Source organism: Leucopleurus acutus, assembly GCF_964270905.1.
Source record: "Leucopleurus acutus genome assembly, chromosome: 3".
In the NCBI taxonomy this organism is placed as follows: Eukaryota; Metazoa; Chordata; class Mammalia; order Artiodactyla; family Delphinidae; genus Leucopleurus; species Leucopleurus acutus.
Genome location: NC_139145.1, coordinates 23,603,712 through 23,747,890, shown reverse-complemented (window position 1 = coordinate 23,747,890; position 144,179 = coordinate 23,603,712). Strand labels below are relative to the sequence as shown.

At 40.9% G+C, this 144,179-nt stretch overlaps 1 protein-coding gene and 1 pseudogene across 2 annotated transcripts; one reads left to right on the top strand and one right to left on the bottom strand.

Annotated features, from left to right (window-relative positions):
- The first annotated feature begins 74,054 nt into the window (after positions 1-74,054).
- Positions 74,055-102,803, top strand: LOC309958871 (ferritin light chain-like; annotated as a pseudogene). The gene is made up of 2 exons: positions 74,055-74,083; positions 102,261-102,803. The product of its transcript is annotated as a ferritin light chain-like (transcript).
- Positions 102,804-116,213: 13,410 nt separating this feature from the next.
- Positions 116,214-119,370, bottom strand: LOC309960013 (UDP-N-acetylglucosamine--peptide N-acetylglucosaminyltransferase 110 kDa subunit-like; the record flags this gene model as incomplete). The annotated part of the gene is made up of 1 exon (XM_082836558.1): positions 116,214-119,370. One exon carries the CDS (start codon positions 119,368-119,370, stop codon positions 116,230-116,232), a length of 3,141 nt encoding a protein of 1,046 aa, XP_082692684.1. The 3' UTR covers positions 116,214-116,229.
- Positions 119,371-144,179: the final 24,809 nt, after the last annotated feature.

Genomic DNA, 144,179 nt, shown 5'->3' with positions numbered 1-144,179 from the left:
CTTTTTAGTATGAAGTACTCCTATCAGCAAGAACAGCCTAGGATAGGCTAGCAGTAAGAAGTGAGGGGTTATGGGATTGGGGCATAGCCTCTGTTTCCTCCAATGCAGCTGGAAATTTAAACTCTGGGGCTCCTGCTTGATCCAATCAGCCCAGCTAGTATGTGTTGCCAGATAGGGTGAATAGACTCAGAAGTACAAGAGCTCATCCTTGGTCCCCTCTGGAAATGAGCAGAGAATACTGTGTCAAGCAGAGGTGATCAGTCCATGGTCTGGAGACTTGGATCTCCCCACATAGTCCTTAAAGTCAGGGTGAGACAAAATGCCAATACAAATTATACTGATGACAGTATCAATGAGGTGACATTGAGTCCTTTGACCCAACGTGTGTCTGCAGTGTGCCATCCATTAGTAAATGGGCAAAGCCATTTGACAGATCTATCTGATACAGTGAATGAATCTGACACTGACATTTTGAAAAACTGAAACTGTATCCATTTGTCAAGAACAGTGGCCATTTGTTCTGCTTTATTCCCCCTGGTAGAACTAGGTAACATTGCAGGCAGTAAGACGTTCCGGCATTTCACCCTGGAGTAGCCCCAAAACTGAAGAAGCTGTCTTATCAGTAGTTAGCTCCTTGTCACCAAGAATATTAAAGTAGATTTGTATGATTAGCAAATTAAAGAGACTATAGTGCCTACCACTACTGTATTCACTAAGGCACCCAAGTTATTCTAAAGGAATCCTAATAATACATTAGGACCGTTTTGAATATTTTTATTTGATTAACCATAATCTTCTAGTTATAACATCCATCACCATTTTGACCACTGAAACTTGGCCTTCTTTTCTTACAGCCTAGCCCTGTGGTCTTGGGCTAATCACTAACCTGCTTAGATACAATTTTCTTCTCTGTGAAATAGAAACAATATTATATGCTATGAAGGACTGCAGGAAGATGAGCTGTAATGTTTATCAAGTGCCTGGTAAGTAGCCTGGCCCATAATAAATACTTGGCTAATTGTAGATGTTAGTTTCATTTTTAGTTTTATTTCCAAACATTGCTCTTTACTTTTGGAACTCTAAAATTTGTTTTGAGAGTGGAGGACTTGTTGTTTGGATTCCTTCAACACTCTCTGTATATTCTGTACTTCTATCCCTAGATCATTTATATTAATGGAATAAATGATCTTTGGTCTGGTGATTCCAAGGTGACGAGGAGCTAAGTGGAGGTTCAGTATACACCTGGAAGTATGGATTTTCATGCCCAGTGCAAATGTGGGAAAGGCATTATTCCCACATTATAAAGGGGGTAAAGACCTCCAACTTGAGTAGACTCTGGGTTGAGAGATGAGAGATTTACAGGTACTGTGTTTATCGTACAGGGTACCACAGGGGCTTTTATGTTCTGTAGCAAGAATTTGCACCTTATACCCTTGTAGTTAGAAGTAAAGCATACCACATAACTAATATCTAGTAAGCATTAGAGTGAGAATAAATACCATTTATTTAATGTTTCCTTTGTGTTAAGCATTTTACAGTTACAACATATGGATGGATACTATATTGTAATGGTTAAGAGTGTAGTTTTTTGAGCTGGATAATCCTGGATTGGAGTCTCTTGTTTATTACCTCTTTTTTTTTTTTTTCTGTTTTATTGAGGTATAATTGACAAAATTGTAAGATAGTCAAAGAGTATATCATGATGATTTAATATACATATGCGTTGTAAAAGGATCCTTCCCATCACGTTAATTAATACATCTAACAGCTCATGACACCTTTTTCCTTTTTTTCTTTTTTTGGTGAGAACACTTAAGTTCTATTCTCTCAGAAAATGTTAGTTATACAATACAGTATTATTGACTGTAGTAACTGTGTTATACAGTAGATCCTCAGACCTTATTCATCCTGCAGCTGAAAGTTTGTACCCTTTTACCAGTCTTCCCCTCTTTTCCCCACCCACACCCCAGCCCCTGGCAACCAGTTTTCTACTCTGTTTCTATGAGTGTGGCTTTTTTTCTTTTTAGATTCCATATATAAATGATATCATTCGTATTTATCCTGTCTGGCTTATTTCATCAGCATAATGCACTCCTGTTTCATCTATATTGTCACAAATGAAAGGATCTCCTTCATTTTTTTAAGGATGAATAATATTCCATTACCTCTTAAATGAGTGACTTTTGGTACATTGTTTACACTTTCTAAGCCTCAGGGTTTCTTTTCTTCTGTAAAAAAAAATATATATATATACTAACAAGTTATTTTCTGATATGTGGAATGTTTGTTGAATCAACAAATAATTAGCTGAGATCATAAATGTGACACTTAGCACTGTATTAACATTTATTAATACTCTCCCTGTTAATTTCTACAATAAATTGTATAATAAGTAACAATAATAATAGTACTAGTAGTAGTTTTAGAAAATGCATAGGATGTGCCAGGCATCATATACTGTACTACCCTCCTTCATGTGTACCACAAGTTACATGTGGATATCATCTTCCACGTTGTTTCATTTAAAGAAAATTGAAGCTCAGCAAGATTGAGTAGCTTGCTCCAGATGTGAACTCAGGTCTGAATCACTCCACATATAGGTTCTTAATGACTCCATGTCTTTAATTCCACATCTGCATTTGTTTGTTGTTGTTGTTTTTAACTTTCCAAGCATCTGATCTGAAATTCCTTTCTCTGGGGAATTTTCCACTTTGTGGGTCTTGGTGAGAAACAGAGCCTTCCTCTCGTTATACAAGCTGAACATGTCAGATACACTGTTTACTCACATGCTCAGTCTCCCTTACAGATGGAAAACAGTCGGGTGACCTCGGGTTGGCCAACTGCACCCCTCTCTTGGATTTTGAATTACAAATAAATGATGTAAAGAAGCAAGGCCAGCAGTGCTGGGTCAACCTCCTGTTTCCTGTTCCTGCTTGGTAGCAAGGCCAGCTAGGACTTACAACATCACTTTGGCCTGATCCTATAATTGCAATAGCATAGGCTTGGCTTTCGGTTGTTTAGTCTGCTTCTAGTTACTGAGACCTAACCATAAACTTCCAAAAGTTTCCTTTTCTGCTCAAATTAGCCATATTCGGTTCCTGATGATTACAAATAAGACCTTTCCTGATATACAATGGTGACCTACTTATCCAGGCAGATGTAACATCGTCCTGGCAGGAACAGAGGGCAGGCAAGTTCCTTGAACAGCTGAACAAGAAGAAAAAGACCTAAGAAGGAAGAATTGAAGCCAGTTCTGCTTGTGTTATAATTCTACCAGCACCTGCCTCTGTTTCACAGAGCACATGCTAAGGACCGTGTCCCTTCCCCTGTAACAGACGAGCAAAGTAGACCCAGGCCTTCCAACCCAGAGACCAGCTGAGCTGTACCGTGGACAATCTAGGATGTGAAAGACTTCACTCAGTGTCTTTGTCACTTGACACATTGTTCCTCTCTTTGGGAAGTAGCTTCTTTGTGTGAAAAAAATATGCTAAGCCAACACTTAAGTGGACAGAGGTGAAAGATGCCAAAATTAGCTACAGAAAAAAAGGCGTAAAGACTTGTATTTTCTGTTATTTGAAGGTGTTAAGACCCCACATAGAATATGAGTCCTTTAAAGGAAAGTTGTGAATGGCCCAGGGAATGTTGAATTTCCATGTGGCAATATGTTCTTGATCGGTCATGATGATGATGATGGTAGCATCAGTAGCATTTATCAATGTTTCCTGGGTGAGAGGCACTTTATCCTAATGACCTTTTATCCCCATGACGACCCTGTGAAGTAGGGAATACTGTTTCAGCATCTTCAGGGTTTTTCTTTTTTTTTTTTATCAGGAATTTACCCTAGATCACAGTTGGGTGGTAGAACGATCAGAACTGGACACTAGCCTTTCCTGAATTCCCAGAGTGTGATCTTAGCAGTTGTATTGCCTGATGCAGAGCCATGTAAATGTTGCCAAAGCAATGAAACGTGTACCTATTTCTAACAGATTCTAACTCAGAAGCTCTGGGGTTAAGTGCAGAGCAGTTGAGTGTGATTGTCTTTACAGACAGTAGATAACTTAAGAGAAGTTGTTTAAAAGTATATTTGCATATTGCACTACACTGTCATATCTGTGATTGGTTAGCTATTGAGTAACTAACACAAATCCCAATCCCATCTCTAATCTCATTCATCTCTTGTATGATATTTGACCTAATTGAGGCAGGTTTTTTTTTTGTTCTTTCCCACAAACACACATCGAACATCCAAAACATGCTTACCATTTGTGAGCATATTCTCTTAGTTATTTAGGAGTTGAGTAAGAGTGAGAGAGAAGGGCTTCCCTGGTGGCGCAGTGGTTGACTGTCTGCCGGCCGATGCAGGGGACGCGGGTTCGTGCCCCGGTCCGGGAAGATCCCACATGCCGCGGAGCAGCTGGGCCCGTGAGCCATGGCCGTTGAGCCTGCGCGTCCGGAGCCTGTGCTCCACAACGGGAGAGGCCACAACAGTGAGAGGCCCACGTACCGCAAAAAAAAAAAAAAAAGACAAGAGAAAAAGACACATAAATATGAAATACGGTCATCATTTTTTTAATATCCTTTATGTTGTTAATCCCTCTTAGCATTTACTGCCATTCACTCATTTGTATTATTTGGGGTATAGCAGTTTATTCACACAGCATTTTTACATATGGCTTATCATTTGTATTCTATTTTAATAACACTAATAATTATAGACTATTGACAAACTCATCAGACCCTACATGTTCATTTCAAAATCTTGAAAATAAGGTGGAAAATGAGGTGTAAAGTGGAAAATCTATGTGTATGTTTTCATTGGTGGAATGAGGAGCTACCTGAATATCACTCCTTTAGCTTTTCCTTCAAATGGTGCACTTTTTCCTCCATGCATAGGAGTCACTTCCATTAGGTAAACAGTAGTCTTGAGGGCAAACCTCAGAAGTAGAAACAGGAGAACTTTTCAGTTATGGTAAAATCAAACATATTTTTCTTCAGTAGTGAAAAAAAAAATTCTTCATGAGAAATTCAACCAGCATGAGTTCCATGGTGAAAAACTTTCCCCTTATAGATGCAACTTCCCCCAGAATTCTGAGAAATGTCGGTAGTAGAGAGGGGTGTTGCATACACCTGTTTCATTTCCCTCTGACTTTTCCTTCTCCTTTCTCTATTGACATTAAAATCTATAGTGAAAGCACATAGTAAGCAGTCTAGGACAATTGATATGACATTTGATCTAAATCTCCAAAGTCTATTTTAGATGGGGATGCTATGAGAGTCACAGGAGGGGAAAAAATCTAGAATTATTCTTATGTGATCAAATGTACTAAAATAACAAAAGCAAATCTTATTTCTAGCTAATAAAATAGCATTCCTTATATGATGTCATATTATGGCAGAAAAGAAATATATGCGTCTATTTTCTTCTATATTAAAACTGCTAAGGAGTGGGGACCAATGAACTAAATCAATTGTTTTGGGTTCAACTTGTAGTTTTTAGTAGCCATCCTTCTTAGCAAGTTTTCAGAAGCAAATGTAGTTTGTTTACTATCACCACTAAATGTGCAATTGTGTAGATTTGTGGAAAAAAGTATTATCAAATATATATACTTTAAGATGATTTGTGTAAATTTATCTATTCATATTATTATTCTCCCCAAGTAAATCAAAATCTACTGTATACTGTGTTTTTCTTCTATAGCTTAAAAGGGGAATGTATGTTGAAACTTATTGAAATATTTATTAGGTGTCTACTAAGTGCCAGGCACTCTACTAGGCAGTAGAGATGTTGTATTAGAGGTGGAAAATGTCCTTGACCTCCAGAACTGATACTCTTGTAAGAGAAATACTGGGTCAAACTAAGTCAACAGTTTCTTTGCTACAGAGCTTTTCACGAGTCTTGTGAATTATGAGTCTCTGATAAGGAGATGTAGTGGACAACAGATCCCAAATTTATTTGAAATCTTTTCCTTCATGGACTGTCTCATAGGATTTATGATCCACTGAACACACCTTGAGAGACACTAGTATTCTGCAGTGGTTAGTTAATTGTTTTCTATTAAACAACTATATACTGAATCCATGATATTATTCTGGATGTTTTGGAGGATACAATGATGTACATGGCCACTGTGATGATAAGGGGGTCCAGTTTAGTTAAGAGAAACCACAGGAGTTATAACTTAATGTAACAAGGAAATACATACACATATACATATTTTTTATGTAAATTACTATTTATATAGTATACAATGTCTTCTGAAGAAGATAGAGTGTCTGTAACTTGGGATCTCACAGGAGGTTTCACAGAGAAGGTAGACCCTGAGCTGGGCAGAATTTCAGTAAGTTAATTTGGTTCTGACCATACGATAAAATCAGGTATTTGCACTGGTCAATCTGACCTTGATGGAACAGCATTCCATTTGCAGGGAACAGTGTGATCAAACATGCAGTGGTGGAGATGGCCAGATTGTAATATTCCAGTACCTGGAAAGTGTTGAAACATCTGCTTTCTTCATGGTCTAGAAAAGTGAATCTCAAGTGAAATGCATGTATAATGGAGGCCAGTGCTCTTTGCTTTGTGCACTGCTTTGATTCTACAGCATGCAACAATGTAGTGATCTGTTTCAGATTGTCATTATTCGTGAGGGTTCTTAGTAACAGGAGTGGAAAAGGAAGACCTCTCTTCCTGTGTTTCTGCCCTATGCTCTTAAGCCAGAAAAGGTACCAACATCACTGACCTGACCTTGTCTCGGGTATCTATCAGGATCTACTAGAATCATTCTAGTGAAAGGTAACTAGACGTCCAAAGGACTCAAAAGATACACTATAACCTTTGTATACTTTATATACCTGGTGAAACAAAAATGTCACCGGAGTGGTCCCCTTCCCTAGAAATACCAGTATGTTTTTCCAGTGCATGGCAGAACTTTGCAGGTAAAACTGGGATAAAGGTGAAGAACGGTCTTAAAATTCTAGTCCTTGAACAGCACCTAACACACAACAGGTTTTCAATAATCTTAGCAACAGTATTCACAAATAATGACCATCAGCGTAACTGCTCTTTTGTGCCAAAATACATTACCATATTACTTTTTTTCCTTCAGCTTTACAACTTGGGTTCTATTATTGTTTCCATTTTACAGATTAGGAAAGTGAGGCTCAGAGATGCTAAGTCACTTGGGCAAGGTCACAGAGCTTGTAGGAGATAAACCTGCACCCTTACTGTTGGATCCTACAAACCAGACCATAATTTAAGTCCTTCAAAATATACCTCAGAACATTTGAGTAAATTAATGAATAAATCCTCCTAGTCAGACTGACCAGATCATTATATTAGGTTCAGCTATAAGTGGAGGAAAGTCATAATCATAGCTGGACAGTTAATACAGTAATTTACTTGCTTTGAATTTTCTAAATGATATTTAGCTGGTAGTTTCATGATGATAACCATCGAATAAAAACAGGTATATTTTGATGTTTGGAATAAGATCTGATATTGAGTAAAATACATATTGATTCCTAGACCTATATGATGTGAGTAACAGATGACATTGAGATGCCATCTAGAAGTACTCCTGTGCAGTTCATCATGTCAACCCAGCTAATAATTTTAGAATCTTCAGAGTGAATAATATATGCAGCCATAAAGCATATTTCTAATCAATGCAAATAATATTTTTCCTATGCTAAACCCAGAGTGAAGTTATAACACGCATCATAAGATTAATGGGCCATGTTGTCTTCATCACTTTGCTAAATTACTTAGTCTGGAAACCATTCAGAAGGTTGCGAATTGGAGCTGAGCAGTAGTAGTGAGACTGTGCCTCTGATGAAACTATTTCCACCCTGACCCCTACTGCTCCCTTCTTGGGAAAGAAGGCAACATTTCTCCTAGAAAAAGTCACAGGTTCATAAGCTGGCTTGTATAATACGTTTGGAGGAATAGTGTGTCTTTTAAGCAGAGCCTATCTCGGTATATAAAATAATTTTTACCTACCATTTAATGAAATTAACACTCACTTTGAGGCTAGGTCTTTTGCCATTTGACTCCTGGATCACGTCTATGGATATATGTTTTTCTTGAGACAAAGTGTGAACCCAATATAGTATCCATCATTCAGTCTATCTAGCTGAGGTACATCATCTGAAGCACAAGCTCCCTGAGGCCAGGCACTTTATCTGCTCTATCAGTGTAGCCCTGATGCCTAGTGTCTAGCTTTTGGAGATTCTTAATAAACATTTGTACTGAATAAGGTATGTATATGGTGAGCAAAAGTTGGCTTCCCATTTTCCAGTCAAGGGTATCCCACTCATGTTCTGTGAACACTGGATAGCAGAATCTTACTATGTTATTTTTCTGTTCCCTTTGCAAGTTTCCTGAAAGGGCATTCCTGTCCTTAGAATGTCCATCTCCTCCCATCTTCCTGGAGAATAACTCTTCTTTCTTAAATACTTAGCCCCATTATTGACTCTTTAAGATTGAATGTATTACCTCCTTAGAAACAGGAAAATGCAGTGCTTTTTTTTTTTTTCGACAATTTATCACCAGAAAATTATTCTAACACCTGAAATTCTGGACCTAAAATGCCTGGACTAGTGGTTCTCAAAGTCTGGTACCCAGACCAGCACATCAGCTGCACATAGGAATTTTTAGAAGTGAAAGTCTTGAGCCCTGCTCCAGACCTACAGACTCGGACACTCTGGGGGTGGGGCCCACTGCCTGTTTCAGCAAGCTCTCTTGGTGATGCTGATGCATACTCAAGTTTGAGAGCCACTGCTTAGACCTAGAACTTAAGGTAGGCTTTGGACAGATCTGAGTCCTAAACACTACTGAGACACTGGGGTGACCATGAGCAAGTTACTTCTGGGAACCTCTTAGCATCTGTGTGCCTTGCTTAGCTAATAGTGATTTTAATTAATTAGAAGAATGCACACGGTGTACTCAAGAGAGTAACCAAAGCATACTTCATGTTCCATAAATTCTAGCTGTTTACCATTATCATCAATCAGAGCTTACTGACACATCCTGAAGACATTCTTCTAATAAGTGTAATAATGTGGTTTGTAAAATTAACAGCTTAGAAGAGCATATTACGAAGTTCATCAGACAGGGTCTCAGCAGGAAATCAGGGGTACATCAATAAGGATAAATTGAGCCCAATGTAGAGAATCAAGAGATAGTGTAGTGCCCTGGGTTCAGTAGAAGTGTGGCTACCTTTATAGGAGATGAAAGAGAAAGGAAGCCTTGCTGGAGAGAGAGTCCTCCCCAAAGATGCTGTGATGCCCCACAGAGAAGCACTATACGTTAGTTGGGGGATGCAATTTGGCAAGAATTAATACCCTAACTTCACTCCCCTCCTTCATTCCCTACAATCTTCTATTGGTACTCTTCATTGGTGAGCCAAACAGAAGCCAGAGCAAGGACACTTACTAAGATAGGCCATGCAAGCCATCCATATAGAGTTGGGTGGAGAAAGGATGTGGAAGGGCAAATAGGACATATTTCCCGCAGGTGGTGAGCGAGCTGTAAAATCACTCGCCCTTCTAACATCATTGCCATTGCAGGAGCACGGAGGAGCAAGTGGTTAGTTCTGACTTGGCAGATCCAGGAGACTGCAGGACAGAACTGGTATATGAGTTGGGCTTTAAAGGTAGATTTGAATTTTAATGGAGAGTATGGAGTAAGAAATGGTGAAGAACCAAGGGAAAGGGAGATTCATTGCAAATGGAGAAAAGAAAAGTGGCATAAAGACAAGAAAAGTCAAGACGTATGGAAGAGATAGCAAATACTCTGCGTGTGACTGGAGCAGAGAATGGGCAGACGAAGGCTGGAAGTTAAGATGAAGTCATCCTTGAATAACATTAAAGTTTCCTCCTTTAACCTCAATTTCCACCTTCTACTCCCTTCATTAACATTGGAAAATTAAAAGTGAATTTGACTGGGTTGGTGACAATGGCAGTATGAAGCAAAGAGAGGAGAATAAGAGTAAAAAATTTAGTAGTACCTTGGTGAAGCTGGGTAAATGATGGGTGGTGGTGTCACGTCAAAGCATGGGCAAGTGATTGTGACAAATATAGGCTTATTTCTTGACTATATGACTTCAGTTAAGGTACTTAAGCCCTCTAGGCTGCAGTCTCCCAACCTGTAAAATGGGGATAAAACCTCGCTTCCTCCAAGGTTTCTGTGAGGATCTAATGAGCAATGGAAGTAAGAGTTGAGTCCAGTAATCAGTTTTTAATACATATAAACTAATGTGAGGATAAGGGTAAGAATACTTGCTATGATTTATTGAATACTTATTATGTGTCCAATATTGTGCTAGTCTATTTACATATCTTTTCTCACTTAGCTTTCTTTTCTCTTATCTGCCTTTCTATAGGCAAGAGATAACTGATGGCTCAGTTATGAGGAAACGCAGTTGTGAGGAAAATGTCAGAGGGAAAATGTACCAGAAAGTTAATTCCTAATGGATCTGTCAGCCTTAAACAGAGCATGTCTGTGCTAAACTGTGTAAAATATCTGTGCTAAAACTACTCAATTGGACAAGTTTTGATAAAGTATTAACTTAATGAATAGGCATAAACAGCTTGGAGCTTTTCGGAGGGTATGTGGTAATATTAGTATTGGTGTGATGACTTTTGAAAGTTCTATGGCGTATAGAAGTCAAAAAGAAGACCCGGAAAGGGGCAAAACTGTCTCTGAAAGTTATTGGGGAAGTCTGGCTAGTAAGACTCCAAAAGGGAGAATCAGTAAGAGGCCAGGTTATTCATAGGCCTTCTAAGAATGTGTCCATGAGAAATATTTACAATGATTGGATGCCGGAATAAAGGAGAACACTGGCTCCATAAATGGTAACTTATTTTACACAAACAGGCTAATGATAAAAAATAATGAAAATCTGATGGATTTTTGAGAGGTTCATTGACCAAACTGAGACAAAAGTGCATAACAGCTAGATGCTCATAGTTTTAATCAGTTCCCTTTGGAGTCAAGCAAAGATAGCACCTGAAATGGTAAGGGACGTTTATGCAAGGTCACAAAGATTTTTGGTGGTGCATTTGGGATATAAACCCATTTCCATAAGAATTCCTTCAGAGGTCAAATGTTTGCTTGTCAAAAGTAGCATGAACTTACTTCCAGGAAAAGTTCTTAAGAAAAAATAATTTGAGTAATGAAGAACACTGATGTAACAGTTAATTTAAGAACCCAGAAATAGAGGTAAAGAGTAAAGCAATTATGGGTTAAGAGTCTGCATAAATTCCCCTGGAAGGGGGATATGGTCAGAGATGGCAGTTTGAAAACAGTGAGTCACCAAAAGTAAAAGTTTAAATTACAAGCTGCTTTGGGGGTCTTCAAGAGAGATTTTATAGATTGAACAACAACAGCAGCAAGGACAAGGTATAACGCTGTCATGTAGACTGCAGCCTGAAAAGAAAGCATTGCAGAAAAGCCACATCATCCTGAATTTATATTTCCGTGCATTTGAACAGATTGGAGAGCAGTAAAGTTGCTTTAAGAGCGAGTGATTTAAGTCAGCCAGCTTGTGAATAATACGAGATATTTTTGCATTTACATTAACTTATGTCCGTAAATAACGAACTTTAACAATGAACAAAATCCGTAATCCTGATAATGCTAAGAAAACTGGAAAGATACCTTTACCTTGAAAAGGCAGGATAAAGAAGACAGCATAGAAATTTAGGGAGATTGCAGTTTTGGAAAAATCATATTAACATTTATTAGCTGCTACAGCTTTGAAATGTGATGATTTAAAGAAAGAAGTAGACTGTTGATTTCTAAAAGGTAATGTGTTGGCTGAAAGAGAAGAGAATCTTGTTGAGACCTAAAGTGTTCTTTTAAGGATATATTTCAATGTCATTTCAAAAAATAAACGCATTTCCCATAACAAAACAGTGAGGTTAATGTAATACAGGTGAAAGCTTTTTGGCCCGAAGGAGTTCCATCCTTTGGAACAAAGTTTTATTGTTGAACACACCATGACCCAGGCCTGTGAGTGCCAGCACAGTGACTGTTTTTACAAGATCTGGTACAATATGCACAGTAGTTCTGGCCTTAGCACTAGGCAAGGATCATTCTTTTTGTATCTTCCTGATTGCTTCCTCTACAAAAATGGGATAATCCCTCCGCTTCTAAACTGGAAAGTAGTTTCTTCCCTCAATAAAACTAGTTTCTTCTCCAGGTTGAGCTTTTCCAACTCTTAGAGGTCTAAAATGAATGATATGAAACATACTATATTTGCATCTATTTTTATTTAAGAGTTATCTAAGGAGATATATCTAATTAAATAGGAATTTCCAAAGAGATGCCAAAATAAACAACCAACAAGTTTTCTTTAAAGATCATATATATTATATAACAAGATCCACCTAAGAGTTAAAATATAAGTAGGTATACAATTTAACTATTTGAAGATAATTTTTCTTCTTACCACTGAAGCAATAAGCAGGTAGTAGTACAATTTGGGGAAAACAATATTTCTGGCTTTTGTTTGTTTTATTTTAATTTGTGATATTCATGAGATCTTTTGTGAAGCCTTTGGGTATATAGTAAAATTCATGGGTTTTTAACTTTGTATTGACTCGTATTTTTGTAGGTTTTAAATTTTCTTCTGGCTTTAATTTATACTATCTCCTTTTACTTTTTCATTTAGAAATAATGTATTTCTCTCAGGATTACAATCTCAGTGCAGTCCTCTACTTTTCTATTTGTTGGACGTTCTCTTAGACATCTACATTTTTGTCTAGTTCGTACATTTCTAGATTTTTATACAATTGATAAGAAGTCTTTAATCTTATGAATTCTTTATATTTTCTCTTTGGAGACAAGATTTATAGGGATTTCCTTGGGCTTAAACTAGAAAGAAAAACGAATTTGCATATGAAATGTTGAAGGCTTTGTTACAAAGTGGGTTAACATTATATGTATGTTTGAAATAAACTACTTCAGCCAGAGCATCTAGCTGTTAACCTCCAGATTAATATCTATTATAAAATATGTGCATGCTTCCAACACATGGCATTGCCTCCTATTACTGCATGTCCAGGAGAAATTGTTTTGTCTTTGCACCTTTTTTTTTTTTTTTTTTTTTTTTTACTGACAGCTATCCAAAAATCAAGCTGAACCCTTGTATGTGAGGACAGAAAAGGACAATTTTTAGACAGGTCTAATATCCAGTTGTACCTTTCAGTCACTTAGAGAGAAGGCTTAGACCCCTGAAGCCCAGAGTCACAGGTTTTTTAGGATTATGGTGGTATATACCTCCAGTTTATAGAAAAAAAATGCGTTGTAGAAAATCCAAGTTAAATTAGGACTAAAATCCAAGTTAAATCTAGAACTAAAGTGTTACTGCCCCAAATACGTGTAAACTCTAGGTTACTGCTCTGTTGTCCATTTCATCAGTTGCAGAATATTCAAGTTAGTCTTTCAATGCTAACAAGAACATAAAAATGCATTATGTCTAAAAGCAGAACATGATTGCCAAGCCAGATCTGCGCATTACCTGAGAGTTTGGGGGGCCACCCAAGCGGCATCTACTTGTTTGCTACTGACCTTCAGTTAGACTTGCTCAAGAATTGTTACAATGTAATAACATACACCCTTATGTACTCTTGAGTTTATTGAAAACACACAGCAAATGTGCACACACACACAGATACACACCAGCACACCAGCACGCACCTACTCTAGAGCCTACAATTTTAAGAGTCAGAACTTTTTATTTGCTTCTGGATTAAGATGGACCCTGTATTTCCTCAGCATGCTAATTAGAAACTCTATAAACAATTCAAAACCAGCTTCTTAAAATTCTGTTTTACAAAAATTGATGTTAAATATTGTCCTCAGAGAGTTCTACTCTGACTTTTCAAATTGTTTTTTTCTCCCTTCATGGGATAAACAGTTAGGGTTTCTTTTTGTTTGTTTTTTATCTCTCATTGTAAAAAATTCTATCTTAAAAGCTGATTTATTATTTCTTCCTTAGCATGGACGACGTGGGAACAAAGATGATATTTCATCAGTCTTGTTTTTATTTAAGTTGAAAGGTTATATATTTCTACTATCTACTGCAATACTGCTAAATATTTTTATAGTGCTTGTAAATCTTATGACATTTTTTTTTTAGTTTGTATTTAAGGCATTTACTCAAAAGGGACCATATGCCTCAGTTCATGTCACTCTATCATCAGTGTGTATGGTCACTCTATTTTCTAATACTTTTAAGACTGGTTTTGGCCCCGACATTCCTCTGCCAGATTTATTTCCTTTATTTTCCCCTATATAGCACCATTTGGGCCATTTAATATGTAATTTCCCAACTCACCTTTCATAGTTATTTTAAACATATGTATATATTTGAAATACCGAATTGTTTTGTATTTTCTAATTTTTGCAAAAGTAGTATCGACTAAAAATCACATCCTATTCTTTTATTTTTTCTACACAAAATTATTGTTTTAAAATTTGTCTGTGTTGCTCCATAGAAATTATTGCTTCTGGCCACTGTCTAATATTCCACCATATGTTGATACCATGTTTTGCTTATCCATTACCCTGGTGATACATACTTAGGCTATTTTCAACACTTTATGTCCACCATAAAGCATTAATACACTCTTTCCACATGTCCCCTTGAGTAACAGTGCAGAGTAACAGTACAGCCGTGGAATAGCTGAGGTAGAAGTCATATATATGCCTTATTTCACAGATTCCTCCCCAGAATAGCTGTACCATTTTCCCCTCACCAGCAATACTTGGAATTTCTCTCTTGCCACATCCTTTGTCACCACATGCTGTTAATCTGCATTTTTAAAAATTAATTAATTTATTTATTTTTGGCTGCATTGGGTCTTCGTTGCTACACTCAGGCTCTCTCTAGTTGCAGCGAGTGGGGTCTACTCTTCGTTGCGGTGCGCAGGCTTCTCATTGCAGTGGCTTCTCTTGTTGCGGCGCACAGGCTCTAGGCGCGCGGGCTCAGTAGTTGTGGCTCCCAGGCTCTAGAGCGCAGGCTCAGTAGTTGTGATGCGCAGGTGGAGTTGCTCCACGGCATAATTTGCATTTTAACTTCTGGACATTTGGCATGTGTGGATTCATATGAAGTAAGGTGTTTTAATTCTGCATTGCTCTGATTCTAGAAAAGTTAGGTCTTCATATACTTTCTTGCTATTCATGTTTTCCATTCTATGAATTGCCTATCATGACCTTCGCTCATTTTTCTATTGAGTATTCTGTGTCTTTAGAGATGTAGAAGTTTTTGTATTCAGATGTTGAGTCCTTTATTGGGTTTTAGATAATGTATATGTCTTCTACCCATCAACTGTTTTTCAGTCTGACTTTGGTATCCTTTATTGTACATAAAATTCTAATTTTTTATTAAAGTATAATTGATTTACAATATTATGTTAATTTCAGGTGTACAACATGGTGATTCAATATTTTTATAGATTATGCTCCATTGAAAGTTACTATAAAATATTGGCTATATTCCCCATGCCCTACAATATATCCTTGTATCTCATTTATTTTATACATAAGTTGTCTGCACTTCCTAATTCCCAGTCTGTATCTTGCCCCTTTCGCTTCCCTCTCCCCACTGGTAACCACTAGATTGTTTTCTATATCTGTGAATCTGTTTCTGTTTTGTTGTATCCATTCATTTGTCTTATTTTTTAGATTCTACTTATAAGTGATATCATTACAGTATTTGTCTTTGTCTGACTTATTTCACTAAGCATAATACCCTCCAGGTCCATCTATGTTGTTGCAAATGACACAATTTAATCATTTTTTATGGCTGAGCAGTGTTCCATTGTGTACATATGGCATGTATTCTTTATTCATTCATCTGTTGATGGACACTTAGGTTGCTTCCATATCTTGGCTATTGTAAACAATGCTGTTATAAACACTGGATGTGGGTGCATGCATCTTTTCAAATCAGTGTTTCTGTTTTCTTCAGATATATACCCAGGAGTGGAATTACTGGATTATCTGGTTGTTCTGTTTTGTTTTTGTTTTTATTAACATCTTTATTGGAGTATAGTTGCTTTACAATGGTGTGTTAGTTTCTGCTTTATAACAAAGTGAGTCAGCTATACATATACATATGTCCCCATATCTTCTTCCTCTTGTGTCTGCCTCCCACCCTCCCTATCCCACCCCTCTAGTGGCTACATCAGTTAACATTCCCACCAACAGTGTACCAGGGTTCCCTTTTCTCCACATCCTCACCAAGGCTTGTTAGTTTTGTTCTTTTTTATGATAGCCATTCTGACATGTGTGAGGTGATCTGTCATTGTGGTTTTGATTTTCATTTCCCTGATGGCTAGTGATGTTGAGCATCTTTTCATGTGCCTGTTGGCCATCTGTATGTTTTCTTTGGAAAAATGTCTATTCAGCTCTTCTGCCCATTTTTTTAAATCAGATCTTTTATCTTAATAAATTTATAATTTTAATATAGTTAAATTCATCACTTTTGCTTCATACAATGTATGCTTCTTTATTTTTCAAAGATGTATTGCATCTCTTACCCTGAAATCACAAATATATTACCTTGCAATTTCTTTTATTCTCTCTAGATTTTATTTTTCACATTTAGATATTAAAACTATTGTATTTTAGTTTTGTACATTAGGTGGAATTATATAACATAATGGTTAATAGAATGATTTCTGTGGGGTTTAAGTTCCAGCTCCACCATGTACTTCTTAGGCTAGTCATTTTATCTCTCATACCTCAGTTTTTCCACCTGTAAAATGAGGATAATAGTTTATGCCTTGTGGATTTTTTTATGAAGATTAGGTGAGCTATATAGGACTGGGTACAACATAAGTGATATCACTAGGTTAAGATCCAGTCTCATCTCTCTTTTGAAAATGAGACTGTTTCCCCAAAAGCTGTAATTCAGCTTCCTCCATTGGACTATGATTCCATCTCTTTCATGTGCCAACTTCCTATCTGTATATAGCTCTATTTCTAGGCCGCCTGTTTGATTTGTTTTCTTGTTTGCCGTTTCTTCCAAGGGCATCACACAGTTCTTATCTATCATGACTTCCCAATATATCTTAATGTGTAGGGCACATTCTCCATTTTGAGCTTATTTTTCAAAACTACCTTAGCTGTATGGAGAACTTTATTCTTCCAGATACATTTTATTTTATTTTATTTTATTTTAATTTAGTGTTTTTATAGGAGATAGAGCAATCTGCTCTTTTTTTTCTTTCTTTTTTTTTTTGGCTGTGTTGGGTCTTCATTGCTGCGTGTGAGCTTTGTCTAGTTGCAGCGAGGGGTGGGGCAGGAGGCTACTCTTTGTTGTGGTGCACAGGCTTGTCATTGCAGTGTCTTCCCTTGTTGCGGAGCACAGGCTCCAGGCTCGTGGGCTTCAGTAGTTGTGGCTCGTGGGCTCTAGAGTGCAGGCTCAGCAGTTGTGGTGCACCAGCTTAGTTGCTCCGTGGCATGTGGGATCTTCCTGGACCAGGGATTGAACCCATGTTCCCTCCATTGGCAGGTGGATTCTCAACCACTGCACCACCAGGGAAGTCCCCCAGATACATTTTAGAATCACTTTTTTATGCTGTCCCTCAAAAAAAAAGAGCTTGGCCTTTTATTACAGTTGCATTTAATTTTATAGATTAATATAAGGACATTTATATTATTATAGTAAATCATCTCATCCATACCTGTGATATATATTTCTTTTACTCATGTGTCCTCTAATAAAGGTTTCATTATGAAGATTTTCTGCATAATTTATTAGGTGAAACCCCATACTCTCTATAGGTTTTGTTACTGTGGTAAATTCATCTTGTATTGTATCTAGATATTGATGCTATGGAGGAACACAATTGATTTTGGTGTATTAATTTTTTTCCAGCCCCTATGTTGAGCTCTTTTCTTAGATTTAATAGCTTATTGATTTTCCTGTGTTTCCAATGAAATACATAATCAAAACAATCTATAAATATGACATTTTTGTCTGTATTCTTCTAAACCTTCTCTCTCTTTCTATTTCTCTCAATACACAGCTCCAAAAAGGTCGGTTCCAATAGACCAGTAATGTTAGAAATCTTTATCTCAATTCTCTCCTTAAAGGAAATGCTAATTTTTAAAAAAAATTAGTAGTATAATAATTTTTGTTAGTGTATACATGTGCCATGTATTTTTGGTATATAGCCTTTATCAAGGAAAGATAGTTATTATTTGGATCTAGTTTTATAAAATTTACCCTACCCAATAGATTTTGAACCTCATGGGATGCTTTTTATCTCTTCTATCTAAAAAGAATGATGATATGATTTTCTCCTTTTATTTAACTAATATAGTGAATCACATGATTTGACTGGCTGATAGTGAACCAACCTTGCATTCTCAAGGATAAACCCACTTGACCAAATCGTATTATAGTATAGATTAGCTTTTGCTATAGTACAAACCACCTCAAAGCTTAGTGGCTTAGGGAGATCAGCTTGGTGCTTTGTGACCACCTAGAGGGGTGGGATATGGAGGGTGGGAGGGAGGGAGACACAAGAGGGAAGAGATATGGGAACATATGTATATGTATAACTGATTCACTTTGTTATAAAGCAGAAACTAACAAACCATTGTAAAGAGATTATACTCCCATAAAGATATAAAAAACAAAACAACAACAACAAAAAACTTAGTGGCTTAAAATAGCAATTACTTGGCCATTTGGGACTGGATTCATCTGGGTAGTGTTTTACTTTTGGTTTTATCTGGGCTCCTTCATGCAGTTTTAGTCAACTGATGGATCAGCTGAGTGAGAGCTGGTCTGAGACAGCCTCACTCACAGGTTTGGTGGTTGGCTTGGACAGTGGGAGCACCTGGTCCACTTGTCTTCAGAACCTAGTGGGCTAGTCCTCGGCAACTGAGCCATCAAGCTCTTTTGCTATTGTCTCATCATGTGGGTTGAGTATGCCAAAGCCCAGTCCTGCTGAAGTGGTGACTCAGGAATGAGGGTGCCAGAAGGGGATTGTACCATAATTTTTGAAACATCCTATCACAATGTTTTTAATATACCTTAAAGCTCTGTGGAATAATAGTGTATTTAGGTTTTTGACTTATATTTTTAATAAGGAAAATTTGATTGTAATGTTTTTATATATTGCCCCTGTTTGGTATAATATTCTTCTTGCACCTCTAGCCCCATTATTCTAGCTTGGGGTACTTAAAATGTATTGAAGGGGATAGAAATGAGTATTGCATCTTAAATAAAATAGTCTTGGACAAGTGGTTCCCACTTATCACTGAGGTTGTTCAACAGGCTGCACTCTCACAGTGGACTATTGAACCCTTACGCACACCAAGCATTACATCTCACTTATACTTTACTAGCATTCTTGTGCTGGTTCCTTGATTTTAATTTAAAAAGTAATGAGTACTTGAAAAAATACAAAGTAAGAAGCAAAAACCCTCCATCACCCTAGTCTCTTTCCCTCACAGGGGAAGCAACTATAAAGTTAAGATGTCAATTAAAAAATATTTACAAGATGAAAATGATTCTTCAAAGTCCTTGGGGGCATTTAATCATTGAAGGGTATGCTGAAGAAGGTAAGTGACAGTTTGACCTCCAATCCAGAGACTATTGGCAATAAGTGTAAACAGTGCTCTAACAACATGGCCTAATAGAACTATAGAACTAAAGAAAAAGCTAGGATTAGGATTATTGGGCCCAAATTCACATTGTTCCTAATGAAGAACCTTAAAATCACGAAATATTGACTGATCTCTAATTCTAAGTCATTCCAGAATGCTATTTTCTATGTCGAGGAGTGGAGTTTGAGAGAGAAATAAGAAGGAATAAAGTCCAATTTGGTTTTAAAGAATCATGGAGAAATGAAGATTATTTCTTTCATAATTTCCCTGTAGATAGAGCTCTTCTATGACTGACTGTTTCACTAAAGCAGGGAAATACAGGGTGTTACCCAGAAAATCATATCAGTTTACTTCAAGTCAGTCCTCTTCTGGGCAAACACATCTTTCAATTCCTTTGTATTATATAGTATTTTAAATTATGAATTGTTTTGTCTTCTCAGGTCAGTTTCTTTTAGCCACGTGGGTTTGTTCTCTGTTTATTCCTTCCTCCTTCCCTCTCTTCCTTCTTCTGTCCTGTACTCCCTTTTTTATTAGTGAATTGGAAAGACGATTTCCTTATATACGCTAAACTGTGCAATAGCAAACCCCCAAAATATAACTAACGTTTTATGAAGAAGACAATAACGAAAAAAATTATAGTGGAAAAATCTTAGGAAACTGGAAGGAATTTGGGGGTCTTTCTGTCTCGAAGTAGATTTGGAATGTGCATTTCAGGTTCTCTTTTTTAATGCAGGGTTGCTAGTTGAGCCTTTATTTTGTTTCCAGAAAAACAATCAGCTTACATATTTTTTTTAACAAGGTTTTCTTCACCTTTGGAAATGAGTAATGATTAAAAAGAATATTATATAGTTAAGTGATGTCTAATTTTTTTCCTCATGGGTTCACCGTAGTTCAGGTTATAGCCCTGATCTGTTTAATCCTCCAAGAATCCTGAGAGGGAGCAAAGGGGCAGATGTTCTTTCCTCATTTCACAGATGAGAAAACTGAGGTTCAAAGATTCAAAGTGAGGTTAAGTGCTTCTGCCAAGGTCATTCTCTGAGGTGAAGCCAGAGCCAGGAATAGCACCTCATCCTCTTGTTTTCTCTCATGTGATTCTCCATGCGCTGACCCACTCTGACTATAAAAACACACTGTACCAGGCCTCACACAGTCCCTGAAACGTCCTTTTAGTAGGACACGATGGTAGTGACAAGATTGAACAGATATAAAGAATGCTGTAAAAAAGGACCTGTCTTTTTTGTTGACTCCATCCCATAAACTTCCACAGCCACACTGCATGAGAAACATGAGACATCCATTAAGATCATATTCCCATGAGTTCCCAAAATCTAGCTAGAACTAGATTTTGCAGAAATTGAAGACACATCTTGTGGCCTGACTGCTGAAAATGAGTGTCTCAGGAGTCAGAGAGGCATTGCTGCTCAACGAAGTCAAGAATGCCCTTTGCTAATTGTTTCTCCTCCATTTCTGAGGGAATTTAAATTCATGATCGGCACCATATATTATACTTCAATACTATTCACCATCCATCTTGTACGTATTTGCAGGAAAGAATGTTGCCCAAGTCATTATATCCCGCCATGATTCACAGTCGTATGACCTTAGGTGGCAGCTCAGCAGGAGCTTACCGGTGCCTTAAATCATCCCTGTTGTGGACATACAAGAGCGTGACCTCCGACTTCCAAGCTGTCTCTTCATGAAATGAAAATGGAACTGCAAGTTTAGGGGAAAGTTTTGAAAGTGTCTGGCTCTTGTAGTCATCTAATGAGGTTCTCATTTCTAGCTGCTAAGCATGCCCTTTAATTGGTAGTCACTCGAAAATCAATGATAATATAAGTGTCCAACTCTTTGGAGCTATTTTTCTCTCTGCTTTCTATCCTCCAAGTGCACGATAAAAGAAACCACCCATTCAGCCATTATCTTGTGTCACTAACTATTCAGAGATCAGTCTTCCTTTATGTGCTCTTTCAGGAAAGACCTGGGTTGTATTTTTCACTTGCATTTCAGGCAGAGAGTAGAGTCCTTGGCACAGATTAAGTCCTCAAAAATGTTAGATGGGTGGATGGGTGGGCAGTGGATTGCAGCACATGAGCAACTACAGTAGCATTGTGATACATGACAAGGAAATGACCTCAGTTGGGGAAATAAATGCCTAGCACATATGCCACCACTTTCCCCTTCCATCTTCATTACAGTCCTTACTAATCTATTATGACATTTTTTCCCATTGGGTCTAGACGTGACCTCAGGATCCTTGTAGAATATAAACAGTCCTGTGCAATGTAAACCTTGTATAATGTAAACAATGCTTTACTGTTTGATTTGAGTTGGGACACGAGAAGAATCCTATTTTCCGTCCATAACATAGACGTTGGGAATAATAGCTAATGCTTATGTAAACATGTAGATTCATAGGATAGAAAAATAATTTTTAAGAAATGACCTAGTACAGACTCAGGGGGAAAATATATGTTACCTTGATTATAGAAATTTGGTTCAGCCACTCAGCTTCAACCTTCAAAAATCATGTCACTTTATTTTAAACCAACATATGAATCCAAGGTATAGCAAAATAAACCATAAACCTTGCAGAACAGGGCCCTTCTAGATACGATCTTGTTAGGACCTGATCCTCCATGGTTGTATCTACACAGAGGGGTAATGCCAGGTCCCCTACTGGGAAGTTGAATTGGAGGAAGAGATAGACATAGAGGTACTATGGATAATTCTAGACTGACATGGTCATCAGAAAGTCCTATGAAAAATAATTTCTGGTGAGTATAGAGTAAATCAGCAATGAGAAATGGAGAGGATTGGAATTAAGTAGACTCATCACTAGTCCGTGGTTATCACCAGTGTACCAGTTTAGCAATGAATTAATTACTCAAGGTAATTGATGCTAGGTAGTCTAACAAACACTCCTGAAAGTCAAGTGTCTTAACTTAATAAATGTTTATTTCTCTTGTCAGAGACCAGTGTGAATTAGGTGGTTCATTCTTAGCAGATTATTTTCAAGTAGTGAATCAGGAACCCATGCCCCCTCCACCTTGAGGTGTTGTCTTAAATGCATGACTACCTAAACTACAGCAGAAGGGAACATGGGCAATCATGCATAATATCTCCTGGCCAGGCCTGAAAGTGGTAGACCCATACCCTTTCAACAAGAATGCAAAAACTTGACCTCTGCCTGGCTCCAAGGGAGGTTAGAAAAGGTAATTGTTCTGTGTGTCCAGGAAGAGGAGAATGAAATGCATCTCACTATCTCATCCATAGCTAAAGGCAGGTAATCTGTGAGAGAGAGCAATGTTTGCAGATGGTGATACATGAAGATTGAGGAAGATTGATTTCTCAATCATTGAGGAGTACTGTTCCATCTAATTGAGTTCTGAATGGTAATAAAGTCATCCACTGAAAACTTACCAATCTAGTTTGTGTGCAAGATATTATGAATTATAGTCTTACCGTTAATTTAGCAGACCCACAAATATTTACATCTACCAAGCACCGTGCTGGCAACTGCAGCTTACCAGTACTTCCTTCCTGGGCCCTGGATAATTTCCAGTAGTTGGTATCAGAATCTAAGCTATCCACTTGATGTGGACACTAGTCCCCTTGTAGCCCTGTCACAGGAGCCTTTAACCATTCGTGGCCAAAAACAAAGGAAATGGGCAAGAGTTACTGCTCTGCTTATCAGAAAGTGTCTCCTAAAGTCTTGTCTCCTAAATCATTTTTCCGGCCCCTTTATAGTAATTCTTTCTTTATTCACATTTCTTGGCCTACTGAACACTATAATCAAATCCTCCCTCAATTTTCTTTTTTCTGAAGTATATAAAACTACATTTTCCTCAGCCTTTTTTTAAACAAATGATAATTATCTTGTTTATTTGTATTTGGAAAATCTAATGAGATCACATATATTTAAAAATCACACACTATCAAAAGGTAAATAGTAGTAATTCCTTCTGGAATATTTTTCCCCCTCATCCAACCAATGTTAGGTCCCTTACCCCCTTTCTTAGCAACTTTTATTAATTTCTTATGTGTCTATCAGAAGTTTTTTGTGGCAAAGGTACATGTGTATGTTTCAGAGGTTACTGTTGTCATGAATTCACAGAAGGCAGAGACCGGAAAGCATTAAGTGGTCCTGAGCACCCCATTTCCAATGAGAGAGCGCGTAGCAGTGCTCAAAAGGCTGGTGTCCTATAATTCAACTCAGTTCTGGCACTATCTACCTGTAGATAGCATCAGATCTCACATGTTAAGGGCTCAGTCCAGCAGGAATGCACACACACACTTCAGGTGCCAGTCACCAAGTATATGTTGTCCCCTGTGCTTCTGACCCTTGTACCACAGGTCAGAGGTTCCAACGACCCCCTTCTTAGCTTTAATTAATTTGCTCAAGTGACTCATAGAACTCACAGAAATATTCTATTAACTAGATTAACCGGTGTATTATAACATGATAAAACTCAGCAACAGCCAGATAGAAAACATGTATAGGACGAGGTATGGGGAGAAAGCATGGAGCCCACTCTCCCCAAATCTCCATGTGCTCACCAACTGGGAAGCTCCCTGAACCCTGTCCTTGGGGGTTTATGGAGGCTTCAGTACACAGGCGTGACTGAATAACTCATTGGCCATGGGCGATTGAGCTCAATCTTGAGTGGCTCTTCCCTGCCCTGAGGTCAAGGGGGTGGGACTGAAAGTTCCAACCTCTAATCACAAGGTTGGCTCCACATGCTGCCGGCTCCCATCCTTAGGTGCTTTGCAAAGATCACCTTGTTAACATAACAAAAGGCATCATTATCATCTCATCACTTAGGAATTCCCAAGGGTTTTAGAAACTCTGTGGCAGAAACTGGGACAGAGACCAAACATATAATTCTTATTACTCCTAAAGCACAGTTATCTAGGTAAATGTTTGTATCACCCCAAACAGGCAGTAGTCACCAGGGAAAATAAATTAATTGCCAGTCTTTTCTATTAATTTTTAAAAATCAGATTTAAGAAGAGAATTTTTTGAATGGCCAGTGAAAATGTCTCTTACTTTAGCTCTTGCCTTTTTCTACTTATTATTTTTTCAATTTTTAGTTTAGTTTTGAAAAGTGTCTTTAAGTTATTTTAAGGTTAGAACCGAACCTTCCAGGGTTAAAAAAAATATTGCGTCTCTTGAAAGAGATTATTTTAGACTTAGTGAAATGGATTTGATGCTAGAGAACATGTGACATCATACATTTGACCTTTTTGAAATGATTTACATTATATTAGCTATATTTTAAGTCCAGCAACTGTAACCAAAAAAAAGAAAAAAAAACTCTACTAATTAAGGCAACTTTGCAGATTGATGGCATTAGATTATCAATTAAGATCTCAGTTTTAAACCAGATTTTTCCTCTAAATAGTGATCCAAAGAACACTAGTTTTACGGTCATTCTAATTAGTCAGACAGCCTTCTGATTGTTTAGTGCCTTCACTTGAAGTTTGTTAAATATTTTGAATATCACCTATGCTCCCATGGGACATTAGTGAATGTGAAGTCAACAAAAAAGAAAAAAAAGTAAGAAAAAGGATTTTGTAGTAAAATAAACTTGAGGGGCTTCCCTGGTGGCGCAGTGGTTGAGAGTCCGCCTGCCGATGCAGGGGACACGGGTTCGTGCCCTGGTCCGGGAAGATCCCACATGCCACGGAGCGGCTGGGCCCGTGAGCCATGGCCACTGAGCCTGCGCGTCCGGAGCCTGTGCTCCGCAATGGGAGAGGCCACAACAGTGAGAGGCCCACGTACCGCAAAAAAAATAAATAAATAAACTTGAGAAATCCTGGGTTCAGGAAATTTAAACATGTTTCGTGACTGGAGGACTTTTGAGATGTGGAATGAGCTATAATGTGCTCTGTGAATTTCACTGTTACGTAGAGTTTGGTCTGAAGTGTTTTTAAACTTTATTTGGCTCTACAACCCTTTGTCAGTGGAACATTTTAAAGGACTCTTTGTTTCTAGCAACTTTGGAAAATGCTGTTCTGGTCTCAGTTAAGCCCTTGAAATCTTAGCATTTGGAAGGAGATCCACACACAATCTCATCCAATTTCTGGTACAGAAATCTACCATGTATCCATTGCTATAGGCTCACTCAGCTGTGGATGAGTATTTTGATAACAAAATGCTCACTACCCATAAATCAGCTGATTCTATAGTCGGAATGCTGGTCTGTTAGGAGGTTTTAACTTTTTAAGTGCCTTTTACTCTTAGAAAATTTTAAGTTTTAAAATTTTGTCTATTGGACCTAGATCTGATCTCTGGATTAAGATAAGTCCTACTCAAGTAAAAGAATCCTTATTTTTCAAGGATGATTTGTACATAAAAAAAAAAATCCATATACTTCAAATCATCTGTAAATAGTGACTGAAGAGTAATTGAAAATACATTTGAAAATAATTTTCATTTGAAATTTATGTCAAAATATGTTATTATATAAACGAATCCAGTATATTTTCTCTTATAGCCAGTAAAATTTAGGTTAAATTTTAATTAAGCACAAGTTCTACAATTAAAAAAAAGAATTACATTCTGTTTTGAGTGATATTTCAGCAAAACTGGTTTATGGGACAGTAAACTGTCCTTCACTGCATGTTCAATGTTAGCAGCTCAAACAGGCTAATTCTGGTAAAAATTCAACAGTTTTCCAAGGCCTTCTCTTAATTATTTGATACTCAATTGTTTTTTCTTTTACCTCTATTGTATCTCTTCTTTAAATTGTTAACTGGACATCCTCATTTATCAATGGCTTTGTTGTTTAACCCAGCAGATCTCTGGTATTATTTACAATGGCTTCATGATATTATATCTTTAAAATTCAGAATTTTACTTTAAAGTTGATTTGAATTTTATTTCTATTATACGGTATTATGTTTATGTTATGAATCCATCAGTGAGTAATTTTCTGAAAGAGGATGAGCAGTTTGCTGACTTAGAAGGGCTGGAATCTATAGACACCTTAACATTAGGATGTAGATAACGAATAGTTGGATGACAAGAAACCCTGTTATATGAAAACAGGAATAATAATGAGTGTTCCAAATCTTATCTTTTCTGTTCTTACTTTTCTCCAAAGGTTAGTTCTAGAGTCCTTAATTCTCCATTCAGTACTAAATGATTGACTATTTGCAGCCTTCCCACCATTCTCCCCACTTCTAGGTCTGAGTTGGATAAACCTTTTGGTTTCATCCTTTCTTTGTGAAGTAGTGTTCCTAGTCAAGCCAGAAGGCTGTTCCATTAAAGGTTTAGCATTTTAGTGATTTTAGTAGTAAGGGTAAGGATAAGTGGTCTTCAGCCCGTCACAGTCTTCCACCCAACCTTTCTTCAGATGAATTTCCTGCAGTAGAAAAATTAGACAACCAGGCTGAATGATTGAGTCCCTGACTATGACTAGCAATGAACTACTCAGCCCTGGCTTCCTGAGCATGCCATCCTTCAAAAACAGCCTGCCAGATGGAATCTCAATCCCCTAGCTTGGCATTCAAGATACTCATACTCTAATCCACCAAAATCCAGTTCCAGTAGTTCTCCCCACTTCTTTCATACAGCAAATATCCATTCACCCACTGCATTCACTCATCTGGAGTACAAGTTCTTTTCCTTATATTCCAATATATCCCTATTTCATCTGCCTAGGAAGTCTTTCAACTTCTTCACAATCTTAAATCCTACATGGTCTTTACTTTCCTACCTTTACAACTTGACCTTAAGAAAATTTTTGCTTTCCAAGATCTATAAGTCAATAAACCATTAATAAGTTCATAGGCTGCTTCAATACAGTTCTCCTCAATACAAATATAGTTGTCAATCCTTAATAATAACAGCTTATATTTGATCACATAGAAATGTATTTTAACTCACATATTTGTTATCTAAAATGATAGTATAGCACTCTTCATTTTGTTGGTTATTTTCACGTATTTTAATGTCAGTATCACCTCTTTGAAGACTTAAAGTATATGTTGTCCATTTTTTCAGTATTTTAGTATCCTGCCCTGTTTTACACTTAGTGGGTGTTCAATAAATGACTTCAACACTTCACAGAATGGAGAAAATTTTCGCAAATCCTACAAGCGTTGACCCTGTCTGACTTTGCACATCACTTGTTAATGGCAGCTGGGTAGTTGTGTTTGATAGAAATTCAAGAAAAAATTTCTACATGTTTCAAGACCAAAGCCACAGTCATATGAGGACCTTAGTCAGCATCATGAATATATTCTTAAACATATACAATGGAGAATTGCACTTTTATGATTTTGTGATGAACCACATGTAAAACAGTCATTCACATTTTATTTATTTATTTATTTATTTATTTATTATTATTTTAAAATATCTTTATTGGAGTATAATTGCTTTACAATGGTGTGTTACTTTCTACTTTATAACAAAGTGAATCAGCTATACATATACATATATCCCCACATCTCCCTCTTGCATCTCCCTCCCACCCTCCCTATCCCACCCCTCTAGGTGGTCACAAAGCACTGAGCTGATCTCCCTGTGCTATGTGGCTACTTCCCACTAGCTGTCTATTTTACATTTGGTAGTGTATATATGTCCATGCCACTCTCTCTTTGTCCCAGCTTACCCTTCCCCCTTCCTATGTCCTCAAGTCCATTCTCTATGTCTGCATATTTATTCCTGTCCTGCCCCTAGGTTCTTCAGAACCATTTTTTCTTTCTTTCTTTCTTTCTTTTTCAGATTCCATATATATGTGTTAGCATATGGGATTTGTTTTTCTCTTTCTGACTTACTTCACTTTGTATGACAGACTCTAGGTCCATCCACCTCACTATGAATAACTCAATTTCGTTTCTTTTTACAGCTGAGTAATATTCCATTGTATATATGTGCCACATCTTCATTATCCATTCATCTGTCGCTGGACACTTAGGATGCTTCCATGTCCTGGCTATTGTAAATAGAGCTTCAAAGAACATTCTGGTACATGTCTCTTTTTGAATGATGATTTTTCAGGGTATATGCCCAGCAGTGGGATTGCTGGGTCATATGGTAGTCCTATTTTTAGTTTTTTAAGGACCCGACATACGGTTCTCCATAGTGACTGTATCAATTTACATTCCCAGCAACAGTACAAGAGTGTTCCCTTTTCTCCACACCCTCTCCAGCATTTGTTTGTAGATTTTTTTGATGATGGCCATTCTGACCGGTGTGAGGTGATACCTCATTGCACTTTTGATTTGCATTTCTCTAATGATTAGTGATGTTGAACATCCTTTCATGGGTTTGTTGTCAATCTGTATATTTTCTTTGGAGAAATGTCTGTTTAGGGCTTCTGCCCATTTTGGGATTGGCTTGTTTGTTTTTTTGATGTTGAGCTGCATGAGCTGCTTGTATATTTTGAGATTAATCCTTTGTCAGTTTCTTCATTTGCAAATATTTTCTCCCATTCTCAGGATTGTCTTCTCATCTTGTTTATGGTTTCCTTTGCTGTGTAAAAGCTTTGAAATTTCATTAGGTCCCATTTGTTTATTTTTGTTTTTATTTCCATTTCTCTAGGAGGTGGGTCAAAAAGGATCTTGCTGTGATTTATGTCATAGAGTATTCTGCCTATGTTTTATTCTAAGAGTTTTATAGCGTCTGGTCTTACATTTAGGTCTTTAATCCATTTTTTTTTAACATCTTCATTGGGGTACAATTGCTTTACAATGGTGTGTTAGTTTCTGCTTTATAACAAACTGAATCAGTTATACATATACATATGTTCCCATATCTCTTCCCTCTTGCGTCTCCCTCCCTCCCACCCTCCCTATCCCACCCCTCCAGGCTGTCACAAAGCACCGAGCCAATATCCCTGTGCCATGCGGCTGCTTCCCACTAGCTATCTACCTTACTACGTTTGTTAGTGTGTATATGCCCATGACTCTCTCTCGCCCTGTCACAGCTCACCCTTCCCCCTCCCCATAACCTCAAGTCTGTTCTCTAGGAGGTCTGCAACTTTATTCCTGCTTTACCCCTAGGTTCTTCATGACATTTTTTTTCCTTAAATTCCATATATATGTGTTAGCATACGGTATTTGTCTTTTTCTTTCTGACTTACTTCACTCTGTATGACAGACTCTAGGTCTATCCACCTCATTACAAATAGCTCAATTTCGTTTCCTTTTATGGCTGAGTAATATTCCATTGTATATATGTGCCACATCTTCTTTATCCATTCATCCGATGATGGGCACTTAGGTTGTTTCCATCTCCGGGCTATTGTAAATAGAGCTGCAATGAACATTTTGGTACATGACTCTTTTTGAATTATGGTTTTCTCAGGGTATATGCCCCGTAGTGGGATTGCTGGGTCATATGGTAGTTCTATTTGTAGCTTTTTAAGGAACCTCCATACTGTTCTCCACAGTGGCTGTATCAATTTACATTCCCACCAACAGTGCAAGAGTGTTCCCTTTTCTCCACACCCTCTCCAGCATTTATTGTTTCTAGATTTTTTGATGATGGCCATTCTGACTGGTGTGAGATGATATCTCATTGTAGTTTTGATTTGCATTTCTCTAATGATTAATGATGTTGAGCATTCTTTCATGTGTTTGTTGGCAGTCTGTATATCTTCTTTGGAGAAATGTCTATTTAGGTCTTCTGCCCATTTTTGGATTGGGTTGTTTGTTTTCTTGTTATTGAGCTGCATGAGCTGCTTGTAAATTTTGGAGATTAATCCTTTGTCGGTTGCTTCATTTGCAAATATTTTCTCCCATTCTGAGGGTTGTCTTTTGGTCCTGTTTATGGTTTCCTTTGCTGTGCAAAAGCTTTGAAGTTTCATTAGGTCCCATTTGTTTATTTTTGTTTTTATTTCCATTACTCAAGGAGGTGGGTCAGAAAGGATCTTGCTGTGATTTATGTCATAGAGTGTTCTGCCTATGTTTTCCTCTAAGAGTTTGATAGTTTCTGGCCTTACATTTAGGTCTTTAATCCATTTTGAGCTTATTTTTGTGTATGGTGTTAGGGAGTGATCTAATCTCATACTTTTACATGTACCTGTCCAGTTTTGCCAGCACCACTTATTGAAGAGGCTGTCCTTTCTCCATTGTACATTACTGCTACCTTTATCAAAGATAAGGTGTCCATATGTGCATGGGTTTATCTCTGGGCTTTCTATCCTGTTCCATTGATCTATCTTTCTGTTTTTGTGCCAGTACCATACCGTCTTGATAACTGTTGCTTTGTAGTATAGTCTGAAGTCAGGGAGCCTGATTCCTCCAGTTCCTTCTTTCGTTCTCAAGATTGCTTTGGCTATTCGGGGTCTTTTGTGTTTCCATACAAATTGTGAAATTTTTTGTTCTAGTTCTGTGAAAAATGCCAGTGGTAGTTTGATAGGGATTGCATTGAATCTATAGATTGCTTTGGGTAGTAGAGTCATTTTCACAATGTTGATTCTTCCAATCCAAGAACATGGTATATCTCTCCATCTATTTGTATCATCTTTAATTTCTTTCATCAGTGTCTTATAATTTTCTGCATACAGGTCTTTTGTCTCCTTAGGTAGGTTTATTCCTAGATATTTTATTCTTTTTGTTGCAATGGTAAATGGGAGTGTTTTCTTGATTTCACTTTCAGATTTTTCATCATTAGTATATAGGAATGCCAGAGATTTCTGTGCATTAATTTTGTATCCTGCCACTTTACCAAATTCATTGATTAGCTCTAGTAGTTTTCTGGTAGCATCTTTAGGGTTCTCTATGTATAGGATCATGTCATCTGCAAACAGTGACAGCTTTACTTCTTCTTTTCCGATTTGGATTCCTTTTATTTCCTTTTCTTCTCTGATTGCTGTGGCTAAAACTTCCAAAACTATGTTGAATAAGAGTGGTGAGAGTGGGCAACCTTGTCTTGTTCCTGATCTTAGTGGAAATGCTTTCAGTTTTTCACCATTGAGGATGATGTTTGCTGTGGGCTTGTCATATATGGCCTTTATTATGTTGAGGAAAGTTCCCTCTATGCCTACTTTCTGCAGGGTTTTTATCATAAATGGGTGTTGAATTTTGTCAAAAGCTTTCTCTGCATCTATTGAGATGATCATATGGTTTTTCTCCTTCAATTTGTTAATATGGTTTATCACATTGATAGATTTGCGTATGTTGAAGAATCCTTGCATTCCTGGAATAAACCCCACTATATCATGGTGTATGATCCTTTTAATGTGCTGTTGGATTCTGTTTGCTAGTATTTTGTTGAGGATTTTTGCATCTGTGTTCATCAGTGATATTGGCCTGTAGTTTTCTTTCTTTGTGACATCCTTGTCTGGTTTTGGTATCAGGGTGATGGTGGCCTCGTAGAATGAGTTGGGGAGTGTTCCTCCCTCTGCTATATTTTGGAAGAGTCTGAGAAGGATAGGTGATAGCTCTTCTCTAAATGTTTGATAGAATTCGCCTGTGAAGCCATCTGGTCCTGGGCTTTTCTTTGTTGGAAGATTTTTAATCACAGTTTCAATTTCAGTGCTTGTGATTGGTCTGTTCATATTTTCTATTTCTTCCTGATTCAGTCTTGGCAGGTTGTGCATTTCTAAGAATTTGTCCATTTCTTCCAGATTGTCAATTTTATTGGCATAGAGTTGCTTGTAGTAATCTCTCATGATCTCTTTTATCTCTGCAGTGTCAGTTGTTACCTCTCCTTTTTCATTTCTAATTCTATTGATTTGAGTCTTCTCCCTTTTTTTCTTGATGAGTCTGGCTAATGGCTTATCAATTTCGTTTATCCTTTCAAAGAACCAGCTTTTAGTTTTATTGATCTTTGCTATCATTTCCTTCATTTCTTTTTCATTTATTTCTGATCTGATTTTTATGATTTCTTTCCTTCTGCTAGCTTTGGGGTTTTTTTGTTCTTCTTTCTCTAATTGCTTGAGGTGCAAGGTTAGGTTGTTTATTCGAGATGTTTCCTGCTTCTTAAGGTGGGCTTGTATTGCTATAAACTTCCCCCTTAGAACTGCTTTTGCTGCATCCCACAGGTTTTGGGTCGTTGTGTCTCCATTGTCATTTGTTTCTAGGTATTTTTTGATTTCCTCTTTGATTTCTTCAGTGATATCTTCATTATTAAGTAGTGTATTGTTTAGCCTCCATGTGTTTGTATTTTTTACAGATCTTTTCCTGTAATTGATATCTAGTCTCATGGCGTTCTGGTCAGAAAAGATACTTGATACAATTTCAATTTTCTTAAATTTACCAAGGCTTGATTTGTGACCTAAGATATGATCTATTCTGGAGAATGTTCCATGAGCACTTGAGAAAAATGTGTATTCTGTTGTTTTTTGGATGGAGTGTCCTATAAATATCAATTAAGTCCATCTTGTTTAATGTATCATTTAAAGCTTGTGTTTCCTTATTTATTTTCATTTTGGATGATCTGTCCATGGGTGAAAGTGGGGTGTTTAAGTCCCCTACTATGAATGTGTTACTGTCGATTTCCCCTTTTATGGCTGTTAGTATTTGCCTTATGTATTGAGGTGCTCCTGTGTTGGGTGCATAAATATTTACAATTGTTATATCTTCTTCTTGGATCGATCCCTTGATCATTATGTAGTGTCCTTCTTTGTCTCTTTTAATAGTCCTTATTTTAAAGTCTATTTTGTCTGATATGAGAATTGCTACTCCAGCTTTCTTTTGGCTTCCATTTGCATGGAATATCTTTTTCCATCCCCTTACTTTCAGTCTGTATGTGTCTCTAGGTCTGAAGTGGGTCTCTTGTAGACAGCATATATAAGGGTCTTGTTTTTGTATCCATTCAGCTAATCTGTGTCTTTTGGTGGGAGCATTTAGTCCATTTACATTTAAGGTAATTATCGATATGTATGTTCCTATTCCCATTTTCTAAATTGTTTTGGGTTCGTTATTATAGGTCTTTTCCTTCTCTTGTGTTTCTTGCCTAGAGAAGATCCTTTAGCATTTGTTGTAAAGCTGGTTTGGTGGTGCTGAACTCTCTCAGCTTTTGCTTGTCTGTAAAGGTTTTAATTTCTCCATCAAATCTGAATGAGATCCTTGCTGGGTAGAGTAGTCTTGGCTGCATGTTTTTCTCCTTCATCACTTTCAGTATGTCCTGCCACTCCCTTCTGGCTTGTAGGGTTTCTGCTGAGAGATCAGCTGTTAACCTTATGGGGATTCCCTTATGTGTTATTTGTTGTTTTTCCCTTGCTGCTTTTAATATGCTTTCTTTGTATTTAATTTTTGACAGTTTGATTAATATGTGTCTTGGCGTATTTCTCCTTGTATTTATCTTGTATGGGACTCTCTGTGCTTCCTGGACTTGATTAACTATTTCCTTTCCCATATTAGGGAAGTTTTCAACTATAATCTCTTCAAATATTTTCTCAGTCCCTTTCTTTTTCTCTTCTTCTTCTGGAACCCCTATAATTCGAATGTTGGTGCGTTTAATGTTGTCCCAGAGGTCTCTGAGACTGTCCTCAGTTCTTTTCATTCTTTTTTCTTTATTCTGCTCTGCAGTAGTTATTTCCACTATTTTATCTTCCAGGTCACTTATCCGTTCTTCTGCCTCAGTTATTCTGCTATTGATCCCATCTAGAGTACTTTTAATTTCATTTATTGTGTTGTTCATCGTTGCTTGTTTCATCTTTAGTTCTTCTAGGTCCTTGTTAACTGATTCTTGCATTTTGTCCAATCTATTGTCCATTCTATTTCCAAGATTTCGGATCAACCTTACTATCATTATTCTGAATTCTCTTTCAGGTAGACTGCCTATTTCCTCTTCATTTGTTAGGTCTGGTGCATTTTTATCTTGCTCCTTTATCTGCTGTGTGTTTTTCTGTCTTCTCATTTTGCTTATCTTACTGTGTTTGGGGTCTCCTTTTTGCAGGCTGCAGGTTCGTAGTTCCTCCTGTTTTTGATGTCTGTCTCCAGTGGCTAAGGTTGGTTCAGTGGGTTGTGTAGGCTTCCTGGTGGAGGGGACTAGTGCCTGTGTTGTGGTGGATGAGGCTGGATCTTGTCTCTCTAGTGGGCAGGTTCACGTCTGGTGGTGTGTTTGGGGGTGTCTGTGGCCTTATTATGATTTTAGGCAGCCTCTCTGCTAATGGGTGGGGTTGTGTTCCTGTTTTGCTAGTTGTTTGGCATAGGTTTTCCAGCACTGTGGCTTGCTGGTCGTTGAGTGAAGCTGGGTGCTGATGTTAAGATGGAGGTCTCTGGGAGATTTTCGCCGTTTGATATTATGTGGAACTGGGAGGTCTCTTGTTGATCAGTGTCCTGAAGTTGGCTCTCCTACCTCAGAGGCAGAGCCCTGCCTCCTGGCTGGAGCACCAAAAGCTTTTCATCCACACGGCTCAGGATAAAAGGGAGAAAAAGTAGAGGGAATTAGTAGAAGTATGAGGAAAGAAAGAGGAAAGGAGGGTAGGAAGGAAGGAAGAAAGAAAGAAGCAAAGAAGGAAAGAAGGCAAGAAGGAAAGAAAGGAGGGAGGGAGGGAGGGAGGAAGGAAGGAAGGAGGGAAAGAAGGAAAAAAGACAGAAAGAAAGAAGATACAGTAAAAATAAAATAAAGTATAATAAAGTTATTGAATTAAAAAATTCTTATTTAGAAAAAAAAAAGGGACGGAAAGAACCTTAGGACAAATGTTGGAAGCAAAGCTGTACAGACAAAATCTTACACAGAAGCATACACATACACCCTCACTAAAAGAGGTAAATGGGGAAAAATCCTAAATCTTGCTGTCAGAGACCACCTCCTCAATTTGGGATGATTCGTTGTCTAAAGGAGGGAAGGAAGGACGGAAAGAAAGAAAGAAAGAACGAAGGTAAAGTATAATATTGTTATTAAAATTAATTATTAAGAAAAAAAAATTTAAAAAAAACATGGACGGATAGAACCCTAGGACAAATGGTGGAAGCAAGACTATACAGACAAGATCTCACACAGAAGCATACACATACACATTCACAAAAAGAGGAAAAGGGAAAAAATCATAGATCTTGCTCCTAAAGTCCACTTCCTTAATTTGGGATGATTGGTTGTCTATTCAGGTATTCCACAGATGCAGGGTATATCAAGTTGATTGTGGAGCTTTAATCTGCTGCTTCTGAGGCTGCTGGGAGAGATTTCCCTTTCTCTTCTTTGTTCTCACAGCTCCCAGGGCTAAGCTTTGGATTTGGCCCTGCCACTGCGTGTAGATCGCTGGAGGGCGTCTGTTTTTTGCTCAGACAGGATGGGGTTAAAAGAGCCGCTGATTGGGGGCTCTGGCGCACTCAGGCCGGCGGGGACGGAGGGGCACAGAGTGCGGGGCGGGGCTGCGGTGGCAGAGGCCGGCGTGACTTTGCACCAGCCTGAGGCGCGCTGTGCGTTCTCCCGGGGAAGTTGTCCCTGGATCCCGGGAACCTGGCAGTGGCGGGCTGCACAGGCTCCGCGGAAGAGGGGTGTGGAGAGTGACCTGTGCTCGCACACAGGCCCCTCGGTGGCGGCAGCAGCAGCCTTAACGTCTCCCGCCCGCCTCTGGGGTCCGCGCTTTCAGCCGCGGCTCGCGCCCGTCTCTGGATTCCGCGCTTTCAGCCGCGGCTCGCGCCCGTCTCTGGATTCAGCGCTTTCAGCCGCGGCTCGCGCCCGTCTCTGGATTCCGCGCTTTCAGCCGCGGCTCGCGCCCGTCTCTGGATTCAGCGCTTTCAGCCGCGGCTCGCGCCCGTCTCTGGGGTCCGCGCTTTCAGCCGCGGCTCGCGCCCGCCTCTCGGGTTCGCGCTTTTAGCCGCGGCTCGCGCCCGTCTCTGGAGTTCCTTTAAGCAGCGCTCTTAAACCCCTCTCCTCACGCCCCAGGAAACATAGAGGAAAGGAAAAGTCTCCTGCCTCTTCAGCAGGTGCAGGCTTTTCCCCGGACTCCCTCCCGGCTAGCTGTGGTGCACTAACCCCTTCAGGCTATGTTCAAGCCGCCAACCCCAGTCCTCTCCCTGCGCTCCGGCCTCAGCTCGCAGCCCCGCCCGCCCCGGCGGGTGAGCAGACAAGCCTCTCGGGCTGGTGAGTGCCGGTCGGCACCGATCCTCTGTGCGGGAATCTCCCCGCTTTGCCCTCCGCACCCGTTGCTGTGCAGTCCTCCGCAGCTTCGAAGCTCCCCCCTCCGCCTCCCGCAGTCTCCGCCCGCGAAGGGGCTCCTAGCGTGTGGAATCCTTTCCTCCTTCACAGCTCCCTCCCACTGGTGCAGGTCCCGTCCCTATCCTTTTGTCTCTGTTTTTTCTTTTCCCTACCCAGGTACGTGGGGGGTTTCTTGCCTTTTGGGAGGTCTGAGGTCTTCTGCCAGCGTTCAGTAGGTGTTCTGTAGGAGTTGTTCCACGTGTAGATGTATTTCTGGTGTATCTGTGGGGAGGAAGGTGATCTCCGCGTCTTACTCTTACGCCATCTTCCGCCTTCCCCCTTCATTTGTTTTTCATTTATTTCTGATTTGATTTTTATGATTTCTTTCCTTCTGCTAACTTTGGGGGGTTTTTTGTTCTTCTTTCCCTATTTGCTTTAAGTGTAAGGTTAGATTGTTTATTTGAGTTGTTTCTTCCTTCTTGAGGTAGGCTTGTATTGCTATAAACTGCCCTCTTACAACTGCTTTTGCAGCATCCCGTAGGTTTTTCGTCATCGTGTTTTCATTGTCATTCATTTGTAGGTATTTTTTGATTTCTTCAGTGATCTCTTGGTAATTTAGTAACATATTGCTTAACCTCCATGTTTTTGTATTTTTTACAGTTTTTTTTCCTGTAATTGATATCTAGTCTTGTAGCATTATGGTCAGAATAGGTACTTGGTATGATTTTAATTTTCTTACATTTACCAGGGCTTGACTTGTGACAATTCAATATATGATCTATCCTGGAGAATGTTCCATGAGCACTTGAGAAGAAAGTGTATTCTGTTCTTTATGATGGAATGTTCTATAAATATCAATTAAGTCCATCTTGTTTAATGTGTCATTTAAAGCTTGTGTTTCCTTATTTATTTTCATTTTGTCCTTTGGTGAAAGTGGGGTGTTTAAAGTCCCCTCCTATGATTGTGTTACTGTTGATTTCCCCTTCTATGGCTGTTAGCATTTGCCTTATGTATTGAGGTGCTCCTATTTTAGGTGCATAAATATTTACAATTGTTATATCTTCTTCTTGGATTGATCCCTTGATCATTATGTAGTGTCCTTCTTTGTCTCTTGTAATAGTCTTTATTTTAAAGTCTATTTTGTCTGATATGAGAATTGCTATTCCAGCTTTCTTTTGATATCCATTTGCATGGAATATCTTTTTCCATCCCCTCACTTTCAGTCTGTATGTGTCCCTAGTATGTGTCTGAAGTGGTTCCTTTGTAGACAGCATATATAGGGGTCTTGTTTTTGTGTCCATTCAGCCAGTCTATGTCCTTTGGTTGGAGCATTTAATTCATTTACATTTAAGGTAGTTATTGATATGTATGTTCCTATTCCCATTTTCTTAATTCTTTTGGGGTTGTTATTGGAGGTTTTTTCCTTCTCTTGTGTTTCCTATTTAGAGAATTTCCTTTAGCATTTGTAATAAAGCTGGTTTTGTGGTGCTGAATTCTCTTAGCCTTGGCTTGTCTGTAAAGGTTTTAATTTCTCCATCGAATCTGAATGAGATCCTTGCTGGGTAGAATTATCTTGGTTGTAGGTTTTTCCCTTTCATCACTTTGAATATGTCTTGCCACTCCCTTCTGGCTTGCAGAGTTTCTGCTGAAAGGTCAGTTGTTAACCTTATGGGGATTCCCTTGTATGTTATTTGTTGTTTTCCCTTGCTGCTTTTAATATTTTTTCTTTGTATTTAATTTTTGATAGTTTGATTAATATGTGTCTTGGCATGTTTCTCCTTGGATATTTCCTGTATGGCACTGTCTGCGCTTCCTGGACTTGATTGCCTATTTCCTTTCCCATATAAGGGAAGTTTCCAACTGTATTCTCCTCAAATATTTTCTCAGTCACTTTCTTTTTCTCTTCTTCTTCTGCGACCCCTATAATTCTACTGTTGGTGTGTTTAATGTTGTCCCAGAGGTCTCTGAGACTGTCCTCAGTTCTTTTCATTCTTTTTTCTTTATTCTGCTCTGCAGTAGTTATTTCCACTATTTTATCTTCCAGGTCACTTTTCTGTTCTTCTGCCTCAGTTATTCTGCTATTGATTCCTTACAGAGAATTTTAAATTTCATTTATTGTGTTCTTCATCATTGTTTGTTTGCTCTTTAGTTCTTCTAGGTCCTTGTTAAACATTTGTTGTATTTTCTCCATTCTATTTCCAAGCTTTTGGCTCATCTTTACTATGATTACTCTGAGTTCTTTTTCAGGTGGACTGCCTATTTCCTCCTCATTTGTTTGGTCTGGTGGGTTTTTTCCTTGTTCCTTCATCTGCTGTGTATTTCTCTGTCTTCTCATTTTGCTTAACTTACTGTGTTTGGGGTCTCCTTTTTGCAGGCTGCAGGTTCGTAGTTCCTGCTGTTTTTGGTGTCTGCCCCCAATGGCTAAGGTTGGTTCAGTGGGTTGTGTAGGCTTCCTGGTGGATGGGAGTGGTGCCTGTGTTCTGGTGGATGAGGCTGCATCTTGTCTTTCAGGTGGGCAGGACCGCATCCTGTGGTGTGTTTTGGGGTGTCTGTGACCTTATTATGATTTTAGGCAGCCTGTGTGCTAATGGGTGGGGTTATGTTCCTCTCTTGCTAGTTGTTTGGCATAGGGTTTCCAGCACTGTAGCTTGCTGGTCGTTGAGTGGAGTTGGGTGTTAGCGTTTAGATGGAGATCTCTGGGAGAGCTTTCGCCTTTTGATATTACGTGGTGCTGGGGGGCGTCTCTTGTGGACCAATGTCCTGAACTTGGCTCTCCTGCCTCAGAGGCACAGGCCTGACACCCTTCAGAGCACCAAGACCCTGTCAGCCACACGGCTCAGAACAAAAGGGAGAAAAAAGAAAGTAAAAAATAAAATAAAGTTATTAAAATAAAAAAATATTAAAATTTTTTAAAAATTAAAATAATTTAAAAAAAGAAAGAAAGAAGAGAGCAACCAAACCAAAAAAGAAATCCACCAATGATAACAAGCCCTATAAACTATACTAAAAAGCAAAGAAACAAAAGACGTACAGACAGAACCATAGGACAAATGGTACAAGCAAAGCTATACAGACAAAATCACAGAAAGTCCACCGCCTCAATTTTGGGATGATTCATTGTCTATTCAGGTATTCCACTGCTGGGATAGATTTCCCTTTTTCTTCTTTGTTTGCACAGCTCCTGGGGCTCAGCTTTGGATTTGGCCCCGCCTCTGCGTGTAGGTCACCTGAGGGCGTCTTTTCTTCACCCAGACAGTACAGGGTTAAAGGAGCAGCTGCTTCGGGGGCTCTGGCTCACTCAGGCCGGGCGGAGGGTGGGGTACGGAGTGCGGGGTGAGCCTGCCGCAGCAGAGACCAGCGTGATGTTGCACCAGCCTGAGGCACGCCGTGCGTTCTCCCGCGGAAGTTGTCCCTGGAATTCGGGACCCTGGCAATGGCGGGCTGCAAAGGCTCCCGGGAGGGGAAGTGTGGACAGTGGCTTGTGCTTTCACACAGGATTCTTGGTGGCTGCAGCAGCAGCCTTAGCATTTTATGCCTGTTTCTGGGGTCCGCGCTGATAGCCGCGGCTCGCGCCCATCTCTGGAGCTCGTTTCGGCAGTGCTTTATTAATCCCCTCTTCTTGTGCACCCCGAAACAGTGGTGTCTTGCCTCTTAGGCAGATCCAGACATTTTCCTGGACCCCCTCCCAGCTAGCTGTGGCACACTAGCCCCCTTCAGGCTGTGTTCACACAGCCAACCCCAGTCCTCTCCCTGGGATCTCACCTCTGAAGCCCGAGCCTCAGCTCCCAGCCCCCACCTGCCCTGGCAGGTGAGCAGAGAAGCCTCTGAGGCTGGTGAGTGCTGGTCAGCACCGATCTGTGCGGGATGCTCTCCGCTTTGCCCTTCGCACCCCTGTTGCCGTGCTCTCCTCCGTGTCTCCAAAGCTTCCTCCCACCCACTGCTCCCTGTCTCTACCAGTGAAGGGGCTTCCTAGTGTGTGGAAACTTTTCCTCCTTCACAGCTCCCTCCCAGAGGTGCAGGTTCCATCCCTATTCTTTTGTCTCTGTTTTTTCTTTTTTCTTTTGCCCTACCCAAGTACGTGGGGAGTTTTTTGCCTTTTGGGAAGTCTGAGGTCTTCTGCCAGTGTTTAGTAGGTGTTCTGTAGTTGTTCCACATGTAGATGTATTTCTGATGTATCTGTGGAGAGGAAGGTGATCTCCACGTCTTACTCCTCTGCCATCTTGAAGGTTCATTCATATTTTAAATACTCTTCAGAGCACAATTTTTTAACTTTTGTTTCTCTAAACATAATTATTTAATAATTAAGAGGTGTCAAAATATTACAGTTGGTTTTTCTTGTCATTCTGTTTGTTTGTTTGATCCCATATTGTATCTTGGAGATTTGGGGGCAACTTATATTCTGTAGCAGTATACAGTATATATGCACAATGTTTTAAAAATCTGATGTATAAATATTGAGTTTTACTGTCACCTAGATGGCAGATATGCAAAAAATAAATTCATTAAAATATTTCTAATGTCCTGGTTTTAAAATAGGGAGCACTTTCTCAATGTTCATATCCTCACATAGTCATAAAGTTTCCTACTTTAACAAAAGTCACTTGGTTCTCTGCGCACCAATGAACTTGAATGTCAAATTTACAAGTTCATGCTAATGTGTTCTCTGCTAAATTTGGGAAATTTTCTTTCTGTGTATCCATTGATATTTCACTATTTATCATGGTGGTGTAAATGCTTGGGTTAGCTTGACCTAAAGGCATCCAAATTCATGGAAATGAATGTGGAAATGGGACAATATAATTAAATATCACAATTAATGGGCTTGATGCTCCTATTTCATTCTTCACACAAACATATTAAAAGTAGGTTTTTTTTTTTATTACGTAAGACTTGGTTCTATATATAGTTCAGCCAGAAGTAAAATTATTCCTAAATCACCCTGTCTCTCAGCCTAATGCGTCAGCTTCAGCCTGTACACATAATGACAGTCAGACCTTGATTGGCTTTTTTCTCTTCCAACTGGCGGTGTAGACAGCAAACAGGAACCCTGTCTGAGAAGAGTTTGTGTATAGACCCAAGAAAACTTTTAACATGGCACTGTTGTTTATGTTATGATCAACCAAATTTATTGATCCAGTCATTTATTTATTTGTTCTTACAAAGTCCTGTATTCATCCATCCATCACATTTCCTGAATACTTACCATGCACCAAATACTGAAAGTACAGTAATAAGCAAAACAGACATAGCCCACGTAGTCCCGGATTTCATAATTTGGAAAGCACAGCTGGACTAGAGTTACCCTTAGGAAAAATACGTTCAAATATAATTAGATAATCACACAAATATGTGAAATGAATAATAAACATATGATGCTGTAAAAGCAATGAGACCCAGTATTTTCAGGAGGTCAAAGAAAGGCTTTTTTGTGTCAGTGCCATTTGAACTGAGATGGGAAGGACGCATTAACTAAACAATGGCGGTGATGGGGAAAGTAATCACTAGCTATCTGACCTCAGACAGGTTACTTAACTAGTTTATGCATCAGTTTTCTCATCTATCAAATGACAAGGTTAATAGTACCTACTTTATAGGGTCTGGTGAGGATTTGGTAAGAGTTTAGGACTATGTTCACTACATGGGCTCTATGTAAATATTACATATTGTTGTTACATGGCATTTTTACCCATAGTTTGCTAAGTTAGAAACATACTGAAGAAAATAAAAATAAATAATACTGAATGTTGATTTCAGATTTATTCAAAGTAAGATGCAAGTGATAAATAAAACTTTCCATACAAAAAGTCACAATTCAGGTAGGGAGACAACATGGAAAATGTTGAAAGCGATGAAAATGATGATGTGAACTGCATACAATATATGCATTATGAAATGACACCTAGGAAAACTGGAAATCAATGAAGTTGTGTTAATTGCTATTTTTTCTGGAAAGGGAAGATGGATGCTTGCAATAAACTTAAATGAAAAATTTTTAAAAATGGTGCCCTGGGAACAGAGAGGCACAAAAGCATGCTCATAATTTTGTGGCTTGGGCTGAAGCATTTCTCAAATGTCCTTGAAAGTTTCCAAAGACAGTCTTTCCTCAGGAAAGTATTTCTCCTGTGAGTAAATAATGTTCTTGCCTAGAAATGAAATGCAGTAATATATTACATTGCAAGTGAACTGTTAGCAAGACTGGCAGCAGAAGTTCAGAAACAAATGTCGCATTGCAATCTAGAGTTTGAGGCTCTGTATCTGAACTTCCATAACTTCTAAAGGGATGCCCTTTGTATGAAATCAAAATAGTCCAGAGAAGAATTTTGACTTCTCTTTACTTAACTATTAGAAGGATTTATTTGGAATTATTATTGTGTCATGCATGTTCCGCCTTAAATTTTCTGTGGTTGCGTTGCACAATTGATAAGCTAAGGTTTCTTTTCACCATAAAAAGGCTCCTTTTAAGGAGTCCTATAATAATGACATTTAAAGTACTTGCTTGCTTTTGAAGAAGGCTTCATGCTTGGGCTTCCCTGGTTGTGCAGTGGTTGAGAGTCCGCCTGCCGATGCAGGGGACACAGGGTCGTGCCCTGGTCCGGGAAGATCCCACATGCCGTGGAGCGGCTGGGCCCGTGAGCCATGGCTGCTGAGCCTGCGCATCCGGAGCCTGTGCTCCGCAACAGGAGAGGCCACAGCAGTGAGAGGCCCACGTACCGAAAAAAAAAAAAAAAAAAAAAAAAAAGAAAGCTTCATGCTTTCCAAAGTGCTTTATAAACGCATTTCTATGAGGCAGGTGGAACATGTCCTGTCAACAGTATTTTACAGAAAAGAAAATGGAGGCTGTAAAGGAAAGCTGCTTGGTCAAGGTCATTCAGTGCGTTAGGCGCGTTTTCATCACAGGAGTACTCACAGTTGAGCAGGGAATCCAGCAGGGAAAGCTTAAGGCTTTAGTCTATCTTTACACAAGTATTTTTGCATAAATGAAAAATTTACCCAAAATGAAGTGCATTAGGTGCCTAGTACTGCCTTCTTGTTCCTTAGCGTCTAGTGAGGGATATAGACTGAGCATATTCTATCCCAATGAAGATAACTTAGATTATTCTGAGGGTGATCACTTGGGCTTCAGAATCTGAATTCCAGCTTGACCCCTTACATGAAGGAAATTACTTAATCTTTCAGAGCCTGTTTCTCCATCCCTTAAATGGTAATTTTAATGTTCTCTTATATGTTTATTAACTCATTCACTTAACAAAGCACCTGCTAGATCTCAAGTACTCTGCTAAGAATGGTGAAGCTTTTCTAGGAAGCCAGAAGGCATCCTTCAGTGGATAGCAGAGGTCAAGAGAGGTTAGAGTTAACACTTGAATTTGACAGTGGGAGAAGATGAAAGGTTCACACGGCAAGGAAAAGAGAAAAAGACTATTATACAGGTTAAAGAGCTAGACCTGGATATATTTGGAGTGACAAAATTTCTGAATTTTGATGTACCATACTTCCTGCCTCAGTTCCCACATCTTGGAAATGGGAATAATGATTAAACATGTTTCACAGTATTCATTTGGTAGAGATTAAATGAGGATTAAATAAGCATGGAAAGTGGCATAGGACAAATTTGATAAATTATTATGTATGAAAGTATGTATAAATAAAATCAATTGCCATGACCCCTCTTCGTACCGAGTGATCACAGCACGCTTTAATTTTCTAGCTGAGTCTGGATATGGATTCGTAACTTTATTCAAACAGTGTATCAGGCACCACTTAACCTTTGGATTGGCTGGAAATTTTTGCTCCTCTGCTCTAATACAATTTAATTTTAATTTTGGTTTTTCAGGTACATGGGTATAAATAAGAAGAGTGTTAAAGAAATGTATTTCAGATTTTAAATTCAAAAATGTAGAAAAACTTTCTTTTACTATTTTTCATTTTACCTTTGGGTGCACTGATCAGCTACTTTTTCTTCTGCACCCAGGCAAAAGGGATTCTGAAGAAAACACTTTAAAATTTTGATTTCATATATAAGCTAGTGGGAGCCTCTGCCTGCTTGATTTACATTTGTGCTCACCTTCCACTTTATGCGGGAGGGGCATACGAGTAAAGGAAACTTTTATATGATTTCAAGTTATTTAATTCCTGATATTATATTTAGCCATGAGAGAGTGTTATGATTTGCCTACAACATCCATCCTTCCTTTTCTTGTACCTTACCTTGTTCAGAGAGGACTTGTGCCTGTTCTGCTCTGAATTTCTCAACAGTTCAGCTGCTAAAATCACAGGTGAAGCTTAGTTTCTGCTGATGTAATCCACCCAATCGAGATAGAGTTTCTCATTTTATTCAGCAAATATTTACTCTGCCTTAAAAAGAGATTTTTAAAAAAATGCATGGTCTTATTTGCTAATGCTGCTGGGAATTAATTAAGTTTTAGGTTCACAGTAAAATTGAGCACAAGGTACAGAGATTTCCCACACATTCCTCTGGTGGGAATGTAATAAATTGGTACAGCCGCTGTGGCAAACAGTACGGAGGTCCCTCAAAAGCTAAAAATAGAATTACCATATGATCCAGCAATCCCACTCCTGGGCATATATCCAGACAAAACTATAATTCAAAAAGGTACATGCACCCCAATGTTCGCAGCATCATAGAGGCGTTATTTACGATTGCCAAGACGTGGAAACAACCTGAGTGTCCATCAACAGATCAATGGATAAAGAAGATTTTATGTGTGTGTATATATATATATATATATACATATATATATATATATAAGTACTACTCAGCCATAAAAAAGAATGAAATTAATTTTGCCATTTGCAGCAACATGGATGAACTTGGAGGGCATTATTCTAAGAGAAACAAGTCAGACAGAGAAAGATAAATACTGTATGATATCGCTTATATGTGGAATCTAAGAAATAAAACAAACTGGTGAATATAACATAAAAGAAGCAGACTCACAGATATAGAGAACAAACTAGTAATTGCCAGTGGGGGAGGGGGGAAAGGCAATTTAAGAGTTGGAATTGGGAAGTGGGAAGTACAAACTATTGGGTGTAAAGTAGGTTCCAGGATGTATTATACAACAGGGGGAATATAGCCAATATTTTGTAATAAATGGAAAGTAGTCTTGAAAATTGTATAAAAATATTTTCTTTTTTAAAAAAGATACTTCTTAGCTGATAGAAGCTTTAGAAGTCTACAGAGGCAGATAATTTTAAAATTGCAGCATATAACTTCTGGAGCCTGGCTGACATTCTCATAGGAAGCCGCATGAAAATTACTTTCAAAGGCATTCATCACCTTAGCTTACAGGAGTCTGTTCCTTCAGTGTGTATTAGTCCATGGTGCATCCTTACTTTGACTTATCTGTGAGGTTCACCTCTCGCCCCCAGGAACAAAGCCTGCAGAGGGGCAACTTGTTTGGCTTGGGAGCCTGCCCAATATGAAAAGTTTGCAGGCAAAATCAGAAAGAACAGCTGCAGGAGGAGAGATGAGGGTTGCTGACAGCTAACGATTCGGAAAGCAATTTGCATGAGAGCCTTCTGCTTAACAGGAGGCAGCATGTGCTGGGCAATGGTTTACCATCCACTGCCAAGCTGGTTTCTACACCCTGAGTCCTCATTCCATCAAAACACGTGTCCTGAGGGAACGCCCAGCCACCAGCTTCCACTTACCTGAGTTAGCATGACCTGCCATCTAGAATTTCAGAGAGCTTTTCATTTATTAACTCACATGAATCTACTTTATCCTGAGGCTCTGGATACTAGTCCCATGCAAACTGATTTAATAACAAACATTTAAGTGCAAATCCAAGGTCATCTAGATAATATTCTTTGACAGCTTATTGCATATGAGGCACTGCACTGTGCACTTTTTATACCATATCGGACTTCATAACAGACCTCTGAAGTGGGTGGTTAAGTTTCCTGCCAAGGGATCCATACACAAGAAACGATAACCAGAAAAGACCAAAGTATTACTTATTACTAGTGAGCTAGCCGCTGTTCCTTCATTTTGGAATTCTAATTGAGGCTTTCCTTCTCTCTCTCTCTTGCCCCCAAATCACAGCTGACTAGGTCATGGGACAAGCTTAAGCTAACATGCCTTATTCTGTGAATCATAAGCTGAGCTACTGGGACAGAACCATGTGACACGTTTGTCCCTTTCAAATGTAATAATTCTACCCATTGCTCCATGGATGTTCTGGTTACTGACCAATAACATTAACAATTCCTCTTCCAAGAATAAGATAGAGGGGAAAGGCACTGGATCTCCTATGCCTCCCAAACATGTGAAGGCCAAAGCATGGTGGGAGGAGAAGCATATCTCTTTGTAATATGTTTTATTCCCTGTTTTATAGATGTGCCTATGGAAGATTAGAAAGGCTGAGTAACTTGTCCATGTCATGTAGCCCATGCTTTTAACTTTTTTATTATACCACTTACCCTTCTCACCTATCAATTTGCCTTTTATACTGATGTCCTGAGAAACAGACCACTGTATGGTATAGAAATGAACAACCATAAATAAGCTGGAAATGCATTTCTATTTACATTAACTAAGATAGTCACTTGTTTCTTTTCAGTGAGGTCCTCCGCCTTTTTAGGGACCTGAGTAAACTAACGATGTGCTTCCATTGATTAAACAAGAATCTCCAGTATTCCATAGAAGAATCATACATATCTTTAAGCCCTGTGTATGCTTCTAGGGTTTAGATTCTAAATCAAATAGGTTTCTGTTTTTCATTAAAAAAACGAACACAGGATTTCACTTGTAAATTTATTAACTTTTTCTTTTCTGTCTAGCAACAAGCAGTGACTGTTGTTGGGTTGGTGGACATAGTAGAGATGGCCATTCAGAATATCACAAATTTTAGGAACTCTAGCGTTCATGTAGCTCAGAACTGTAAGAAGAGACCAGAGGAAGATCAACATGCTTTAAAGTATATTACAAATCAATATTGAAATAGAGCTTAACATATAATTCATCTGGAAAGAAGCTCAGAACATGATTGCCAGTTATTTCATATTCTGGTCAAAGACAATGGAAGCACTATTAAAGTATGGCATTTTGACTGCCATTGGAAAGGTCAGGTTTCAAACAGCAGTGCACTAGTTGTGCTCAAAATGACTAAAGAATGATGAATAATTAAGTGAAGAGGAAATGGGAGACCTGCATTCTAATCTTGTTTTGGCCACTGATGGGAATCATGTGGACTTTAAGGCCATCACACAGTCATTTACTACCTTGGTTTTCTCACCTGTAAAATGAGGGAGTGACTATAGTTCTTTAATAATCCTTGATGATCTTTAGCGCTATGATTCTAGAAGCATCTTGATTTAATACAGTTTGAGGATTTATGTCTAAACTCTAGCAAGCAGAAAAATGTTCTTTTATTTCTAAAATGGACTTGACATTGCGTTAACAGAGCAAATGAAATCTTTTGAAGATTGTTCAAAGAATCACCAACTTAAAATTCATCGCCATTGTTGGTTTTTATTGTCTGTTTAACTCTTACTAGATCTATAATAGTTTTATTTATTTTCCTTTGCACCTGGACTGGCAGCCTGTGTGGTTGGAGAAACACATCACCACTTATTTTAGATACTTTGTTATCAGAGCCAACTCTGTAATCTTCGCTCTGCCTGTGAATTATTTATTTAATTTGATGTGTTTTTTCCTGGATTCATAGAATTTCCTTTTGTCATGATGGTTCTTTCCATTTATGGGACTGTAAATACAGCTGACTAAACCTCTCTAGTGGCCGAATACGTATCAGGTCTTTTGTGTGAAGGATGCTAGCTAATCTTCCCGTTCATAGGCTGACTACATTTTTATTCATTTGCTTTTATTCTACTCACCCCTGACAGTAGTATCTGTGGAATAAATAAAATAATGATACCTACTACTTATTTAACTCGGATCAGAAAACTTGACCTTTTCCTAATTTTTTACATTTGCTAGCTTTGTGGCAATATGCACCCCTATTTTTCTCTGAATCTCAGTTCACCCTCTACATGGGAATAATTATGCCTACCATATACAACGTGGTGATCATAAAAGAAATTCTACCCATCTACTACCATATTGGGGAAAAATATTTGGATTGACTTTTACCAGACTTGGAGGCACATGTTTGCAGTGGCCTGTTTGTAAATACTGACTACATGGGGTACAGTGGGATACTCTGAAGGCACCTTACAGAGGTAGATAATATCTCTCCCAGGGCATCAACGCTAAAAGTGAGAAGCATTTTGATTTCTCATCAAGAAAGAAATGTTCTATGATGTTAATGGTTCTTAACTTTTGGTGATTCATTAAAATCTCCTGGGGAGCTTTTGATAATCTTAAAGCCCAGCCTGTAATTTATACCAATTAAATATGAATTTCTGGGGGTTGGACTGAGGCACTGGTATATTTTAAGGTTTGCAGAATGTAATGGTTAATATTTAAGTGTCAATTCAACTATATGCTGAGATACACAGATATTTTGCTAAACATTATTTCTGGGTGGGTCTGTTCCCAGATGAGATTAGCATTTGAATTGGTAGATGGAGTAAAGCAGATTTCCCTCCCCAGTGTAGGTGGGCCTCATCCAATCTCGAGGGCCCCAAAAGAATAAAAAGTCAGAGGAAAGGAGAATTTGCTCTCTCTGCCTGAGTGTTTGATCTGATCCCCTGCCCTCTGACTGTGGCTTACGTCAGTTCTGAAAACTACACCCCTGGATTTCCTAGCTTCCAGCTTATATTTCATATACAATATATTTAATATTTAATATGTTTAATATCAATTACATATGTTAAAGCAATTACATATATTACATTATATTTATTATATATCTCCTATTGGTTCTGTTTCTCTGGAGTACCCTGACTACTATGGTGCTTCCAATACACTGTAAATATTGAGAACTACTATATATGTTAAAATACTATGGCTAAGGTATTACAAAAGTGGATACTCTGACAGTGTAGTTCTGCTTCTTAAATGGGCAATTCAATGAGGATAAGTAGCAATGTAAATTATTTTTTTCATTTTAAATGGTGGCCAGTCATATATATATATATATAAACACTTTGGGAGGCTATAAGACACTAATTAAAAGAACTTATAGGATATAAGCACTAAAACCACATCGACTCACCACTCAGTAGAAGGAATTCTAGGCCCAAGATACAGAAACCTCCATACCTGAATCATTGGAAAAGATGTAGAAAAGACACTAAAACTATTGAAATTTTCAGAGATCCCTTGTGACCCTTTTGGAGGTCATGATATCAGGACTCACTGTCTCCTGAGTCTTGTTTTGTAATACAGAGAGGGACCCACAGTTACATAGTAAATTGACACCTGAGACTTGTTTTTTTTTCAGCTAGAAGTGGAAAGGAGAAATGTCTTTCACTGAAGCAGAGAGTAGAGGTATAAGTGGGGAAGACAAGGTAAAGAAAGAGAAAAGAAAAGAATCCATTTAGAGAAGACTTGCTCTTGGGGCAAGCCCTGGACATATAGTCATTTATATATCCTATTTCAGGATACATTGCATGCTTTACTGTAAGTAAGCATTTAATGATTTGTCTTCCACATACTTTGTTTCATTAAAGAGATTCACTTCTGCTGGCATTTTGTTTCATGGGATCCCAGGCCCTTAGCATAGTCGCTTAGTAAAGTATTTGTAGAATGAATCAGTCAATATGTCCTCAAACTCAGTACCCTTCTCAAATCAGTTACCTGCTTTATACCATAACTGAGATGATATTATCATAGTGTTAGGACTCAAAGGGAAATATGATCTCGATTTTAGGGTGAGCGGCGAAGCTGCCGAGCGCCCGCGTCGCTGCCGCGGCCGGAAGACAGACGCCCCCCAAAGCCCCTCGCCTGGCTCGGACCAACGGAGCCGGCAGCCCAGCACTCCGGTGAGTGGCGCCTCCTCCCCAGCCCTAGACCCCCGCTGGGGACCGGCCGGCCGGGCTCTTTTGTGCAGCGCACCGGGGGTGCTCTGCGCCCCCTCCGCGCGCCCGGGTCCGGTGCGCCGGACCCCGTGGCTGCGGTGCCCGCGGTGCGATCGGTCTTTGTTTCCACCGGGGCCCGAGGCTCGGCTGGGCTCGGCTCGAAGCCTGGCAGGCAGCGCCGGGAAGGGGGAGGAGGAGGTGGACGAGAAGGGGGCGCGGGGAGGGGGGGTTCCCGGGTTTCCTGGCCGCCCCGCGGCTCCCCCGGCTCGGGGGCGAGGTGCGCGCCCCGCGCTGCCGCGCGCCCCCTCCTCCTTCCCCCTCCTTCCGCCTTTGGATTTAAAACTGCAATTTGCTCTCCAGCTTGCTGAGTGTGTGGCGGGGGTGGGTGAAGGGGGGGACCGTGGGACCGGAGAACAAGGCTGGATTTTAGGAACGGCCCTGGGAAAGGGGGAGACTGCGGAGGGAGGAGCCCCTCCCCTTCAACCCCCAAATCCCAAGGTTCTGCTGGTGCTCTGGGAGTTGAGAGGCGGGGACCAAATGACCCGGAGCGGGTGTGGGGCGGAGGAGGGATTTGGGGGCGGCCAGGGCCGTAGGGGTTGGGCCGCGTGCCCGGTTACCTGGTGAACAAAGTCGGCTCACTTTTGCATAAATAAATAAATAATCGCCTATCAATGCGTTTCCTCTGAGGCTCTGATTGAATCGGCCCCCTCTTCCCCAGGGGGTGGGGTGCTGAGTGACAGCTGTCAGCCCCCTGGGCCGGTAGCTGGGGGTGAATTGCAGAATCCCTCTGCTTTCTGGCTAAGGGCGCATTCCCCTGCTGGGTCCTGGTCCCCAGGCAGAGCCAGAGGGGCAGAGGGCTGGCTCTGAGTCTAGGAAATAACCTTGTTTCCTGTTCTACAGGAAAGGGACAGCAACCCAGAGTTTGGGGGCTGGGGATGAAGACTGATGGGAGTTGGAGGGGTTCCCCAGCAGCCTGACCCCCCCAGCCTCCTGCCAGGCGAAGGGGCCAGCTGAGGGAGGAAGGATGTGGGCCTTGCTGGCCGGAGGCGGGAGCTGGGGCCGTCCCCGAGATGGGCAGCGGGCACTGAGAGGGAGGAGGGAGAGAGAGAGAAGCGGGGGCGGGAATTCTCTACCGCAGACCCTGGGGGCCAGGGCCAGATGTGGAGGGGTGGGGAGTCCCCCCTCCCTCCTAGCTTGGGGGCCCTGGGGCTGGGCGGGGCTGAGCCTGGTGCCCTCCGTTCTGCTCCAGTGCCTGACTGGCAGGGCCAGCTGAATTTGGGCCCAGGCGTCACCCTGGGAGGTAGGGCCAGGCTGCACCAGCCTGGCCCCTGAGCACAAGGAGGGACCCTTGGGGGACCTGTGCCTGTCTGGCTGGGCAGGCGTTGCCCACCGGACCAGTTGGTGTCAGGCGGGACTTGGCCCCAGTTCCCTGGGCAGAGCTCAGGGTGTGAGGACAAGTTTGCCTCCGGGTCAGGGTGGCCACATTTCGTCCGCTGCTGCCGCCGGCGGGGCGGGGGCATGCGCCCGGGCCTGGGCAGAGTCCTGCCAGGAGCATTTGGGGTGTTGCTATTGTTGGCTTGTTCCTGTTCCGTGTGGTCCGGTGTGTGTGGCTGTGTGAGCTGGGGCTGTAGGTGACAGATTACCAGTTGGTCCGTCCCCCACCCACACACAGCCCCCACCCCTGCCGCCTGGAGGGGCAGGCTGGGTTGTGGTGGTGAGCTGCAGGGGGACCCCCCAGGTGGCATGTGCCTGCAGCTTGCCATCTCCCTCCTTTGAGCAGATGTATATTTTTATAGTAATGGAAAATCAAACTGGATAGTAAGTTGAATTCATTTTTTTCTTCTGCTGTGTCAATAGTTGGAATAACCTCTAGAGACTAGTGAACTTCTTGCCCCAGAGCTCCTACCCTCCAGAGGTTGCAAAGATCAGTGAGGGCATGAGCTTTGGGGGTCCAGTTCAAACCAGTGACTCTTGTCCCTCTTGGTCTGGCATTGGGGCAGGTGCCCAGGTGGGCGGGCATTGCCCCCTCCCCAGGCATTCCCCCCACACCCCACCCAGCCCAGGTGTAGTCTGTCCTCTCAGCCACCTCCTTGGTCAGTGCCTAAGCTGTGCCCAAGCCCTCAGGGACCTTCTCCTGGTGGGCTCTCTCCCCCTGCCTGGGCTCCCAGCCCACGTGTTGATATTTATTTTCTGTAGTAAAATCCATTTTTAATGCCGTTACTATTGAAATAATATAGAGAGAAACAAATGTGATGTGTTTAAGTTGCCCTCTGTGAGTTTTTAATGTGATCTATGGCTGAGGTAGTGATGGAAGGAGCTGTTCGGCTTGGAGGAATTTGGTGTCATAAAGAAAAAGAGCTTGCTGTTTATTATTGTTGCTGGGCTGGGGGGTCTGGAACAGGGTCGTGGGGGCAGGGAGCCCCAGCACCCCCAGGTGCTGTGGATGGACAGGGTTGCTTCTCGGTTTGAAGGTGCGTGGTTTCCAGGATTGTTTTGCATTGCTTCCCAGCCCTTGATGGGGCCTTTGGTGAGGGGGCTTGGGAGCTGGGGGGCTTTGTCCCCTCCCATTCCAACTGGTTAGATTGGGGCAGGGAGGCTTATGGAACCCCCTGCTGAGCTAAGTGGAGGTGTACTGTAGGGAGGATGGATTTGGATTCTAAAGGAGATTAAGAGACAGAGACGCGGGATCTTTACCTGCTTGGTGTGGCTGTGCTGGAGGCTTGGAGAGCAAACTGTCCCTGGCAGAAGACCTTTTTTTTAGGGGGGGCTGATCTGGACCGGCAGAGCCCCAGAGGGACATTGCTTGTTCTCAATCAGCCTGGAGCGCTGGCTCGAGCCACTACCTCCTCTTGCCTCTGTTCCCCATTGGACAGGGGCTTCCTCCAGGCAAACCTGATCCCCCTCACTTCCCCTCTTCTCTGCTCTGCCCCACCCCAAGTCAACTTCTTTTTTTTTTTTTTTTTTGGTTTGTGGAATACAGAGCTCTGTGCCTCAGGCCAGCCACCCAAGACCACAGGGTGCCATGCCTTCATACCAGATGCCCAGGCACTTCTGGTGTGATTAGTGAGGTCAAGCAGACTCACCATTATGGGATGGAGCCCAGCTCTGCCTCTGGGTCCCCTGGGTCTCTTGGGACAGAGCCGGGGAGGGGGAAGCCAGGATGGGGTGGAGCTGGGAACTGAAGGGGGGGAGCAACAGTAACATTGTTGCTAATGTCAGCAGATGGGCCCCCCAGGGAGAGAGCAGGGGGAGGTGGAGAGGAAAGAGACCCAGAGAGCCCAACTTGAGGTGGAAAGAGGAAAAGATGGTGACAGAAGCCAGTGATGAGGGGGTGAGAGAGAAAACGGTCAAGAAGAGCCAGGATCACAGCCCCTGGAGATGGCATCCAGGGGACCAAGAAGGCCTAGGCATGTGCCACGCCCCACCCCACAGCCCAAAATGAGCGGGCACTGAGAGCCTCTCACCCAAGATCAATTGCTGCTAGGATAGTATCTGAAGGAGAGACAAGCAAACGTCTCTGGGAAAAGGGAGGAGGACAGGTGGGAGAGAGAGAGAGAAGGAAGCTCTCCCACAGGAGGAGGGAGAACGGGGAGACAGGGGGATTCCAGGGGTCACTTGACTAATGCTCCTGCCCCAGGGCAGCGTCTCCCCACTCCCCAAATGTCTGGGAACAGAGCCGACCTCTTCTTTGGACCTGGGGGCGGAGCCTGAGGCAGGTACAGCACCCCACAGGTTGTGGGCGCTCTGTCAGGAGGCACCGGGCTTTTAAAAGCGGGGAACATTAGGACTGTTAGAGACACCAGGGGTGTCGTCCGGTTGGATGCCCCCCACCTTGTTTGACAGGAGGAAATCCAGTCTAGAGGGGCCCCCTCCCCTTGCTTGCCTGGGACCTAGGCTCTTTCCGTCCACCTCTCTGTAGTTAGAGAGCTGGAACAGCTGCAGGGGGCCTCCTGGGTGCGGAGGGGGCCAGAGCTTGAGGAGAGGAGCAGGCGGGCACCCTTGTGGCCAGAGCCCCCCCAGGGGAGGGGGAGGCACCGCTGCTGGGAGAGAGGGAGGGAGGGGAGAGAGGAGGGGAAACAGTGAGTCAGGCTTCCAAGAGCTGAGGATGAGAGAGCCAGAGCTGGGAGGGAGAGGGTAGGGAGGGCTGCTCAGAAGTGAGGAGAGGGAGGGGGCCCAGCCAGGGGCAAGGAGAGCTCTAGAGGGAGGGAGCCAGCCCCTGGCCCTGGCCCAGCGGTAGGGCTGTGCAGGGCTGTGCAGCCAACATGGACTTTGCCCGCGGCAGGTCAGGAAGGAGCCAGATTCTGCCCCTGCGGCGTCCTTTTCATTCCCTATTCCTTATTTATGATCCCACCCCAGGGTCTCAGGAAGAATGACTGACTGTGTCATCCCATCCCTTCCTCAGTTTCCCCATCTATTGTGGGATTTGGACTGTGAGCTCTTCTTAGAGAGGGAGGAACAGAGCCTCCTGGGAAGTGTTGTGGGGTACTTTCTCCAGCTGCTGGCTTTGTGCCGGGGGCCCTGCTGGAGGCTGCCACCAGTCAGTGTAGGGTGCAGGTCTCCGCGGTAGGGCTCCTCTTGAGCCCTCAGAGTTGCTGGGCCAGGGAGTGGCGGTGGTGGGCCACGAGTGCTGGGGTGCAGTGTGTGTGTGTGTGTGTGGTGCCGGGCTGGCAATGGTAGGTGGACTGCCTGGGGCCTCTCAGGATGGCCAGGGTGTAGACAGGGCCACGAACTCCAGATGTCCAGAGCCAACCTCCATTTGGGGAGGGAGGAGACACCCTTGTGATCCACCCCCCTCCGCCTTATCCCTGTGGGTCAGAGGCTCTGGGGCAGCTGGGAGGTAGGAATGGTCCCTGTGGGAGCTGGTGAGAACTGCCTATGGGGCCCCTCATGTCCGGAGCTGGGACCAGCACTGGAGGGATCCCCAGGGACTGCCTGGGAGGGAGGAGGGAAGGAGCCCCCCTCCCACCCATCTGACAGGAAGCTATGGCTTCGTCCAAGGCCTGGCATCCCCCAGTCCTTCCCTCCTGGATCCCCAGCATCTCTTCCATTGGTGAGGGGATGAGGGAGGTGGGCACTGAAGCTTCCTCTCCTACAGGGCCTGGCTTTGGGGGGAACGGTGAAGTGAAGGCATAGTGAGGCCCCCTGCCTCCCCCTACGTGCGCACACACAGACTCAGCTGCAGTGAGGCCCTGCTTTCTCCTCTCTCTGCTCTGAGGTCCTTGGCTTGGGAGCCCAGGGGAGGGGCCACTTCTGCAGCTGGCTGGCCCCGAACTCCCAGCTCAGCCAGCTGCTATTGAAGCTTCCAGAAGCTGCAGCTCTGCACCCCCTCCCCGCCCCCTGAGCCAGGAGAGGCCTTTGCTGACCTGGGGGAGGGTGTCTTGGTGAGCGAGTGGGCACCCTTAGAAGGACTAGCACAGACAAGCAGACAGATGGGTGGCGGAGCAGATGGACAGAGACACCCACGCACAGGCAGACGGAGAGAGACAGACAGATGGACCAGGACTGGGAGAGACGGACATACAGAGGTGCTGGCAGAGACAGGAGTCAGAAAAATGGAAGGGCCTGGGGAGAGAGTAACAGACAGGCAGAGACAGAGACTTGGAGACAGGGAGATCCAAGGGGGGAGACAAGGTGACTGAGATGGGAGAAGGAGAGATACAGGGTAGAGAGGGAGGGGCAGGAAGAGATAAAGAAAGGGGGAAACCCAGACTGAGAGAAAGAGAGAGGAGAGACTGAAGGCTACAAACCACAAACAAGGATTTGATGAGAATCTGGAAGGTGTTTTCTCCTGCTTCCCTCCCCAAACCCCCAGGCCAGCCAAGTCTCCATTCCTTCCACCCCCGGCTCAGTTTCCAGCTGCTAAAGAGGTCAGGGAGAAAGAGAGAGAGGAAGACACACACACACACACACACACACACACACACACTCCCCCAGATCCCAGAGACCCCTTTCCCCTGATCTCTTTGTAGGGGGAGGGAGTTGCGGAGGGTGCCTCTCCTAGCCCTGACCCCTACTCACAAATGTACATACCCCTTGTCTCAGAAAATATCCCAGAATACTTCCCACTCACTCCCCACTCACACTCACTGTGTGTCTCCTTGTGTAAGTGCACCCCCCCATACTCACGCCTGTCCACAGGGGCCTGGCCTCACACACACTCACAAATACACATTTTGTGGCATACATGTCTCTGCTCTCACACTCATCTTGAATCTCACAAACATAACCGGTGAACCTGTCCCTATGCTTTCTTACCCATACAGGCAGTGACACACAGGCCTCATCGTGGCTTCTCAGAACATGTTGATACACACACATACACAGTCACACTCTCACACAACAGTGGCAGACACCCCAGAGCAGAGAGAGGACTCTTTCTCTCTGGAGGAGAAGATCAGGGTTCCCAGAGAGCCATGGTGGGGGGGTATGCCCCCCACTCTGACCTAGCTGGCAGGGCAGGGAGGCAGGAGACACTTTCAGCCGGTGGCAGCCTTCCTGCAGGGCCTGGCCTGGACACAGAGAAACTGGCTGGTGTGAAAGAGCTGAGAGCTGGTGAGAGTGGGTATGCACGTGTACAAACATGTGCACGTATGTACAGGTATAAGGGATGATGAGTGTCTGTTACAATGTGTATGAGAGAGACTGAGTGCATATGAGGTGGGATATGGGTGTGACAGGAAGATCCACTCCCCAAGGTGTGTGGAGTGTGTGGGTGTGGGTGTGACAGCTACTTGTCGGGTATGTCTGTGTGGAGGCATGCATATGTGACAGGTGCATGTGGCTGTACCTGGCTTTGCAGTGTGCGGGTGTGTGTCATGGGCGTACACATGTGAAGGACTGGGACTCTGGGGCTGAGGGGCATGTGTACCAGGGTGCAGTGTTCTGCAGATGTGAAGGTGTGGGAGATGTTTGCGTATGAGTGTAGTGTAGGCAGGGTGCATGGATGAGGGGGTAGCTGTGTGAGGCTGTGAGCTCGTAGCCTGGGTTGGAGGGCTGTTTTCCAAGGCAAGGATGCTGCGTGAACAGAGGCCACCGGCATGAACACATGCGAAGGGGCTCCAAGGCACACAGTTGGGCGCTGACCCACACGACGTACGAGGACAGACAAACCCGCCCCTGTCCTCCCTCTTGGTCTCTCCTGGCGTCAGTGGTTTTCAAAGGAGCCTCCACGAGGACTGTTTGCTGTGCAGTTCCCCCCACCCCCCAGCCCGTGCCTCTTCAAACACAGGGATGCCCCCCAGGCAGCTTTGTGGAGGCTCCTGCCTCGACCATCTGAAGGCAGATGGGTGGGCTGGGATCTGCTGCCGACCCCCCAGGGAGCGAGGAGGCGGCACTGCTCCTTCGGCCTGGGCACAGGAAGAGACAGATGGACTGCCTGTCTCGACACCCAGACGTGGGGTCTGGGGGTGGGCGGGCACCACCGGCAGAGGGGCTCTAGCGGGCAGCCCCCAGGTGGGCCCGAGCAAAGGCCAGGACTCTGCCCTTCACCTCCTCAGAGGGGCACCCGCCCTCACCCCGCAGCCCCATCACCTGTCTGGGCACAGGGGCCCAACTCCAGCCCCTTGTACCTCCTAAATACACAACCACTTCCCCACTCACAGCTCCAGCACCCCTAAACACACAGCCCCAGCACGCCCCCAAACACACAACCACCACATGCCTACCCACCCAAACACATATTACAGCCCTAGTACTTAACCAAAACCCAGATGTTTATGACCCCCAATATACCCCCAGACACCCCAACACACACACAAGGCTTCTACCACATCCTGAAACAGATCAACTCTTCCTCCAGTCCCAGCACCTCCCCAGATACACCCAGGACCCTACTGTAGCCCTAATACCTTCCACACACCCAGGTTCTCAGAGTCCCAGCACCTAACCAGACACCCACAGACTCTCCCGACGGCCCCAGCGTTTCCCTCCGCTGCAGCTCATCACGTCCCCAGACACACCGATACAGCCCCCTACACCTTTCCAAACTCTCCCCGCAACATACACGTACACACACCGCCTCAACACCCACGCAGAGGAGGACACCCCTGTAGCCACACCATTTACCTCAAACACACAGACACGGTGCATCTTTGAACAGTAATGTCCCCTCAGCTTCTCGTACCTTCCAGGCCGTGCACGTGCATGTGCATCCCGCACACGCACACCCCCCCCCCCCCCAGATCCCAGCACCTCCGCAAACAAGCAGTCCTCTGTGTGTTCCCCAGCAAGCTGCAGCTCCAGTACTTTCCTCAGCCATCCAAGGGCCCAGGGACAGCCCCCACCCCTCTCCAAACACCAGTCCCGCACTCATACACAGACACACAGGGCCCCAGCCCAGTCACCCCTCAGAGCAGCTCCGCCCTGCGCCCACACCTCACCCTGCAGCCGCACTCCCACCATCACACGTTCCAGCACAGCCTCCCTCCTCAGCGCTCTCCATCACCGCTCCCCCACCCCACCTTGTCCTCCCCAGCCTCCCTCCCCCAAACTCCCCCCAGATAGCCTCAGCCTTGCAGACACACTGGCCCACTCTTCCGTGCTCTCTCTCATTCTCGGCTGCCTGGTCCTCCCCCACTTCCCAGAGCCTCCTCTGCCTGGGGAGGCATCTCCACCCCCCCTCATTGCCCCAGGCCTTTCATTCCTGGACAGTGAGGCTGTACATCTGGTTCAAAGCTGCCCCACCCAAGACCCTGTGCTCTGGGCACCCTGGCCTGGGCTGTGGGGGTTTGGGGCCTCTTTGGGGGCTCTTGGCACCTGGTCATCCTGGTGTGTCAGCCAAGAACTCTGAGTACCCAGCCATGCCCTGACTCTGTCGTGTATGGGTGGGGGTGGGGGGGTCTGGGCAGAGGGATTTACCCCCAGCCTGCACATTCTCAGGTGCTTGCCAAATCCCCCTCTTCTTGGGCTCACCTGAGGGGGACATTGGGTCTGGAGCTTCAGGAAAAAAAGATGGAGAAGGTGCTGGCTTGATATGCTTACCCTCCCACCCCACCCCACCCCCAGATCCGGGCTTGGGGCTTGGTCTCCCTGGGAGTCAGTTCCAACAGTGAAGGTTACTTTACTAGATGCATGATTTTAAATGGAATCTCCACCATCTGTTCCACCCCCTAATTACAGATGCACAGAATCCGCCTCAGAGGGCAGCGTGAGGGGAGTGATTTAGAGGCTGAGCTGCTTCTGCCTGCATTAGGGCTGGGGAGACTGGGGGGGGCCTCTGGGTATTGCTCACAGCCCCCCAATCCCATCTCTTTCCCAGGGGCCCCTCGTGCCTCTTCTCTTGTTGGGGGAAAGGCTCCTAGAAAGGTGCCCCGACCCCCTAGAGCTGAAAGAGGAAGCAACTGCAATGCTGAGGGAGGGGTCCCTGAGAGATCGCCTGTGTCCCAGGCCCCAAGTCTGGGGAGGCAGGCTCCATTAGAGCCTTAAAAAATTCAGTGGATCGATCTCTTGCCTGCTTCTTGTGCCCTGGGGAGCCACAGGCGCTGGCCTGGCCCAGGTGTCTGCCCACCCCAGGGGTAGCAAGGATTAGTGAGGTTAGGGAGGGGGCGGTTAGAGCAGAGGTGGGGACATCCAGGTTTTGGCAGCAGAGGATGTGGCCAGGCACGCCAGGACCCACCAGGTGTGTTTGCACGTATGTGCCCGTCCTCCTTGGCGCAGCTGGCAGGCCCGACCCCAGCTTGAGCCTTGCCCTGTGGGGCTGGACGGGCACCAGGGGCCGGAGGGGATGGGCCAGGGCCTGGGCCTCAGAGCGTTCCGAGGGACACCCCGAGGATGGGTCTACCTTTGCCTGTGGCTCCGGGGACCTGGGGCCCCGGCCAGCTCGCCGGTGGTGGTGGCGGCCGCGGGCACGCTGCGGTAGAAGCTGGAGCATTCACTGTGGGGAGAAAGGGAGAGAGGCCGGGCTACAGGAATTTTAAAGATTGCTGCAGGCAGGAGGGTCTCTGGAACCTTGTGGAGCGGGCAGTCATGCAGAAGTAATCCTATCGCTGCCTGCCTGGAGGAGAGGAGAGGAGAGGGGGCTGGGAGGGGAAGGATGGCGCAGCCGCCCCTTTCCCACCTCAGCCCCTGCCCCAGCCAGCTGTGGAGGGAGCCCGGGACCCCAGGGGGCTCCCCCCGGGAGGCACCACCCTTCCACCGCTGCCTGTGCCCCCTGGAGGGGCGGCACCGCAGCTGTTGCTCAGCTAGGAGCTCTGGGTTTTATAAATAATGCAGCTTGGAGGTGGGGGCCCACTCAGCCTTGGGTCACCCACTGTGGCATCATCTCCAGCTGGCAGTCCTGTGGCAGAGCCCCTCTGCCTTCCAGCCTGCTCCTCCTCTTTTGCTATGTGAGTTTGGGCCAGAGGCCCAGCCTGTGTGAGCTGGGCCAGGGCAAAGGAGTGTGGAAGAACCCAGAACCCCCTGTCCTTTTGTACCCCGCCCCCACCAGCCTTCACAGGTTAACTGGCCACTGGCTCAGCAAATCCAGGCTGGGAAGGGATGACCCGCTGTACAGGGGCCTCCCCAGTTCCAGCCCCTCCATTTTGCAGATGGAGTAACCAAGTCCAGAGAGGGCAGGGATGGCCAAGGCCAGCCAGCTGATGAGCAGCTCCTTCCTGTCCCATTCTGCTGTCAGTCAAGGCTCTTCTCAGCCTCAGCTCAGCTAAGAGCAGGGCCTGGAGGGCGGGGGGGATGTTTGGGAAAGTGGTTGCGGCTGAGACGTTGCCATGGCGATGCTGCAGGATGCTGAGCTGAAGTGGGGGTCTTACAGGGTCTCTGGGGCCCCCAGCTCCACACCCCTGTGGTCTTCTCCTCCCCATCTCCTGTCCCTCACCCAGAGGCCTGTCAGGCAGCTCCGGTGACAGGCTGGGTGGGTGCCAGGTGGTACAGGTGATGGGCTGGGTGGGTGACAAGCTGGGTGGGTGACAGGTGGTGCAGGTGATGGGCTGGGTGGGTGACGAGCTGGGTGGGTGACAGGTGGTGCGGGTGCGAGGCAGGCAGGTGACAAGCTGGGTGGTGACGGGCCCTGCTGATGACAGGCAGGGGGTGTGGTTGGCGGGGATGCTGTCTCCTGGCTGGTGGCCTGTCGCAGCCCCCCACCCTCACGCGTGTGCACATGCACAGACTCTGGGCTCAGAGCTTGGGGCTAAGATACTAATGAGGCTTATTACGTGGGGGGGGGCAGGTGCCCAGGCTCACTAATGAGAGGCCTTTAACGAAGAGGGGAGACAGCTGGGGGGCTTTGAGGAATTCGGCTGGCCCTCCTGGTCTGGAGGATGAGCCAGGTCGGGGCCCCTGCCTGCAGCAATCTTCCCCCCGGCCACTTGGCTTTGTGTTAATACTACCCACAGTCATGATAGTTACCATTGTCCAAGCGTTTGCTGCACTGGCTGAGCCCTTTACATGCGTTTTCTTATTTCAACTCAGCAGTCGTAGGAGGGAGGCACTATTGCCCATTTTATGGATGAGGAATCTGAGGCTGAGAAGGCAAGGGACTTCACGTAACAAGTTTCTGTTGCAGCTGACATTTTAATCTTAAGTCTTTCTGTCCCCAGAGCCCGTGCTCTTAACCATCCCACCAGTAACACTCAGGACTTGGCGCAGACCCCGACCTTCTCTCAGGGCCTCGGTTTCACTCTTCTGGAAAATGGATGTGCGGTGGAGGAGTGAGCACCATACGTTCTTCAGCTCTGACTTGGGTGGCTTCAGGGGCTCCTCCAGTTAACTGCCAAAGCCTCACCCCATCTGGCCCAGATTCTAGGTGACACCCCTGGACTGGAGAGAGGGCAGGGCTTAGCACTGAGGGAGCGGAGCTGAAGGGGGGATACCTGGGGTATCCAGACCACTTCCTGCATTGTGTGGTGGGGAGGCTGAGGCCTGGAAAGGAGCAGCAAGGGCCCAAGGCCACACACCTTGTAAGCTGTAGGGCCCCATGGGATCCCAGGTCTCCTGGCCTGTTGGAAGGGCGGGGCTGGGAGTGGTGCCAGAGCTGGAGGTCACCTCCTCCTGGACCCCACCCACCAGCCTAGCTTCTGCCCTGGAGGTTGTGAGCCCCTACATCCTGGGAGGGGGCAGGGGGCTGTTGGCCACCTCTTTAGGGCCATGCCCCTTCCCCGTCAGTCTGGGCCCCTAGTGTCAGTTGATCTCCTCCCTTTGGGACCCATTGGGGTGGAAACTCCCTGGCAACAGCTGATGGATGGGTTAAGGCCTTGACATTGGCCTGGGGCCACAGCATGACCCTGGAGGGACCAGGCTAGGGCTGGGGGGCTTGGAGGGGAATTTAAGGGAGAAGAATGAGGGTCATAAATCTTGGAGCGTCTGGGTTCTCTTCTCCTCGACCTTAATCTCTTACCAAACCTGCTCTCCGGCTGCTCATCCAAGTCTGAGGGTTGAGGGGGGTCCACCTGCCCATTCCCCTCTCCCTCCAACTGATGCCTCCCCCCACCCGAAATTGCACCCCCTATGGGGAAGAACAAGTTGCAGCCACTGCCGCTGGACAGAATTAAGAACTTGTGTGTCTAGACTACTGGATTTGGCCTCTGATTCATAACGGTAGGCAGGGCAGAGAGCTTCACTGCCTCAGTGTCCCCAGCCTTGGGTTTGAAATCCTCTCCTGATGCCTGACTGCTCAGTCAGGAAGGAGTGCTAAGACCAAGAGGGATTTCACAGCTGCGGGACACATGGCCCTGTCCTCAGAAGCCCCATTCTGAGATAAGCAGCACAGTCCTGGCCTTGAGAGCCCTCAAACCCAGAGGTGAGGTCTTGAACTCAGGCTGGGTGTGCGCTGAGGCTCAGGTAGGGATGGGTGGTGCTGGGTGGCTGGTCTGTTTTCTGAAGCAAAGGCCGAGGCTGGGGAGAGGCCAGAAGAAGGGTGGAGGTTTGCCTGGGGGCCTGAGGAGCCGTCTGTGGTTGGGGGTGGGAGCCTGGAAGGGTCTGGCTTTCCCATAGTCCCGGGCAGCTGTAGCCTGAAGTTCTGGGGCCCTCCTAGCTCCCCAGGGAACCCGCTGCTGCCCGGCCCTGGGGACCCAGGCGTCCTGGCGGGTGAGGGCGGGTCTCCGGCAGGCGCCCTGCCAAGCCTCGCAGCCTGCTCACCAGGAATCTTGTTGCTGAGAGATGGAAGATCCAGGTCGGGCCTGCAGCTCATCTCTCCCCTCCGGGAGGAGGAGGGGCCCAAAGATTCCTTCCTGCACCTGCCCTCCCATCTGGGGCAGGGCCCTCCTCAGCAGTGGGTGGGGCTGGGGGGCCCAGGACAGGCCTCTAAGGCTCCGTCACATGTCCTGGAGCCTAGCCCAGCCAGCAGTGGGCACCGGGGCACTCTGGAGGCAGAATGAGCCTGGTGTGGCAGAGGAGAGGTGGGGGTAGGGTGCTGAGGCCACAGGGGGCCCTGCATAGGGGCCTAAGCCTGGCCCTGGCCCCCACTGGCTCCCCCAGGGCACAGGGTGAAGAGTTGGTTCTCTTCCATTACGGGAGCGTGATTTTATTCCACGTGTCACGGAGTCTGAGATTAACTTGCTCACCAGTCTGTGACAAACCCCTCACACCCAACACACACATACACACAGGCAGAGACACACGGAGATCCTTGGTCTCACAAACGCACCTTCCACAGACACACATAAGCATTTCCATGCTACAACGCATGGCAGACTCTCACATGCAGATGCACAAGCACACACCGAGATACAGTGTGTAAAGATACACCGAGACCTAGATCCACAGTCTCCAAAGCACAACGTTCTCCCACTCACACTAAGGCCACACAGACAGAGATACAAACAGGCGGTCCAGGGGGATGCTCGCAGCCCTACCTAGACATGCACAGATCAAGGACGCCCGGTGCCCCACAGGCACAGATACACATAGACACACACAACCCCAGACACAGTCTTGTGGGCAAGCCTAGACCAACCGCCACACACACTGAGACAAAGGCCCAGATACATACAGAGACAAAGACAGGCACAGACACACAGCCGGCAGCACGCACACAAGCACAGGCGTGCACACCCGGACACAGACAAAGACAAATGCCCAGAGGTTTTGCTGTGGACAAAATGTGAGGCGCACACACACATCTGGGCCTCCTGCTCGACCTCTCTACCTGGGGACGTGGTGATCTGGCGCCCGTGGCTCCAGGGAGAACTCTGAGGAACCTTCTGCTTGGTCAGAGCCCCCCACCCTGGGCCCAGGGCCAGCCCCCACCTCTGGCTCCCGGCCCGTGGCCGAGGCCATGCAGCCACACCCTCAGCAGCGCCCTGACATCCTACCTTACCCTCCACGTCGTGCACACTCACGGTCACACCGTCTCCTCCTGCACGTGCTCACGACACCCTCCACGCCCGCACACTTATGGTTTCTCCCTCACACCCCCCTCAGGTGTCCCCTCCTTGTTGTCTTTCTCAATCACTGTCCCCACCCCCTCGCCCCGCAGACATGCACAACCTCCAGCACAGCCTTCGTGGCCCACACCCTCGCCTTCTCACGCAGACCCCCATGCACAAATAGAACGCACGGGCTCTCCGCCACAGACCCACAAGCCACGTACACGCGCTCCTTCACATACTTCCTCAGCACCACTCTCACAGACTGATTCACAAATGCAGCACACTCACACACGCACGCTCCCCCGCATACATCCCCACCGCCTTCTCACATGCGCGTGTGCGTGCACACACACACTTTCAGAGCCTCCCTCACACCATCACTTTCCTTCCTCTGTCTCTCACAAACACTCCCTCTGCCAAGAGCGTGGCTCTGCTGCAGAGCAGCCCCTGAAGTACTTGTCACTCTACTCCACCACGTCCTTGGCCTTCCTGGCCTCAGTCTCTTCCCTTCCACCTCCAGCCCTGCATACTGTGGCCTTGTATTCTTTTGCCATTTCTCTGTTTAGTCAACAAGAATATAGAGAGTATTCATTTATTCATTCAACAAATGTTGACTGAGCACTGATTATGGGTTAAGCATTGGGGATACTATGATGACACAGGTCCTTCCCTCGTAGAGCTCTCAATTTTGTGTCCAATTCGTTTGCTGCTTGTCTCATCTGACTAGAATGGAAGGTAACCCTTGATCTTGGATGTTGAGAGATGTGTAGGAGTTCACAGGAGGAAAAGTAGGGGAAGGGTGTTCTAGGCAGAGGGCAAAGCATGTGCAGAGCCTACAAGTAAATCAAGGTACAGTAGGCTGGAAACTGAGGTGATGCTCAGAGACTAGAGGAGAGGCTGCAAAGAGGGAAGAAGCCAGATGTCACAGAGTTTCGATGCCATGCTCAGGGGTTTAGATTTTGTCTAGTGGGCCACAAGGAGTCATGGGAAGTCTTTAGTGACAGGACAGGGTGAGGAAATGATGGTGGTCTGACCTAGAAGAGGTGAGTGGGAAGGAAAGGAGACTCATTTAGGCACAAGAACCAGTGGGGTTCCAGTTCCAGAGCTGTGACCTCAGGAAAGTCACACAACCTCTGTGACCTGGGTCCATCACATGAGGATGGGAGACAGTACCAGAGCCGGGCTTATGGTATATGCTCGGTAAACAATAGGCATTATTGTCAGTTATCGGTAGGACACGGCAGGGCATCAGATGAGGAGGAGATTTTACTGAGCACCTACTGAGTGCTGGGTACTGCGCCAGGTGCTGGGGCCCAGAGGGGAGGTGGTCTGCGGCTTCAGGAAGCTCACACACCGTAACCACAGCTCACGTGGACAACAGAGTGCGGGGTGTGCGGGTGGAGGCAAAGCACCTCGGAAGGTTAGAGGAGCATGAGGGCTCTGGGTGGCTCACGAAGGAGCTGGCATTGAGCCGGACCCTAAAGAGGCTGGTTGAACTTGGGCAGGCAGAGGTGGGAGAAGGAGCTTCGGAGAGAAGGAGCCCTGTGAACGACAGCCTGAGGGCAAGGGGTCTAATCCGGCTGTTGTGCGGGACACAGGAAGGGGGTGTCGTGGGATGGGATTATGGAGGCGAGACCTTGGTGGCCAGGCTAAGAGGGGGGGTCAGCACGGGCTGAGCTGCACTCTAGAAATCCCATGTTTTGGTGGTAACATGGAATGTGTCCATTAGAGACTCTGCTCCAGGCTCCGCCAGTAAGCCGTTGCCCTCTTCGACCTCAGTTTCCCCATCTGTGTGATGAGTTCAGTCTTGTTTAGGAGGGAGTTCCGGTATCATGTCCTGGGGCTGGCCTAGCCTACTTCGTTGGGCATCTTCTGGCCTGGGATTCTGGGTCTCAGCAGTGCTTCCTTCCTGAGCACCCTCAGCCAAAGAAAGGAGCAAAATGAGGGGTTCCCCAGAGGCAGGTTTTGGGCGCTGCAAATGAGGGGCCAGGAGCTCCACACGGAAGGGAGGGGTCTTTGCCTGGATCTGACTCCAAGCCCCAGAGGGAAACCAGAAGAGAATGTCAAGGTCCTTCTTCCCTCTCGCCCTGACCCGTGTGGTGGCGGATGTGGGCCATGTGCCCAGTCCCTGGTCCAGGGGGTATCAGGACTATTCTGCCCACTGACAGAGGAGCAGGGCTTGGGTTCAAGAATGTGGCCCAGGGCTTAGAGTCCCCTGGGGTTAAGGAGCCAGGAGGCCAATCTTAGGGTGGCAGAGCCAAGTAAACGCCCATGGGTAACAGGGTTCATTTATATTTGGTGTTGCCAGGAGTTGTGGTCTAAGGCAAGTCCTGGTGACACCCAAAAAAATAAAAAAAGAAAAAAAATGCTGATTTTATAAAGACTGCTTTCTTCCATAGTTGACAAACTTATGATGGTACTGATGGTTGGATACTACTCTTAGAGATGAAAAAGGTCTTAAGGAATCTTCCATATTCCATTCACCAATCTGTGTTCTTGTTCAAAGCAAAATTAATTCCTCTCAAAATTAACGTATTAGCTTAATAATAATTTTTAATCTTCAAATAATCTATCTGTGAGAATGGGAATTTTGGGTAGGAAAAAGTGACAGAAGATGGGACAAAAAGAGAATTCATAGAAAGACAAAACAGAATTTTTTAAATGGTGGGTACAAACTTCTGTTTCCAACTATATCAGTTTACCTTAGGAAAACATACTAGAAAGGCCAGATAAATCATAAGCAACATTTGACTGTGAGCGTTAGAAAGCTACTGAGGTAACCATGACCTAGAAAAGTAAAATAGAGAAAGAAACTCACTGAAGTGAGAACAATATTCTGCACATGCGTTTCTAGCCCAGTCATTTAGAAACTACTGATGAAGAGCAAAAGTCTGAGAAACCAAACGTGGCTCCTAAGAGGTAGAAAAGCCAGTAGAACGTAGGACAATGTCATAGGACTAAGGAAACCAGAGTTGGAATTGAGAAATAACAAGGCAGCTAGAATTTTAAGGACCAAAATCACAGAGAGAGTAAAGATTCAGAGAACGGAGCTGCATTCAGCAACAGTGTTCCCTTGCAGTATTTTCCATGTATAAAAGGTAGACAAGACAAGATGCTAAGAAGTCAAACAAAAGCTAACTGAAGTCAAAGCAAAGACTTAGTTGGCTCATAATGCTGAAGAGACAAAATTGGGGTTCAGAACCTATGAAAGATTTGTGGCCCAATGGAAAACTAATGATACGAATTAGGACACTGGAAGTCTCTACATATGTGTGTGTGTGTGTGTGTGTCTGTCTGTCTGTCTGTGTGTCTGTGTGTTAGGAAGGTTGATGCAACATCTACATTGAACCTTATAAAGAAGGAAAATGAGTATGAAGTTGGTCCAGGTGACTGAGGTGATCTTCCCCTACCTAAGAATAGGAAATTCTCTCCTCAAGAAAATACAGTTGACCCTGGAACAATGTAGTATTTAGAGCCGCTGATTCCCTGTGCAGTCAAAAATCCACATACAACTTTATGGTCGGCCCTTCTTATCTGTGGTTCTGAATCTGAGGATTCAACCAACCACAGCTCATGTAGTACTGTATTACTTATTGAAAAAAAAATCCATGTATAAGTGGATCTGTGCAGTTCAAACCCAGGTTGTCCAAAGGGCAACTGTAATGTCATTCAGATTCTCTACAACTTGTCATATCCCAAATCTGGTATTCACTGAAGAACCACCAAGACTACCAAGAAAAGGAGAATTAGAATAAAAAACAAAACAGAATCAGAATCATAGATGACCTAAACATTAAATTTCATACATATTTTGGTAAATATTATCAAGTTCAAGAAAATAGATGACAAGGTGAAGAATTTAACTTGACAACTAGAAACTAGAAACTGATTGAAGTTGAGCTGATAGAGTTAAAAATTATACGAAATTTAAAACTCGGTAGTGGATTGGACACAGGTAAAGAGAGGTAAGTGAACTGGAAGATAGAGAGTAGTAACAATATAAAGACTAAAGCACGGGAAACGAAAAGAATAAAAAGTACACATACGCGCATTTGAGACATATGGGCCACAGTAAACATTTTTATCATATGTGTAAACTGGAGTCCAAAGAAAAAAGGAGAGAGAGATTGGGATGAAAACAATATTTCAGAAATATTAACAGCTGAGAGTTCTCTAAAACTAAAAGGAATCTATGGAGCCTTAAATTCAACAAGCACTAAAAAAAAAAGCAACAAGAACAAATACAAAGAAAACCACACCTAAGATCACCACAGTACAATTCATGAACAGCAAAGAAAAACATGACATCTTAAAAGCAGCCCGACGAAAAAGAGAGAGATTACTTTCAAAGGAACAATAGGATTAAGATTACAGTTTACTTCTCAGCGAAACTGAATGGATACTAGAAAATAATGGAATAACATTTTTAAGTGCTAAAGAAAAGAGCTGCCCATTGGGAATTCTAGAGGCAGAGAAATTGTTGTTTGGAAGGAGAGATGCAATAAGGAAATTTGCAGACAAACAAAATTTAGAAAATATTTTCTCATCAGAACTGACTGAATTAAATTATAAAGGGAGACCTGCAGGCAGAAGGAAGATTATCACAGATGAAAATAAGGACTTTATAAAGAATTATGTATAACAGAAAGGATAAATAAGTGGATAAACCTAAATAAAATCTAACAACACAAAAGGGTAATAATAAAATATATCAAAAATTAGAATGCATTAAAACAAATGGAAGAGGAAAATATAGTAAAAGAAATTTAAGATTTCAGCATTGCCTAAGAAGCAGTAAAAGAGCTAATAAGTCATGGTACATGTGTAACTGCTACTTATATAAAAATAACAAGCTAATACAAGGCAAAACGGAATTTGAAGAAATCTCAAAGGAAGAAAGAAGAGCAAAAGGAACATAACAAGGTGGGACAAATAGTAAACAAGGAGTAAACGGTCTGTAAGAAAATACATTAACTGTAAATACTCAAATGACAAGGATTATTGAAACAAACAAAAAACCTAATTCTATGCCACCTACAAGAGACAAGAGTCAGATTCAAAATGAAAGGATTCAACAATTATGTCATAACAACAATAAGCAAAATTGAAGAAGATTTTTTAATGTTAACATAGATTTGAAAGCAAAAAGTATCACTGGCGATAATGCAGGATAATAAAACCCACTGTTACTTTACAAGGAATATATTATAAATCTAAACTTCAATGCAATATATGAAGGGAAATTCCAAAAATCTAAGTAGAAATAGAAAAATCTGAATTACCTAGATCAGTAACATAGAACCACAACAATAAATCAGCAGATTATAGAAGATCTGAATACCATCATTAAAAACTTTGGCCTAAATTTATATAAAACACTGTACCAACAATGATGGAATATATATATCCCGCAGAAATTTTTAGGTGCACGTGGCACATTTATAAAATTGACTATATTCTGGTTATAAAACAAGACTCCGAATAATCAAGAAATTTAAAACTATATAACCAATATTTTAGCAAATAGTTGGATATTAAAGACATACTTCTGATCATTATGTAGGTCAAAGATAAAGTTGCAATGGGAATTAGAATTTTATTAATTGAATGATAATGAAAACATGCCATAACAAAACCTGTGGGTTGCAAATAAAGCTGTGGTCACAGAGAAGTTTATGTATTCCAATTATACTCTCTAAATGTAAAAGGGAAAGGAATAAAGCAACTAGAAGATAACCTATCACCCTGAGGTAGGCAGCTCCTGAACTGTACCTGGTGGGGAAGGCAGGGCAGAACTTCAGGAGGCCAGCTGAGAGCACGGTGAACACCATGTCAGGAGCAGTCTCCAAGAAAGAGAATTTAATGTACAAAGGGATGACTAATATATATTTAAGAGCTAGCACCCTGACCCTTCTTAAGGATGACTTACGTTGCTGGGGAAAAAATAAGAAGTGCTCGATGTAGCAGGTGAATAGCTTTATAATTCCCAGGAGAATCTTGGTACCAGGACCACACAATGAAGAACTTGGAGTCCCCATGGCTAATCCAGCAGAGAAAAAAGGAGGAACAGAGATGCGAGAGAAAATAAAGGGAACTCTTGGTGCAATCCGGTGCTGCTGCAGGCCCAAGTCCAGGTATGTGCTCTGTATCTCCACATCTTAAATAAAAGCCACCATGTTCCTCAGTCTTTCAGGTACTTAGAATTTCTCTTTAGAACCTGAAAATGGGGTCAGGTTTCCTGTCTCCATCGCTACAGTACAAAATAGAGGCGGGATGTTTGAAATAGTTCTCCATCTGGCAGAGGAGGCCTTGAATCTGTGAGCCACTCGCTGCAAACCAGCAGGACATGAAGGATTCTTGAGCAGATCTGAAGCTACTGGGAGGCCTTTGAGGAGTTAAATCCCATAGTAAATACTGTACCTTCAATGGCCCCTTCTCCCTCTCTGTCCAGTCTTCCTCCACTCCCGTGGGGGCCCAAAGGGGTTAAATGAGCACTCTTTGACTTGTACTTGGTGGTCCCAGAACTTGACTTGGGCTTGGAGACTTCCAGGAAAAGTCTGCCTTCCATCTACTGGCTTGGGTTTCTTGGGCTCTCTGCTCCAGGCTAATCCCTTCAACCTGCTTTTCCCATTTCTGCCAATAATCCCCCTCTCCAGACCTTCCTAATGCTCTTCTGGGGCAGGGGGGAGACTTACTGAGGGCAATGTTTATTTCTAGAGGGAGAGGTGACCACATGACTTCACACTGGTCGTCCCCTTGATTATTCAGTTTCTGTCTAGATTAGTCGTGGGTGTTTGTGCACCCCAGCCTCACCCCCAGGAGGCTTTAGAACACTGTCCTTATCTCAGCACTGAGCCTCTATCTAGCCTCCTTCCCTCTCTCTCCTTACCCATCTTTACCCACAGACTCGCAGGCTTTCTGGACCTCAGAGGAAGATAAGCACTTCACAGAACCTCTGCTACAGAACCAAACATATTGAAATGACTCTACGAAGATACTGAAACAACAGAAAAAGAATACATGACGATTGTTTCTCCTGAGGGTTCAGTTACCTAGGGGGCCTTTAGCAAACTTTGACTGATAAATCTAACCTTTCCTTCCTTGGCAATAGTTGATCACACTGTGAGGAAAACAAGTTAGAGAATGGAAAAATAATATTTGGATTTCAACGAAATAATAAAGATGCAGGGACTATCTTTGACTTTTGCAAGGTAAGAAGAGAGTTTACATTTTGATTATTTGATGGCAGGAATCCCTTTTACAACACGGCCAGTCTGCATGATGCATTTAAAAATCAACCTTTTCAAATATAGCCATAACCCCCACAAGATTTCTTGATTTCTCTGGGGTCAGATAAACCATCACATCTCACAGTGGTGCCCTGTACATGAAAATGATAAACATAACCTGGAAGCACGGCAGTGGCTAAAACTATGGAGCTGGCAGCCATTCACTGAAAGGATTTTTTGATTTTAATTCATTGCATAAAATGCTAATGTCCAAATTCAGGCAGGTAGATCTTACCAACCATCAAGAGCTTCAACCCTGCTAACAGCTAAGTATGCACTTTTAAACCCTACTTTGACTGCCCCACAAACTTACTGGGTTTCGTTAATGCCTCTGTTACTACTTCCTTTGTGTCGTTTTCTTTTTCTTTAAAAACACAGCTGTGTGATCTTGGGGAAGTTATATTATTTCCTTGAGACTTGGTTGCCTTCTCTGTGAATATCTGGGTATAATTTTAGTTTTGCTCAATAGAATTTTTGGTGATAATGAAAATATTCTATATCTGTACCATGCAATGCAGTATTCAATAGCTACATGGAGCTAATAAACATCTTTGAAATATGGCAAATGCAACTGAGGAACTGAATTTTTAATCTTATTTTTAAATTTGTTTAAATATAAATAATGCCATGTGGCTAGCATCTGTTGACAGTACAGATCTACATAATATTTTAAGGACACTCTCCACTCAAAAACTCTACCATTCATTAACTCAACCTAAATATTTTTGCCCTCTGACAAACAAAAAATAATTTATGCTTCCCTTGAAATTTTCTGTCAAGACCTTTATCAGTTTGGGGACATTATATTCTTAAAATTGACTTTGCTTTATGAAACTTTAATAATGCTGGAGTTTCCTGCCCTTGGTAACACCTTTGTGTTGATGGGAAATATTGTGGATGATCAAGGACCATTTCAAGAGATCATGGAGAGAAACCTCCTTCTGGATTTAATTTCATTATGAGGATGTCAAAATGCTACATTACTTAAAACCCGTACCGTTTTTATGCTAAGTTATATTCTACATGTAGATGGAAAAATGTTAAAAAGATTTTTAAAGAACTGCGCATCTGTTTTTGAAACTGATTTGCCTCTTCAAGGCTTGCTAGCACTTTATCCATCTCAGTACTATTTCACTTAGTAAACAAATGCAGTTGCCATAATTGCTGCTTAGGTGTCTGTGTTCCCTTCTAGGCTATATGTTTTTGAAATTAGATACAATATTTATATCACAGGCCCTATGTATAGCACAATACCCATTGCTAATTCAGATTGTGTTTTAAGATATGAGACAAAATGTAAGACTTTTATTATAGTCATAAACATCTAGCAAACCAACCAGAAAATAAACGCTAGTTTTCAGTTGGTTGGCCGAGAACAAAAAAGTGAAGAATACCTAATGCAAAACCATATCTCTAATAACTACTGTTGGATTTAGAGCACACACATGCTAAAAAATATCTTATCAAAGATTTGAGGTTGGACCTGAAAAAATTATATCAGAAGTGAAAATAATCATGTGGTCTGACCAGCGTGGATCACACAAAGTAAGTGTATATATAAAGTAGATAGACTACGAGGTCCTACTGTATAGCACAGGCAACTAACTATATTCAATACCTTGTAATAACCTATAATGGAAAAGGATCTGAAGAAGAAATACATATATCGGAATCACTTGGCTGTACACCTGAAACACAACATTGTCAATCAACTATACTTCAAGTAAAACAAAACAAAACAAAAAACTAAGTGTAAAGGGAAGTATAGTTTTATCAATTCACCTCTGATATCCAATGGACCAAATGAAAGACAACAGAAACTACAACTATCTAGGAGACAGGACATGGCCGGCAAACCAGGCCGTTACCCTCGGTAACGGTCATACCTGCCAAAAAATATACAGACTAGCCTGCATTCAAGAATACATAGGAATTCTTCATTTATCTGGCATTGTTAGGCAATGAGGTATTGTATGTTAGGAGAAGATTTTTTAAAATGACAAATTGAAGAGGAGTTATTTTAACCTTCACTCGGTAATGTTTTTCTAAAATTAAGAAATGTATCCACTGGTGTATCTAATGTTTCCTTGATAACTCGGGGTCATCAGTTCAATCAACGTTTGCATGAATAATGCAAATGGAAACAAGACAGGCATGCTTACTGAAACTGAAAATGACATGGCACTGGCTGGAATAACTGATGAGAGAGCAAGAGAAAAGCAAAAATGAAAACAAACTGTGATCAAGAAACAATCAGTCAAGTTCTGACTTTCTGTACTTAGTTTCAAAAAGAGATACCACAAATCCCAGCGAGAGACTCCAGCATCATTAGCTGTCTTTCTCCTTTGTTTCCACCTTCCTTTCCTTTTCCTTCTACCCTAGATTGTTCCAGGAAGTGTTTATAGCTGCTTGCAAGACACATTCTAATACTTGCTTTCTCTCACACAAACTTCACAATATGTCCATGTGGTAAATGGTGTGGAGGTAAAAGAGAATTCATCACAGGCACATCTCCTATGAAAATAAAATTAGAAACTAGCTTCTAAACATGCAGAGAGAAGGGCGTGGTGTCGGGCACTAATTTCCTTGCGAATTCCTCTCCATTTCTAATAGACGTTCTTCTTTACCAAGATCCCTTTTTATTGGTGTCCCGTTCCAGACTGCTCCACTCCGCCCATCCTCATCCTGTAAAATACATTCACACTCTTTTGTGACCCTACTCATTTGCCCATTAAATAATCAATCATAGAACTGTCGGAATTAAATGTAGAGTGAAATTAAAATACTGGAGTCACTTGGAGGGTTTAAGCAGCTCCACCAGAAAATACTGGGCATGGATTTAAAAGAGGCTGCGGGGGACTTGCTCTTGTCCAAGTTCTTTCTCAAGAAGTATCTGAAATAAGCCTAAATTCAGAGTTAATCAGACTGGCCTGCTTTCTCAGGTGGACTGGAACTCATTGCTCTTTCCCCTCAACTCCCTGATGTCAGTGGCACTTTCCGGAGATGAGGTGGACTTCTCTGCCTACTGCAGAAGCTCAGTTCCCCCAGGAACCACTCCCCATCTGAATCCCACACTGGAGGCCAGATGCCAGCCTTCCCAGAACATTCGTGGTCTCCTTTCAGTTTCCGACCTGCTCAGATTGAGTCCCTCTAGACTCTTTCCCAGCTGGAAACCTGATCTTCAACCCCTTTCCCTGACCTCGATGGTTACCTGCCTACTTTAGGCCTCAGGTGCTTTAGCTATAAAATGATATAGTTGCCCTTAATTCTAAAGTCGTCTTTCTAAAGCGCTACAATGTGGTGGCTCCTTGAAAATGTTTCTCTTTGCTGGTTTTAATTTTGTAGAGAATTAAAACCCCAGCCACTCTAAAAGACAGTAAGTTACATTGGATAAGGAAAGTGTGCTTTTGTAGTTAAACAGGGATGGAAGACGACTTAGTATGTTTTAAGATACTCATGATCCGTTCTCGTGAGAGTCGGGGAAGAAGGGGAAGAGAGTTAATAAAATACCAAACAATTGTGACAAATTAAGTTCACCAAGATGTAGGTGATTAGTTACTACTTGAATAAACCACACAAATCCAATCCAAGTTTTCCTTTAGTTTTCTAAGAAGGATCCCAGTGAACTGAGTCCCATGTTCAGTAACTCCACGTTCAATGGCTTAGTCTTTAAAAACTGTTATGTTGCTGGAAGCAGAAATATTGCCCATCAGTCCTAATTGATGTTTAGCTATCACGCACATTTGAAATAAATTTATTACTTTGCCTGATCTCAGTGTAATACATTCTAAAGGGGCAAAGAGCACAGGAAAAGTTATGGAGTCTTCATCTTCTACACTGAAGTGTGCAATAAATTACATATTATTTGGCCGTGAAATTCACAAGCCATAGAAACCACACCATTAGCAATGTATACAGTGGTAAACAGCAGGTAATGAGAATGATATAAAACCAAACAGACTGTGTAGGTTGGCACTGCTGCCAATAAAGCAATTATTAAATGCATTCATATGCATCTACGCTAGGTAAGCTCTTTAGGGCAATTGATATGAGTTCTACATGCCTGTCAGGATATTATATATAGCCCAGTTTCTATGCCCTTTATTCAAAGACGCTCAGAAAGGGTTACTCTGGGTAAATTCAGACCTTTTCTCAATATAGAATTTGGTCAACATGCATTCTGAACAGCAAAAGTTCACAGTATTTTCCTACACTAATTGCCACCTCAGCAAATGCAGGATTAAGTATAATCGATTATAAGAAGTTAGAAAGGAAAGATGGAAGAAAAGAAGGAAGGTAGAAAAAAGGTGGATATGGAATACTTCATAATTTATGTAGAGTGGACCTAAAACTAACCTGAGGTTTCCCTGAATTATTAGCATATGCTATAGAAACTTAAATGACAAAATAAAAAAATCCAGCAAGGGAAACTCAAAGATTCTTTGCTTTTTCACTTTACTGCATATACACGTCCATCTTAAACAATCTATATGCTTATATCCAACAAGAGAGCATTGTTTTGCAAGACTGTTTGGGTTCTATCAGCATGTAAAGGTCAGACAACTCAACTTTAGCAGAGTCAGCTTTCAGGTGAATAATTGTTTCTTTCAGGTTGCGAGCATTTGAATTCTCCAGAAATGTTTCCCAAAACATGAAAATTAAAAGAGTCCTAGGACAGCGTCCTTTAGAAGTTTTATAGTATCAAGGTTTTTGGAGGAGGAGTATCCTTGTCCATTATCAACACAATGATTCCAAGCAGGTCAATTTTTGCTGAGAATATTATATAACAGAACGCACTTCACCTCCATTATACTGACAATGATCTTCCTTACTTCAACCTTGTGCTTCTTAGAAAGTTGAAAATACTGAGCCAAGAACAGACAGTGACAATGCCAGAGACTCAGATGTACCTATAGGTGCCTTCAGACAACATCAGCCACCCAGGCTAAAGTCCTGGTTTAAAACATCCCAACATGAATGAATCTCAAAAACCATATGCTGAGCAAGTGAAGCCAGATCAGAAGGGCACCCACTGTATTATTCAACTTACATGAAATTGTAAACTGGGCAAAAGTCATCTCTAAAGATAAAAAACAGATCCGTGGTGGCCTTGGGGTGGGAGATGGGGATACTTTTGCAAAAGCCTAGGAGGAAACTTTCTAGGGTTTTAGAATTGTTATCTATCTTTATGGGGTGCTAGTTATACAAATGTATACATTAATTAAAAGTCACTGAGCCGTTGACTAAAAATGTCTGCATTTTATTTTATGTAAATGATACCTTAATAAGGTTGATTACAAAATGAACCAAAACCAAAACAAAGCAGAAGAAAAACCTCTCAAGACCTTAAAGAAAATACACTGTTTTCTTCCAGGGTACCAGACTGGAAATGAGGCATTGGTCTGTTCTACCCTCAGATTATCCCTAGGATTATCTAGTCTGTTTTAAAGCACTAGAGTCCCCTATCAGGAAAACTCACCCCATGTTTAATTACTTTGATTTCTTCTGTGCCTCTTCTCCCAGCACAGTGAAGCCATTCACGGAAGAAAAACCAGCTTTTTCCAACTTTGCATCACCATATATTATTTGCAAAGCTATTATTTATAGAATAAAATTTGGCTACACTTTGTAAAAATCTAGCTTTTTGAGGCTTACAAATCTTAACAGTTAACCTATTGCCTCCACTGGAATTTGGGAAAAAAATTATATTGAAAATGAATAGCTGAGAATTGACATTTTTGTGTGTGTGTGATTTTCTCCTCCCCTAAGAGAGAAGTGAGTAGGAATGAGAAACACATACATAAAGGAAAAAACATTATCTTGCTGCCTTTGCATGGTTATAATTTATAGGAGGCCCTTATCAACAATAATCTATTATCAGAATCAATAAAATATAATCTCCATGCAGGCCAGGCCAGGGTATTTGTCTCTTTTTCAGCAGATTGCAATACAAACCACATTCATGGATATGCTTCTTGATGATTTTGTAATACTGTAACAGTTGACCATTTCCTCATGCCTCTTCCCCTTAACTTCAACCTGGTTTTTCTCTAACGACCTCACATTTCCTTCTCTATCACTTGGTTGTGGGCCTCTTTTCCAACTCCAACTCCAACTAGCATTTCACTCTGGAACCAAAGGAAGACTCACACCTTCCTGCTTTTTAGTGATACCTCAAGGTCATTTCCATATTGTGATCACCCTGAAGAATAGCCAGACAATTGTTATTTCAGAGCCATCTGACAGTTTGTAGCTCTAAAAATTAACTAAGGACCAAATTTGTCAAAAATATCCTAGTTTAAGATTTTGGTAATACAGCAACAGTAATCCCGAAGTCACTTATGACAATCAGTGTGGGAAGCACCCTCCTTCAGGAAGATCCTTTGCCATACAATACTCTTTCCCTGTCTGGTAATAAGGAAGAATGGCCGTGGAAAGTAACCTTTTGTGGAAAGAAATACTTGGCTTCGAGAAGGCTTGCAGTTCATATCTTTTTCTTAAATTAGATTCCCCATTAATTACTTTATCCACAAAGAGGTAATTATCAGAATTATGTAAGCAATTAAGGAGATGCTACTCCACATCCTTTCAGCTTGTTGACCTTTCTCACTTTATTTCATGTGGCTATCTGAAACATCAGTGATTTACATGTCTTTCTTTTTCTTTAACAGATTTCTGTGTGTGTGTGTCCCCATGATGAAAACATCATTAAAGTAAAATATCATGAATAGACTCTTAAGAAGCAGAGTGTACTGAAAGTCCTGGAAAATATGAAAGCACTAATATTCATGGACAGCTCTACACTCTGAAAGTTACTCCAAATGTTGTTGATCTCTCTTTTGTCTAGGAGTTTTTCAAATTTTCTACCATGATCATTTGTTAGTTTTATAATTACATAATAAAGGCATTATATCATACAATCTTTTGTTATCCATTGCAGTTTTAAAACTATTCCTTTCTTTGTCCTCAGCAGATATGTCATAGATTATTAGTACACAAGCAAAGACTTTCAACGTAACAGTACTTTATAGTGAGAAGAACTGTACTGAGCTATCTCTATCCTAAGACAATGCACTAGGAAAGCACTAGGAATTCTTAAGCACTAGGAATACAGAGACGATCAAGGGGCAAGTTCCTTGCCTTCGAGTATACATGATCATTATAGCAAATGCTTAAATAGCACTTAGTATGTAACTCACCACAGCAGTCTTATTATCCTCCATTTTAATAGGTGAGCAGAGGAAGCCACAGGGAAGTCATAGGGTAAAGCCAGAATTTGAACCTAGGTAGACTAGTACACTCTCCACGGCTTTAACTACTACATTTATATATATATATATATATATATATATATATGTTTTATATATATATGTTTTATATATATGTTTTATATATATATATATATATATATATAAACTCCAAGTATTCCAAAGTTACAAAACACTTATCTACCAAAACTCAAAAAGGAGCACACAAACTTGCATAGAAAATAAACATGTAAAAGTTCATAAATAAACCACAATATAACCTGCTCCACATAATATACTGACTGCAGTGTCCTGGGCCTCTCCCATCCTTAGGTAGCTGGAAATTACAACAAAATAATACTTTTCACCTTTGGAAGCCACACCATCTCCCATACCAACCAACCAATTACTTCCTTAGAGAGAATAGGAAATTAACCTGAATATCATAAAAATATATATATATATAGCATTAGTGATGTAGAAGCTTTGTTTAAAGACAGTAACTTCAATAGCAGAGGAAACTTTACCATTGCAGGCTTCCGATAACCTCTATATTTCTCAGATTTCATGCTAAATCATAAAATGCCATATTGTGTCTGAAGCTATTTTTTCAATACTCCATTTTCTTAAATGGACTAGCAATGCCATAAATACTGAGAAACATTTTGGCTCCCAAATCCTAAAGCCATTCTGATTATGCCTGGGTGATCATGGGGACGTCATCGGAACTACCAGAGGACTGGCTGAAATACCAGTGTTCTGGCCAGCTTACAAATTAGAAATTATACAGAATCCAATTTTATTTTTTTGTTAAGTAATTCCTATGAGGCTGTTGGGATGTCAATGTAAAGTCCTTTCATGTGTAATCTTTATCCATTAGATAGGGAACAATGCCAATCCCCGTCATAAATACTTTCACAACCTGACGTTGAAAATCCACTGTAGGGCATAGGACCTGCAAATAGGATATGAATCACACACATCCACTCATTCAGACAATCCACAAATATTCATTTTTAAGTCTACTATATGCCAATAATGTACCGGCCTCTCAGATGCTAGACCATGCTAAATGCTGAAACAGACATACTCAGTTCGGGCCCTCCTGGAACTTATTACCTACAGAAGTGCCTTCATTGTAAATGGTCAGGTCTCAGCCAATGCTATTATCATCAGCAGGTGACCAAATGATACAGCTTGCTTTCTAAACAAGCTCCACACTGTTTGCTTTCAACATATTTGCTTTCCTTCAAGGCACATAATCCAGTGGTCAGTTTCTCCCAGTTAGTGAGGTTTGGGGAAAAGGTACCCAGTGAACAATTCCTTGTGGCCTCACTCTTTCCTCACACTCTCCTCTGTGCTTTTGAGCTAAAGAGACGTGGATTAAAGTCATTTGTTCTAACCTTATTATTTTAAAATACGGCTGCTCCTGCTTTGAGGATTTCCACTGGACCAACAGAGCAGCAAAGCAGCACTGAATCAGAAGCAGGTAAATTTCAAAATGACAGCTCTAAACATATCCACTCTCCTTTTGTTCTCCTCCTATCCCTTTGCTCTGAACACCTCTGCCCTGAGGCTTTGCCTTTACCCTTCTCTGATTACTGCTCCAAAAGGGTTTCCAAGAACAGGGAGTATTTATGGCTTCATTTGCTCCCAAGTCCTTGGTGGAAAAGGATGCTTGCTTCCTGATTCTTACTAATTCCACACTCACATCATCAACACAAAAACCATCATTAAAAAGAAATTTCCTCAGCTTCATATTTCTTCTGGGCCAACACTGAAAGAATATTTTCAAAGAAACAATATCCTCTCTCCTTTGCTCTTCTGAGTTTCACGTTCTTACCTCCAGTCTCATTTTCAACCCTTATTATGGGATGCATCACAAAAACAGAAGAAAGTTCTTTGTGCTTTCCTGTACCAGCTAATTATTCTAATTTGTTCTGTCTCTACCGAACAGAATGCGAAATCAACACAAAGCCTGATTGTGCGACCTCTTCCAAGGGAATGGTCTGAGAGTTGTCTATTTACTAATGAAGCTCAGTGTGTATTAAGGGTTGACTGAAGCAATCATCAGGAATTTTCATCCCTTAAATTAGTCTTTTCTACCAGATGCACATCTTTCATTTCGGATAATATAACTTTTAAGTTCAGGATACAACTGGACAAAAGAAAAGAAAAAAAGGTAACCAACACAACATTTGCAGTAATAACACAGTAACAGCTATCATCCTTCCCTGAGGAATTCAGCCTACTTTATGGACACAATTTAGTACAAACTCATAAGAAAGCTAACAAAGCCCCAAACCACTTCACAAGAGCGTAGAGAGGTAAAGGTCAGAAATTATTACTGCCAGACCCAGCAGACAATGGCACCTACCGGAAAGAGCACAGGACAGGAAAACCTGGAAGCCTGTGTTCCAGTTTCGGTTATTCCTTTAAGCACTAGTACGATCTGAGTGAACTCAGCCTGCCCTGCTTTTTCCGTTTATAAAAACCTACATCATCCTCTCAGTAGAATGAAATGCCACATCTGAAAAGTTGCAGATCTCTTTAGGAAAGAAAAAAGCTCATGCTTTCCAACCAAAATGGAATAATTCAGTCAATGGAGACTTGATAAAAATTTGCCATAAAGCAATTGTTTACTTGAAATCTATCTTTTGTGGTATATTTATTGGGGTAAGGAGTGTAAGCAAATCATAATTAGAGTTACCGATTATTCCAGAAATCAAGGTCATTGAGTTCAGATTCCAACTTTGACCCTGACCCAGGCTTACAGAGATGTAAGATGTCCCAATACCTCATACCCACCATACATGGGAGAAACAAGGTATGCAGACAGATCCTCTTATAAATATCCCATATGTAGTGGTTTTAATACAGGGTCTCAGATTCACTGCCATTCTTCGCATCCAGATGTGGGTGTTTTCCCTTGAATTTAGGCAGGCTTTCCATGGCTTCAAACAATAGAGCAGGGGTCAGTAAATTATGGCTGGTGGGCCAAGTCTAGGCCTCTACCAGCTTTTATAAATGAAGCTTTATTGGAACACAGCCATGTTCCTTAGTATATGTATTGTTTATGTCTGTTTTCACATCACAGCAGCAGAGCTAAGTAGTTGCAAAAGAGACTGTATGGCTTGTAAAGCCTAAAATATTGACTGTCTGACACTTTATGGAAAAAGGTCTCCAACGCCTGCAATAGTATATAATGAAAGTGATGCTATGTAACATCTAAGACTAGGTCATAAAAGGTCATGCAGCTTTTGCATGATTCTCGTGGAATGCTTCAACCCTGGACACTCATTCTCTTGGGATACTCTATCTTGAATCCTAACTACCACGTTATGAGAAGTCCAAGCCACCTGGGCAGCCATCTATAGGCACTCCAGTCAACAGTTCTTGTTGGGCCCAGTCTTCAAGGGCCAGACATGTGAATTAAAATTATCTAGATGATTCCAGCTCCAGCCATCCGAATCCTCATGAGCTGAGGTTCCAGACATCAGTCATGGAGTAGAGACAAGCCATCTCCTCTGTGTACTGTTTGAATTGCTGACCCACAAAATCTGGGCACATATTAAAACTTTTGTTTATTTCACCACTAAGTTTGGACTTCTTTATTATGTAGCAATAGATAACTATAGCACTGTGTCTGTACACAGGATATCTACAGAGCACAGATTTTTAGATGTGAATGTTGACTGCTCAATTTCTAAGAAGAACGTATACACACACATAGGTACAAAATGTTTATGCATATGTAAATATTAGACCTATATAAACTAATCTATATTATCCATAAAATGAGGGGGCCTTGATAATGGCTAACATTATTTTTCAGTATTTATTGTGTTCCAAGAACTGATAAATTCTTGCATTGTATGAATTTTCTCTTTCACCCTCATAGCAACTCCCTGAGAGAAGTAATGGTATCTCTATTTTATAGATGAGAAAACTGAGGCAAAAACAGATAACATGCTCAAGAGTACTCAACAAGTAAATTTTAGAGTCAAGATTTGAACCCAGGTTCTCAAGTTTTAGATCCCTTACTCATACTCACCAAGCTATATACTGAGGAAGGGGATGAAAGCTGACACCATTACCTCATGCTCAAGAAGTTAGACAGAAACTTAGCAGGTATGGTTGAAAGAAGACAGAACTTGGAGTCGTAAGTCCAGAGCCTGAGTTATGAGATGAATTCTCCTCTCATCTAGATATAGGTTTGTTTTTAGAAAATGAAGAAGGTCACTGCATATTTTGATTGTTAATTTCTGTACTTAATGATTACCAAAGAATGGAATTTTACCAGGGAGCTATTTTGCAATGACATAAATTATTGATTCAAACTCAAACTTTTATTATAAATTATTGATTCAAAATCAAATCTTTATTAAGTCTCCCTTGCATCAGAAGTTTTTCCCACTCTTCATTTCTTTGAAACCCTTTCCTGTCTACTCTTGGCCAAAGCTTGAAGCCTAATTTAACACTTGGAAATAAAATAATGAAATAGTCATAACACAGCAATTCCAATGCCTACTGAAATGGAAGCTCTAAATAATTTTTCAGATAATTTAGGAGATTAAAAATATTTACATCATAGATGCAAAGACAGAAGTTACTTGTGTAATAAATGGTGAGACAAAAAGTTTCTGGTCAAGTAGATTTGTTTATATATGATCACTAATCTGAGTTCTACCCCTGTGCTAAAACCCAGTGACAGGTTGCATACAGCTTCTAAAGGGATAGTTCAGTGCATTGGGTCAACTTCATGCCATAAAATGTGGTATTAATAGTAGTACTAGAAGACAGAGTGACTGTCTTCTTTGGGACATAGATGAAGACCCCAAGATAGACAATATCAAGGACAAATTATGTAGAATAAGATATTATCTCAGTCCTTGGAACATGTCATCCAGGATAGAACAAGAAGGAGATTTATTATCAAGTACATGAAGCCAGAGACAGTAAGCAATGAGTGGTAGTTGGTTAAAATAGACAGGTTTTAGAAGTAGAGGCACGGATGTAGAAAACAAACTTAGGGTTACCAGGGGATTGTGGCGGGGAGGCTAAATTGGGAGATTGGGACTGAAATATACACACTACTATACATAAAATAGATAACTAGTAAGAACCTGCTCTTCTTATTAGCCCAGGGAACTCCATTCAGTACTCTGTAATGGGCTATTTGGAAAAGACGCCAAAAAAAAAAAAAAAAAGTGGGGCTTCCCTGGTGGCACAGTGGTTGAGAGTCCGCCTGCTGATGCAGGGGACACGGGTTCGTGCCCCGGTCCGCGAAGATCCCACATGCCGCGGAGCGGCTGGGCCCGTGAGCCATGGCTGCTGAGCCTGCGCGTCTGGAGCCTGTGCTCCACAACGGGAAAGGCCACAACAGTGAGAGGCCCGCGTACTGAAAAAAGAAAAAAAAAAAAAAAAAGTGGATATATGTACATGTATAACTGATTAACTTTGCTGTACACCTGACACTAACACAACACTGTAAATCAACTATACTCCAATAAAAATTTAAAAAAAAAAAGGTTTTAAGAACCATAGTCAGGGAGCAGTGTGGATTGGAAAGACCTGGCAAGAAAAATTTCTGCATCCTCAGACAATGCTCCCCAAGCTAGCTATTGCAAGGGTGAGCATTTAAGAGATCTTTGACCTAAGGAGGACATGAGATTAACAATCTATCCCAATGTGCATGAATTATTCTCCTCGGTGCTATCAGAAATCAGATGGCATCCTAGAGCAGGGGTCAGCAGATCTTCTTTGTAAAGGGTCAGATAGTAAATATTTTGGATTTTCTGTACCATACGTCTCCATTGCAACTGCCCATCTGCTGCTGTAGCACAGAAACAGCCATGCACAATACGTTAATGAATGAGTGCGGCTGGGTTCAAGCAAAACGTTATGTACAAAACCAGGAGTCAAGCGAGATCTGATCAGTGGGCCAGAGTGTGCGGACGCCAGTTCTGGGTCAGTGTTCACAGCTGAATGAGTCATGAGGCCTTAAGTTCCAGTTCTCATTGTACTACTTTCTACCTGGGTGAACTTGGGTTCATCCTTTTATTTATATGGGCCACTGTATTAGTCAAGGTTCTCCAGAAAAACAGAACCAACAGCATGTGTATACAATGTGCCCATATATACTGACAGATATAGATCTAGATATTGATATTGATACCTAGATCTATATCCATATCTATATAAAGATAGAGAAAGAGAGAGAGATTTTAAACAATTGGTTCACACAATAATAGAGGCTTGGTAAATTCAAAATCTGCAGGTTAGGCTGTCTAGAGACTCGGAAGAGTTGCAGTTCAATTTCTGTAAGTCTTCTGGCAGAATTCCTTTTTGCGACAGGGAGGTCAGTCTTTGTTTTATTAAGAGCTTCACCTGATTGGATGAGGCCCATGCATATTATGAAGGATAATCTGCTTTACTCAAAGTCCACCACAAATTTAATTATGAATTTCATCCAAAAACACCCTGGTGGCATAGTGGTTAAGAATCCGCCTGCCAATGCAGGGGACACGGGTTTGAGCCCTGGTCTGGGAAGATCTCACATGCCATAGAGCAACTAAGCCCATGCACCACAGCTACTGAGCCCGTGCACCTAGCGCCCATGCTCTGCAACAAGAGAAGCCACCGCAATGAGAAGCCCGCACACCACAACAAAGAGTAGCCCTCGCTTGCTGCAAATAGAGAAAGCCCATGTGCAGCAACAAAGACCCAATGCAGCCAAAAATATAAATAAATAAAACATAAAAATTTTTAAAAACACAAAAACACCATCACAGAAATATCCAGAATAATATTTGACCAAATAACTGGGCATGGTGGCCCAGACAAATTGACATGGAAAATTCACCACCTAAGCCATAGTTTTGTCACCTTTTACTGAGAAATATGACTTATCTGAGCTATTTTGATACCTAGAAGATACCTTCTAGAGGTAATACCCTCAGTATTTTACATGGTAGGCAGTAGAGGGAATGAGCCCATTTGCCCAGTCATATGACACCTAAAGGATAAAATTCTGTCTTCTCTCTCCAACCCACAAGGATGAATGCCAAAAATACATCACTTATATCTGCTTTAGCTAACATAGGATAGGTCTGGAACAGACCTATGCTCCCAGTAAGTCTCATGAAATGCTGTTTCATTAAGGAGAGACTTTACTTGCTAAGATTAGAAGCAAAAGAGGGTGGTGGATGAAAAACTGCCCAAGGATATAAGCTCATGCAAGGAAGCAGGAGAGAGAATGGGTATCCGAAGATGTGCGCTCTGAGCCAACACTAATTCCACAGCATCAGGTTATAATTCAGGGAGCCCAACCGCTGGGGTTTTTTTCCCCTTCTTCTTTTCCCCCAAAGAGGGACAAGCATACTGACGAAGGAAGAGCATCAGTCACCACAGATAAATTGCTTTTTAGAGCTGATCTCGCAAATGATTTGGCTCAGTGTAGACTATGATTTGGCTCCCAAAACCATAAGCTAGAGCATTTCATTCCAGGTCCCTCCTCAAATATCCATGATAGGTAAAACTCTGGCATCAAGTAGGTCTTGAAATCTCCCCAGGTGATTATAATATGCAACCAGGGCTGAGAATCTGGAGAGGTAGAGCAAATTTAAATTGAACTTTAGTTAAACAGTAAAACAAGCTCTGACTCTACTGGCTGGAGCTAGACAAGGGATATGGATTTAGTGGGATGAGAAGATAAAGGACACCAGGGAGTAAATCAAATGCTTTACACCTGTGCTTAGCTAATTGTTACTCAGATAATTCAGACAATCTTACAGCACCTGAACCCTGAAATTCCTTAGTTCTGTTTAAAAAAAAGTAACTCTTCAAGTAACTGAACTCTGAGAATCATGCCAATCATAAAGAAAAAGAAGAAATCTTATTTTTTGAATTAGTTGATTTCATATATACTGTTTCACTTTCATGATATTACCTAGTTATCTTTCTTTCCATTTTATGTTTGAGGAAAGTAAGGCTTTAAAGTCTCAGTAATTTGCTCAAGGTCACTTGTTAAGGGTGTGGTAGGCAGCATATTGGCTCCTAAAAATGCCCTCACCCTAATCCCTAGAACCTAATAATATGTTACCTTACATGGTAAAGAGGACTTTGCAGATATGACTGAAGTTATAGGCCTTGAGATAGAAAGATTATCCTGGATTACCTCATGGAACAAATCTAATTGCATGAGTCCTTAAAAGCAGAAAACCATTCCCAACTGTAGAAAGAGAAAGAGAGAGATGTCCTAATAGAAGCAGAATCAGAGAGATGCAACATTTTGGGGTTTGTAGGTGGAGAAAGGGGACTCTGAGTCAAGGACTACAAGTGACCGCTGGAAGCGGATAAAGTCCAGGGAACAGAAACACCCCTAAGAGCCTCCAGAAAAGAATGTAGCTCTGCCAACACTTTTTTTTCTTTTTTAACCATCTTTATTGGAGTATAATTGCTTTACAATGGCGTGTTAGTTTCTGCTTCATAACAAAGTGAATCAGCTATACATATACATATATCCCCATATCTCCTCCCTCTTGCATCTGCCTACCACCCTCCCTTCCCTATCCCACACATCTAGGTGGACACAAAGCACAGAGCTGGTCTCTCTGTGCTTTGTGGCTGCTTCCCACTAGCTAGCTATTTTACATTTGGTAGTGTATATATGTCCATGCCACTCTCTCACTTCATCCCAGATTACCCTTCCCCGTCCCTGTGTCCTCAAGTCCACTCTCTATGGCTGCGTCTTTATTCCTGCCCTGCCCCTAGGTTCTTCATAACCATTTTTTCTTGTTTTTTTAGATTCCATATATATGTGTTAGCATATGGTATTTGTTTTTGTCTTTCTGACTTACTTCACTCTGTATGACAGTCTCTAGGTCAATCCACCTCACTACAAATAAGTCAATTTCATTTCTTTTTATGGCTGAGTAATATTCCATTGTATATATGTGCCACATCTTTATCCATTCATCTGTTGATCCTGCCAACACTTTTACTTAATTGAGACCAATGTCAGACTTGTAAGGCAATAAATTTATGTTGTTTTGAGTCACTAAATTGGGATAATTTGTATGAAAGCAATAAAAAAAAAAAACAGAGGTCCTACAAGAGCCAGGCTATATATTTATACTTAAGTATTTCTGAAATGAATTTAACCGTGTGATTGACAGCAGTAGCAGCAGCAGCTTCCAAGGGATCCCACCACACACCTGAGGCAAAAGGAGCCTAATACAAAGCAGTGACAGCAGCAGGTCACTGCCCCACACTTGGGGTAGAGGGGGACTTGATCTACTGTAGCAGCAGCATAGCCTGAATGGGAACCCATCCTCCTGTGGCACTAGTCCCATCAACATTAGTCTAATCTGCTAGCATCTGCTGTGCCAACAGGCCCAACGTATACAAACCCTCCAACTCAGTAGCATTAAGTGAGCCAGGCTCAGTGTTTCCTGAAACTCATATCCAGTTGCACTGGAAATCCAAAATATCACCTACTGTTATGAAAATATAAACAATAACAGAAGACTGGGAACTTCAGAAAGAAAAGGGGAACAATGGAATGGGTGAAAACAAATGGGGTAAATATAAGAGACTATCATTAGCCTCATGAGTTTCTTAAATTCTATATGATGGTCAAAGCAAAAATGATGACACCATCTGATGGGGTTCTCAATGTAGAGAAAGGAAATACTACAGAAAATCATACTTTAAAACTGGGGAATATTAAGAGACCTAAATGGAAGTAAAATTTTGAAACTTCACTTGAAGTAATGAAACGCTGATTCCAGTAGGCTATGATAAGTTACATATGTATACTGTAATGCCAAAAACAACCACTAAGAAAACTATACAAACAGTATACACAAATGATTATAAATGAATTAAATTAAAATGGACTTATTAAAAAATGTTTAAGTAACCCACAAGAAGGCAAAATAAGGGAAACACAGGATTGAGAAACTAAGGTAAAAGACAAAACAAAAAATAACATGGTAGACCAAATCTTTGACATGGCAATAATTACATTAACGGTAAATGATCTAAATAACCAAGTCAAAGACAGAGATTGGAAGAGTAGATTAAAAAATCGCAAGCATGATCCAACTATATACTGTCTATAAGAAGCTTACTTTAAACATCATGATATAGGTAGTTCAAAGTAAAAGGATGAAAATGATATATCATGTGAACATTAATCAGAAAAAGCAGGAATGGCTATATTAATATCAGACAAAGTAGACTTCAGAGCAAAGGAAATTATTAGGGGCAAAGAGGGTCATTACATAAAGATAACAGGAATAATCCACCTAGATGACCTAGTGATACTAAATGTGTGTGCACCAAACAACAGAACTTCAAAATGCATGAGGCAAACACTGAAAAAGGTAAAAGGAGAAAGTTTTAAATCCACAATTATTATTTGAGACTTCAACACAGCAATTTATACAACTACCAGAGAGAAAAATCAGCAAGGATATGGAAGAACTGAAAACATCATCAATCAACAGGATATAACTGACATTTAAAGAACACACTCAGTAAGAGCAGAATACATATTCAAGTGTCCATGGAACATTCACTCATATACCATATACTGGGCGATAAAAAAACATTAGCAGATTTAAAAGAATTAAAATCATAGAGAGTATGTTCTCTAGCCATAATGGAATCAGACTAGAAATCAATAAGAGAAAGACAACAGGAAAACCTTCAATCACATGAAAACTAAACATCACACTTCCAAATATCTCATGGGTAAAAAAGACAGCATCAAGGAAAAAATTTTTAAATGCATAGAATAAAAGAAAATGGAGATATAACAGATCAAAGTTTGCGGAATGAAGTGAAAGCAATGCTGAAAGGGAAGTTTATAGCACTAAATTAGGAAAGAAAATATTTCAAAGCAATAATCTAATTTTCTATATTAAAATAGTAAAAAAGGAAGAGGAAAAAACACTAAACAAGCAGAAAGAAGGAAATAATAAAGATGAAACAGAAATCCATGAAACTGAAAACAGGAAAATAGGGGGGGAAATCAATGAAACAAAAGGCTGGTTCTTTGAAATAAGCAATCTAACCAATAAAGATCTAGCAAGACTGATAAAGATAAACAGAGAGATGGCACAAATCACAGATATCAGAAATGCAACCAGGGATACCATGACATATCCTGCAGGTTAATGAGGGACAAGTTACTATGAACAAGTCTACACTATAAATTCAAAAATGTAGATGAAATGGGCCAATGTTTCTACACCCAAAACTACCAAAACTCAGCCAAGATGAAATAGATAATCTCAATTTTCCTGTAACCATTAGAAACACTGGTTTTTCATTTAAAAACTCCCAAAAGAAATGTTCAGGCTTAGATGTTTCACTTTTACCCAAGACTTAAAGAATTAACACCAATTTTACATGATTTGATAAGAAATAGAAGTAGAGGGAACAGTTTCTAATTAATTTTATGAAGCCAGTATTACCTTGATACCAAAACCAGACAGGGATAGTATAGAAAGAAGAAACCTACAGACCAATATTTTTTATGAAATTGGCTGAAAAACCCTCAGCCAAATATTAGCAAATTAAATCCAGAAATATATGAAAAGAATAATATACCATGACCAAGTGGGTTTTATTCCAGTTATGCAAAGTTGGTTAAATATTTGAAAATTAAACAGTGTAATCCACCATATCCAATAGATTAAGGGGGAAAAGTCATGTGATCCTATCCATTAATGCAGAGAAAGCATTTGACAAAATCCAATCCCATTCATGATTTTAAAAAAAGAAGAAAAAAAAACTCCAAGCAAACTAGGAATAGAAAAGGAGCATACTGAAACTCATAAAGATGATCTACAAACAACCTATACCGACATGATATTTAACTGTGGAAGACTGGATGCTTTCTCTGTAAGATCAGAAACAAGGCACCGATATCTGCTCTCACCACTTTTATTAAATATATCACTGGAGGGTCTAGTAAGAAAATAAAGCAAAAATAAATAAATACATAAATTTAAAAGTTAAATTTTTAAAAAGTTTATTTAAAAGATAAAAGGACTATTCCTACTACGTTGCATAGGAAGGAACATATCCTACTGAATGTTGAATAGTAATATATCCTATTATACTGAATAAGGAAAAGTAAAACTGTCTGTATCTGAAGATGAGATGATAATCTAAATGGAGAAAATACCAAGGAATCCACAAAAAGCTTGAGAAATAATATTAGTTTGTAAATGATTTAGAGTACAAGATCACCACAATTTTATCAAATTATATATTAATAACAAATGTGTAGAAGCTTAAATAAAAATATGTGATGCCATTTACAACTGACCTAAATAAATACCTAAATATAAGCCCAATAAGACATTTATAGGACCTCTATACTGAAAATTACAAAATGCTGATGAAGAAAAATTTTTAAGTCCCAAACAAATAGGGAGACATACCTTGTTCATGGATTAGAAAACACAACATGGTAAAGATGTCAATTCTCCCCAAGTTAAGAGGCTTAACACAATTACTCTTAAAATGCCCTCAAGGTTTCTGTGGATATAGACAAGCTTATTCTAAGATTTATATGGTAAGAAGAGGCTGAAGAATAGCTAAAACAACTTGTAAAGGAAGATGAAAATGGGAGGAATTAATCTACCCAATTTCAAGATTTTGCAGTAATGATGGAGGGTAGATACATAGATCAATGGAATGGAATAGAGAACCCAGAAATAGACTGACATAAATACATATAACTTGTTTTTGACAGCAGTGCAAAAGCTATCAAGGAAGAATAGACTTTTCAAAAAATGGTACTGAAACAGTTGGACATCCCTCGACAAAAACAAACAAAAAATGAACCTTAACCTCCACACCTTACACAAAAATTAAATCAAAGTGGATCATAATCTTAAATGTAAAAGCAGGGCATTTTTAGAAAAAAAATAGGAGAAAATGTTTGGCATCTAGAACAAGGGGAATAATTCTTAGACTTGACACCAAAAGTATGATCAATAAAGGCAAAAACTGATAAATTGGATCTCATGAAAATGAGTTAAAAATACTTCATAGAAGATCCTTTTAAGTGGATGAAAACTCAAATTACACAGTAGGAAAACATATTTGAAAATCCCATATGAGACAAATGACTTGTATCTATAATATACAAAGAACTCTCCAAACAACTTAAAAAAATCCAACTAGAAAATAGGCAGAAGACAGGAACAGACATTTCATGGAATAGAATATACACACGGCAAAGGAGCACATGAAAAGATGCTCAGCATCATTAGCCATTAGCGAAATGCAAATTAAGACCATAATGAGATGTCAGAGAGTAACTAAAATTAAAGTATAGTGACAACATCAAATGCTGGCGAGTACATAGAAAAATTATATCACATCACTGGTGGGAAAATAAAATGGTTTAGCCACTCTGATCAACAGCTTGACAGTCTCTTTTAATCCTAAAAGTAGATTCACCCTACAACGCAGTAATTGTACTCTTGAGCATTTATCCAAAAGAAACAAAAAATTAATTAAGTTCCCACAGAAACTTACACATAAGTGTTCATAGCAGTTTTATTTATAATAGCCAAAAACTGGCAACTACTCAAATGTCTTTCAGTGGATGAATGTTGAAACAAATTGTGATAAAATCTGATGATAGAATACTACCGAGCAACAAAAAGGAACAAATTATTTTTTTAACATCTTTATTGGAGTATAATTGCTTTACAATGGTATGTTAGTTTCAGCTTCACAACAAAATGAATCAGTTATATATACACATATGTTCCCATATCTCTTCCCGCTTGCGTCTCCCTCCCTCCCACCCTCCCTATCCCACCGCTCCAGGCGGTCACAAAGCACCGAGCTGATCTCCCTGTGCTATGTGGCTGCTTCCCACTAGCTATCTACCTTACGTTTGGTAGTGTATATATGTCCATGCCTCTTACTAGCTTTGTCACCGTTTACCCTTCCCCCTCCCCATAGCCTCAAGTCCATTCTCTAGTAAGTCTGTGTCTTTATTCCTGTTTCACCCCTAGGTTTTTCATGACATTTTTTTTTCTTAAATTCCATATATATGTGTTAGCATACGGTATTTGTCTCTCTCTTTCTGACTTACTTCACTCTGTATGACAGACTCTAGGTCTATCCACCTCATTACAAATAGCTCAATTTCGTTTCTTTTTATGGCTGAGTAATATTCCATTGTATATATGTGCCACATCTTCTTTATCCATTCATCCGATGATGGACACTTAGGTTGTTTCCATCTCTGGGCTATTGTAAATAGAGCTGCAATGAACATTTTGGTACATGACTCTTGTTGAATTATGGTTTTCTCAGGGTATATGCCCCGTAGTGGGATTGCTGGGTCATATGGTAGTTCTATTTGTAGCTTTTTAAGGAACCTCCATACTGTTCTCCACAGTGGCTGTATCAATTTACATTCCCACCAACAGTGTAAGAGGGTTCCCTTTTCTCCACACCCTCTCCAGCATTTATTGTTTCTAGATTTTTTGATGATGGCCATTCTGACTGGTGTGAGATGATATCTCATTGTAGTTGTGATTTGCATTTCTCTAATGATTAGTGATGTTGAGCATTCTTTCATGTGTTTGTTGGCAGTCTGTGTATCTTCTTTGGAGAAATGTCTATTTAGGTCTTCTGCCCATTTTTGGATTGGGTTGTTTGTTTTTTTGTTATTAAGCTGCATGAGCTGCTTATAAATTTTGGAGATTAATCCTTTGTCGGTTGCTTCATTTGCAAATATTTTCTCCCATTCTGAGGGTTGTCTTTTGGTCTTCTTTATGGTTTCCTTTGCTGCGCAAAAGCTTTTAAGTTTCATTAGGTCCCATTTGTTTACTTTTGTTTTTATTTCCATTTCTCTAGGAGGTGGATCAAAAAGGACCTTGCTGTGATTTATGTCATAGACTGTCCTGCCTATGTTTTCCTCTAAGAGTTTGATAGTTTCTGGCCTTACATTTAGGTCTTTAATCCATTTTGAGCTTATTTTTGTGTATGGTGTTAGGGAGTGATCTAATCTCATACTTTGACATGTAGCTGTCCAGTTTACCCAGCACTTATTGAATAGGCTGTCCTTTCTCCACTGTACATTCCTGCCTCCTTTGTCAAAGATAAGGTGACCATATGTGCGTGGGTTTATCTCTGGGCTTTCTATCCTGTTCCATTGATCTATATTTCTGTTTTTGTGCCAGTACCATACTGTCTTGATTACTGTAGCTTTTAGTATAGTCTGAAGTCAGGAAGCCTGATTCCTCCAGCTCCGTTTTTCGTTCTCAAGATTGCTTTGGCTATTCGGGGTCTTTTGTGTTTCCATACAAATTGTGAAATTTTTTGTTCTAGTTCTGTGAAAAATGCCAGTGGTAGTTTGATAGGGATTGCATTGAATCTGTAGATTGCTTTGGGTAGTAGAGTCATTTTCACAATGTTGATTCTTCCAATCCAAGAACATGGTATATCTCTCCATCTATTTGTATCATCTTTAATTCCTTTCATCAGTGTCTTACAATTTTCTGCATACAGGTCTTTTGTCTCCTTAGGTAGGTTTATTCCTAGATATTTTATTCTTTTTGTTGCAATGGTAAATGGGAGTGTTTTCTTGATTTCACTTTCAGATTTTTCATCCTTAGTGTATAGGAATGCCAGAGATTTCTGTGCATTAATTTTGTATCCTGCTACTTTACCAAATTCATTGATTAGCTCTAGTAGTTTTCTGGTTGCATCTTTAGGATTCTCTATGTATAGTATCATGTCATCTGCAAACAGTGACAGCTTTACTTCTTCTTTTCCGATTTGGATTCCTTTTATTTCCTTTTCTCTCTGATTGCTGTGGCTAAAACTTCCAAAACTATGTTGAATAAGAGTGGTGAGAGTGGGCAACCTTGTCTTGTTCCTGATCTTAGTGGAAATGCTTTCAGTTTTTCACCATTGAGGACGATGTTGGCTGTGGGTTTGTCATATATAGCCTTTATTATGTTGAGGAAAGTTCCCTCTATGCCTACTTTCTGCAGGGTTTTTATCATAAATGGGTGTTGAATTTTGTCAAAAGCTTTCTCTACATCTATTGAGATGATCATATGGTTTTTCTCCTTCAATTTGTTAATATGGTGTATCACGTTGATTGATTTGCATATATTGAAGAATCCTTGCATACCTGGAATAAACCCCACTTGATCATGGTGTATGATCCGTTTAATGTACTGTTGGATTCTGTCTGCTAGTATTTTGTTGAGGATCTTTGCATCTATGTTCATCAGTGATATTGGCCTGTAGTTTTCTTTCTTTGTGACATCCTTGTCTGGTTTTGGTATCAGGGTGATGGTGGCCTCGTAGAATGAGTTGGGGAGTGTTCCTCCCTCTGCTATATTTTGGAAGAGTCTGAGAAGGATAGGTGATAGCTCTTCTCTAAATGTTTGATAGAATTCGCCTGTGAAGCCATCTGGTCCTGGGCTTTTGCTTGTTGGAAGATTTTTAATCACAGTTTCAATTTCAGTGCTTGTGATTGGTCTGTTCATATTTTCTATTTCTTCCTGATTCAGTCTTGGCAGGTTGTGTCTTTCTAAGAATTTGTCCATTTCTTCCAGGTTGTCCATTTTATTGGCATAGAGTTGCTTGTAGTAATCTCTCATGATCTTTTGTATTTCTGCAGTGTCAGTTGTTACTTCTCCTTTTTCATTTCTAATTCTATTGATTTGAGTCTTCTCCCTTTTTTTCTTGGTGAGTCTGGCTAATGGCTTATCAATTTCGTTTATCCTTTCAAAGAACCAGCTTTTAGTTTTATTGATCTTTGCTATCATTTCCTTCATTTCTTTTTCATTTATTTCTGATCTGATTTTTATGATTTCTTTCCTTCTGCTAACTTTGGGGGTTTTTTGTTCTTCTTTCTCTAATTGCTTTAGGTGCAAGGTTAGGTTGTTTATTCGAGATGTTTCCTGTTTCTTAAGGTAGGATTGTATTGCTATAAACTTCCCTCTTAGAACTGCTTTTGCTGCATCCCATAGATTTTGAGTCATCGTGTCTCCATTGTCATTTGTTTCTAGGTATTTTTTGATTTCCTCTTTGATTTCTTCAGTGATCACTTCGTTATTAAGTAGTGTATTGTTTAGCCTCCATGTGTTTGTATTTTTTTACAGATCTTTTCCTGTAATTGATATCAAGTCTCATAGCGTTGTGGTCGGAAAAGATACTTGATACAATTTCAATTTTCTTAAATTTACCAAGGCTTGATTTGTGACCCAAGATATGATCTATCCTGGAGAATGTTCCACGAGCACTTGAGAAAAATGTGTATTCTGTTGTTTTTGGATGGAATGTCCTATAAATATCAATTAAGTCCATCTCGTTTAATGTATCATTTAAAGCTTGTGTTTCCTTATTTATTTTCATTTTGGATGATCTGTCCATTGGTGAAAGTGGGGTGTTAAAGTCCCCTACTATGAATGTGTTAGTGTCGATTTCCCCTTTTATGGCTGTCAGTATTTGCCTTATGTATTGAGGTGCTCCTATGTTGGGTGCATAAATATTTACAATTGTTATATCTTCTTCTTGGATCGATCCCTTGATCATTATGTAGTGTCCTTCTTTGTCTCTTCTAATAGTCTTTGTTTTAAAGTCTATTTTGTCTGATATGAGAATTGCTACTCCAGCTTTCTTTTGGTTTCCATTTGCATGAAATACCTTTTTCCTTTTTCTCTACGTCTGAAGTGGGTCTCTTGTAGACAGCAAATATATGCGTCTTGTTTTTGTATCCATTCAGCCAATCTGTGTCTTTTGGTGGGAGCATTTAGTCCATTTACATTTAAGGTAATTATCGATATGTGTGTTCCCATTCCCATTTTCTTAATTGTTTTGGGTTCGTTATTGTAGGTCTTTTCCTTCTTTTGTGTTTCTTGCCTAGAGAAGTTCCTTTAGCAGTTGTTGTAGAGCTGGTTTGGTGGTGCTGAACTCTCTCAGCTTTTGCTTGTCTGTAAAGGTTTTAATTTCTCCATCAAATCTGAATGAGATCCTTGCTGGGTAGAGTAATCTTGGTTGCAGGTTTTTCTCCTTCAACACTTTCAATATGTCCTGCCACTCCCTTCTGGCTTGCAGAGTTTCTGCTGAAACATCAGCTGTTAACCTTATGGGGATTCCCTTGTGTGTTATTTGTTGTTTTTCCCTTGCTGCTTTTAATATGTTTTCTTTGTATTTAATTTTTGACAGTTTGATTAATATGTGTCTTGGCATATTTCTCCTTGGATTTATCCTGTATGGGACTCTCTGTGCTTCCTGGACTTGATTAACTATTTCCTTTACCATATTAGGGAAGTTTTCAACTATAATCTCTTCAAATATTTTCTCAGTCCCTTTCTTTTTCTCTTCTTCTTCTGGAACCCCTATAATTCGAATGTTGGTGCGTTTAATGTTGTCCCAGAGGTCTCTGAGACTGTCCTCAGTTCTCTTCATTCTTTTTTCTTTATTCTGCTCTGCAGTAGTTATTTCCACTATTTTATCTTCCAGGTCACTTATCCGTTCTTCTGCCTCAGTTATTCTGCTATTGATCCCATCTAGAGTATTTTTCATTTCATTTATTGTGTTCATCATTGTTTGTTTCATCTTTAGTTCTTCTAGGTCCTTGTTAACTGATTCTTGCATTTTGTCTATTCTATTTCCAAGATTTTGGATCATCTTTACTATCATTATTCTGAATTCTTTTTCAGGTAGACTGCCTATTTCCTCTTCATTTGTTAGGTCTCATGGGTTTTTATCTTGCTCCTTCATCTGCTGTGTGTTTTTCTGTCTTTTCATTTTGCTTATCTTACTGTGTTTGGGGTCTCCTTTTTGCAGGCTGAAGGTTCGTAGTTCCTGTTATTTTTTGTGTCTGTCCCCAGTGGCTAAGGTTGGTTCAGTGGGTTGTGTAGGCTTCCTGGTGGAGGGGACTAGTGCCTGTGTTCTGGTGGATGAGGCTGGATCTTGTCTTTCTGGTGGGCAGGTCCACGTCTGGTGGTGTGTTTTGGGGTGTCTGTAGACTTATTATGATTTTGGGCAGCCTCTCTGCTAATGGGTGGGGTTGTGTTCCTGTCTTGCTAGTTGTTTGGCATAGGATGTCCAGCACTGTAGCTTGCTGGTCGTTGAGTGAAGCTGGGTGCTGGCGTTGAGATGGAGATCTCTGGGAGATTTTCGCTGTTTGACATTATGTGCAGCTGGGAGGCCTCTTGTGGACCAGTGTCCTGAAGTTGGCTCTCCCACCTCAGAGGCACAGCACTGATTCCTGGCTGCAGCACCAAGAGCCTTTCATCCACAGGGCTCCTTAATTTGGGATGATTCGTTGTCTATTCATGTATTCCACAGATGCAGGGTACATCAAGTTGATTGTGGAGCTTTAATCCGCTGCTTCTGAGGCTGCTGGGAGAGATTTCCCTTTCTCTTCTTTGTTCTCACAGCTCCCAGGGGCTCAGCTTTGGATTTGGCCCCGCCTGTGCGTGTAGGTCGCCGGAGGGCGTCTGTTCTTTGCTCAGACAGGACGGGGTTAAAGGAGCCGCTGATTCGGGGGCTCTGGCTCACTCAGGCCGGGGTGGGGGTGGGGGGGTAGGGAGGGTCACGGAGTGTGGTGTGGGCCTGCGGCGGCAGAGGCCGGCGTGACGTTGCTAGCCTGAGGCGCGCCGTGCGTTCTCCCGGGGGAGTTGTCCCTGGATCCCGGGACCCTGGCAGTGGCGGGCTGCACAGGCTCCCCAGAAGGGGGTGTGGACAGTGACCTGTGTTCGCACACAGGCCTCCTGGTGGCGGCAGCAGCGGCCCTAGCGTCTCATGTCCGTCTCTGTGCTCCTCACTTTTAGCCGCGGCTCGCGCCCGTCCCTGGAGCTCTCCCAAGCAGCGTTCTTAATCCCCTCTCCTCGCGAACCAGGAAACAAGGAGGGAAGAAAAAGTCTCTTGCCTATTCGGCAGGTCCAGACCCCTCCTCGGACTCCCTCCCGGCTAGCCGCGGCGCAACAACGCCCTGCAGGCTGTGCTCACGCAGCCAACCCCAGTCCTCTCCCGGCGCTCCGACAGAAGCCGGAGCCTCAGCTCCCAGCCCCGCCCGCCCCGGCGGGTGAGCAGACAAGCCTCTCGGCTGGTGAGTGCCGTTTGGCCCGATCCTCTGCGCTGGAATCTCTCCGCTTTGCCCTCTGCACCCTTGTTGCTGTGCTCTCCTCCGTGGCTCCCAAGCTCCCTCACTCCACCACCCGAAGTCTCCGCCCGCGAAGGGGCTCCTAGTGTGTGGACACTTTTCCTCCTTCACAGCTCTCTCCCGCTGGTGCAGGGCCCGTCCCTATCCTTTTGTCTCTGTTTAGTTTTTTCTTTTGCCCTAACCAGGTACGTGGGGGGTTCCTTGCCTTTTGGGAGGTCTGAGGTCTTCTGCCAGCGTTCAGTAGGTGCTCCGTAGGAGTTGTTCCACGCATAGATGTATTTCTGGTGTATCTGTGGGGAGGAAGGTGATCTCCGCGTCTTACTCTTCTGCCATCTTCCCGGAAGTTTCTGGAACAAATTATTAATATATGCAAAAATTGAAATGAACTTCAAGGGAATGATGCCGAGGGAAAAATTTTGAAAAGCCGATCTCCGAAGATTAAGTAATTCATGATTATGTTTACATATTTTTCTTAAAATAACAAAACCGTGGAGATGGAGAACAGTTTAGAAGTTGCCAAGGGTTAGAGATGGGGGTAGAAGGTACAGCGGGGGAACTCTGTGAGGTTTTTGTGGTTCCAGTACAAATAATACAGCAATCTTGGTTTTAATCCCTAAAGATTTCTTAAAGCAATTCCTAATAAGAGGTGTCCAGATATTTAGTAATGGCAGATTAGAGGTATAGCTCCCCAACATAACAACTTCAAAAGAGAACATACTAATTCAATGCATATGTTAATTTCAAAAAAAAGGCCAGTCACAATACTTAAATGGTATATATCTTAACTATATTATTCTAAGTATCCAGCTATACCAGATGGACTAGCAAGATTTTCTGTACATTCAACCTTATTTAAGACAGTAAATCTTATAAGACAGTTAGAAAAAGAAAAAAAAAAAAAAAAACAAACCTCAACTACAGTTGGATATTCTCATAGGAAGATGAGGTACAAATATGCAGCAGCGGTTCAAAAGCTTAAGCAGTGGCACCTAAATTTGGTTGTGCATTAGAATCATCTGAAGCACTTTTTAAAAACCCTCACACTGACGGTTGGTCATCGTAGACCAATAAAATCATTTTAAATCTCCTCAGACGATGCCAATGTCTAGCCAGAACTGAGAACCAGCGGACTAAGCAGAAGGGGATGTTTCTACAAAGATCTCTTAACAATAAGTCCTTTCACCCAATCAGATTTACCTCCCCGCAAAGGGCTAAAGAACGCTAGTGTTGTCCATACTTGCTTAGCTTTAATTAGCACTTGTGACTTGCCCAAAACCTAGATCATGTTTCCCCTAAATTTCATGTTATTCCCTACGTTTTTCAAACCCAGGGCTAAGGGGTTTGCCAGGATGAGATTTTAAGTGCTCACACAGGGGAAGTCCCTGGCAAACCAGGACAGCGGTCCCTCTACATTGAAATGTAAAGCATCCTAAATAACCCTGCCACTGCTCCCAGATCCTAGTCTGTGCCAACCAGTGAAGAAAAGGCATTCTCCATTACTACCACGGCAAATGCTGCTGTACTTGCCTTGGCTGGTCCCTATCTTTTCCAGGCACCAATCCCCTTCACCTGCTGGTGGACGCTTTGGCCAGCTGACAATGCAGATATTTTCAAACTTTAAGGTGAATAAAAATCATCTGGAGGGCCTGTTATAACAGAGATCACTGAGCCCCACCAGAGCTGCTGATTCCATAGGGCTGGGACAGGGCCCTAAAACTTGAATATCTGACACATTATCAGGGGACGCTGGTAAAACTGGTCAGGTTGTTACCGAATGCAGGTTCGTCTGTCTGAAGCACAGTGAGGCCAAACAAACCTAAAGGCTGGAGTCTGGAGCAGAGAAAGGTTTATTGCAGGATCGAGCAAGGAGAGGGGTGGCCCGAGTTCCAAAACACCCTGAAATCTCCAAAGGATTTCAGCAAAGCATTTTTAAAGGCCAGGTGAGGGAGGGACGTCCCAGGGAATGTGATCAGCTCGTGCACAATCCTCTGATTGGTTGATGTTGAGGCCACAGGGCAGGTAACATTATCCATCCTTAGGTGCCAGAAGGTCTGGGGGCTACGTGCTCATGATCATCAAGGAGTTAATTTCTTCCATTGGGTGGTGGTTTTTAGCATCTGAAAACTCAAGAAATATGCCTGAGATACTATTATCGGAGTACTTCAGAGAGGAACTACAGCAGAGGATATGGGGGATGGGTCTGTCCTAGGAAGGCCCCATAGGGTACTGCTTGGTTACAAGGTGACCATACTTTGAGAACCACTGCTCTAGTGGCTTGGAATGTTCAGAAAGTAATGGAAGAATCCCTTCCCAGGTCTAGATTCTAGTATCGCCAGCTATTTTGGTGGGGGGAAGGGTAAGTTTTGTCCTTGCTTGGACTTCTTGTTCATTTATATCAAAGCCTATTTGAGGCAGTGCGCTCGGCAGTCCTGCAGTTCTGTCTTTTGCTTCAACAGTGTTTGGAATGAACAGACCCAGGGACGCTCCTTGCTCCAGCCCCTGACCACCCTCCAACCTTTCTTCCTGTCGCAACCTTTGGAATCAGCCACTCAGCTATCCTCAGCCTCCAGGACAGGCCAACACCGTTTTTTGAGCTTAGCTCCTTATCACTGATCAACCACGAGTTCCCAGGTTCGTCAGAATTATTCCATCGAGGTGGAGGCCGCTGTCCACCGCCTGTTCAACATGCATCTGGGGACACTTACCTCTCTCTGAGCTTCTATTTCGACAGCAACAATGGGACTCTGGACAGTGTGGGCCACATTTTTCGCCAACTGGCTGAGGAGAAGTGTGAGGGCGCCCAGCGTCTCTTGAAAATGCAAAACCAGTGCTGTGGCCGCGCCCTCTTCCAGGATGCGCGGAAGCCTTCTCAAGATGAGTGGGGTAAAACCCAGGACGCTGTGGAAGCTGCCATTCTTAGGGGGAAGAGCCTGCACCAGGCACTATCAGATCTGCGCGCCCTGGGTTCCGCCCGCGCAGACTCCCACCTCTGTGACTTCCTGGAGAGCCGCTTCCTGGAGGAGCAGGTGAAACTCATCAAGAAGATGGGCGACCACCTGACCAACCTCCGCAGGCTGGCTGGTCCGCAGGCTGTGCTGGGCGAGTATCTCTTTGAAAGGCTCACCCTCGAGCACAAACAGGAGTCTCTGAAGTCCAGCCGCCTCTGAGGAGCCCCTCTGGCATCAGAGCTTCTGCCTGAAGCCCTGCTCTGCAGCTACTAGGCAGCTTTGTAACCGCCCTGGAGCCCTCTCCCAAGCCTTGGACCAAATGGAAACAATAACGCTTTTTGCAGAAGGAAAAAAAAAAAGCCTATTTGAAACACAAACAGAATAAAGAGGAAAAAAAGAAATATATATATATATCTATAAGTATATATATATATATTCATGTTTTTTTCCTTTTTTAAAAAATTTATTTTACTGAAGTATAGTTGATATACAATGTTGTGTTAGTTTATGCTGTACAACAAAGTTATTCAGTTATACATATATATAATTTTTCATATTCTTTTCCATTATGGTTAATTACAGGACATTGACTATAGTTCCCTGTACTATACAGTAGGACCTTGTTGTTTATCCATCATATATATAATAGGTTACCTCTGCTAATCCCAAACTCCCAATCCATCACTCCCCCACCTCCCCCTTCCCCTCGGGAACCACAAGTTTGTGTGCTATGTCTGTGAGTCTGTTTCTGTTTCATGGATAAGTTCATTTGTATCATATTCTAGATTCCACATATAAGTAGTATCATATGGTATTTGTCTTTCTCCTTCTCACTTACTTCATTTAGTATAATAGTCTCTAGGTCCAGCCATGTTGCTGCAAATGGCATTATTTCATTCTTTTTTATAGCTGAGTAGTATTCCATTTTATATATATCACATCTTCTTTATCCATTCATCTGTGAGTGGACATTTAGGTTGTTTGCATGTCTTGGCTATTATAAATAGTGCTGCTGTGAACATAGGGGTGCATGTATGTTTTCGAATTATAGTTTTGTCCAGATATTTGCCCAGGAGTAAGATTGCTGGATCATATGGTAGCTCTATTTTTAGCTTTTTGAGGAACTGTCATAGTGTTTTCCATAGTGGTTGCACCAATTTACATCCCCACCAACAGTGTAGAAGTCAGTCAGAAAGAGAGAGACAAATACTGTATGCTAACACATATATATGGATTTAAGAAAAAAAAATGTCATGAAGAACCTAGGGGTAAAACAGGAATAAAGACACAGACTTACTAGAGAACGGACTTGAGGATATGGGGAGGGGGAAGGGTAAACTGTGACAAAGCGTGAGAGAGGCATGGACATATATTCATGTTCTTTTAACATATGAATTGCCCCACTTTATCTGTGTGAAATAAGTTTGTTCCCGTTATTGGGCTGCTTCTCAAGCTTTGCTGCTCATTTGAATTACCTAAAGAGCTTTTAAGAAAAACATTGGTGTCTGGGTCCCAGCCCCAGAGATTTTGATTCAGTAGGTCTAGGGAGGAGCCTGGGCCCTGGGAGGTCTCAGAGTTCCCCAGGTGATTCTAGTGTGCAGCAACTTTGGGAACCACCTCTTGGCTTCAATCCAGCTAGTGATCAGATATTAAATCTAAGACACATGGGCTAGTGCGTGAGCTCTAGGAAGATTTGTGCCAGGGAAAATGATCGATAGTTGTGTTACTTCTCTGAAATGGATTGAAATTTCCAATTAGCATGAACAGGGGAGGGTGAATGGGTGAATGCAATAAGGTGTATCATTTACGTATTGCCCTATGTGTATGGCTAGAAGCTTTTGCAACTGAGGTCTGCCCTACTTTTCATGCTAATGGTAATGCTTGTCCTCCTAATGCAGCTGTAAACTTTATAAGCCCATAGGTAGACAGCATCACAAAATATTTACCCCTCCCCACTGGCCCACTCTCAAGCTTCTCTCCCCTTCCCCAATACACAAATGTACATCAATGCTCTTGAGACCAATATCAACATATTGACCTTCAATTCTTCTACTTTGCAGCTTCCCTCTTATCAGGACATGTCAGCATTTAGTGCAAGGACAAATGCTTGCCTCTTGGTGAGTAATGTAGACAATGCCTCCAAGAGACAAACAGCCCTTAGGGAGGGGGAAAAAGTCTTTCAAAAATGTTGATGCCCAGAGGAGGCATTTTCAGTCATCTCAGCTTAGAGGTCAAATATCCAAAATTAAAAAGGTTAAAAAAAAGAAAAAGAAGAAAGCAAGGAAGAAAAGAAGGAAACAATTTTCTTATCTCATAGTAATAAGGCAGTTTTCCTTAAAAAAAAAAAGACTTAAGCCTTAAATTCTCTTTCCTAATCAAAATGTGCTTTTCCGTCTTTAGACTATTCCTCTTATATCCTGTATTATTCATGACGTTTAATTCTTGAAATAGCACATGGCTGAAAACAGAAGCTAACCTCTTGTCCACTATGAATTAAATCTTCTTTTCCTAGGACCTGTCTACAGTGTACAATTTGGGGTTTGCCAACATAATTATTTTTTCTGAAATAAGTTACAGCATTTTGCCTTTTCAATATATAGTTATACAATATATTGTTAACACAACATAGTTAATATAGTCAATATAGTAAATACAACTATAACACACGTGATATGATGCCACTGGTGATTTTCTTCATCCATGTAATTCTGAAATTTGACAGTATAGTTTTCATATTCTAATGGGCTGAGTATTACCTTTGCGAGGATAGAACAATAAAATAAATTCATAATATTCTCGTGTGGTTTGCCCCTGGGGTGGATTACCATAATGGGGGGATATTTGAGCCTTTCCCCAAGTCATTAAAAAACCTCCAGCGAGCAGCCCCTTGTCCTCTCCAGGGAGTGGGGGGAAAGGATCTTTAATCATAATAATCCTGGGGGGAGAAATCTCAGAAATAAGACATCTGCTTCTGTGCCTTGTTGTTTTGCAGAATAGCAATGATTGCTTTAGCAGCTTCTATTGCCATGTGTGTACAATAAGTAAATGAACATAAAATTGAATGAACGCATAAAAGAAGGATAAACCCACCCAGCTTAACAAATCCACTCTCTCACCTGCTGTGCCCTGAAACATGAAAGAAAGAATCACGGGATCATAAGGATTAATAAAATAACAGTCTCTGTTAACAATATTGACAGAAGGTATAGGAAAATTTGTCTGATGTGGGACCAACAGCTTAACTGCTTAATCCTTTTTTTTTTTTTAAGGGCAACTCATTCATTTATTGTTTAAAGATTGCAAGACAACTTCTGAATTTCTGTAGCACAGTTTAAATGTTTTACTGTTTTGATAAATCAGAGTATAATAGAAAAAACAATTAGTTTCCAGTAATATCTATATCTCTATTCAGAATTAAGTCTTCCACAGACATGTAACCTGGAAACAAAATCCTGTTACAATAAGCAAAGCTTCAACAGAGCTGCTACTTTTCGGGCCAGGGAAAGGTTCATCCCTATAGGAGGAGGATGTGCTATGTAAAATGGCTGCAAGGTCACAGCCTTGAGGGCGCTGGAAGTCTATTATCCTATCCCACATTAAGTAGTTTGGTGAACTTCAAACGTCCGTTCATCTGCAACCAAGCTGGCAAACTTTAACTGATATTTCAAGCAGGTAAAAAATAAATTAAAAGAAAGCCTTACACTGATGTTCCTTGATTCACACTGTTAAATGGTTCATTAACATGTAATTCTGGCTAAGAATTACATTTGAGACTCCTTGCTCAGATTTTGGTTAACAGTACAAATCTTTGAGAAATTCAAGTTCTTATTAATCAATAATTTGTCAGCTAGGCTACATTCAGGCATCAGCTGCAACTACAGAATAGGTGCACTGCCTCAGCGCTTTGGAAAGACATAATCTAGAACACTACTAGCAGACAAAATATCTGTTACTAGACAGCACAGGTGCAGTACAGCAAGACAAAAACATATATTCATGTGTGCCGCGGACCAGCCGGAGAAAGAGGATTTCACCGCCCAGGGTCAGAAGGGAAGGGGTAAGGAACTGAAGTAGCACCGAAGAATGGGGTCAGAAGGACCAAGACAATTGATGGTTGCAAGGCAAATTTTATTGCGCTACAGTTGCAGATTATCTAGACTAGAAATCGGAAGGTTGCCAGATGGTGGTTTACATTACCTACAGACTGTCTCGGCTCAAGGTTAACTTCCCTGGGAGGAAACCCATAAACCCAGAAGCATCAAAAATAACCTGCATGTGCAGGGGGAAGACAGCTTTGCTTGTCTCATTTTACATTCTTTCTGATCTCTGGGCCCTGGTGATTTATCTCCCATGGAATGGCACAAGGAGGGGAACAAGTAGGGACAGTCCCTTCGAGCAGCGGCGGCATGCCTGGCATGTCCTTACCTGCTCTCAAGGCTGACTGCTTCCCACAGGTCTTTTTTATTTTTTAACTTTTGCTGCAAAATAATTCCATGAAGTTTAGTGCCGAGAGTAGTGTACTGTTGCATGAGGATACGAAACAGACATGAGAAGATTATTATCAATAATAGGCAAATTATGGCCAGGGTAATAAATCCTGACAACCTTCCAGTAATCCAAGACTGAGGGTTTAACCACTTTAAATGATCCAGTAAAGTTTGAATTACATCTTCTGGCGAAACATCATCAAGATGTGTATTTTGTATATCCTGAATTTCAGCATTTAATTTCTTAAGATCAAGACTAATATTAGTATCTGACCAAACACTCAGCAGATGCATTTTTACTTTTTCCCATTCCCAAATACAGTCACTGTACTTTTAAGGAGTAACACACATCCATGTATACTTTGCATGACAAGCTAAACGCATCCTCAATTTTAATGCTGCCATCTGATCTCCAATCCCCAAAATTGCGTTTTTAAATTCATCTAACTTGTTATTAATCCATAAATATATGTGACTTTGTAAAGATAAAGCAAGACTGGTATGTTGAGATAACTGATTAGCAAAGTGAGCATGATTAATACTCTGTGAAAGAGCAAGACCGGCAGTAGCCACAGTAGCAGACAGAGCAGCCGACGCAAGTAAACTTACTATTAGCCACCCAAGAAAGCGTCTCCTCTGCAAGGCTTTAGAGACTTCCACCCATGCCTGTACTCCAGTATCTTCATACCAAGGTTCTCTCAGATGTACAGGCACCATAACATACATGGGTTGCTTTAGTATAAGCACAGATTGCGTTCCTGCAGAAGGGAACATACAACTGCTAAAAATACAATTAACACAGCTAATATTATATCCTCCTTTGGAAGAATTACCAATGTTAATAGAACCACACAAACGTGTATATGGAGGAGCAACACAAGTTATAACAGGTGTATTGGAATAAGTTAGAGCTAGTTTCCATATATCCCAGTTCTTTTGAAATGTGATAAACCTATCTATGATGGGAAAAGAAGAGATAAGAATTGACACCTTGGTATAATCTATAGTACACCATATTTGGTTATTATTCCAAGATGCATTGCAATGTTCAAAATTGGATCCAGGAAAGTTAACGGTCGTAAGGGGAGGCAATTGATTTTTTGATTTTCTGTTAAGCATAGTAACCTTACGTCCAGCTATAAGTATCCCTTGTCCTCCAAGTAAACACTTCATACAGAAATAATTTCCTGAATCTTCACCTGTAACCTTGGCTATAGTAATAGCGGAATCCCTAAGTGGTGAGGCGTATGAGATTTGACCTCTAATATTAATAGCTTGCCCATTTTATACCAAATGATGGTATCCTTAAGATCCTCTCGTCGGCTGGTAGCCGGGCATGTAAGAGTAATGTTGGTTCCTGTAAAACGAAGGATGCCTGGAGAGCCTGACAAACTAATTGATTGATCCGTTCCCTCATAAACATCTGTATGCTCATAACTAATAGCCTTTACACATCCAGTTTCCAGATTCAATGGGCTAAGACAGACAGGATGGGTACTAAACCAGTTAGTATAATTTACAGACATATTGATTTGTTTTATATTCCCAATAAGAGGCCCATAAACACTTATCATTGTAAAATACAGGAAACTCTGCTTCAGACCAAGATATGGGTTGTAATAGTGGAGGATAAGGTACATAGGCCCAGTAAGTTGCTGCATTAACAGAGGGAACACATGAAATGGTTGCCAACATAACCAAAAATAAAGTTACAGGTGTAACAGGATTATTCTGTTGTTTCACTGACTCTTGAGCTCATGAAACCAGTTGTTTAATTTGTCCCCAAGTTGGAACAGCACTCCTTTGAGTCGTCCTGGCAAGTGGTCTCCTCTTCTTCTTCTTCTTCTGAATCAACACTGTCAAATTTTCAGGAGAGGTGCAGAGCTTCTTCATCTTCTGAACTAGGTGAGCTATGGCGAGCCATCTATTTGCTTGACTAAGCGCTCAGGAAGCCAGCAAAGTCCAGGCACTGATCTGGGAAAGATACACACGTGACCACGTCCCCAAATCAACACAGGATCAGGACCACGCCACGTGCTGGTTAACGGATCTTTCCAGAGGACCTCCGGAGATTGAGAGGCCAATCTTGGCTCAGCCACCAACCTTCCCCCTGCAGAGCAGCCAAATTTGTCAACAGTGAGAACATTTAAAATAAACAGAGCATGATTTATAAGGTTCTGTGGTGTTGTTCTATACAATTCCCCCCTTTTTATTTTTTCAGTAGTTAGCTTTAAAGATCTATTTGCACGTTCTATAATACATTGTCCTTGAGGGTTATATGGAATGCCTGTAATATGGGTAATTTTGTAATGAATTACAAAATGTTGCAAAAGCAGCGGGCCCATTATCTGTTTTAATAATTTTGGGAAGGTTCATGAAAGCAAAACAGTGTAATAAATGAGTGATAACATGTTTAGTAGCTTCTCCGGTCTGTGCTGTAGCACAGAGGAAACCAGAATAAGTATCGATAGTGACATGAACAAACTGTAATTTCCCAAAAGACGGAATACAAGTAACATCCATTTGCCATAAATGTCTAGGTAATAATCCACGAGGATTAACAACATAATGTGGAACAGGAAGGTGAGGTAAGCATTGTGGGCATTGCTTAACAATTTGTCGGGCGGCTTCACCAGTAAGGGAAAATTGTGCGTGTAATGTAGCCGCCGACTGACGGTGTAAAGCGTGCAACGGCTGTGCTGCTTGTGAAGCAGTTTGATCATAACTTACCATAATATGAGGGTGTCCAGGACATGGACCATGAGTATCAAGAGTATGAAGATAATGAATGCAGTACATTAGCCATTCTTGACAGCATGATGAACGGAAAGGAGGAGTACGGTAAATTGGGACCTGTCCTGCTTTAGGGAAAAGAGATTGAGGAGGAGGAGTAACTTCAACTCTATTCTTGGGAGGAAAATGTACAGGATAAAGATCACGTTTAGATCGAGTTAAAACATCTGCAGTCGCATTAAGTTTAGTCAATGGACCAGGCAAGTTAGAATGAGCACGGATATACAGACCTGCAACAGGACCATCATGGGAACGAATAAGCTGTTGAAGCAAACAAAAAGAGGATGATAATTCAGGGTCATTAGTATGTCCTATGCTCTCGGTCTCCAGAAGAAATCACAAGCTAATAAGATATTTACTATCAGAAAACAAATTAAAAGATATAGAAGGCAAATGTTTAAAAGACATAATGACAGCATACAGTTCAACACGTTGAGCTGAAGTCAAGGAAGTTTCTTTAACGAGGTTTGTTCCGTGGTCAGTGATTACAGTAGCCACTCCTGAAGAAGAACCGTCCGTAAAAACCAAAGGTACATGAGGAACAGGCTGTTGCCTAATTATAGAAGGAAAGATATGAGTTAAGTTTGCTGAATTGGATCAATTTATCAGCAGGGTAATGGCGTTCCAAGGTACCTGAAAATCCTGCAAGAGCAAGACCCCATTCATTATTATGTTGAAAAAGTCAATTTTGTTGACTAACTGAATAAGGGATAATAATTTGAGAAGGTTCTATACTTATAGGTTGTAAGCATCTAGTTCTACCTTGCATTATTAAATTACTAATAAGTTCATAATAAGGGTTAATAACTTTAGAGGGTGTAGATTTCATATGAATCTATTCAATAATTCCAACAGTTTGCCATAAGACGGCAGTAGGCACATGAGGAGTTGGACAAATTATTAAGAAAATTGGAAGGTGAGTATGAATTCTAGTTAATTGTGTAGAACTGATAGATCTACTCACTATTTGTAAAGCTTGAAATCCTTCTGGAGTCATAGAGCGTGAAGAAGAAGGATCTGAGTCACCTTTAAGATTATCAAACAAAGGCTGTAATTGAGCAGTAGTAAGTTTTAAGGAAGGCCTTAGCCAATTAATATCTCCAAGTAATTTTTGAAAAGCATTTAATGTTTTTAAATTATCAACTCGAATTTGCAGTTTTTGAGGCCTAATAGTAGTGTTATCAATATATTTTCCCAAATATAAAAATGGAGATTGTCTTTGAATTTTTTTTGAGGCAATGACCAAGCCAAATGATTGTAAGGACTGTTGTAAAAATTGAAAAGCAGTCTCTAATAAAGAAATATTATCAGTGGCTAAAAGTATATCATCCATATAATGTATGAGATATAACGATGGAAACCTTTTTCTCACAGGAGTCAAGGCCTGAGCCACATATTTTTGGCATAATGTAGGACTATTTGCCATGCCCTGAGGCAATACTTTCCATTGAAATCTCCTCATGGGTTCCTTAAAATTTAAGGAAGGCAAGCTAAAAGCAAAATGTTTTCTATCTTCAGGAAACAAAGGAATAGTGAAAAAACAATCTTTTAAATCTATAACTAAAAGATGATAATTGTGTGGTATGGCTGTTGGAGAGGGTAGGCCTGGTTGAAGAGCTCCCATTATTAGCATAGTTTTATTAACAGCTCTTAGATCCTGTAATAACCTATATTTTCCAGATTTTTTCTTGATAATAAAAATAGGAGTATTCCAAGGACTACTGGAAATTTCTAAATGCCCTAATTGTTCCAGTACTAATTGTTCTGCAGCTTCTCATTTCTCCTTTGTGAGGGGCCATTGGTCCACCCATACAGGGTCATCAGTCAGCCAAGTAATTGGATCAGCAGTGAGTGGAGAATCCAAGGCGCCTAAGAAAAACCCAAACCTTGTCTATCACTTTTTATTTTCACATCAATAGGACAGACAGTTCCTTGTTGATTTGTTCCCAGCCCTTTTGTGGGAAGAAATCCTTGATACAACATCATATTAGAGACTTGAGAGTTTGGACTATAAAGTAATACTCCCATTTCTTTTAATATATCTCGGCCCCAGAGGTTTAAAGGCAGCCCAGGCAAAACATGAGGCTGGAAATATCCTGAATGGCCCTCACTATCTTGCCATTAAAAAAAACTGACTACTTTGCATAGGAGAAGAACTTTGTCCTATTCCGTGAAGTTCTGTAATAGTAGGACTAATGGGCCAACGTTTAGGCCAGTGTACCTGCGTCATAACAGAGACATCAGCTCCAGTGTCTAACAAACCTGAAAAAACCTTTCCATTAATGGTTCATTTCATTTCTGGACGTTCTTTCCCTATCTTCTGAATCCAGTAGGCAGCATTAGACGATCCAAAAGCCTTTGTTTCTCTCTTTTGATGTTGTAAAATTTGTCCATGAGGTACAAAGGGCAAAAGTAGCAATTGTGCAATTTTATCACCAGGAGAAATAGTTATTATATTTTTAATAGTTTGTGCCATGACTTTTATTTCTCCTTCGTAGTCAGAATCTATGACTCCTGGCATAACAGTTAAACCTTTCATGGCGACACTACTTCTTCCCAATAATAGTCCCATCAAACCCTTGGGTAAAGGTCCACAGATGCCCGTAGAGAGGGCCTGAGGACCCATTTCAGGAGTTAATACATATCGGGCGGAGGTACTGAGCTCCAGTCCTGCGCTTCCTGGTGTTGCTCTGGAGAGCGAGGATATTGTATGTTTCTGTTTTTGGTTAATGTCTGATTGATAATTTGAGGAGGATACACAGACATTGCCCTTATTATTTGTTGGGGCCGGGGAAGGCCCCGGGAGGAGTTCCCCGACAGTGGTGGCCCATCCTTGTGGGCCACTGAGCAACAATCTTGTGCCCAATGTTTCCCCCTATTGCATGTAGGGCATAAACCAGGGATTTTCTGACCATCTGGAGGTTTCTGAGTAGGGAAGGAAGGACTAGGGTTAGAATTAAAAGATCTACATTCTCTAGCAAAAGGACCTGCCCTTTCCGCATTTAAAACAAGTCTTTGTTTTCTTTTGATTGTTTTTAAACCCCACGTTAGTTAATGCTGCAGCCACAGCAGCACCCTGTATATAAGTAGGCCCAATGCCTGCACAAAGGCGAATATAAGCCTCCAATGTTCCCCGTTTTCTCCAAGGTCGAATCGCAGCCTGACATGCCTTATTAGCATTCTCAAAAGCAAGCTGCTTAACTACAATCGTACCAGTGAGTCCGTCCGCAATGAGTCTCCCCACCGCCTGTGACAACCTATCTACAAAATCAGCGTATGGTTCATCAGGTCCCCGTCTAATTGTTGAAAGGTCCTCAGTTTTGTGTGTAGAAGGACATTTCCTCCAGGCTTGTAATGCCAAATGATTTATTTGAGGATAAGCAACAAAGGGATAAGTTAATTGATCTTGTAAAGAAAGATATTGTCCTTCCCCAATCAGCATATGATAATCAACTGGAATATTATGGGCAGCATTCTTTTCTGCTTGTTCAGCAGCCCGTTCATAAAAATCAAACTTCCATATTAAATAATCTCCACCATTTAAACAAGCTCGTGCAATAGACTTCCAATCAGCGGGGGGAAGAGCTTCTCCTGTCAACCATAGCAGCAGTAAAAGGAGCAGTGGGCCCATATTGAGCACAGGCAGATTTTCAATCTTTCAAAACTTTCAAAGGGAGAGCCTGATGCTCCCTAGTAGCTTGTTGAGGATTATTAGGATCAGGTCTCTCTATGACGGGACAACAGAAAATAGGATCTTCTCCTCGTTTTATGGCTCCTTGTACAGCGTGCTGCAAGGGACTGAGCATTTTTACAGATGTAGATTTTTGAGGAAGACAGTCCTTATTAACCTGCAGCTTTCTCACTGACTTATCTATCACAGCCACTAGAAAATCATCCTCAGGACATTTCTCTCTTTTATGTTTACAAGCCTCATCTGTTAAGTCAAAATGTTCCTCTTCATCTAAAATATTTAAATTAATTAGCTCTTTCGGTTTAGGAAGCGGCGACACAGTAGCTGATAATACAGTCTCTCCTTCTGTCAGAGGCTTATGTTTTTCTGACTTTACATTCAAATCAACACTATCATGAGAAGAATCTAAACATATTTTTATCAGATTCCACAAACTATATGTAACAACAGGAGTATGAGTAGGCCCTCGAGACTCGTAATAATTTTTTAAATCTTCTCCAACTTTCTGCCAGATTTCTATGTCACCAGAGCCACCATCAGGAAACCAGGGAGATACACCATGGATATGCTGTAAAAATTCAGTCAACAATAAAGTTCAGAAACTTTATTACCCCGAGCTTTAAGCATCAAAAGTAAAACCTGAGCAAATAATTCATACATCTTTGAGCCCTTTTGCCCCATCTTATTTTACTTCTGACTATTGCCTTATGCCTCTATTCGTTTCACTTTTACTGGTGGCCACACATATTTTGCATAAGGGTTCTCTTACCTGCACTTTCTTTTTCTTTTAACTGCCTTCACGCTTCAGGTCCCTGTTCGAGTGCCACTTGCCGCGGACCAGCCGGAGAAAGAGGATCTCACCCCCAGGGTCAGAAGGGAAGGGGTAAGGAACTGAAGAGGCACCGAAGGGTGGGGTCAGAAGGACCAAGACAACTGATGGTTGCAAGGCAAATTTTATTATGCTACAGTTGCAGATTATCTAGACTAGAAATCGGAAGGTTGCCAGATGGTGGTTTACATTATCTACAGACTGTCTCGGCTCAAGATAAACTTCCCTGGGAGGAAACCCATAAACCCAGAAGCATCAAAAATAACCTGCATGTGCAGGGGGGAGACAGCTTTGCTTGTCTCATTTTACATTCTTTCTGATCTCTGGGCCCTGGTGATTTATCTCCCATGGAATGGAACAAGGAGGGGAACAAGTAGGGACAGTCCCTTCGAGCAGCGGCCGCATGCCTGGCATGTCCTTACCTGCCCTCAAGGCTGACTGCTTCCCACACGTATGTTGCCTTGTTTAAGCCTCAAGCCCTCGATCCTTTGTTGAAATACAATAATTTCATTCCTATGGTTTTCAATACCAAAAACTCAACCTCCAAGAGGGCTAAAGTCTAATTTGTACTCCAAACCAAGTAGCAGTGCAGTTCGCTACTACTGAGACTGAATCCATAAAGACTTCAAGACCACGTCCAGAAGACAAGTTATTATATATAATACCCTAGAAGGTCTGAAACATAATTATCATATACATAGCTGGTCCTTCAGAGCTTTTTACCTATAACATGTTTTTTGATGAAAGTTATTTAATGTACTGGAGATAACTGTGACTTACTGATCAAATATTTGAATACTTATACTTACCTGGGATTTCATTTCTGCTGAAAGAAAAAGGAAGAACAGGACTCACTAAAACAAACAAACATACATTAGAAATGAAAGTAAAAATCTTAACACACACTATCACTTTTGGAAGCAGCATAGAGGGGCAGTCAACGGTAAAACACTGGTGAAATAGGTCAACACTCTAGGCCAAAAATCCATTATTATTATCATCAGTGACAGTACCACAACTGTGCCCTTCAGAATTAATAATCACTCCTAAGAATCTTCATTCGGCACCAGATGACGCGGTTAAGAGAAACACTCTGGGAGGTTTTGAATCAGACTTGGTTTTTTGTTAGCCAAGTTACAGGAGAATTTTTAAAGTGGGGGGAAGGGAAGAAGGAAACGGACCAGGAAAATAATTTAAGCCATCATCTATAAACCAACAAAGCACTGATAGTTCCGAACATTATGTCAGACACTAAAATGACTGATATAAGCTCAAGTGGTTTACACAACCTATAAAAAGACTATACCAGCAAAGTCCCCATTTATCTGTAGAGTTCAGAAACTAAAACAAGGAATATTTTAGCTTAAAAGCTTATCTCAAGAGAATCATACACACTTCACATGAATAAAAATACCTGAAACCAAACATTTTTAAAAGCTCCAATACCCAAAATATAAAGAAAAATATTAATTCAGAAGACTCAATCAATCCATGATAATCACAAAACGGCTGGGCAATCTCTATCTCCCTTCCACACTAACCATCCATCCTATGGAAGACCAAGGGAGATCAGACCTTCCAGACTTACCTTCCAGACCTTCCAGACACCTGGCTGCTGCAAAATTCTATGGAGACTCCTTGTGGAACAGCAGTTTCCCATCTCTTGTGTCTCTCCCTATCATGATCATGATCATGCAGGAAGCAAGTCTGGCTGTGCTATTTCTTATCATTGTCTGTCACCCATCTGCAGCATGGTATTGTACAGATAAGGAAAAAGTAGTTCCCTTTCCCCCAGAAGGTTGAGGCTCAGGTACAGGGTAATTCTCCTGTGCACACAGTCATTATTTAGGCCGACTCAGTGACTTCAACAGGCTTAATCATGTGATCAGGTTTGTTGCCAGCTGCGTAATGCTCCCACATCTGTAGATAGAGCCGCTCTAGGTCCATCGTGTATTGTTTGGTGTTGAACAGAGGGCTAGATGTTCTCTGCTTCCAGACTTTGCCACGAAGTTTCTTCAGGTATTCTAGATCAGTTCCCAGTTTCACAGCTATGTCTTCATATTCTTGTCTATTTTTAGCAATAAGCTCACGACAGCCTAAACAAGTGAGCTGGGAAGCTGCAACTCGGGAAGCAAGAGTCTCTCCTGGCATAGTCACCATGGGTGTCCCTGACCAAAGGACATCCATCCCTGTGGTGTGTCCATTACAGAGTGGAGTGTCCAAGCAGACATCAGCCAGCTGGCCTCTCCGAACATGTTCCTCTTTAGGAGCAACAGGTGAAAAAATGATACGGTTCTGGGGAAGGCCCATATTTTGTGCATACTGTTGAATATTAGGTTCTCCTACTGCTGGAAAACGCAACAGCCACAGTACACTATTGGGAACACGCTTCAGAATATTTGCCCACATCTGCAAAGTAGATGGGTCAATTTTATATAACTGATTAAAGTTACAGTACACAATGGCATCTTCCGGTAACCCGTACTGAGAACGTGTGGTTACAATAATGGTACGGGGAACCTCCTCTCCAGTGGCAGCCTTAATGTTGATCTGGGTAGTTGCCAGTCCATTGCTAAGACTGAATCCATTAACTGTTATCTGAATTTGTCCTCTGTTAATCATTTCAATAACTGCCTCTGCAATAGTATTCATAGGAATGACAGGCATATTAAGAGCCGTATTACTGCTGTCTGCGTTGTCTCCTCCATCAGGACATTTCATCTTGACAATCTGCACATCTGGGAGACTATCAAGAAATGCTTTGAGGTCGATGCCATTCAGCACAATCCGATTGTCATAAATGTGCCCATTGGACTGAAAATCGATGACTGCCTTCTTCTTCAGGTGAGGGAACATATTAGCATGATCACCAATAAAGAAAGTATGGGGCATATAAGCCAGTTTCTCAGAATACTGCTCAGCAACTTCAGCAGGTGAAGTTTCCTGATCAGTGATGATATAATCCATGAAAAGCACGCCACTGGTCCCAGGGTAGCCCAGCCACATTGCCTGAATAGGAGCTGGCCTGAGAGCAAAGAGTTCATTTCGAGCACCCCTGGTATAACCATTCATATTTACAAGGATGTGTATACCATCTTGATGGATGCGATCAGCTGCTTTCCCATTGCATGGAATCTGAGAAAGATCAATGAAATGATGGGCTTCTGCCATCACCTTCGCTCGGAAGTTTGTGCCATCATCTGGGCTCAGGGCATAACAGAATACCTCAAATTTATCAGGATTGTGCATGCCTGGAATAGACTGCATAAGATGAGAAGTAGGATGATTCCCAAAGTCAGAACTCACGTATCCTACACGCAGTCGACCATCACTGAGCTTCAAGTCTTTTGGATGTTCGTACGGTGGTTTATGAAGGACACCGATCTCATCCAAGCAGAGGTTCCCATGGCTCTCAGCAATAGCCTTCCTGAAGCCATGAGAAAGAGGATAGAGCATACTATGATGAGGCTGCACAGAAGGCAACCTATTCTTCTCCAGCTGGTCAGCCACAATGCTGACCAACTTCTTCATTCGCTCATCATAGTCTGTCCAATCACAGACAATCTGCAGGCAATGAGCCAAATCACAATAAGCGTCAGGAAAATCAGGTTCAAGCTTCAGAGCAGTGCGATAAGAAGCAATTGCTTCTGGAATATTCCCTGAATACTTGTGAATGGAAGCCAGATTGCTGTGGGCATCCGCAAGTGCAGGGTTAATCTGAATGGCACGAGTATAACACTGCAAGGCTCCCTGAACATCCTGCATCTCCTTTAGAGTGTTTCCCATGTTACAGTAGGCATCAGCAAAAGTAGGACTGATTCGAACAGCCTCCTTATAATGCATCAGAGCTTCCTGCAGTTTTCCCTGCTGCTGCAATACACTTGCTAAATTTGAATGGGCAACAGCAAACTCTGGGAAGACTTCTAATGCTTTACAATACAAGCGAACTGCCTCTTCAATGTTTCCCTGGTCTCCTTTGATATTGGCTAGGTTATTCAGAGAGTCTGCATGGATGGGACACAGCCGCAGAGCTGTATTATAACAATCTTCTGCTTCGGCAACACTGCCCTTCTCTTCCAGAGCGTTGGCTAGGTTGCAGTAAGCATCAGGGAAATGTGGTTGCAACTCAATAGCTCGCCTGTAGGTGTCTATTGCCAGATCTATCAGGCCTTGCTCATAGTATACACAAGCCAGGTTGGCATGTACCACTGCATGATTTGGGCTCAAGCTTAGGGCACAAAGGTAAGCTGCCACAGCTCTGTCAAAAATCCGTGCCTCTTTCAAGACATTTCCTAAATTGATATAAGCATCCAGAAAATTGGGGTCAAGGGTGACAGCCTTTTCAAAGTGATGAATTGCAAGCCAAATCTCCCCTTGTGCATTGAAAACACAGCCAAGATTACTCCAAGCTACTGCAAAGTTCGGTTGCGTCTCCATTGCTTTCAAATAACATGCCTTGGCTCCTTCCAAGCGACCCAGGGCTTTGAGCAGGTTCCCCAGGTCACTGCGAACACAGTACAAATCAGGATTGCACTGAAGAGCAGAGACGTAAGCTTGTACTGCCCCTTCCATGTCGCCTGCTGCTACCAAAGCGGCTGCCAGGTTAATATAACCATCGATGAAATCTGGTTTGAGATGCAATGCATGCCGGTAATGCTCAATTGCTTCCTGCAACTGCCCTCTTTCCTTGTACACATTCCCCAAATTCGAATAGGCTTCTGCCAGAAGAGGGTTCTGTTTAATTGCCAGAGTACTAAAGTGGGCAGATCTGTCCAGCCTTCGACACTGGAAGTGTAGAGATGAAAGTAATAAAAGTACTCCAGTATTGTCTGGCTCTTGTCTCCACAGCTGCATGCAGTGTCTCTCAGCTGCCTCAAAATCTCCTGCCTGATACTCTCGATGTACCAACTCAGCTAACCCTTGGAAGGAAAGCATACGTTTCGTTGGTTCTGTGCTGTCGGCCACGTTGCCCACAGAAGACGTCATCTGGAGGGTCTGCAGAGAGTGATAAAAGGGGGTAATTGAGTCCCGCTGCCGCCAGTACTGGCAAGAATGTTTCTAGAGGTAGCAAATACGAGGGCAGCAGCCGTACCACTGCTTTGGCAGGCTTAAGCGGCGGCAACAGTTACAGGCACCGAACCTTAGGAACTCTGGTTGGCCATCTACCTCTCACGCTCTTGAAATCTTAATTCCTAACCCTGCCCTCTTCCACCATTTTTCTCCTCATCAGGGAATAAAAATTACCTATACACTTGCCTTAGAAGAAATCAGAAGTCAGTAGTCCAAACACTTTTTAAAATTTTGTTTTCTGTCCAGTTGGAAAGGAAATACATGATTGACTTTACTTCATCATTCATATAATCAATGTGCAAAACATTAGGGCCGTGAATTTCAATACAGTAAGATCAGAAAATTTTAAATTGGCCTTCCCAAACCACTAATAAGTAACCAATGTTGTATATAATGCTAAAATCTTAGAGACTGAGTTTGATATTTTAAAAGTTCTGAAAGGATTAGCTAATTTCTCCTCATCATACCTCTCATGCCTCAAACCTGAGTATTACTTTTTTAAAATTAAATTTATTTATCTTTATTTATTTATTTTTATTTTGGCTGCGTTGGGTCTTCAATGCTGCGTGCAGACTTTCTCTAGTTGTGGCGAGCGGGGGCTACTCTTTGTTGCAGTGCCTGGGCTTCTCATCACAGCAGCTTCTATTGTTGTTCCACAACTCTATGGGTTCCTTTTTAGGTCCTATGAAGAACCCTAGAAATTAGTTCATGGAATTATAAGTTTTTGCAAAATTGTCAAAAGTGAGATATTTTAATTTCCATCAGGTAAGACCAGCGTCTCTTTCTTTGCCAATTTTCCTTCTATCATATTCCGCTATGTTGGATCATATTGGAATGGCCACAGGCTTTTTTGAAATCTGGCTAAGGAGATTTTCTTTTTTCTGTGGTACGCGGGCCTCTCATTGTTGTGGCCTCTCCCGTTGTGGAGCACAGGCTCTGGATGCACAGGCTCAGCGGCCATGGCTCACGGGCCTAGCCGCTCTGCGGCATGTGGGATCTTCCCGGACTGGGACACGAACCTGTGTCCCCTGCGTCGGCAGGTGGACTCTCAACCACTGCGCCACCAGGGAAGCCCTAAGGAGATGTTTTAAGTGAGGCTATTATGTGATTTTCAGACACCGCCATATGTAATTGACTATATACTATCGCATTACAGGAATAACTTCCAGTACTCATACTGACTGCTCTACTGACTTAACCTAGCACAAGACACAGAAGCATAAGGACAAAACCCACCTTACAATATAGCCGTGTCTTGCACTTCACAGCTCTCAAAGCATGTGCGTTTGAAGAAGAAAAAAAGAACTGAAAAGTACAAAACCAGAAGCTAATCTGTGGAAAATTATTTCAATCATCAGGCATGTGAAAGATAAGTCAAAGATTCAGTTCTCATCAATGCTTAGTCAAAACGGAAATTTTCTTCTGTCAAGAATATACTCCAGGGGCTTCCCTGATGGCGCCGTGGTTAAGAAGCCACCTGCCAATACAGGGGACAAGGGTTCGAGTCCTGGTCCGGGAAGATCCCACATTCCACGGAGCAACTAAGCCGGTGTGCCACAACTACGGAACCTGTGCTCTAGAGCCCGTGAGCCACGACTATTGAGCCTGCGAGCCAGAACTACTGAAGCCTCTGTGCCTAGCGCCCGTGCTCTGCAACAAGAGAAGCCACCGCAATGAGAAGCCTGTGCACCGCAACGAAGAGTAGCCCCCAGTCCCTGCAAGTAGAGAAAGCCTGCGCACAGCAACGAAGACCCAACACAGCCAAAAATAAATAAATGAATGAATGAATGAATGAATGAATGAATATACTCCATCAACAATGTGTGTAATGGAATGGTATGAATGAGTATTTTATCAGAATCCCTGTAATGCACAAACCTATAGCAGTACTGAAATCAGTAATGCATTTATAATAGTAAATACTTATGAGGAAGTAATCCATAGAGGTTTGCTCAAAGTTAACAATGAAAATTAATGTGACATTATCAATAATAAATTGTGAAGCTGAAATAAACTTTTCTAAACTATTAATAACTAGAAGCAAATTCTAATCAACCATGGTACAAGAAATCTATGTCTAAAAACTACAAAGTTTATTTCTTAAAATTTGATTTCGAAAATACATAAACTGTCGTATGAGGAGGCAGTTAAAGAATATATAGCTAAAAGAGTGGGGGAAAAGTTTTATAGAGACACATCTGGCAGTAGTTCATTTTTAAATGTCATTTTTCTAGATTTTGTGACACCTATAGTATTGATATTTGAAAGCATTTAAAAAATTGTAATTTGAAGATTTGCTACTTCCAGGTAGAATAAAATATTTTGAAGCAAAACAACGTTTCCACTGAGAAAAACAAAAAAAGCCAAATAAAATAGCCAGCATTCAATCAAAAAGTTCTAGACAAACCAAGAGATAGAATCATATGACTAAACTTCTAAGAAAAGAACAGATAATACAAAAATATTTATATAAGATATTGTGTATCTTTATCAGGAAAAGTCTTTATCAAGAAAAGACTTTAAAATCATCAGAATTAATATTATATTTTATTTGTATATTTATATATAGATATTTATATATTTATATAAAGAACTTAAAGATAAAGCCCTAGTTAAGGCAGTGACAACAGTAGCAGTGGGAGTGAAAAGAAATGGTTATATTCAAGCATATTTTGTCAGGAAAAGTCCAAGATCAAATGTCTGACTGCACACATGGGATGGATAGACGGAGTGGGAAAAATCAAAGTTAACTATAGAGGTTCTAGTGAAGATGGGGTTGCCGTCACCCAACCCAAGGGGCTGCGATCATCCCCAAGGTCTAGGAGACTCAAAGGGAAGGTCATGGTCAGAGGCAAAGTTAATTGGTGGGAAAATAAGACTCCCAGTCTCTCCATCTCCTTATACCAGTTTTTTTTGGTAACATCTTTATTGGAGTATAATTGCTTTACAATGGTGTGTTAGTTTCTGCTTTATAACAAAGTAAATCAGTTATACATATGTCCCCATATCTCCTCCCTCTTGCATCTCCCTCCTTCCCACCCTCCCTATCCCACCCCTCTAGGTGGTCACAAAGCACCGAGCGGATCTCCCTGTGCTATGCGGAAGCTTCCCACTAGCTATCTATTCCTTATACCAGTTTTGTTTTTCTGCTCATATACGTAGCAGCATTTCATTCAAGGGGAATGTCATTGATCTGACTGGTCAAATTAAACAACATAGTTCAAGGCACATTTACAGTGGTTAGTTCCTCCACAATTTAGAAAGTCACATTCATAATTTCCCTCTTCCTACACCACGGAACACATTGGCCATTCCTCCAAAGTTTCCACTCCACAGAGTGGACCAGAGATGACGTTAGCCCAGAACTGAGAGCTTGGCATGAGATGGTGTCAGCCCCATGTAGAGCTCTGGCATAAATTATAACCCAACCCAGCTCTACAGAGAGCTCTGCATGGAATCCTGGGAGTAAACTTAGCCATAATAATGGGATTCTGTTTTTCATTTGCTTTTCTTCCTTGCTTAACTTTCCCTGGCCACTCTGACAAACAAACTTTCAGGCATTCCTGGGCCACTCACTAACTTTATTCCATTTTATGTCATCCAGATTCCCAAGAAAATTACTAACTATAAGGAGGGAAATTTGGAACATGGTAAGTGTTAGATGCCTGAAATATACAGGTCATTGAATCCAGTTAAGTAGCAAATTATCTGGATCTCAAATATGCCAGTAGAATAACAGACTAAGCTCAATTTAATGTACTCTTACTGGAGACACATGTAAATTCTGGGTCAATTTTGAAAAGGTTAAAAGCACATAGCTGAGATTAAAAGAAAGAAAGGAACACCTGCATGTTTCAGAAAGTAACAGAGAAATTAAATCCAGAGAAAGAAGAGTGGACTGATGTCTGTGGGTTCCGTTCCTTAGTATAGGCCTTATGTAAATAGGGGCTGGAGCTAGAAATCTAACATTACCTTGAGGCCAGGAATTTATAGACTCAGGATGGAACAATATTGAGAAGTTGGTACAGATATCCTACAGAAATTTCATGAGGAACTGCTTAGTCCATTAAGAGGGCCAAGGGCGGTGGTGAGGAAGATTGATATCTCTTGAAAACCTTCAGGTACAGAAAACATCAACACCTCTGAAAAGTAGGCCTGTCCTTCCCAGCGTTGTGATGGCCAGGTTGTCACTAACCTGTAAGGCCCTGTATGAATCAGAAACTGCAAGGAGAGTAATTCAAAGAAAAACAGATGCAGGATGGGTGTGGCAATAAATCCTAGGACCCTATCAGAAACAAAATTAAAACCACTCTAAAGGGAAATTTTAACAAACCAGAGCAGATAGTATCCTAACCAGAATAGAATAATAATTCTGAGGAAGTTACTTTAGTTATTTAAGTAATATTCAATATCCAGAGCAAAATTCACTTAAGTACTGTACTGGTGGAAACTAGGCAGCACTATGGAGACAATAAAAAGGTGTTTACCATCAAAAAACATCAAGGTAAGAAAGATAATGTCTAATTTTTAATTATCCTGTGGTTTATTGAAATCTTTTGGAAACCCAAAATAGAGAAAACCTAGCAGGCAATGAAGACTTAAATCTTTAGAGATTTATCAACTCATCTATAAAAGCTTTATTAATCTCTTCTTTTAATACCACTCCTGAGAGGTATAAATGTGTCCAGTGATAGGGTTGAAGAAGCCTGAGAGAATTTCAATTGTTTACTATTCGTGGTCAGCTATTAAGACCTTTCAGGAGCATCTTGATTTTCATGGCATCATCCAACAAAAAGCAGGATATTTTACAGAAAGTCCTGGTCCACTTTTTGGCTTGCTTTTGTGTTTATGTTTTTGGTTTTCTCACATTGGGCGGTACATTAGGCTACCTATTGCATACTCCCTCATTCATGCATGCATTCATTCAAACAATATTTACTGAGTTGAGATATTTAATTAACACCCAATAAATGATGTTTAGATGAATGAATGCGCTTTTTATCAAAGTAAGTGTAAGTACTGAGAAAAATTACAGAATGTATGATCCCAGCCCCACAAAAGCGTATAATTGTGTTGAGGATATAACATATGCTGTGAAATAACTAATATATCATATTGGACAGTTTCTAAGTTCAAAAATGAGTTTTTGTAAATAATCAGAGCCTAAGGAGGACAAAGAAGGGACAGTTCATTATGGGTTGAATCTATCAATAAATGTACATTTCAGATGAGATTTGAGATTGACCTTAAAGAAAGAAGAGGACTTAGATATATGAACAGAGAACAAAAAAGACATGGTGATAGCATGTGCATGGATAGTGTGGCCAATATTTATGTTCTTCATTAAAGACAGTCAGAGATAACCCAAATGTAACTGTTTCCATGGGTCCATTCTCAGTATCCAAACAAAACGGCAAATCCTATCTTAGTAAAACTAATGAAAAACACAGTCTTTAACAAAGACATTGTGAAGGAAAGGGGGAGAGAAAGGCTTGCGTCCCATACCACACAACAAAACTTATTTAATTATTTGTTTCATTTTCTCCTTCTGAAAATTTCCTCTCCCTCTCTCTGTATGTCTCTCTTCTCCCACCACATCTGGCCACACTCTACCAGCCACCTTTCCAGATCTTTCCAGAACTCTCCTACTTTCATTATGCCACAAGTTAAACATCTCACAGGTCTCCAGGATGCATCCTCATCACTTATTCCACAAAGACAAACAAAGGACACTTCTCAGGATCACATTTCTTGGAAGGAAGAGGTCACGAGGAGTGATTATAAATAATATAAGGTGGAGAGCAGTGACTTAAAATACCATTTTTCCTCTTAGAATGTGAATACAGGGAACTTTGGGAAACTAGAAAATGTAGAAAGGATTCATTGATAATTATTTATTTTCAATGAATAAAATAAAATGTAATAATACGGCTAAACTCTGACAAATTAACTTTTTCAAAAGTTGCTTTCACACACCTTCACTATTGGGATGTTTCATAAACACATCTTTCTTCTTTCTTTGCAGATACTGGCACCAAACTTTCAAACAATAAGAACCTTCCCATAAGTCCCTTGCCAGGCAAGATTAAGGTATAACAATCCAAACAGATTTTTGAAGAAGATAACTGGTTGAAAGCACAGGGAAAGAGCTGGGTTTCTCTTTTTCAACGGTCACATAATGAGTAATGTGGGAATTCGTTTACAAAGTCTCTCTCCATGAGGGGCTAAGGTTAAGATTAGAACTTCTGAGGCCAGAAGAGCAAAATAACTACAACAACACACATATTTTCAAGAGCCGCCCTTTGGATGTGAGGGATTGATTTTTCCCACTCTTTTTTCAGCAGCCCACCTGGTGTCTTTAGTAAATGACATAAGAGAATACAGTGTGGCCAAGAAGGCTTAGATTTCCTTAGCCCCAAGTCAGATATTCTCAAGTGACTGTCCACTCAAATTAAAAAGAGAGATTTACAAGAGGAAACTGGATACAACTGAGTGTACTTTTATTTCAGCCCTTTACCTGAATGTTTTGTTTTCAGTTCTCCACTGAAGTTGCCTACATTAATATATTTTTAAGAACATTTCCTTACGTTGAAGTATTCATTCAGTATATTCATTTACTATAATTGAGAAAAGCCAAATGACTTAGGCAAATTCATTTCTATATTGCCACAGCAGTGTATTGTGAACTAAATGACACCTGGCAGTTGTTTACTCAGATACTAACTCAGTTAGAAGGCAGAACAAGGATACCTACCCATTCAGGGAAGGAAAGGTCACTTAGCCTCTGTAGCTATCTTAGGTCTCTTATCATCACAGTAACAAATTGAAGACTAAAAACCATACAATCATCTCAATAGGTGCAGAAAAAGCTTCTGAAAAAATTCAATATCCATTCATGGTAAAAACTCTCCAGAAAGTGGGCATACAGGGAACATACCTCAACATAATAAAGGCCATATATGACAAGCCCATAGCTAGCATACTCAATGGTGAAAAGCTGAAAGCATTTCCTGTAAGATCAGGAACAAGACAAGGATGCCCACTCTCACCACTTTTATTGAACAGAGTTTTGGAAATCCTAGCCACAGCAATCAGACAAGAAAAAATAAATAAATAAAAGGACTCCAAAATGGAAAGGAAAAAGTAAAACTGTCACTGTTGGCAGATGGCATGCTACATAGAAAATCTGAAAGACACCATCAAAAAACTATTCGAGCTCAAACATGAACTTGGTAAATTTTCAGGATACACTAGATTTCTATATATAAATTTTGTATTTCTATACACTCACAGTGAACTATCAGAAAGAGAAATTAAGGAAACAATCCCATTTACAATCGCATAAAAAAGAATAAAATACATAAGAATAAACCTGCCTAAGGAGGTAAAAGACCTGTACCCAGGAAACTATATGACACGCGTAAAAGAAATGAAAGATGACACAAACAGCTGGAAAGATATACCATGGTCACGGATTGGAAGAATTAATATTGTTAAAATGACCATCATACCCAAGGACATCTACGGATTCAATGCAGTCTGTATCAACATATTAAGGGCATTTTCCACAGACCTAGAACAAATAATTTTAAAGTTTGTATGGAAACGCAAAAGATCCTGAATAGCTAAAACAGTCTTGAGAAAGAAGAACACAACTGGAGGAATCATGCTCCCTGGCTTCAGACTGTGCTGCAAACCTACAGTAATCAAAACAGTATGGTACCGGCACAAAAACATCCATCACTGGAACAGAATAGAGAGCCCAGAAAGAAACCCATGCACTTATGTCAATGAATCTATGACAAAGGAGGCAAGAATATGCAATGGAGAAAATTCTGGGCTTCCTTAGGGATGGTTTCATCAATTAATTTGTTTTCTTAAATGGACCATACTTTTCCATGTCTTTGTATACCTTGTGAGTTTTTTGGTTGAACATTTGGCTTTCAAATATTATAATGTGGTGTCTATGGAAATCAGATTCTCCCACTTTCCCAGGGTTTTCTTGGCTTTGGATTGTTGAAGGCTGTAGTAGTCTGTTTGTTTGGGGACCTTTCCAAACTAGTTTTGCAATGAGTGTACTCCTTATCGTATGTAGGCACTGAAGTCTCTGTTCCTTTAGTTCATGTTTACCTAATGTTTTGACAGAGATGTCCTTGAATCCCTGCACCTAAGACAAACAAAAACAAATATACACAAGCACATCCACACGCACACTCAAAACCACACACCTCTCCCCATTGTGCAGATTGCTGGATCACTCCTTCAACATTTAGCTGACCTGCACTGAGTTCAGGGCTCAGCCCATGGTAAAAGCTTAGAGACTCCTCTGGTGTTTTCAGAACATGCATCTGATCTTGAGTATGCATGTGGCTTTCTTAATTTCTCTGGACACATGTGTACTTTTTGTATGTTCTAAGTTCCCAAAGAATCTCCCCCAACTTTTGCTCCTGCATCTTATGTGGTCTATTGTATTTCAATGCACAGTCTTCTGCCCCAGCCATCTGTGCTTTGTCAGTTCACCTTGCACTTTTTTTGAGCAATGACCGCTGCTTTTCCAGACTGTGTTCCAGGTTAGCTAAGACAGAGATAAGCATCTTGTGTCAGTCCTTCAGGTAACTCCAAGACAGGTTAGAACAGATACACATAATAATCCGAGAGTATGGTCTCTTCTGCTCCCTCCTGAAGCAGGATTGAGGGTCCCATACTAGGAATGGTCTGCTGCTACTTTAAGACTATCACTGCATTAAGACCCCACCACTTTAAGACCACCACTACACTAACAGTAGATGGGGCAAGGGCAAGTAAAAATGCCACAAAGCTTTCCTGCCATTTTCAAATTGCCTCTTCCCTGGTTCAGTATGTGTTTGGTTGCTGTAAATCTTTGCCTGATTTCAGGACTAAGAGAAACTCAAGGAACGCCACAACAAGAAACAATATAATCAAACTCTCAGATGCCAAAAGACAGAGAAAGAATCTCTACTCCCAAAGGAGAAAGAAAAAACAAATTTGTTACAAAGCAGGGATCCTCAAAAAGATTCATAGCTAATTTCCTATCTGAAACCACGGAAGCAAGAGGCCAGACATATATATTTAAAGTGCTGAAGGAAAAAAATTGTCCACCAAGAATTCTATATTTGCCCAAAATGGTTTCAAAACTTAGGGAGAAGTTAACACATTCCCAGATGAACAAAGGCTGAGGGCGTTTGTTTTACAACTTCCTAACACTGCCCTATGAAAAATGCTAAATTGAACCTTCAGCTTGAAATGAGAGGACACTAGACAGCAACTCGAAGGTGTATAAAGAAATAGAAATCTCCATGGGCAGATACTAAAGCCAGTATTGTGCTACTGGCTTGTAACGCTAGTTTTCATTTCTTACATGATTGAAAAAACAAATGCATAAAATAATCATAAATCCATGTTATTGGGCTCACAAAGTATAAAGGTGTAATTTGTGACAACAATAATGTAAGGAGGAGGAATGGAACTGTAGAGGAACAGAGTTTCTGTGTGCTATTGAAGTTGGTTCCAATTCAAAGGATATTGGTTGAACTTTAGAAGGGTAAATGTAATCTTCTTGATAACCACAAAGAAAATATCAATAGACTATATGCAAAAAGAAATGAAAAAGGAATCAAGAGTTCACTACAACAAAATCGGCTAAGCACAGAAGAAGTCAGTAATGGAGTAAATGAGGGGCAAAAAATGCATAAGACATACAGAAAACAGCCAGGAAACAGAGAGAATTAAGTTCTTCCTCATCAGTAATTTTTGAAAAAGTGGATTAAGCTCTCCAATAAAAAGATAAATATTGGCAGAATGGACCTTAAAAACATCCATAATCCAAGTATATGCTGTCCGCAAAAAACTCACTTGATTTCAAGAGACACAAGTTGGTTGAAAGTTAAAGCACAGAATAAAATATCCCATGCAAATAGTAACAAAAAGAAATAAAGAGAGAGAAAGAAGAAGGAAGGAAGGAAGGAAGAAAGGAAGGAAGGAAGGAAGGAAGGTAGATAGATCTGGGATGGCTATGTTAATATCACACAAAATAAACTTTAAATCAAAAACTATCACAAGAGGAAAAGGAGGCCACTATATGTTGATAACAAGTTCAATCTATCAAGAAGATATAACAACTATAAACATATATGTACCAAACATCCCCCAAATATGTGAAGCAGACATTGACAGAATTGAAGGAAGAAATAGATACTTCTAAAATAATAGTTCGAGATCAATACCTTGCTTTCAATAATGGATAACACATCTAGACAGTAGATCAGTAGAGAGGTAGGGGGACTGAATAACACATTTAACCAACTAAACCTAACAGCCATATATAGATCACTCCACTCAACAACAGCAGAATACACATTTTTCTCAAGTACACATGGAACATTCTCCAGGAAAGACCATATGTTACGCCACAATACAAGTACCAATACATTGTTAAGAAACTGAAATCATACAAAGTATCTTCTTTAGCCACAGTGAAATGAAGGTAGAAATCAATAACAGAACCATTGGTAGCCATTTCCCATCATGCCTGCCACACATGATATAAAGCAATGAAGGGAAAAACATACTTGACCATTTAGAAAAGTGGGAAAGAGGACATACCATTGACACAGAGTGTGTGCTGTTTCCCGTTGTCAGGGATAGAAATAAATTAGCATCATTTATTCATTAGTGTGTTAATTTCTTGGTCAATCATTGCACAGCCAGTGTTTCTGCCTGATGGGAAGTTTTCCTATACTCAGTGTTGAGTGGAGACAACCTTGAAAGGGACATTTAAAAGGATTATACTGTGATGGGCTTAGCAGTACCCTTCCTCCTATGCCAGTATTTAGGCTGGGGTATTTCCATGCAGTGTGTACAATCGTAGGCCCCAGGTAACCAGAATTTAGTTGGATTCGTTTTGTTAATACATTCCCTCAGTACTTTGTCTTTTATTTGACTGGTGCATTTACTTCATTCTTTATTATCACTGCGAAACAACTTTGTTTCCTGTTCAGATGCCAAAAAGTGGATATCAATACCTCCTGAGTTTTACACATCACAGGTCTGTTTTACATATCAGAGACAGAGACAGCAACTATTTCCAATGACTTTGAGACATGCTTTGAACATGTGATTAACACGTGGAGTGTTGAAATGTGTGTCGAGCTCATTATACTTGCTCTAAAAGGTTTCAAACTGCAAAGATTTAAAAATCTTTATCTTTGAATAGTTTTCCTGTGCTGTCCCTTTGTGTCAGACTGTTAATGTGCAGTCTGGCACCTTCAAATAACATGGCTTTGTAACCAATTATTTACATGTTGTTTTATCCACAGAGAATCTTTTTTTTAATAAATTTATTTATTTTTGGCTGTGTTGGGTCTTTGTTGCTGCACATGGGCTTTCTCTAGTTGGGGCAAGTGGGGGCTACTCTACATTGTGGTGTGCAGGCTCCTCATTGCTGTGGCTTCTCTCGTTGCGGAGCACGGGCTCTAGGCGCTAGGGTTTCAGTAGTTGTGGCACGTGGGCTTCAGTAGTTGTGGCTCAGTGGCCCTAGAGCACAGGCTCAGAAGTTGTGGCGCACGGGCTTAGTTGCTCCGCGGCATGTGGGATCTTCCCAGACCAGGGCCCGAACCCATGTCCCCTGCACTGGCAGGAGGATTCCCAACCACTGTGCCACCAGGGAAGTCCCCACACAGAGAATCTTAAGGTCAAAACATACAACTCGATTAACTACACTTCCTCCTGTTCACATTTCCCTCATCTTTTCTTCATCTTCTATGTTTCCTTGGCCCTGTTTATATTAAGTGCTTTTGCCATTATATTTGATTGTCTGTATTCCGGTGAGTTACCACAATGCTTTATGAGATATGGTAGGATATAAATGCATTTAGGTAATATATATATATATCTATATATATATCTATATCTATATCTATATATATATGTAGTTTGCTTGAGTGCAGTGTTTTTTGTTTTCTGTATTGAATTCATTAGCATGGGTCGGTATAAAATTTAGCATAGGTCAATATGTAATTTGTAAACTAATAAGGTCTTAAAAGTGAGGAATTAAGTGTTTTAAATTTAATTATTTATTGTAAAGAGCAGAATAGCATACATCAACAGGTGCCTAAGGAAAATTTGTATTCTAATCTGGAACTCTCATGAACACTTTTTTTTCTTCTAATGGTATGATAGTAGGCCATTTGATTATTTCTATTTTTAATGGCTTTAACTTTAGAACAATGAAATATTCGTAAAGTTTAAAAAGTATTTTTCTTTATTTGATGCGGGTGGGATACTGGAGAAATGAAAGGTCAAACACCTATTGAGGAATCCATACTTGTCTATATATTGTGTACTTTTATTTCAATAACTGATTTAAAATTCCTAAAAGGATGCTATAATAAGTTATTATGCCATTTTACAGACTGAATTAAGTGAATTTCAGGGAGGTATGAAACTTGCCTAATGTTATCCAGCTGCCAAGCGGTAGGAGTGAGAATTAAATCCAGGTATACCTATCGTCAAAGTTTCTGCTCATCTCTTTACATCATCCACTTTTAATAGCCAATGCTTTCCTGCTTACAAATATGACTGAGGTTTCCAGACAGTCAACATTCCTTTGTAATCAGATAGAAAAATTACTGTTGATTCTCTAAAGACATATTCGTTTTCCATTAAGTGACTTTAGTTGTTCAAATGATACTTCCAGACAGTAGTAATCACACAGTTGGAGACTAAGAACAGAACTCAGGGATGTGTCTAGCAGTCAGTAAAGACCAACTGGGCTCACTGATGATATTTACGGTCATTTCCTCTAGACTAATATAATCTTATTAATAAGACCCTAATAATTCACAGTACTGCCCTTGCCTGATTGTTTGTTCTTCTCCCTCTATCACTCTCTCTTTCCCCATATTATTATTATTTTTGGCAATTTTTGGTGAATTAAATTCAGGGATTAGTATTCAGGAGTACTAGTCACAAAAGCAGAGAATCTTAGCTCACCAAAGGAAGAAAATAGAGAAAAAGTATAAATTATATGAATACACACACATACACACATGTGCCAACTATATGCTGCACTTCTCCAAAATCTATTCAGTATCTGCACATTTACTGTATATTAGCAGTAAGACCAGAAATGAGCGTAACGCTCTGTTTACAAGGCACAGAAAACAGACCCAAATATGGAAATTACTAGCAATGAGAATGGGGAAGAAAGACTACAACAAGGAATGTAGATGATATTTTTGTTTCCTAGCTATGATGCCAAATATTGAACTTTCAACTTGAGACAAGGAGGCCATAAAAAGTTGTATTAGTTTCCTAGAGCTGCCATGACAAAGTACCAGAGACTGAGGAGGTTAAACAACAGAAATTTACTCACTCACAGGTCTAGAGGCTAGAAATCTGACATAAGATGTCAGCAGGATTGATTTCTTCTCAAGTATCTCTTCTTGGTTTGTAGATGCCATGTTTTCCTTTTGTCTTCACATGGTCTTCTCTCTGTGCATGTCTGTGTCCTAATATTTTCTTTTTATAAGGACACCAGTCATTGGATTAGAGCCCACACATTTGACCTCAGTTACCTATTTACGGGCCTTATCTCCAAATACAGTCATATTACGAGGTATTGGGGGTTAAGACTTCCACATATCAACTAGAGCAGGACACAATTCAGCTGATAATAGAAGATAAGAGTAATTTAAGCAAGTAACTAACTATTGTTTACAGTGAGTTGCTTAAGGATATGAATTTACTCAAGAAAAACAAGAAGAAATTACATAACACTGTACGTTATACAAAGATATTAAATTAATCATCATAACATCCTGTGAGATGGGCATTAAATTAGACTAAGCAAGATGAAGCAACTTATCCAGAATTGTATAGTTGGTACTTTCCAGAATTTAAACCAAGTATTTTCCCACTTCCATTCTACGTTATATATTCCTTTCATTATTTGAAATGAATTTTGAGTCTTCATTTTGCTTAGTTTCTGAAGTTACATGGGGATAGAGTGGAGTTGGATATTTTCAGTGACATTCACACATGGGGAAGGAAATTGAGTGCAGAAGCTTCAGCAATGTTTCCATGGAGAACACTAACAACAGAACCAGAAACACCATTATCCTTTTGGTTCAGTGATCTTTCCTGAAGCACTACAAGAATCAATTTTAAGAAGCCCAGTGTTTTCCAAACTTTCACCAATGGGCTCTGTAGGGTCCTCTAACAGTATCTAAGAGACTAACTAGTTTCACATCCCAAGCCACTTAAGACAAGGAGTTCTGATTGTTCTCTGTGAGGAAATCAAGTGACAATCATAGCTGGTGATTTAGGATAGTTTCTTCAGGGCCCAGGCAAAACCTAATACACAGTAATAATCATTGTTAACTGCATCTTTGACAAGGATTAATCAGGTATCAAAGAGGTCTATAAATTGGGAGAAATTATGATCAAAGAGAAACATAGACCACAGATATTTAATTAATGCTCAATTTTTTATGAGTTTAACTTTGGTTAACCTAATTTTCCTTCTTCTAGACAATTTCCAATTCATCTCCACAAACAGACCAGAATAATCACCTTCCAATACAAGATTTATTGTGTTGCTTTAATTTAAAGCATACAGTGACTTCTACATTCACTCCACCAAGTTTTGCCAGGAGAGAAAAGGAGACGTGATATTTTGTCTTGAATTGGATATGCCACCATACTTGACTTAGCTCATCCTACTGGAAGCACTTTGAGGGCAGATTCTACAGTCTTGTCTTACATCCTCTATGGAATCAAGCCAAGGGAATCACACACAGTTACAGCTGGAAAAACATTTGTTCTGGGTTAATACTTTTAGCCTTTACCACCAAGACTTTATCACCAAGACCCATCTTTACAGTCTCTAAACAGGAGACCTTCTTGCCTTCCCTTTTCATATTGACTAGGAAGGTAAAGGGAAGAACTGAGTAGTACCCAAAGTCAGCTAGCAGCCAGCACAGATAAATCATCTGTGGAGATATTGTTTCTTTCAAAAGATATAAACATAAGAGGAAGTCCTAGTGTTTGAAACAACTGTGCATAATAAAATTCCATGAAAACCTAGAAATCCAGATGCAGATCAGTAACATATTGGTTAAATAAGCTGTTATGTTCATGCAATGGACAAGTGTACATACATTAAGAAGAACGAGATACTCTTTTCTATGAGATTCTCTTTTCACTGAACTCATCAGTGCTGCAACACAATGTTACATAATACTTTTTCTTTAACATTATATCAGGCATCCTCATCTTGTCCTGCATTTATTGCCAGTGTTACTAAAGTCTATCACTTACCTCTTTCTCTTTTAGACATATAATTTCTTCTTATTTTGGAAGCATTCATCAATCCCTTTTTTACTCTTTCTTTTAAATTACAAATGAATATTGAATTTTATAAAATATCTTTTGGGGGATATTTCAATGATTGTATACTTTTGCTCTCCTTTGACCTTGTTATATGGTAAATTATATTTTGTTATTTTATATTATGCTATTTATTATATATTGTATTCTGTTTACTAATGACATTTATTATATTATAATTTCATTATTTTTAAGGTAGCATTTTGTTTTAGATAGACAAAACAACCAGTGGAATAGGAAGCATCTTAAAATTAGATGCAAGAGCGTAAGGGAATTGAGATTAAAATAAAATTCACATTCTGGATCAGTAGCAAAAATTATTCAACAAAAGTGGGAAAATATGGCTATCATAGAATTACTAAATTCTAGATACAGCAACCAGTTAAAAGTTAAAAAATAATGAAAGTGTAAAACTATCAGAAACCTGGGAGACTTGAAATAAGTTATTCATGAGGAATACCTTTCTAAGATACAAAGAAAAAAAGGATACATTTAATTATATAAGAATTAAAATTTTCCTCATGGCAAAATGCACTACAAAGGTCAGAAAACAAGCAAAAGAAATTGGGAAATATATTTAGAAATGGATATGCCTTCTTTACAACTTTTGAGAGAAGCACATGTTTCTTTTTCCTTTAACCTGTTATGTGGGTATTAATCTATAATGTAAGTGCATGGTTCCTTTCCTTTAACCTGTAATGTGAGATTTAATCTATATGGTAAGTGCATGGTTCCTTTCCTTTCATCTGTAATGTGAGTGTCAACATGGGGCACTGTTTCCAAGCACAGACTTTGGATGTTCCTGTACTGGTCCCGTCACTGACCATCCACAAAAACTTACAAATGTTGCTTTACTTTCCTGGGGGTTAGAGTCTTAGCTAAGAAATGGAAGCAAAATAGAACTTTCCCCCAGGGATGATAGAAGGTTTAAAGGAGTAAATATGTAAGTGACTTGGCACAGTGCCTAGTACAAGAGAGATCAATATAAGTACTTCCCAATTTGTTAAAGAGACACATGAAAGAAATAAAATGTGGTGATTTCAATCTATTGATATATATTCTTGACATTAAACTACATTGGATGACCTAACTTGCTCGTGCTTTTTCTTACTCTAGTGAACTTGGGTAGCTAATAGCATAGTTTAAAATTTTTCCTTTTATATTTACAAGTAAATTTGACCTGTAAATTTCTTTTTCCTTACAGTCCTAATCTATTTTCAGTATTAGGATTATATAGACTTCATAAGATGAATAAAGGAGCATTCTTCTTTGCTACTCCCTAGAAGTTTTTCTTTGTTAATATTGATGTCATCTGTTTAACAGAAGTTTGATAGAATTCACCTCCCAAATGATCTGGCCGGGTCTGGTATTTTCTTGGTGAAAGCTTGTAAACTATTGACTTAATTCCTTTACTGGTGTAAGAACTCCAGCTACAATTTTCCGCTTGTGTCAGTTTTGGTAAACTTTAGGAGCTAGGAAATTGTCCACTTTACAGAAATGTTCAAATTTACTGGCATTTCATATATTCTCTGTTTGTACTCTCTGCTATAACATTGTCCTGATTCTTTCTGTATATTGTTTAGTTACGTTTTTGTTTTGCTTAATCAAAGTTTGTTTTTTTAAATCTTTTCAAAGAATATTCTTTGACTTACTAAATCACCTCAATTTTATACTTTTTTCTGTTTTATTAAGTTCTGCTCATATCTTTACTGTCTATTTTTCTATGTTCTCAGGGTTTATTGTTTTACTCTTCTGATGTCAATTAAAACACTTGGTTATTAATTTTAATAAATCTTTTGACTTATAAACAGTTGAACTTTTTGAAGGTTCCAGCTTAGTTGTACGTATCTAAGGGTCAGCTCCTCCTCATAGTTGCTGGCCTAAGGCTTAGTTCACCCTATAGCCATGTATATATTGACATTTTTTCCCCTCGACTTTCTGTGTTTTGCTACTTCTCACTTTTCTTTGCAGAGAAGCCCTTTGAAATACCCTTAACTTATTTTACAGCCAATAAGTCTTTAAAATACTGTGTATTTTTTAAGATAAATCAACTTATATAATTAGGCAGGAAATCTGACCTGCCATATTTTTAAAAACAGCATAATTTCACTCTTCTCCACGATTAATCTGCTGTATTACACGACCTTCGAGTTTTTAGCTTTAACAATGACATGTACTCTAAAAATGTTCGAAAGATCCTACCCAGTCTTTTAAAACATCCTTGCTCCTTGTTTCAGTTCTAGTTTTATGTATATTTTCTGCCTGGCACCTGATTATTCCAACATCTGATGGATGGCCTTGGGAATCTAATTCTGCTATTGATTGTTTTTGCTGATTCTCTCCACTTGTAGCTGATTTCTTCATTATTGTGTAAATTTAGATCATGAGCTCACGTTTAGCTAAACTTTATCTGTGGGAACGCTACAGGCCTGTGTTGAAGGTCTACCTCTCCAGAAAGGGTTTAGTTTTGTGTTTGGAATACCACCGATTTGGGAGCATTGTAAATTAATTTCTTAGCTTCTGTTTGCAAGACCGCAAATAAATTTGCAACCCAAACACTGTGAACACAGATCTGCGGTTCAGAATTCTCAAGATTTCCTACCTGTTTCCTACCCAGAGCAGAGGCCAAGAGAATTTGCTCTTAGTCTCCCTTTGCCAGCAGATATTTTTTTCTCCTGGCACACCCTTTCATTAAAGGTGAAGCCAGGGATAGATAGCTTTAGTTCTAACTTCCCATCTAGTAGGGATGGAGTCTTACCTCCTGCCTCCCATGTGGTCATGGCCATTTAAAAACAAGTCTCTATACCGGGTGTGTCATTCAATTACGGCCTGTATTCCAAATCCAGACAGCTGCCTATTTTTTATGGCCTATGAGCTATGAATAATTTTCACGTTTTAACTGGTAGCATTTTAAATGGTTACCTAAGTACCTAAATAATATCCTCAATTTTGCCTCTTTGGTCTACAAAGCCTAAAATATTTGCCATTTGGCTCCATAAAAACAGGATTTCCAGCTTCTGTTCTAAGCTATCAAGATCTTCAATCCACTCTTAATAGAGCTATCACTCTCACACATGGACCACCCTTCCTTCATGGGTCCTGCACATTTCGACTGCACACTTCCAAAATCAACCACGCACTTAAAAATAAGTTGTGTACATTTAACCTAGCATACCTAACCCTTTTCTTTTAGGAGAGTTTTTCAAGTAATCTTGCCCACCGTATTCTTCAGAACTTCATTAATAATGGCAAAAAACTGGGCTTACCTGGTGGCGCAGTGGTTGAGAGTCCACCTGCCGATACAGGGGACACGGGTTCGTGCCCCTGTCCGGGAAGATCCCACATGCCGTGGAGCGGCTGGGCCCGTGAGCCATGGCCGCTGAGCCTGTGCGTCCGGAGCCTGTGCTCCGCAATGGGAGAGGCCACAACAGTGAGAGGCCTACGTACCAGAAAAACAAACAAAAAACAAAAAAAGGCAAAAAATTAAAACAACTTAACATTCAACAAAAATGGGAAATGTTCATAACAATTATAGAAGAACATACAGTAGAAAACTATAAACTGTTATTGAAAGAGTGAGACATAACCTTTTATTCTTAGAGAACTATGTTTATTTAGGTCCCTTTTGTTTAAATAAGTGTATTTCTGTGTATGTATGTATACAGTCATGTATTTATATACACATACATTATTTGTATGATATATTTATATAAGCATATGAAATACATACCTATACACATACCTTTGATTTATATTTGTATACATACACAGGAATATAATTATATATTATATATTTATATACATTGAACTGAAAACTGGTAGTATACATATATATCGTGTAGAAATGTGTGTCTACGTGCATGTGTAGAAAAGCAGGTTGAGAGATATGGAAGCATGAGTTAGACAGGGTTCAAGATTTTAAAAGTAGTTATGTGTAGGTAGTGAGGTTAAGGCCCATTTGATTGAAAATATTGCATATTTTTACATCAATTGTTATGATGACCAGATTCCTATGTAAATAAAATTATAATTAGCTATACATACTCGTATGTGTAATGTATAACCAAAAGATATATAGTTTTATATATGTATTATATTTATATTATATAATACAATTATACTAATACATTATATATTGTGTTATATAGAATATATTAACTATAGTGTATTATATCAGATAATAATAATCATATATTTATATATTATGATATAATTGTTTTATAATCAATATTACAGGATATATCATATTAATATTATGAACATATTAACGATATAAATACATTTCATTACTCATATATTTTGTCTATAATATAGGCTAGGCAAAAAAATATATTAATATAATACATAACTGTTATACACTAATATAAATATTAGTATATTACATTTATACATCAATATAATATTTAATATTGGTATATTTATATTATTTTTAATATATACATAGCTAATGCTCTTTAAAGCCATCTGCTACAAGTAGAATAAGACCAGGAGTATGGCCAAAGCAAATTGTAAAAATATTAGATTACTTATATTCATTTATATGTCATTTTCCTGGAATCTGCATCTGGCTACTAGAGAGGACACACAGCAAAATCAACAAAAAGTGCCCAGGACATAGGATCCTTTCTTCATTGGAACCTCAAAGGAAACACAGTGCTATTCAGTCCCCCTTCAAAGAGCCAAGAGCAAACCTTGAAGCACCCAGTAAAAGCCAATTCAAACAAAAAAGCTTTTCCACTTAAACTGGAAAACGTTAAGTTCCCAAGAGACCCCCTACATCAACCACTGAAGCTCATTTGGCAGTAAAAACCGAACAACAAGAAACGCAAAACAATAGGTGTTTTACCAAAAACACAAAAAAGCAGCTAATTAGTGTCTTTCCTGTTTGAGAGAAGGGGGTGGGAAGTGGGCAGAAGACCTCATAGGAAAGATAAAAAGAAAAGGAAAAGGAAAATAACACTTTCCAGTTTGACACTCAAGCTGTCTTCTGCATCCATTTTGTCAAGACCACCAAGTCAATGTGGAGGCTTTTTCCTCCTTCCCTTTTCTTTTCATGAGACCGATCACAACCAGCACTGCAGATTCCATCCAATTAAGGAATGCTGTTGCCTACAGGTGTGAATGAGCTGTGAGTAAAGTACTGAAGTAGAGGACACCTAAAGTGAAACGATTTCATGAATGTCCACGTGGCTGAGCAGCAAGTTAACCTTTCATAGATGTGCTAAAGAAGAAGAGTTGGGTTTTATTTTATTTACTTTTCCCGGACTGTGTTGAATGACTATCATCGACAAGTTCAGGCTACTTTTTGCTGAGGATTAATGCACTGGGAGAGCTGAGAGAACACTCAACAGTAGAGCTGTCTTTTTCTTGACCAGTTCACCTTAGTTTCCCAAAGTCTAAGTCTTTCCCTAATTCTTTCTCCTTTTTATTGTAGTAAAATGAACATAACACAAAATTCACCATTTTGATCATTTTACAATTCACTGTACCATTCAGTGGAATTTACTACTGTCACAATGTTGTGCAACTATCACCACTGTCCAACTACAAAACATTTTCATCACCCCAAGAGGAAACATACACCCATTTTGAGGAGTCATTCCCTATTTCCCTCTCTTCCAAACCCCTGGAAACCACTAATGTATAATATTTTCCGTGTGTATGGATTTGCCACTGCTGGACATTTCATATAAATGGAACCATACAATATAGAGCCTTTCGTGCCTGACTTCTTTCACTTAGTTGCATCCATGATGTAGCATGTATCAGTAATCCATTCACTTTTATGGCTGAATTCCCTGATCCTGTTTTCTTCATACTGTTTGAATACAAAATTTAAAATAAGTTGAGAGTGAAGCTCTGTTTTAAGGGCATATCTACGAGGCCAATTCTTTTAAAGAAGGTGAAAAGGGAGATATTGTTGTGAAATGATAATCGTTGAGAAGCCTCAGCCAATTTGATAATGAAAAGTTTGGGAAATGTTGCAAAAAATTATCTGCTTTATATTAAAAGCCTTTTAAGCAAGGATTCAGGAGATTGTCTTTTTCTTGCAGGTAACTTAAATGAGTCAGAAGGAAATAACTGCGCTTTAAAACAGATTTTGAAAGGATTCTATTTATTCTTAATAGACGAATGGGAGTACAGGTAGTTCACATCCAATATGGACTCCCTGTGCAAACACTGTTTATCGTTTTAGCCACCACTATCGAATTATATTTCTTGAGAGTAAGGCAGCTCAATTCCTGCATATTACTTTTTTTTCCTGCATATTACTTTTTAAAATTCATCTATCAAATCCATTAATACAGTATAAACAAGAGATGTTCATGTTTCAGTGCAGTTCAAATATCAGGTATAAAGAACCACCAGCAAGAAAAAGAATCCTGTATCTCTTGCCAGAATGTGGTCAGCTCTGGGGTGCTTTGCTAGCTGAAACACATTTTCATTGTTAAGAGGATAGAGGCTGTTTAAGAGGGATGAGAGCCAAAAAATGTTAACTACGTGTATGTGTTAAGAACAGTGCTAGGTTATCTCATATTCTATATCAGCCAAGGCTCACCATTTTACATATGTGAAAAGCGAAGTTAAAAGTGTTTTAGTAGGGCTTCCCTGGTGGTGCAGTGGTTAAGAATCTGCTTGCCAGTGCAGGTGACGCGGGTTTGAGCCCTGGTCCGGGAAGCTCCCACATGCCACGGAGCAACTAAGAGCATGCGCCACAACTACTGAGCCTGCACTCTAGAGCCCGTGAACCACAACTACTGAAGCCCACACACCTAGACCCCGTGCTCAGCAACAAAGAGAAGCCACCACAATGAGAAGCCCGCGCACCGTAACAAAGAGTAGCCCCTGCTCACCGCAACTAGAGAAAGCCCGCGCATGGCAAGGAAGAGCCAACGCAGCCAAAAATAAATAAATAAATCTATTTTTTTTTTAAAAGTGTTTTAGTAACTTACTAAAAGGCACGCAATCAGTAAATCTGAGCAAGAATTCAATCCCAAATCTGTCACACTGAAGTTTAAGCTAATACATGAGATTAATAAAAACAGCACTAAATTAAAAGTTCAGAGATATTTTTAATTTCATACTCTTTCACTAACGCTCTTTGGAGATAAATCATTTCTTTTATATGGGCCTTAGTTTTCACAACTATAATAGTTGGAAGCTTGACTAGATGATCTGTATGTAGTCTTCCAATTCTAAAATGTTCCACTCATTTGGATTCCTACAATAATTGCCCTTGCAATACATGCATGCTGCCACCAAGTAGCCGTACAGACTATTAGTTCCTTTTATATCCCTAGTGGGGAGTGCATTTTGACATCAGACTTACCGGTCAATAGTACAACCTGTTACTATAACTATAAAATAACAAAATAATCTGGTATTATTTCCTGTAAAGCAGAAGCTTTACATTGTCTGTGCATCATATCAGAATCACCTGTAGGTTTGTTTGGTTGTGTTTTAACATCTTTATTGGAGTATAATTGCTTTACAATGGTGTGTTAGTTTCTGCTTTATAACACCTGTACGTTTTTAAACATAGAGGAAATCCATAACCCATTGAATGAGAATTTTCAGAGACAGGACATGGGCATCTGGATTTTTGGGCTCCCATCATCCGTTTATTTTATTTTATTTTATTTTTTGCCTATGTACAATATTTGTCACATCCTCTTGAATCTTTAAATGTTTCTTTTTGTTTTAAAATTTTAGAATATTCCATAATCTTCACCTACTTTTCATAAGGTGTTATCTGTTATGTTTATTCGATCTTGTTCTTCTCCTGGTTGTCTTCTTTTTTTCCTTTTTTTTTTTTTGGCGTGGGGGGGGCCCTGCCTCATGGCTTGCAGGATCTTAGTTCCCTGACCGGGAATGGGACCCCAGGGCCCCAGCAGTGAAAGTGCCAAGTTCTAACCACTGGACCACCAGGGAAGTCCCAAGACTTCTGTTTTAAATGACTTTTTTCCCCACTCTAATTCATTCCTGGGATCAGTTTCATGTTTGAACATTAAACCAACCTTGCATTACTAGAATAAAGCTACTTTGATTGTGATATATGATTGTTTTACATACCATGGATACAGTTTGTGCTTCTGTTTACACATTTTGCATGCATGTTCAAAAGAGAAACTGGCCTGTGATTCTATTCTTGTAATATTCTTTTTAGTTTTGATCTGAAGCTTATGTTGGCCTTATTAATATTTGAGCAATATATACTTTTCTGTTTCCTGGAAGATTTTTATGTAAGATTACCAATATTTCTTCCCTAAATATTTGGAAGAATTTACTTGGAAAGCCATTTATCCCTGGAAATCATTTTCTGTAAAGGTACTTAATTATACAAACAACTTTTGCAGTAGATATAGGTTTTTGAGATATGTTTTCTTTCTTGGGTTAGTCTTGTTAGCTTGCATTTTTAAAGAATTTGTCATTTTCGATGAATTTTCAAATTTATAAATATAAAATTATCATAATTTAAACAGCTTTATTGGGATGGAATTTACATACCATAATTTCAACACTTTAATGTATACAATTCAGTGGTTCTGAGTGTAACCACTAAAAGACTTGGGTAAGCAACACAACAATCCAATTTTAGATTTCTGTCCCCCCACAAAAAACCCATTACACATTAACAAGCTTTTTTCAATCTCCTCAACCCTCTCAGCCCTAGGCAACCACTCATCTACTTCCTGTCTCTACAGATTTGCTATTCTGGGCATTTCATATAAATGGGACCGTACAATATGTGATCTTCTGTGAGTGGCTGCTTTTACTTTACATAATGCTTTCATGGTTCATCTATGTTGTAACATGGATCAGTAGATCGTTCCTTTCTATAGCTGAATGCTATTCTATTGTATGGATATTCCACATTTTGTTTATTCATTTATCCAGTTGTCATTTGAATTATTTCCACCTTTTGTTTTTAGAAAGATGCTTCTATGAACATTCACGTACAAGCTTTTGTGCAGACATAAGTTTTTATTTGTCTTAGGTATATATTTAGTACTGGAACTGCTGGGTCATAGGGTAACTCTATGTTTAACACTTGCAGGAACTCTCAAGCTGTTTTGTAAAATGGCCGCACCATTTTACATTCCCACCAGCAATGTATGTGCGTTTCAATCTCTTCTCTTACAGCCTAGCATGTCATCTATGCTGGAAAACGTTTCACATGTAGTTGAGCAGGATGAGTATTTTACTCTTTGGTTGAGTGTTCTGTAAACATTTATTAGGTCTTGTTAATTCATAGTCTTGTCCAAGTCTTCTATATCGTTGTTGATCTTCTGCCTAACTGTTCTATCCATTATTGA